The sequence below is a fragment of the Heterodontus francisci genome, chromosome 14, assembly GCF_036365525.1.
Source record: "Heterodontus francisci isolate sHetFra1 chromosome 14, sHetFra1.hap1, whole genome shotgun sequence".
NCBI lineage: Eukaryota > Metazoa > Chordata > Chondrichthyes > Heterodontiformes > Heterodontidae > Heterodontus > Heterodontus francisci.
The window spans coordinates 55746100-55886934 of record NC_090384.1 but is presented as its reverse complement, the minus strand read 5'-3'; the positions used below and the strand labels follow the sequence as shown (position 1 = coordinate 55886934).

The following is a 140835-nucleotide window of genomic DNA, read 5'->3' as shown; positions in this document are numbered from 1 at the left end:
GGGGGAACTAGTAAATAAGGCCAGCAAGACTAAGAGGAAGAGCAGGCAGGGAGATGTTGCTGAGCACAGCGGGACTGGTGGTCTGAAGTGCATTTGTTTCAATGCAAGAAGTATAACAGGTAAGGCAGATGAACTTAGAGCTTGGATTAGTACTTGGAACTATGATGTTGTTGCTATTACAGAGACTTGGTTGAAGGAAGGACAGGATTGGCAACTAAATGTTCCGGGATTTAGAAGCTTCAGGCGGGATAGAGGGGAATGTAAAAGGGGTGGGAGAGTTGCATTACTGGTTAAGGAGAATATCACAGCTGTACTGCGGGAGGGCACCTCGGAGGGGTCATGCAGCGAGGCAATATGGGTGGAGCTCAGGAATAGGAAGGATGCAGTCACGATGTTGGGGGTTTACTATAGGCCTCCCAACAGCCAGCAGGAGGTAGAGAAGCAGATATGTAGACAGATTTTGGAAAGATGTAAAGGTAACAGGGTTATAATGGTGGGTGATTTTAACTTCCCCTGTATTGACTGGGACTCACTTAGTGCTAGGGGCTTGGATGGGGCAGAATTTGTAAGGAGCATCCAGGAGGGCTTCTTGAAACAATATGTAGATAGTCCAACTAGGGATGGGGCCATTCTGGACCTGGTATTGGGGAATGAGCCCGGCCAGGTGGTCGAAGTTTCAGTAGGGGAGCATTTTGGGAACAGTGACCATAATTCCATAAGTTTTAAGGTACTTGTGGATAAGGATAAGAGTAGTCCTCGGGTGAAGGTGCAAAATTGGGGGAAGGCTAATTATAACAATATTAGGCAGGAACTGAAGAATTTAGATTGGGGGCGGCTATTTGAGGGTAAATCAACATCTGACATGTGGGAGTCTTTCAAACGTCAGTTGATTAGAATCCAGGACCAGCATGTTCCTTTGAAGAAGATGGATAAGTTTGGCAAGTTTCGGGAACCTTCGATAACGTGGGATATTGTGAGACTAGCCAAAAAGAAAAAGGAAGCATTCGTAAGGGCTGGAAGGCTGGGAACAGACGAAGCCCTTGAGGAATATAAAGACAGTAGGAAGGAACTTAAGCAAGGAGTCAGGAGGGCTAAAAGGGGTTATGAATAGTCATTGGCAAACAGGATTAAGGAAAATCCCAAGGCTTTTTATACGTATATAAAGAGCAAGAGGGTAACCAGGGAAAGGGTTGGCCCACTCAAGGACAGAGGAGGGAATCTATGCGTGGAGCCAGAGGAAATGGGCAAGGTACTAAATGAGTACTTTGCATCAGTATTCACCAAAGAGAAGGACTTGGTGGATGATGAGCCTAGGGAAGGGAGTGCAGATAGTCTGGGTCATGTCATTATCAAAAAGGAGGAGGTGTTGGGCGTCTTGCAAAGCATTAAGGTAGATAAGTCCCCAGGGCCTGATGGGATCTACCCCAGAATACTGAGGGAGGCAAGGGAAGAAACTGCTGCGGCCTTGACAGAAATCTTTGTATCCTCATTGGCTACAGGTGAGGTCCCAGAGAACTGGAGAATAGCCAATGTTGTTCCTTTGTTTAAGAAGGGTAGCAAGGATAATCCTGGAAATTATAAGCCGGTGAGCTTTACGTCAGTGGTAGGGAAATTATTAGAGAGGATTCTTCGGGACAGGATTTACTCCCATTTGGAAACAAACGAACTTATTAGTGAGAGACAGCACGGTTTTGTGAAGGGGAGGTCGTGTCTCACTAACATGATTGAATATTTTGAGGAAGTGACGAAGATGATTGATGAAGGAAGGGCAGTGGATGTTATCTATATGGACTTCAGTAAAGCCTTTGACGAGGTCCCTCATGGCAGACTGGTACAAAAGGTGAAGTCGCACGGGATCAGAGGTGAGCTGGCAAGATGGATACAGAACTGGCTCAGTTATAGAAAACAGAGGGTAGCAGTGGAATGGTGCTTTTCTGAATGGAGGGCTGTGACTAGTGGTGTTCCGCAGGGATCAGTGCTGGGACCTTTGCTGTTTGTAATATATATATAAATGATTTGGAGGAAAATGTAGCTGGTCTGATTAGTAAGTTTGCAGACGACACAAAGGTTGGTGGAGTTGCGTATAGTGATGAGGATTGTCAGAGGATACAGCAGGATATAGATTGGTTGGAGACTTGGGCGAAGAAATGGCAAATGGAGTTTAATCCGGACAAATGTGAGGTAATGCATTTTAGAAGGTCTAATGCAGGTGGGAAGTATACAGTAAATGGCAGAACCCTTAGGAGTATTGACAGGCAGTGAGATCTGGGCATACAGGTCCACAGGTCACTGAAAGTGGCAACGCAGGTGTATAAGGTAGTCAAGAAGGCATACGGCATGCTTGCCTTCATCGGTCGGGGCATAGAGTATAAAAATTGGCAAGTCATGCTGCAGCTGTACAGAACTTTAGTTCGGCCACACTTAGAATATTGCGTGCAATTCTGGTCGCCACACTACCAGAAGGACGTGGAGGCTTTGGAGAGGCTGCAGAAGAGGTTTACCAGGATGTTGCCTGGTCTGGAGGGCATTCGCTATGAGGAAAGGTTGGATACACTCGGATTGTTTTCACTGGAACGACGGAGGTGGAGGGGTGACATGATAGAGGTTTACAAAGTTATGAGCAGCATGGACAGAGTGGATAGTCAGAAGCTTTTTCCCAGGGTGGAAGAGTCAGTTACTAGGGGACATAGTTTTAAGGTGCGAGGGGCAAAGTTTAGAGGGGATGTGCGAGGCAAGTTCTTTACACAGAGGATGGTGAGTGCCTGGAATTTGCTGCCGGGGGAGGTGGTGGAAGCTGGTACGATAACGATGTTTAAGAGGCATCTTGACAAATGCATGAATAGGATGGGAATAGAGGGATAAGGTCCCCGGAAGTGCAGAAGGTTTTAGTTTAGGCAGGCATCACGATTGGCGCAGACTTGGAGGGCCGAATGGCCTGTTCCTGTGCTGTACTATTCTTTGTTCTTTGTTCTCTTTCAGTACACTACTCTGCTGAGCCTTGGCACCACCCCAACCCGGAATGAAGTTGGAAAGCCATTCATCAGCTGAAAAACAACAAGGCCTCTGGAGTAGATGAAATTCTTGCCTAAATCCTGAAACATTGCAGTGAAACACTTGTAGCGTGATTGCACCACCGCATAGCCCTTATCTGGGAAAAGGAGCACATGCCTGGTTGTGACCATTTTCAAGAAAGGAGACAAATCTGATTGCAGTAATTACAGGGGAATCTCCCTGCTGTCTGCCACAGGTAAGATCATCACAAGGATTCTCCTCAACCGCCTCCTTCTGGTGGATAAGGAACTTCTCCCAACAATGTGGATTTACCCCACTGAGAGGCACTACAGATATGATCTTCACTGTGCAGCAAATCCAAGATAAATGTAGGGAGCAGCATCAACCACTGTACGTGGTCTTTTTTGACCTCATGAAAGCCTTTGACTGTCAATCATGAGGGTTTATGGAGAGTCCTCCTCGACTTTGGCTGCCCTCAGAAGTTTGTCACCAACCTTCACCTACTACATGACGTAATCCTTACCAACGGGATTACCACAGGCCTATCTCAGTGGAGACTCGCGTCAAACAAGGCTGTGTCATTGCACCAACCCTCTTCTTCAACTTCCTCGCCGCAATTTTGCAATAACCTACAGGCTGGACGGGAATTTATTCAACCTCAGTCGCCTCCACTCCAAAACAAAAGTCACTCCAACTTCAGCTATTGAGCTTCAGTCAGTGGACAATGCTTGTGTATGTGCTTACTCAGAGACTGAGCTCCAAGTCATCGTTGATTCCTTCACTGAAGCATGCAAGAAGATGGGTCTTAACTTTAAACATCCGGAAAACTAAGGTCCTCTTCCAACCCACTCCCACAGCACAACATCTTCCTCCAATGGTCAGGATTCATAGTGAGACCCTGTAAAACGTGGACCATTTATCATATCTCGGGAGTCTCCTGTGAACGAAGGCAGACATAAGTGACGAAATTCACCACCGGCTTCAATGTGCCAGCTCTGCCTTCGGCGGACTGAGGAAGAGATTGTTTGAGGACCAGGGCCACAAACCTGGGACTCAGGTCATGGTGTACCGGGAAGCAGTGATTCCTACGCTCCTGTATGCTTTGGAGACTTTGACAATGTACAGTAGGCCCTTCAAGGCACTGGAGAATACCACCAAGACTGTCTCCACAAAATCCTTCACATTTGTTGGCAGGATAGGCAGTCTAAAGTCAGCATCCTCTCCCAAGCCAACATTCCCAGCATCTAGGTCGCTAATCACCCAAAACCAGCATCACTGGGTGGGTCACGTCACTCACATGCCTGCTGCTGAAGCAACTGCTGTACTCCTGGGAGTCTTTTGCTGCGGTGAAGCTCAGAGGACAGAGGAAACGCTTTCAAGACATCCCTGAAGTAATCCACATGCCCACCGACTCATGGGTTCCCTAACCACTCAAAGGGCAGAAGGTGCATTTGGGAAGGTACTGAAAACATCAAGAGATTTCAATGAGAGCACGTGGAAGCCAAGTCCAGGCATTGGAAGGAGCACACAGCCCCCCAGATAACTCGCCTATCCAACTCTTCAAACACCACCTGCCCTGCAAGTGGCAGAGTCTGTGGTTCACACATTGGACTCGTTAGCCATGTTAGAACTTACTGAACTGGAGTGGAAGCAAGTCATCCTCAGTCCCAAGTGACTGCCTAAGAAGGAGGAGATGTTTGTGGGACATTGCTTTGTGTAAAGTAGCGGTTGCTTTTATCTACCTAATGACAGTGACAATGTTACAAAAGTAATTCAATGGCTGTGAAGCACTGCAAGATATCCTGGTGACATGAAGAGTGTCATATAAATTCATTCTTTGATTAGGAATTATCTTAACAGTGTTTCATCTCATAATAGAATAATTGTAAATGTTTAAACTCTGTCTGTGTTACCTGTTGAATGCTGTAACATTATCGTAACCCGTTTTAATATCCTGAATGGGAATCTACAAGGTTGTAAGCACCACTACTTGTTTTATCTGACTTGCTTTCCTAATGTTTTTATTCTTGCTGGTGTCTTACACTAAAGCCTGGTTTGGGTATAAAATTAAAACCCAACCCGGCCCGACCCAACCACAGCCAACCCGAACCTGACCAGAGCCCTTTAATTTTTTTCGCGCCCGACCCGACCCGACCCGACCCGACCCGACCCGACCCGAATCTCCTTCATCTGTTCCAGCAGCAGGCTAGTCCTGCAGCTGGAGTTGTGAGGAATCATGGGTAAGCCTGTGTCCAGCCCGACCTGACCCGAGCCCGAATGCTGGACTCGGAATTTCAACCCGACCTGACACGTACCCGACACATGACGTCGGGTCTCGTTGGGTTCGGGTCGGGTGGCCAGGCTTTATATTGCACTATGGGCTATGGCCCTGTACCTAGGTTTCTTTTTTAGTTTAAATAGTTGCTTGCAGCTTTTCCTTTGTCAGAATCATACTTTTTTTTTCTGTTGTTCTTCATCGGAATTCTCCCTGAAAGCATTTGCATTTACAGTTTTGCTATTGATCCAGACATTTCTCCAAAATGGTAACTATTCTACTAATCCTCTATTTGCTTTTAGGAGCAACACTTTGTTGAACTCAATGTAGAACCACAAACATTATTGTAAATAGCTGATAACGATATGAGGAAATGGTGAAATACATGACATTTGATCAAGTCCTCTGAAGAAGGAATTTTCCTCCACACAAGATCAGGGGGCAGGTTGTTCAACCTTGCCCGTCTAAGAGCGAAGTCCAAAGTACAGAAAGTCCTCATCAGGGAACTCCTCTTTGCTGACGATGCTGCTTTAACATCTCACACTGAAGAGTGCCTGCAGAGTCTCATCGACAGGTTTGCGGCTGCCTGCAATGAATTTGGCCTAACCATCAGCCTCAAGAAAACGAACATCATGGGGCAGGACGTCAGAAATGCTCCATCCATCAATATTGGCGACCACGCTCTGGAAGTGGTTCAAGAGTTCACCTACCTAGGCTCAACTATCACCAGTAACCTGTCTCTAGATGCAGAAATCAACAAGCGCATGGGAAAGGCTTCCACTGCTATGTCCAGACTGGCCAAGAGAGTGTGGGAAAATGGCGCACTTACACGGAACACAAAAGTCCGAGTGTATCAAGCCTGTGTCCTCAGTACCTTGCTCTATGGCAGCGAGGCCTGGACAACGTATGTCAGCCAAGACCGACGTCTCAATTCATTCCATCTTCACTGCCTCCGGAGAATACTTGGCATCAGGTGGCAGGACCATATCTCCAACACAGAAGTCCTCGAGGTGGCCAACATCCCCAGCTTATACACACTATTGAGTCAGCGGCGCTTGAGATGGCTTGGCCATGTGAGCCGCATGGAAGATGGCAGGATCCCCAAAGACACATTGTACAGCGAGCTCGCCACTGGTATCAGAACCACCGGCCGTCCATGTCTCCGCTTTAAAGACGTCTGCAAATGCGACATGAAGTCCTGCGACATTGATCACAAATTGTGGGAGTCAGTTGCCAGCGTTTGCCAGAGCTGGCGGGCAGCCATAAAGGTAGGGCTAAAGTGTGGCGAGTCGAAGAGACTTAGCAGTTGGCAGGAAAAAAGACAGAGGCGCAAGGCGAGAGCCAACTGTGTAACAGCCCCGACAAACAAATTTTTCTGCAGCACCTGTGGAAGAGTCTGTCACTCTAGAATTGGCCTTTATAGCCACTCCAGGCGCTGCTCCACACACCACTGACCACCTCCAGGCGCTTACCCATTGTCTCTCGAGGTAAGGAGGCCGAAGAAGATCGTTCAAATGCAAGATAACTGTGAGCAAACTTGCTTAAAAGAGGATGGATTTACACCAGTCATTTAGCATCTTAGAAGTGCACAAGCAAAACTCTGCATACAGCAAGCTGGTTTTTAAATACAAATTCCTTCTGTTAGACTTTTCAAAGTATACTTCAGGATAAGTTCTTAAAATAGCATTTTCCTGCAAATATTCAATTTAAACTATATAGCCTAATATGTATTTATTCTTTCATATTTTTGCTTTTCTCTATTTCACTGTACATGATTTGACATTGAAATAAATATTCAAATTTATACATCCTGGCTTAGACTTTGTGCTGCTCATTGACAATTCTTCAACTTGATTGGATGACATGCTGTTTCTTGCCCTATTCACTCAGGTCCCAAACCTCTTGTTGAGGTCACCATGTTATACCAGACTCCCAATGAGTGCACGTTGATGCCCAAAAGCCTAGGAAAAGCGAAGGGCAGCTGTAGGTGCAATGAACGGTGAGTGCCATTCTTTTGCCGTTGACCACATAATCTGGGCCAATGCCTAAAATCTATGGCTGTCAGCTCCTTCCCACTCTTGTTCCCTGCTCAGTAAAACAGTAGGAATGGGGCTAATGCTGAGATCTGAGGCTACGTCATAAATCGTTACATGCCTGTGTTCAGATTTGGAACAGGCAAGAAGATAATGTAAGAAATGTTAACATGTGTGAGCGGGTGGGGTAAGGTAGAGATGGGGGTTAAATGAGCAAAAACTCTGAGTGCATCGGGAAGGCAGCTGTACACCTGTTGACTTCTGGAAATTAAAGAGGTGGGCAGCCAATTCACTCCCAAAAATCTGGTTGGCATTTTAAATATATTCCAAAGGCTGGAAGCAGGTTTAACTGTGGTTTGGCAGCTGCAGTGAGTTGAGGACTACCTTGGGTAGAATGCCTTTGTAACATTGCTTGTGGGGAGCAGGAGCAGGAATGCTTCCTCCTGGATCTCAGCCCGCCCACCATTAGACCACCCCCACTTTTGGGATTGGATATCAGCCCTTCACTGTCAGGGAATGGACCCTCCAATGCCCCTCCCCTCCCCTCCTCACCCAGATCAATAGCGCAGTAGTATACAGTAGGGAGGGAGTTGCCCTGGGAGTCCTCAACATTGACTCTGGACCCCATGAAGTCTCATGGCATCAGGTCAAACATGGACAAGGAAACCTCCTGCTGATTACCACCTATCACCATCCCTCAGCTGATGAGTCAGTACTCCTCCATGTTGAACAGCACTTGGAGGAAGCACTGAGGGTGGCAAGGGCACAGCATGTACTCTGGGTGGGGGACTTCAATGTCCATCACCAAGAGTGGCTCGGTAGCACCACTACTGACCGAGCTGGCCGAGTCGTAAAGGACATATCTGCTAGACTGGGTATGTGGCAGGTGGTGAGGGAACCAACAAGAGGGGAAAACATACATGATCTCGTCCTCACCAATCTGCCTGCTGCAGATGCATCCGTCCATGACCGTATCAGTAGGAGTGACCACCGCACGGTCATTGTGGAGACGAAATCCCGCCTTCACATTGAGGATACCCTCCTTCGTGTTGTATGGCACTACCACCGTGCTAACTGGAATAGATTTCAAACAGATCTAGCAATGCAAAACTGGGCATCCATGAGGCGCTGTAGGCCATCAGCAGCAGCAGAACTGTACTCAACCACAATCTGTAACCTTATGGCCTGGCATATTCCCCACTCTACCATTACCACCAAGCCAGGAGACCAACCCTGGTTCAATGAAGAGTGCAGGAGGGCATGCCAGGAGCAGCACCAGGCATACCTCAAAATGGGATGTCAACCTGGTGAAGCTGCAACACAGGACTATCTGCGTGTCAAACTGCATACGACATGCGATAGACAGAGCTAAGCGATCCCGTAACCAACGGATCAGATCTAAGCTCTACAGTCCTGCCACATTCAGCCGCGAATGGTGGTGGACAATTAGACAACTAACTGGAGGAGGTGGCTCCACAAATATCCCCATCCTCAATGATGGGGGAGCCCAGCACATCAGTGCGAAAGATAAGGCTGAAGCATTTGCAACATTCTTCAGCCAGAAGTGCTGAGTTGATGATCCATCTCGGCCTCCTCCTGAAGTCCCCAGAATCACAGATGCTAGATTTCAGCCAATTCGATTCACTCCGCGTGATATCAAGAAAAAACTGAAGGTACTGGATACTGCAAAGGCTATGGGCCCTGACAATATTCCGGCAATAGTACTGAAGACCGGTGCTCCAGAACTTGCTGCGCCCCTAGTCAAGCTGTTCCAGTACAGCTACAACACTGGCATCTACCTGGCAATGTGGACAATTGCCCAGGTATGTCCTGTACACAATAAGCAGGACAGGTCCAACCTGGCCAATTACCGTCCCATCAGCCTACTCTCAATCATCAGTAAAGTGATGGAAGGTGTCATCAACAGTGCCATCAAGCGGCACTTGCTTAGCAACAACCTGCTCAGTGATGCTCAGTTTGGGTTCCGCCAGGGCCACTCAGCTCCTGACCTCATTACATCCTTGGTTCAAACATGGACAAAAGAGCTGAACTCAAGAGGTGAGATGAGAGTGACTGCCCTTGACATCAAGACAGCATTTGACTGAGTATGGCATCAAGGAGCCCTCGCAAAACTGAAGTCAATGGGAATCAGGGGAAAAACCCTACGTTGGCTGGAGTTATACCTAGCGCAAAGGAAGATGGTTGTGGTTGTTGGAGGTCAATCATCTGAGCTCCAGAACATCACTGCAGGAATTCCTCAGGGTGGTGTCCTAGGCCCAACCATCTTCAGCTGCTTCATCAATGACCTTCTTCAATCATAAGGTCAGAAGTGGGGATGTTCGCTGATGATTGCACAATTTTCAGCACCATTCGTGACTCTTCAGCTACTGAAGCAGTCCATGTAGAAATGCAGCAAGACTTGGACAATATCCAGACTTGGGCTGATAAGTGGCAAGTAACATTCACGCCACACAAGTGCCAGGCAATGACCATCTCCAACAAGAGAGAATCTAACCATCTCCCCTTGACATTCAATGGCATTACCATCGATCAATCCCCCACTATCAACATCCTGGGGGCGACCATTGACCAGAAACTGAACTGGAGTAGCCATATGAATACCGTGGCTACAAGAGCAGGTCCGAAGCTAGGAATCCTGTGGCGAGTAACTCACCTCCTGACTCCCCAAAGCCTGTCCACCATCTACAAGGCACAAGGCAGGAGTGTGATGGAATACTCTCCACTTGCCTGGATGGGTGCAATCCAACAACGCTCAAGAAGCTCGACATCATCTAGGACAAAGCTGCCCGCTTGATTGGCACCCCATCTACAAACATTCACTGCCTCCACTACCGACGCATAGTGGCAGCAGTGTGTACCATCTACAAGATGCACTGCAGCAATGCATCAAGGCTCCTTTGACCGCACCTTCCAAACCCGCGACCTCTACCAACTAAAAGGACAAGGGCAGCAAATGCATGGGAACACCACCACCTGCAAGTTCCACTTCAAGTCACACACCATCCTGACTTGAAACTATATCGCCGTTCCTTCATTGTCACTGGGTCAAAATCCTGGAACTCCCTTCCTAACAGCCCTACGGGTGTACCTACCCCACATGGACTGCAGCGGTTCAAGAAGGCAGCTCACCACCACCTTCTCGAGGGCAATTAGGGATGGGCAATAAATGCTGGCCTGGCCAGCAATGCCCACATCCCATGAATTAATTAAAAAAAATGAAAACAGTTTTTCTTTGTCCACCTTATCTAAACATGTTTTTGCCCCTCTCTATCAAATTTCCCCTCAATCTCCTTTGCTCCAAGGAAAACAACCCAGCTTCTCCAACTTAAACTTGTTTCTAAGATTCCTCATCTCTGGAACCATTCCGGTAAATCTCCTCTGCATCCTTCCTAAAGTGAGGTGCCAGAACTGGATGCCAGACTCTAGTTGTGCCCTAACCAGAGGTTTATAAAGGTTCAGCATAACTCCCTGCTTTTGTACTCAATACCTCTATTTATGAAGCCCAAGATCGCATATGCTTTGCTAAGCACTCTCTCAATATGTCCCACTACCTTCAAAAATCTATGCACATGAACCTCCAAGTCCCTCTGTCCCTGCACACTCTTTAGAACTGTACCATTTAGTCTACATTGCCTCTCTCTATTCCTTTTGCAAAATGCATCCTCACACTTCTATGTATTAAATTCCATCTGCCACTTGTCTACCCATTCTGCTAGCCTGTCTATGTCTTGTTCCAGTCGATTGGTATCATCCTCGGGGTTTGCTGCACCTCCAAGTTTCGTATCATGAGCAAATTTTGAAATTTTAGTGTGCATTTCAATATCCAGCTCAGATATATGAAAAATAGCAGTGGTCCTAGCACTGACTCTTGGGGAACACCACCATCTACCATCCACCAGTCTGAAAAAACAACCATTTACCACAACTCACTGTTTTCTGTCCTTAAGCAAGTTTTTTTTAATCCAAGCTGATACTGACCCTCCTATTCTGTTTTGTTAACCAATGTTTTATGTGGTACTTTGTCAAATGCTTTCTTAAAATCCAAAGACAACATTCATTGCATTCCCTTCATCAATCATCTCAGTTAGATTTTAAAAAAAAATCATTTCATGGGATGTGGATGTAGCTGGCAAGGCTAGCATTTGTTGCCCATCTCTAATTGCCCTTGAACAGATGGTGGTGAGCTGTCTTCTTGAACTGCTGCAGTGCATCTGGTGCAGGTACATCCACAATATTGTGAAGGAGTGAGTTCCAGGATTTTGATCCAGCAACAGTGAAGGAACAGTGATATATTTCCAAGTCAGGTTGGTGCGTGGCTTGGAGGGGAACTTGGAGATGGAAGTGTTCTCATGCGTCTGCTGCCCTTGTCCTTTTAGTTGGAGGATGTGGTGCATTTGGAAGGTGCTGTTGAAGGAGTCTTGGTAAGTTGCTGCAGAGCATCTCGTAGATGGTACACGCTGCTGCTACTGTGGTTCAATGGTGGAGGTAGTGAATGTTTAAGGTGGTGGAAAGGGTGCTGATCAAGCAGGGTGCTTTGTCCCGAACAGTGTTGAGCTTCCTGAGTGTTGTTAGAGCCGCAATCATCCAGGCAAGTGGAGAGTACTCCATCACACTCCTGAATTGTGCCTTGTAGATGGTGGACAGCTTTAGGGAGTCAGGAGGTGAGTTACTCACTGCAGAATTCCCAGCCTCTGACCTGCTCTTGTAGCCACAGTATTAATGTGGCTGCTCCAGTTCAGTTTCTGATTAATGGTATCCCCCAAGATGTTGATAGTGGGGGATTCAGTGATGGTAATACCATTGAATGCCAAGGGGGGATGGTTACATTGTCTTGTTGGAGATGGACATTGCCTGGCACTTGCTACTTAGTCAAGTATGATCTGCCATTTACAAATCCATGCTGGCTGTCCTTAATTAAGTCAAACCTCTCCAAGTGCCTGTTGATTTTTACCCCTGGTTATTGTTTCTAAAATCTTACACACCACTGATGTTTAACTGACCAGTCTGTAGTTACTCAGAACGTCCTTAACCCCTATCTTGAAGAAGGTTGTCACTTTAGAGTGAATGCAGAGACAATAGCTTAATCTAAACAGGAAATCTGCAGTTTGAACAACATGTGATCAGAATATATCAATGTCTCAAAACAAAGATACATTCTTACCTCGATGTTGCCATCCTCAGTCCTTATAAATTATAAAAAGGTGGGTAGTCTGTAGCATAGGTGGTGGGGGCAGTCTCACAAGCTAACTTTCAAATCCAGTGATTGCTGTTCAAATGACTTTTTAAATAAAAAAGTCAACATATTTCCCATGCTTGGTAATATGCCTTTGGTATTGTTGAAACAAATGTCGCTCTTTTATTCCTGTAGACTACATTCTGCATTTGCTAAGAACAAAATTAATTAACTGCCTGAACGGCACAGTGGCGCAGTGGTTAGCACCGCAGCCTCACAGCTCCAGGGACCCGGGTTCGATTCCGGGTACTGCCTGTGTGGAGTTTGCAAGTTCTCCCTGTGTCTGTGTGGGTTTTCTCTGGGTGCTCTGGTTTCCTCCCACAAGCCAAAAGACTTGCAGGTTGATAGGTAAATTGGCCATTATAAATTGTCACTAGTATAGGTAGGTGGTAGGGAAATATAGGGACAGGTGGGGATGTTTGGTAGGAATATAGGATTAGTATAAATGGGTGGTTGATGTTCGGCACAGACTCGGTGGGCCGAAGGGCCTGTTTCAGTGCTGTATCTCTAATCTAATTTAAGTTTGGGGGAACATTGAACGAAACTCAGCAGAATGCTTTGTCTGTTTAATTCTTTTGGAACCGACTTTGGACGATAGTATTGTTGTTTTTTTTTTATCCCTTCCCAATGATCTGCATGACTCCATGGTACAGTGGTATTTTATTCAACTTTACACAAGGGTTACCATCCAAATGTGCCTTAACAATAGCTTACAGTATAAACCACGAATTATATTACCTGTGCCGTGTGGGTAGAGTTTGTGCTCACTTGCTGGCAGTCTTGAAGGAAGTCTCCACCCAGCCTGGGGGCCGGAATTTTACAGTGGGTGGACGGGAGCCGGACTTCAACGTAAATGTCGGTGGCGAACCCACTTCCGCCTAGCCTGGGGATCCGTCTCGTGTGTTACGGATCTCCAGGCTTTAATTGGCCCGAGGCGGGACTTCCACCCACTTGAGGGAGGAGGACCCGCCTCAGTGAGCTGCCGGCCAATCAGCGGGCCGGCAGCTCTTAGTCTCAGCAGCACCACCGGGAGCGGTGGCCACTGCTGGGACTGCAGCCCAGGTGACCAAGGAGCACACCAAGGAGCCGGGCCTGAAGGTAAGTTTGGGTTGTCTCACCAGGGGAATCGGTCGTGCCCTGGTGAGGCTCGGGTGGTCTTTTGGGGGGAGGGGGGTGTCGTCTTGGAACCCGGGGTTGGGTTGGGAGCTGAGGGTGGTCCTCAAGCGGGCACCCTGTGCCCAATTGCCATGCCCCCCCCAGGGTGCGGAAAGCCGGCAGCTATAGCTGGGCGGCCTTTCACGTCCCCGGCACACCTGCTTGCCATGGGTAAAATACCCGTGGAGGCAGGAAAGGGACCTTAAGTGGCCGTTAAGTGGTCATTTAAGGGTCTTGATTGGCCTTGGGAGGGCCGGCCATTCCCCCCCACTCCCCCCCCAAGGAACCTCGTGAACTTGGTCAGAGGCGGAATCGGGGCGGGTAGGCCTCCTGGAGCCTGCCGCTCAATTTTACGCCGCCCCCACGCCACCATCCAACCCGTTAACCCGCTGGGGCGGCGTAAAATTCCGGCCAGGGTGCCCTCTGGTCGTTGGCCCAACTCTACCCCGCCTGGAGTTCGACTTTGGATCCTCTTCTCAAGATGCAGCTGTCTGGTTCTTTTCCGGGGTCGGCCCTTGTTCCTATCCTGCTGGCTTTTCAACCTAACTCTGCAATTTGTCTTTCTTTTATGTCTTGTTTGAGGGCAGGTAAAGGGGTGATATTGACACAGGTGTTTACCCTGTTGGGGTGTTTCCAAAGGGTGGGATGGCCATTGAGTCATCAAGCAAATGCCAGACAAAGGAAGAGTCGGTCCACCTCTTATCTCCAGCATTTCAGAGCAAAGGAGGGGGAGGTGCCATTGAATAGGTTCTGAAGCTTTTTCCAAAAATATACTTTATTCATAAAATTTGTAAAAGTACATTACATAACAGTTCAAATTTGACATTACTTAAAGTGAAATACTGATCAGTTTCTTTCAATACAGTACATGAAGTGCCTCACTACACTTGAGATTAGAGGCTATATTTAAAGAGTTCATTCACATTTTATGTTAAACATTCCCTGGTGCATACAGCCTGAGGGGTTTTACATGGTTTCCAATCCCTTGGTATGCTATGATGGGAGGGACTTACATAGTGGTCTTCATCCATTGAGACTTTGTGATGGCTGCCCCAAGCTTCAGTGTGTCACTCAGAAGGTGGTCCTGGACCGTGGAATGTGCCAGTGCGCAACACTCAGTTGTCAACAGCACTGGAAGGCCAGCAAGTTTTCATTGAGTTGATGGCCCTCCAATGATACTAATCATTGGACAACAACAATGGCAAGGGACAGTTTCACAAAAACACAAGAGATAGGAGCAGATGGCCATTCGAGCCTGCTCCACCATTCAATACCATTATGGCTGATCATTGGGCTTCAAGTCCACTTTCCCACCTGCTCCCCATATCCCTTGATTCCCTGAGACCAAAAATCTGTCTGTCCCAACATTAATTTTTTTTAAATTTCATCCATGGGACGTGGGCGTTGCTGGTTAGACCAGCATTTATTTCCCATCCCTCAATTGCCCTTGAGAAGGTGGTGGTGAGCTGCCTTCTTGAACTGCTGCAGTCCATGTGGGGTAGGAAAGGAGTTCCAGGATTTTGACCCAGCGGCAGTAAAGGAATGACGATATAGTTCCAAGTCAGGATGGTGTGTGACTTGGAGGGGAACTTGCAGGTGGTGGTGTTCCCATGCATTTGCTGCCCTTGTTCTTCTTGTTGGTAGAGGTCGTGGGTTTGGAAGGTGCTGTGGAAGGAGCCTTGGTGCATTGCTGCAGTGCATCCTGTAGATGGTGCACACAGCTGCCACTATGCGTCAGTGGTGGAGTGAGTGTGATGTGAGTTTGTGGATGGGGTGCCAATCAAGCAGGCTGCTTTGTCCTGGATGGTGTCGAGTTTCTTGAGTGTTATTGGAGTTGCACCCATCTAGGCAACTGGAGAGTCAAGTCTGCTCTGGAGTTGGTGATTCACCCCGATCAGACCTGTACTGTACCCGGCAGGAAGATCTCTGATAGTCTCGCGCTACTCAGGGATACGATCGCCTACGTACGGGACAGGAGGGTGGACACCTGCCTCATCAGTCTGGACCAGGAGAAGGCTTTTGACAGGATATTGCACACCTACATGATGGACGTGCTTTCCAAAATGGGGTTTGGGGAGGGAATCTGCAATTGGATCCAACTGCTCTACACAAACATCAGTAGCGCAGTGTCAATCAATGGGTGGGAATCTGAAAGTTTCCCGATCAAATCTGGAGTCAGACAGGGCTGTCCTCTGTCCCCGGTCTTGTTTGTTTGCTGTATTGAACCCTTTGCTGAGTCTATTAGGAAGGATGCGAGCATAAGAGGGGTGACAATCCCAGGCAGCGGAGGCACTCAGGTCAAAACCTCCCTGTACATGGATGACGTCGCCGTCTTCTGCTCGGATCCGCTGTCCGTGCGCAGACTGATGAGCATCTGCGACCAGTTCGAACTGGCCTCGGGAGCCAAAGTTAACCACGGCAAGAGCGAGGCCATGTTCTTTGGGAACTGGGCTGACCGATCCTTTGTCCCCTTCACCGTCAGGTCAGATTACCTGAAGGTGCTGGGGACATGGTTCGGAAGTGCCGGGGCGTGCACCAAAACATGGGAGGAGCGAGTAGCCAAGGTACGACAAAAGTTGGGCATGTGGGGGCAGCGATCTCTCTCCATTGTGGGTAAGAACCTGGTCATCAGGTGCGAGGCGCTCACGTTGTTGCTCTACGTGGCGCAGGTCTGGCCCATACCCCACTCCTGCGCCGTGGCAGTCACCCGAGCCATTTTCCGCTTCGTCTGGGGATCTAAAATGGACCGGGTCCGGAGGGACACGATGTTCAAATCTCTGGACAAGGGCGGGAAAAATGTACCCAACGTGGCCCTCATCCTGATGACCACCTTCGTGTGCGGCTGCATCAAGCTATGTGTAGATCCCCAGTACGCAAACTCCAAGTGTCACTACGTGCTGAGGTTCTATCTGTCCCCGGTGTTGCGAAGGATGGGCCTGGTCACATTGCCGCGGAACGCACCATGCAGTTGGGCGGCGCCGTACCACCTATCCTTCGTGGAGCAGTTTCTGCGGAAAAACACCTTTGACCACCGGTCCATCAGGCAGTGGTCTGCACGGAATGTCCTCAAGGCCCTACGGGAAAAGGAAACGGTGGATCCTGTCGGATGGTTCCCCGAGCAGACCGTCAAAGTCATTTGGCGGAATGCCTCATCACCAGAACTTTCAAACAAGCACCAAGACGTAGCTTGGCTGGTGGTGAGAAGGGCCCTCCCCGTCAGATCCTTCATGCACACCCGAAGTCTCGCCCCCTCCGCACAGTGCCCCCGCGTTGGCTGTGGTGGGGAAGAGACGGTCGCCCACCTCCTCCTGGAATGTGCCTTTGCAAAGCAGGTGTGGAAAGAGATGCAGTGGTTTTTGTCAAGGTTCATCCCAAGCAGCTCTGTAACACAGGAGTCTGTGCTCTACGGGCTGTTCCCAGGGACGCACACCGAGACAAACATCAACTGCTGCTGGAGGACTATCAATTCGGTGAAAGACGCCCTTTGGTCTGCCCGAAACTTGCTGGTCTTCCAGCGCAAAGAGTTGTCCACCACCGAATGTTGCAGACTGGCACATTCCAAGGTCCAGGACTACGTGCTGAGGGACGCACTAAAGCTTGGGGCAGCCGCAGCAAAGGCTCAATGGGAAAAGACCACAGTGTAAGGTTCCCCCACCAAGCTGGACTGAGGGGCTGGAACCATGGGAAGCCCCTCGAACTGTATCGTTAATATTCTCAATTGCTGTAAATGTAAAACTGTAATTGACATGACAATTGTGAAACGGAAGGGTTGGGAAGAAACTCATGACATTATTGAAAGAAACTGATCTCTTTTGCAATGTTTGTATTTTCTCGTGCTGTTTGGAAACTGTTTGGCAATGTAATTTTTACAGATTTTTATGAATAAAGTATATTTTGGAAATAAAAAAAAAAAAATCTAGGCAACTGGAGAGTATTCCATCACACTCCTGACTTGTGCCTTGTAGATGGTGGACAGACTTTGGGGAGTCAGGAGGTGAGTTACTCGCCGCAGGATTCCTGGTCTCTGCCCCGCTCTTGTAGCCACCTTATTTATATGGCTACTCCAGTTCAGTTTCCGGTCAATGGTAACCCCTAGGATTTTGATCGTGGGGAATTCAACGATTGAAATGCCATTGAATGTCAAGGGGAGATGGTTCGATTCTCTCTTGTTGGAGATGGTAATTTCCTGGCACTTGTGTGGTGTGGATGTTACTTGCCACTTATCAGCCCAAGCCTGGATATTGTCCAGGTCTTGCTGCATTTCTACATGGACTGCTTCAGTATCTGAGGAGTCGCGAATGGTGCTGAACATTGTGCAATCATCAGCGAACATCCCCACTTCTGACCTTATGATTGAAGGAAGGTCATTGATGAAGCAGCTGAAGATGGTTGGGCCTAGCACACTACCCTGAGGAACTCCTGCAGTGATGTCCTGGAGCTGAGATGATTGACCTCCAACAAGCACAACCATCTTCCTTTGTGCTAGGTATGACACCAACCAGTGGTGAGTTTTCCCCCTGATTCCCATTGACCTCAGTTTTGCTCGGGTTCCTTGGTGCCACACTCGGTCAAATGCTGCCTTGATGTCAAGGGCAGTCACTCTCACCTCACCTCTTGAGTTCAGCTCTTTTGTCCATGTTTGAACCAAGGCTGTAATGTGGTCAGGAGCTGAGTGGGCCTGGTGGAACCCAAACTGAGCGTCACTGAGCAGGTTATTGCGAAGCACGTACCGCTTGATGGCATTGTCGATGACACCTTCCATCACTCAACTGATGATCGAGAGTAGACTGATGGGGCGATAATTGGCCGGGTTGCATTTGTCCTGCTTTTTATGTACAGGATATACTTGGGCAATTTTCCACATTGCCGGGTAGGTGCCAGTGTTGTAGCTGTACTGGAACAGCTTGGCTAGGGGCGTGGCAAATTTTGGAGCATGGGTCTTCAGTACTATTGCCGGAATATTGTCAGGGCCCACAGCCGTTGCAGTATCCAGTGCCTTCAGTTGTTTCATGATATCACGTGGAGTGAATCGAATTGGCTGAAGTCTAGCATCTGTGATGCTGGGGACTTCAGGAGGAGGCCGAGATGGATCATCAACTCGGCACATCTGGCTGAAGATTGTTGCAAATGCTTCAGCCTTATATTTTGCACTGATGTGCTGGGCTCCCCCATCATTGAGGATGCAGATATTTGTGGAGCCACCTCCTCCAGTTAGTTGTTTAATTGTCCGCCACCATTCACGACTGCAGAGCTTAGATCTGATCTGTTGGTTATGGGATCGCTTAGCTCTGTCTATCGCATGCTGCTTACGCAGTTTGGCACGCAGATAGTCCTGTGTTGTAGCTTCACCAGGTTGACACCTCATTTTGAGGTATGCCTGGTGCTGCTGCTCCTGGCATGCCCTCTTGCATTCTTCATTGAACCAGGGTTGGTCTCCCGGCTTGATGGTAACGTTAGAGTGGGGAATATGCCAGGCCATAAGGTTACAGATTGTGGTTAAGTACAATTCTGCTGCTGCTGATGGCCCACAGCACCTCATGGATGCCCAGTTTTGCGTTGCTAGATCTGTTCAAAATCCTTCCCATTTGGCACAGTGGTAGTGCCACACAACACGATGGAGGGTATCCTCAATTTGAAGGCGGGACTTGGACTCCACAAGGACTGTGCGGTAGTCACTCGTACCAATAATGTCATGGACAGATGCATCAGCGGCAGGCAGTTTGGTGTGGACGAGGTCAAGTATGTTTTTCCCTCTTGTTGGTTCCCTCACCACCTGCTGCATACGCAGTCTAGCAGCTACATCCTTTTGGACTCAGCCAGCTCGGTCAGTAGTGGTGCTACCGAGCCACTCTTGGTGATGGACAATGAAGTCCCCCACCCAGAGTCCATTCTGCACCCATGCCACCCTCAGTGCTTCCTCCAAGTGGTGTTCAATATGGAGGAGTACTGATTCATCAGCTAAGGAAGGTAATCAGCAGGAGGTTTCCTTCCCCATGTTTGACCTGATGCCATGAGACTTCATGGGGTCCGGAGTCGATGTTGAGGACTTCCAGGGCAACTCCCTCCCGACTGTATACCATTGTGCCGCCACCTCTGCTGGGTCTGTCCTACCAGTGGGACAGGATACCCGGGGATGGTGATGGCAGTGTCTGGGACATTGCCTGTAAGGTATGATTCTGTGAGTATAACTATGTCAGGCTGTTTGTTGCTTGACTAGTCTGTGGGACAGCTCTCCCAACTTTGACACAAGCCCCAGATGTTTGTAAGGAGGACTGTGCAGGGTCGACAGGGCTGGTTTTGCTGTTGTCAGTGCCTAGGTCAATGATGGGTTGCCCGTCCAATATCATTGTTTCTTATTGGCTTTGTAGCGGTTAGATATAATTGAGTGGCTTGTTAGGCCATTTCAGAGGGCATTTAAGAGTCGACCACATTGCTGTGGGTCTGAAGTCCCATGTAGGCCAGACCACGTATGGACAGCAGATTTCCTTCCCTAAAGGACATTAGTGAACCAGATGTGTTTTTACAACAATCAACAATGGTTTCATGGCCATCATTAAACTAGCTTTTTAATTCCAGATTCATTAACTGAATTCAAATTCCATCTTTTGCTGTGGTGGACTTCAAACCCATATCCCCAGAGAAACACCCTGGATCTCTGGGTTACTAGTTTAATGACAATACCACTACACCACTGCCTCCCTTGTATTCAATGATGGAGCATCCACAATCCTTTGGGGTAGAAAATTCCAAAGATACACAACACTTTGAGTGTAGTAATTTTTCCTCATCTCAGTCCTAAATGATCGGCCCCTGATCCTGAGGCAGTGCCCCAGTGTTTCAGATTCCCTGACCTGCTTCTTTTGAGGCTTGAGTCAGCTACTTTGAGCTCGCTATCTCACATTCCTGGGTTTGGTCTCAGACCTGTTATCTCATATTTCTGCTTGGCCTAACCGTTCATTGAGATAGCTTCTCCTCTTGTGGCAACTGGGTAACTTTGCATGTCTGTAGTTCCTGCTATACTAGCAATTTCATATTTTGTTAATTTTGTTGAGGGCAGAATGCTTTTAAAGCTTGACAGCTGTTAGGTTATCTTGTAAAGATATTAAAATTTACATATTCAAAGATACATGTGTAACAATGAATAAATGTACATTTGAGGTTACAAAGATACCTTCCATCTGTTAATAGTGTTATGGCCACATGGTTTGACGTGGGGGTAGTTCCTACCGTTCAACACCCCACCTGACTGCAGCAAGTGCATTTGTATTAAGGGTTTAGCCCTTTGTGTTTTATTTTTCAAATGAACAGACAGCGACAGGTTTTCTTGGAGATTTTTAAAAACAGAAAGTCAATTGTTTATTGATTAATACTCCTTATTCTGAAATTTGCAACCACATTCACTCATTCATTTGCTCGCACACACACAGGAAGAAACAGATAGGAAAGGGAAAGAGGGAGGTGGGTTTTAGCGGGTGGAGAAGGGTTACAATAAACCTGTTGAATTCTCTTGAGACTTGAATTATAGAGGGTTGCAGATTGCGATGATTGTAGATTTCTCTCTTGGGTGAAGGTTCTGTTGAAGATGGTGGGTCACTTGTAACTCTCTCTCTGCTGTATGATGTAGATGTCGGATTGTTCTGCAGGGCATGGGCTGTCTGGCTTGCTGGAATGCCAGCAGTTACAAATAGCTTCATCTTCTGGGTCAGTATCTCTCTCTCTCTTTCTGGCTGTCTTTTTTTAAAGATAAAAGAGTCACTTCTCACCTCCTATTAGGAGACATTCTCACTTCTATCCCATGGCGATTGCACAATGGCCCAGGACGTGGCTACTTCGCACCTCCTTTGTTTTAGAAGAAGACATTCAATTCTGGAATGTTTCTGTGATATGTGTGAGAAGGGTTTCGTCATCACCTTTTGGCTTTGAAGTTTTGTTTTTTCTCTTTGACACACTATTTGAATATAGAAAAGATTAATTCCCTTCTCTTCGGTGGCCATTTTGGACACTTGTTCACTTTTTCAATATAAAGGTTCATTTTTTAAAGACAAAGTCCATTTTTCATAACTCTTCAGAGTTACTCCTTGAATGTTGTATTATCGTACCTCCCCCAAAAGGGAAAAAATGAAATTCCTTAGATTTCATTTTCATGTTTCTTTGGTTCAGAAAGAGGGCTAAAGAAACAGTAAGACAGTTTAGAGTCACATCACTTCACACATTCATTTCATTCACTCTTCAGTCTTCCAGCCCCAAGTCTGATCTCAATTTTATTTACACAGCGTTCTTTCCATTCTGGACTGTGTATTGGCTAGGATGTTGTCTTTTTCTGCAATGTGTGAAATTTTTAGGTTGAATGGTTGGAGGAGTAAACTCCATCGAAAAAGCCTGGGATTTGTTACTTTGAATTTTTCCAGGAAGGTGAGTGGATTGTGATCTGTATGAATCTGAATCTCTTTGTGCCTGTTATTGGCATAGACTTTGATATGTTAGAGAGTTAAGAGGAGCCCTAATGCTTTCTTTTCTATAGTGAAGTAATTTTTTAGTGTCTGTTCAATTTTTTTGAGAAAAAATCAATTGGTTTTTCAAACCTGAATCATCATCCTGAAGTAGGACGGCACCTACTCCAACATCACTGGTGTCAATGGCCATTTTAAAAGATTTGTTGAAATTCGGGGCTGCCGATACTGGGTAGTTTGTTAGACTTGTCTTCAAATGTTTAAATGCTAGCTGGTACAGCTCTGATCACACCACTTTTGCACTTTTCTTTAGCAGGTCTGTCAGGGGAACAGCTAAGATGCTGAAATTGGGAACACATTTGTGGTAGAACTCGTACATTCCTAGAAAGTGTGTGATTTCCTTCTTGGTTCTTGAATTGGGGAATTCTACCAGAGCCTGCACTTTTGCTGTCCTTGACATTACTCAACCTTAGCCCTTGATGCAGCCAAAGTAGGTGACTTTGGCTCTGGCAAATTCACTTTTTGCCAAGTTGGCCACTGGGTGAGCATTCTGTAGGCTTTTGAAGAGTGCCTGTAGATGATTTAAATGGTCTTCCCAGGTGTTGCTGAAAACTAGCTGGTCGTTGAGCTAAACAACACAGTTATTTAGACCAACTATCACTTGATTCATTAACCTTTGGAATGTGACTAGGACATTTTTCAGACTGAAGGGCATTATTTTGCACTGAAATAAGTAATCGGGGATGACAAAGGTGGAGACTTCCTTTGCCTGCTGGATCATTGGTACTTGTCAGTATCCTTTCAATAAGTCTGTTTTGCTGATGTAGGTGGAATCTCCTACCTGGTCTATGCAGTCTTCAATATGGGGGATTGGGTATAAATCTGTTTTTGTAACTACATTGACCTTGTGGTAATCAATACAGAGCCTGGTTGAACCATCAGGTTTTGGAACTAATACTATAGAACAGCTGCAGCTACTCTGACTGGGTTCGATTAAATTGTTTTCCAGCATGTACTAGATTTCCAAGTGGACCTGAGCTAGTTTATTTGGGTTCAGTGTATCGGGGTTCTGTTTTATTGGTGGGGTCTCTCGTATCTCCACATGGTGCACTGTTAAAGGTGTGTAACCCCGTTCGTCCCTGCAGACTTCCTTGAACTCCTTTAATAATGTGATTAAGTCCTGTCTCTGTTGTTCAGAGAGATAGCCCAGCATTGTGTCTAATCCCTTTAAAATTTCAGTGTTTCCCATACTGCTCTCTTCCTTTATTACCTTTACAGCCTGGCACACACTTACTGATCAGTTTGGTTCCCGCCTATAGTATCTTTTCAGCATGTTAATATGACTCAGTCTTTGTATTTTTCTTCTATCAGGGGTGTTAATTAGGTAGTTTACCACATTCACCTTTTTCCCTACACTATATGTGCCACTAAACTGGGCTTTTAAAGGTTCACCCTGTAGGGGTAGCAGCACCAGAACTTGGCCACCTGGTTTAAACTCACAAACTGCAGCTTTCTTATTTGCCTGCCATTTACTTTTTTTCCTGATAGGATTTGAGATGTTCCTTTGCTACTGCACAGTCCTGGGAAAGTCTCTCCCGGAACATGATCACATAGTTTAGTATTGAGGTTTCCTCTCTTTGATCTAAGAACTTTGATCATTTTAAAGGGGCCTCTCACTTCGGGCTGCATTTTGCTGAGGTCCTGACATTAGGATCTGCGGCTGGGGGGTGGAGGTTAAGGGCACTGGAAGATTGTACCAACAGCGGCCTGCCACGGAGCCCGATGCCGGGAGTGCAGGGCCAGATGTTCCCGGTGGCGTCGAGGCTCCATGGTGGTCCCTGCACCCACCAGCCCCCCTTGCTGCTGGGTGACGGGATCCAACTTTGAATATGTAAATTAAGAAAATGAATGCATTTAAATAAATTTGTTAGCGATCTTACCTGCTGCCCAGGACCTTCCGTGCAGTGGCTGGCACTCATGCGCCTTCGCTTTCCCATCCAGGCAAAGCTGGCACCACTTAGGTGGGGAAGGGTGTTACTTATGCTTTTCAGTACAGTGGTGGGGGGAGGTACAGGATCAAATGTGCATTACTAGTGTAGGGGAGGGGGAGGAAGGGGTGACCTCTGCACTTTAATCAGTATGGGGAGGGAAGGTCAAGTCTTGCAGGTAAGTGTTTTGTGGGGGAGAGAGGGCAACTATTACATGTAATTGTTATTGTGGGGGGTGGGTGAAGGGGCGATAGTTTATTTTGCGATGCATTGGGGGTGGTGATAGGGCTTTAAAAATGTAAATGTATTAGCGGGGCTGGTTGCCCTTTAAAAAGGACACCAGCCCTAGAGCACAGGCAGCTGATCAGGTGCCAGCATCGCAGATCCTGCCCCTTCCATGTGATTGGAGGAGGGACCAGGCTGACCAGTGTATTATGTTGGGCCGCTGCACCATGATTTTTGCTCCAGCAGCGGAAGAAGGAAATTCAGCCCCTCATGTCCGAAAATCAACTCGAAGGGAGTAAAACCTGTGGATTCATTGGAGGAATCCCTGGTACCAAATAGCCAGACAATTATTCCTTTGTTGCTGTCGTAGAGGTATCACTGCAATATGCTTGGAGCATAGGTTTTAGGGTCTGATGGTACCGTTCCAGAGCCCCTTGTGATTGGGGGTGATACACTGAGAATTTCAGCTCGTCAACACTGAGGTTTTGTCTGACCTCCTGGAACATTTGGAACATGAAATTGATTCCCTGATGGGACTGAATTTCGTTGTGGAGTCCATATCTGGTGAAGAACTGGGTTACCCCTCGACTGCGGCTTTGTTAGTAATTTTCCTCAAGGGTATGGCTTCTGGGAATCGGGTGGCCATAGCCATGATAGTTAACAGATACTGATGGCCTGTCTTGGTTTTGGATAGGAGTCCCACGCAATCAATTGGAACTCTACTGAAAGGTTCTTCGAAAGCAGGAATGGGGATCAGTGGTGCAGTTTTAATGGCAGATTAGGGTTTCCCAATAATCTGGTGGGTATGGCAGGTCTGGCAGAATTTAATTACATCTTTGTGGAGTTGTGGCCAGTAAAAGTGTCTGCTACTTTGGGCTTGGGTCTTGAATACCCACATGCCCAGCCATTGGGATTGCATGGGCAATTTGTAGAATCTCTCTGCGATATTTAGGGGTGGGGGGGTGGGAAACCACAATTCGGTGAACTACTGTCCACTCCTCCTCTGTGGATCGCTATGGGGGCCTCCATTTCCTCATTAAAATTTCATTTTTTAAACAGTAACATTCAGGCAGCTTCTCTATGTCTGCCTTGCAGTAAGCTGGCTGTGTTATCTTTTTTAAATCAGGGTCTGCTTTTTGGGCTTCAGTTATGGAGGGTCTGTCATATACTTCCCCTAGATCTCCAAAAAACGTTTCAGCCAGCTAGACCTCTGAGTCATTGGGCTAACTTTCTGGTTCAGCTTTCTCTGGAGCAGCTGGCTTGGCCATGGCCTTTGTTACTGCAAAAGCAGGAAAGATTCCACAGACTTCCTCCTGTATTTGCTCTGTCTCCTTGGCCTCATTTGGCTGATCTAATATCACTGGGGCTGCGAACACCTTACCTCAGTCAAATCATTGCCGAGTAGCAAGTCTATGCCAGCCACGGGTAGATTAGAGACAATTTCTAGAGTAACTGACCCACAAACAAGGTCGCACTGCAAGTGGACCCAAGACATGGGTAGAGACATGTATCCTCCTTCAATTCCTTTTCCCAGAACCTTCACTTTTAGTGAGCTGTCTGGTGAGAAGGTCATTCCTTTACTCAGCATAAGGGATTGAATGGCCCCGGTGTCTCGAAGCAGGACAATGGGTTTACTTTCCTCACTAGAGGGGTATGGAGACACCGTTCCTTTTAAAACAAACCTACTAGGCTTCAGGAACTTTCTCTATTTATCCCGTACCTATGGCAGTATTTTTTGTGGAGTTCTTTCCTATGGCGAGGGCCACAGTTGGATCTGCCGAGGCATCCTTTTCTTTGTTAATCTTGTGCACCCATACAAGATTAATGTGCTTCCATTTTAAATTCCAGCAGTCAGCTTTGAAATGCCCTGTTTTGCTGCAATGGGAACACACAGGCCTGTGGTATACATTCCTGCCCTCTTCATTTTCTCTTGTGTGCTCACCTTTTGTTTCTCGGTCGCCAACACTCCTTCTTTTATTACTTTCCCACTTTCTTCCCTTTCCGAACCTCTGGAGATTATCATGAAAGGCTTGTCCCTGAGAGTCCAGAATTATTTTGCCCATTTTAGCCTGGTAGCTATTTTCTCAGATGAGATAAAATATGACTCAACCTCCTCCTCATTAAATTTTGGCACTAGTCTTGAGTGTCTCAGCATATCAAAGCTTTTCTCTGAATTGGGGATTGTGTTTTGAAAGGCTAGCAGCGTTTTCATTTTGGATTTTCAGTTTCTGTAACTCAAACCTTCTTGCTGCTTCCTCTCTTTGCATCACCCTTTCTTCTTTTCCTTCTGAAACTCTCTTCCCTTTTTTTCCTTTTGAGATTGAAACTCCCTTTCTTCCTTTCCTTTTGAAATTGCAGCTCTCCCTTTTTAACTGCATTTCCCTTTCTTCCTTTTTCATCCTAACTGGATTTTGGCTGAAGTTATTTTTTCAGGCTCGGATTCCAGGCTTTCTTCTTCTAGTTCAGGGATAAGTTCAAAATAGTTGGCTAGACTTTTCTCCAGTTCAGGTTTCTTCGCTTTTTGTCTGAAAGTTACTCCCACCTCTGTAGCTAATCTTTTTAAATCTTCAACATTTAATTTGTTTAACTTATTATTGGATATCTTTCCCTGCTATACAAACTCCTTAGCATTAAATGTGGCCATCTCTTTTGTTTCTAGCACCAAGAATACAAGAAAACCTGTTTGTTTATTTTTCTACAATTTTAGAGGTCAATTTCCCTCCCGTTTTCCAAATCTCTCATTTGTCTGGCGGTTCAGATCCCAGTTGAGCCCCCAATTTGTTACAGCCACGTGGTGTGACATAGGTAGTTCCCACTGTTCAACTCCCCACCTGACCGCAGCAAATGTATTTGTATTAAGAGTTTAGCCCTTTTGTGTTTTATTTTTCAAATAAACAGACAGCGACAGGTTTTCTTGTAGGTTTTTCAAAACAGAATGTCAATTGTTTATTGATTAGTATGCATATTGCTGAAAAAAGAAACATGTTGTCAAAGCATTTCGTTTTGCACTTATCAGGACAATCGCAAAAATAACCAATGTGAAGGAAAACAACAACTTATACTGCATGAGAAGAGAATGCTGATTGGTTGGCAAGTGAACTCTGACTGTAGAGATGTTGTCATGGAAAATGCACCAGTTTACAGAGACTGACAGTGAACTGCCAAGCTTTGTTTAAAATTTAAACCAGGCCGCTTGGCTTTGATTGGTCAAGGCATTGCCCTGAGGAATGAGCCAGCAAATGGCTGTCACTTATTTTGTTCAGCTGAAACAGGTGCAATGTTTGTACATGTTCTTTCTGTCTGCAAAGAACAGGGCCCTGTGTATTATTATATGTAAGTTCCAGTATGTGCAAATGCGCCACTCTGTGAGCCCTACTGGCAATCTTAAATTGGTTATCAGCATAATTCTTAGCACACTGTGGAATATTTAGCAAATGTTGTCCAATCGCGGAATCACATTTAATGTTGGACACTGTGTTTTGAGTTTTGCAAGCACGGGCTGTTAAGGTACAACCCGTACCTTGCCCGTTGCAAACAGCAGAAGGGACATGTTGTTTGATACGATCCGCCAGTCTTTGGGCTATACGGCCTATATACCTAGCATCACACTGGCATTGAAATTCATGTATCAAATTACTCAATTGTGTGATAGGCAGAATGTCTTTTTGACTTGACGGCAGAATCCTGTCAGTGGCGAACACCACACGTGTTGCTACTGCATAGTAGCAGCGTGAAACAGCTAGCTTTACCTGTTGCTCAAATTTTTGGGATACATTACCGTTCCAGGGTAATTTGAGGTAGACTGGGCACTTGTCAGGGCCGAAAAAGACGGCCTTAGCCCATTCATAAGTTTGCGTGATATACAGTGAGAAATGATCTGATCAGGATAGCCATTGTCACGCAGGATGTCTTTGATTCACCTTATTTCAGCATCAAGCTTGCATGGTGAACAAATGACTCAGGCCACTATTATTTAGCACTCTCTTCTCATGCAGTATAAGTTGTTACTTTCCCTTACATTGGTTATTCTTGTGATTGTCCTGATGAGTGCAAGAGGAAAAGCTTCGACAACATGTCTCTGTTTACAGCAATACTCAAGTTCTACTACTAAAGTTGTACTACTAAACGACTATTTGATTAATATGCATTATTCCGAAATCGTCACAGTTGCATTCACTCATGCATTTGCTCGCTCGCACACATATGAAACAGATAGGGAAGGGAAAGAGGTAGGAAGGTTTTAGTGGGTGGAGAAGGGTTATGATAAATCTGTTGAATTCTCTTGAGACTTGAGTTATAGAGGGTTGCAGACTTGCGATGATTATAGATTTCTCTCTTGATTGAAGGTTCTGTTGAAGATGATGGGTCACGTAGCTCTCTCTCTGCTGTATGATGTAGATGTCAGATTGTTTAGCAGGGCATGTGCTGTCTGGCTTGCTGGAATACCAGCAGTTATAAGTAACTTCACCTTCTGGGTCAGTCTCTCTCTCTCTTTCTGGCTGTCTTTTTTTTAAAGATAAAACTGCGACTTCCCACCTCCTGTTCAGAGACATTCTTGCTTCTATCCCATGGTGATCGCACAATGACCCAGGAAGTGGCTACTTCACACCTCCTTTGTTTCAGAAGAAGACATTCAATTCTCGAATGTTTCTAATGATAAGTGTGAGATGGGTTTTTCAAAACTCTTCAGAGTTACTCCATGAATGTTGTATCATCGCACTTCCAATGTACGTGACAATAGTCATCAGGTATATGTTTGGTTAACACAAAAGTGATCATGCATCATACATATTTGAGACAGATTCAACATGTGGAAGAATAGTAATTCAGTTTCGCGAGTTGCTGTTGTAAGTAGTTGTATCCATAAATACATCAGTTTTGTTTTGAAAAATTAAATAGGAGATAATTGTAAGAAGTGATGTGGAATTCCTACATACTTTGGTAATAATGATTCATCATTCCATAATTCCATAAGTTTTAAGGTACTTGTGGATAAGGATAAGAGTAGTCCTCGGGTGAAGGTGCTAAATTGGGGGAAGGCTAATTATAACAATATTAGCAGGAACTGAAGAATTTAGATTGGGGGCGGCTGTTTGAGGGTAAATCAACATCTGACATGTGGGAGTCTTTCAAACGTCAGCTGATTAGAATCCAGGACCAGCATGTTCCTGTGAGGAAGAAAGACAAGTTTGGCAAGTTTCGGGAAGCTTGGATAACACGGGATATTGTGAGCCTAGTCAAAAAGAAAAAGGAAGCATTTGTAAGGGCTGGAAGGCTAGGAACAGATGAAGCACTTGAGGAATATAAAGACAGTAGGAAGGAACTTAAGCAAGAAGTTAGGAGGGCTAAAAGGGGTCATGAAAAGTCATTGGCAAACAGGATTAAGGAAAATCCCAAGGCTTTTTATACATATATAAAGAGCAAGAGGGTAACCAGGGAAAGGGTTGGCCCACTCAAGGACAGAGATGGGAATCTATGCGTGGAGCCAGAGGAAATGGGTGAGGTGCTAAATGAGTACTTTGCATCAGTATTCACCAAGGAGAAGGACTTGGTGGATGATGAGCCTAGGGAAGGGAGTGCAGATAGTCTCAGTCATCTCATTTTCAAAAAGGAGGAGGTGTTGGGCGTCTTGCAAAGCATTAAGGTAGATAAGTCCCCAGGGCCTGATGGGATCTACCCTAGAATACTGAGGGAGGCAAGGGAAGAAATTGCTGGGGCCTTGACAGAAATCTTTGCATCCTCATTGGCTACAGGTGAGGTCCCAGAGGACTGGAGAATAGCCAATGTTGTTCCTTTGTTTAAGAAGGGTGGGAAGGATAATCCAGGAAATTATAGGCCGGTGAGCCTTACGTCAGTGGTAGGGAAACTATTAGAGAGGATTCTTCGGGACAGGATTTACTCCCATTTGGAAACAAACTAACTTATTAGTGAGAGACAGCATGGTTTTGTGAAGGGGAGGTCGTGTCTTACTAATTTGATTGAGTTTTTTGAGGAAGTGAGGAAGATGATTGACGAGGGAAGGGCGGTGGATGTTGTCTATATGGACTTTAGTAAAGCCTTTGACAAGGTCCCGCATGGTAGACTGGTGCAAAAGGTCACACGGGATCAGAGGTGAGCTGGCAAGATGGATACAGAACTGGCTGAGTCACAGAAGACAGAGGGTAACAGTGGATGGGTGTTTTTCTGAATGGAGGGACGTGACTAGTGGTGTTCCGCAGGGATCAGTGCTGGGACCTCTGCTGTTTGTAGTATATATAAATGATTTGGAGGAAAATGTCGCTGGTCTGATTAGTAAGTTTGCGGACGACACAAAGGTTGGTGGAGTTGCGGATAATGATGAGGATTGTCAGAGGATACAGCAGGATATAGATTGGTTGGAGACTTGGGCGGAGAAATGGCAGATGGAGTTTAATCCGGACAAATGTGAGGTAATGCATTTTGGAAGGTCTAATGCAGGTCGGAGGTATACAGTAAATGGCAGAACCCTTAGGAGTATTGACAGGCAGAGAGATCTGGGCGTACAGGTCCACAGGTCACTGAAAGTGGCAATGCAGGTGTATAAGGTAGTCAAGAAGGCATACGGCATGCTTGCCTTCATCGGTCGGGGCATTGAGTATAAAAATTGGCAAGGCATGTTGCAGCTGTACAGAACCTTAGTTAGGCCACACTTAGAATATTGCGTGCAATTCTGGTCGCCACACTACCAGAAGGACATGGAGGCTTTGGAGAGGGTACAGAGGAGGTTTACCAGGATGTCTGGAGGGCATTAGCTATGAGGAGAGGTTGGATAGACTCGGATTGTTTTCACTGGAACGACGGAGGTGGAGGGGTGACATGATAGAGGTTTACAAAGTTATGAGCGGCATGGACAGAGTGGATAGTCAGAAGCTTTTTCCCAGGGTGGAAGAGTCAGTTACTAGGGGACATAGGTTTAAGGTGCGAGGGCCAAAGTTTAGAGGGGATGTGCGAGGCAAGTTCTTTACACAGAGGGTGGTGAGTGCCTGTAACTTGCTGCCAGGGGAGGTGGTGGAAGCAGATATGATAGCGACGTTTAAGAGACATCTTGACAAATATATGAATAGGAAGGGAATAGAGGGATATGGGCCCCGGAAGTGCAGAAGGTTTTAGTTTAGGCAGGTATCAAGATCGGCGCAGGCTTGGAGGGCCGAATGGCCTGTTCCTGTGCTGTACTGTTCTTTGTTCATTCACCCAGGTCTTGTTACTTTCTAGATCCTTTCCATACTGGAACAACAAAAGGGAACTCAGGTTCCCCTATGGAAGCTGACTTTTGAGTAGAACTTGAGGAGAAGAATTAGGAAATTCTAAACAGTAACAAAATTTGAAAGAAAACAAATAATCTTTGGAATGATCCAGTATGAAAATATGTCATGAAACACTTTTGCTTCAATATTTCAGTCATATTGCGGTCATTGAATATATACTAATATTGTGCCATAATATCTATTACTCAGTCTTTTCAAAGCTCTGATCTATATGCAGCGACCAGGCAGTGAGAAGGAGAAATAAAAGCTACATTTATTGTGAGTTTTTTTAAAAACAGTAACACAATTGGTAGTGAACAAGTTACGCAGCTATAAAGAGGATTCCAGGCCTTTAAGTCCTGAAGTAGCATCTAATTTCCCATCCTGCGAAGGGTGAGCTCCCAAACACAGGTGTTTGTGATTCTTCATTATTTCATGTTAATGAAGCTGTGGGTTCAGTGTACTAATGGTCAGACACTTCCCACAATACCTGAATTCTGACCCAGCTTATGGGTGATTGGAACATCTAGGCTACTACTGTTCATGTGCAGTAACTCCAATAACCATTTCTGCTGAGTATTATAGAAATCGTTTTAGTACACTGCAAGTATAAATATTAGGCCTCCAGCTGCAAAAAGATACATTCTGACTTGACTGTTTAACACAAATAAGGGCCAATTTTCTAAGATCCCTGGTAGCATGAAGACCCTCTTGCTGGGGTTCCAATATGTAGAACAGAATAATAGAATGGACAAGTGCAGCCATGTGTTCTTTTCTAACTCCTTGCAGATCTTGACGATAATATAAGAGTAGCACTCTCTCACAGGAAAGAAGGGAAAATCATCAGTGAGGTCACCGGTTAAAGAACTTTACAGTTTAACTCGTAAGCATAAATCTCAGGGCTCTTTTCTTTACATCTCTGGACTTTTTCCCTGATCAATGAAATTCAATGTATATATGAAAATCAACTTGTGTTTGGCAATTACTCAAAGTTAGTAAACCTCAGCTCCTCTGGGAAAGCATTATGAATCTTTCAAGCACATCACTGTCTGAGCCTGCCTGTTCTTCAGCACTTAATCTCTTCTCAGCTCTTTAGGTCCTAACTATGATGTTAAGCTGCAAGAGAAGAATACGAGACAAAATGGCCACATAAAATCACCAAAAAAACCCAGAAAATTCTGGAAAAACTCAGCAGGTCAAACAGCATCTGTGGACAGAGAATGAGTGAACATTTCAAGTTGATGACCTTTCATCAGAACTGGAGCCCACCCTGGAGATGCACTGCTGATTCCAACAATATCTCTTGCCCCAGGGTCATTTACACACAGGAGCAGGTTCCCCAGTCTCTGCCAGGGGGTTAGGCCTCCAGTGGCAGGCCTGGAGGGGGAAAGAAAGTGAGAGAAAATGATGGCCAGCAACTGCCTGGTGTTAAAATGCTTCTCAAAAATGGAAAATATTGGTTTCAGTGAACAGCATCTGTGCATCGCCATGGGCATACTTAGGGCTGCTTCCCTTTTTGACCTGAAGCCCCCTCTGCTTCTCTGTCTGAATGCTGGAGCCTAACAGGTGGCTTGAGTGCCCAGAATTTGAAGAGTGCAAATGGCACGAAATACAGCAGGCAGGAATAATGCACCCCAGTGAGACCAGATGCTGTGAAACATTGGGATGGAGAAGTTGCAGCACAGTGCATTTACAAGTTGTCTTTCTCTGCCCCTGATCCCCTGAAACATCAATGGGACAGGGAGTTAGAAAGCCCAACCTTCCCTCACGGAAATGAGACTTCCGCATTCACATGTACACCAAAACAATTGATTGATTCCTTTTATTTAAAACTAGATTAAAGTTTCTTGAAGATTTGGGGCCCCTCCGTACGCCCACATAGCCCTTCTCGTTCAATAAAAGACAAGATTACTATAAAATACATTAAGAAATGAGTCTGTGCAATGTTTACACACTACATTAATAATAAAGCAGATCATATCACAATATATTAAGTTGAAATGAAACTGGTCCAACAGTTGTATGCAGTTTTTCTGTGTTATAGCTTTTCTGGGGTGGGGCATATTTGGCTGTAATAATGCACCCCTATGATTGCTGTCAATTCATTTTGCTGCCTTAAATCCATCTCAATAATAATCCTTCCAAAGAAGGGTCACTGACCCGAAACGTTAACTCTGCTTCTCTTTCCACAGATGCTGCCAGACCTGCTGAGTGAATCCAGCATTTCTTGTTTTTGTTTCAGATTTCCAGCATCCGCAGTATTTTGCTTTTAATAATAATCATTACTGAAATGAGAGGTAGATTAACATCAAATCTAGGCTTTCAATCTGTGTTTGGCAAGTCAGAGAAAACAGTGGAGCTGCTGAAGTGCACGAAACCGAAAGACTCCCTGAGGGTAAAATAAATTAACACTTTGTTACCGCAAAATGCAACATACTGACAGTTTCAGTTCCTGATTTTTAAGGAAAGTAGGTAATGACACATCCAGTAAGTTTACTGAAAGACACAGTGCTTTTTAAGGTTATTGAGAGTTCGGTGGAAGTTGTCGCCTTTATTCCAGAGGAAGAGGTGGGGTGAGAAGTGGTCACCGGAGAGATATATGACAGGCAGACCGGGAGCTGCGCTCGGTGTCATTTTACAGCCAGGTTTAAACAATCACAGCGAAAGGGATCGAACTATCTGTCGCAAGATTTTCGTTCTTTCTAACTCAGCAGGAATGCCGCCTGTTGCTGGATTTTACGCCGCAAAAGTCTTCCTAACGTTGAGCGCTGTCACCCTCTTATTTTCACCCTCAGGTAACATGTTGTGTCAACTGTTTACTTCAGTTATTTAATCTCAACATGGCAGTGGCAGAACAGAAAGTTAATCTTCTGTTTCCCATGGCCGGCCGCTGCCAGGCCGGGTTACAGGGTGGGGTTTTGTTTTGCTGCAGGATCGAGTCTTGCTGCGGTTTGTCATCGAGCGCCTTCTGTTTGCCTTATTTGGACAAAACTCACACTTTGTCCCCGCCTCGTCCCTCAGAAAACCTGGAACTGAAAGCGCACAATCTTCCGATTGCATCACTTTTACTAAAGCTATTTTTATCCTCGGACCTTAACTGTTGGATGGATCTACTAACGAGTTTAGTTACTGGATGGAATAAACCCAACTATGAATTTTCAATAATAAATTTTCAATGATGTTTGTTATTTGTTGGTGCACTTTCACCTGCCTTGGTATAAAAGTGCATGAGGAGGCTAACCTTACTTCACCTGTCCCTGGAAGGAGGGGATTACAGACATGACCTCAACAATTCGGCTTCACTTTCGCTAGAGTATTTGCCAGTATTCACAAAATTAAGACAGCAACAGAATTGATCCTTTAATGTCAGAACTACTGAAAAGCAAAGCCTGAAAATAGATTTATTTTGAATGACCAAAATGGAAGAAAGCAGTAGGTACTTGTTGAGGTGTTGTGTTGCTGGTGTGTGAGTGTTTCAATTTATATCAGCAACATGAATTCAGAAACTGTAATGTAGAGTGGTTTAAATTTGCAGATGGTCAACTTCAGGTAATGGAGAGTTGGGTCTGACGGGGTCAAGGATACTATGAGAATTAACTAGATAACACGTGACATTTAGAGGAATTGTATCAGATTAAATTTGGTGTGCACCAGTATAACGCAGTGCATTCTGGAAGAAAATATAGGAAAACAATTTTCTTTGTGTTGTAGATCTTTAGGAAAGAGTTAAAGCTTTGCATTCAGAAGAGTATCAATGTTTTATTTAAGTATCTTGTTACGATCAGGGGAGGAGGGGTCAAATGGTTCCTCTCCTTGTTTGACTGCAACAGGTTTATGTTTTTGAACAGGATAAGCTTTTCAATTCAGACAGTGTTTAACTGTTTACGTGCTGTGATCATAAAAGAGCCAATCGGACAGGTTTTCTTGAGTTTAACAAAGAAAGTGGTTTGCTTTATTATACCTAAACCGATCTAAATAAAATACGTTCTGACTTCCACACACACACACACACACACACACATATACTCGAAGTTCACACATGCACACAAATAGATTACAGAGTGGGGAAGAATAGATTGGTCAAATTAGAGTCCAGGGAAATAAAAGGGGTATACAGTCTGTGGAGGATGGCTACTTGGCTGATTTCAGGCCAAATTTGTGCTCTTATGACTTTCCCTCATGGGGAATGATGCTTCTGATTTAAAAATGTAGACAACTGTTTTTGATGTTCTCCTGGAGACAGTCGTGTGGCGCTGATTTCTTTCAAGGAGTCTCTGTCTGCAGCAGGGGCATTCTTGGGTGCTCATGATCAGCAAACAGGGTTCGAAGCTGGGTTGGAGAGAGAGAGGGAGGAAGGAGGGACTCTACTTGGATCTACTGTCATCAGCGTCTCAGCTACTTGTCCACTTATTGCACAGAAAACAGAAGCTTAAACACAGGAAAGGTGGGCCTATCACATGACCATCACCCAGTGATTCAAACATGGTTGTGACTAGTGTATTCCCTCTTGTAACTTAATCAATTCATGTCTGGGAATCCCCCTCTCACAGCTAAGGTCCCATTGTTCAAGTGATTGGGTTTAAGGCATGTCCATTATAGCTTGATACGTTCATGTCTAGGAACCCCCTCTTGGCTAGGGTCCCATTGTCCACACGGTTAGGTTTAGTGGTTCATTTCCACCAGTTCAATACCTCAGGTGATTGCCTTGTTGCCTTGCTAATGGGGACAGGATATGTGATTCCCTCATATTCCCCAGGTTTTTGTCCTTGATGGTTCTTTATAGACATGGGGCTGGATTTTGTGTAGGAGGCGGGGCACCAAGCGCTGGTCAGAAAAGACGGGGGGGACCCTGCCTTTTGTGCCGCCCACCCCGCCCCCCCCCCCCCCCTGCCGAGTAATCCTCCATTGTTTTTCTGCCTAAGTGTCCTGTGCCGGGATCCCTGTCCCTTTAAAGCTGGGCCGGCAGCTCAGCAGTATCAACAGAGCCACTGCTAGTGGTGGTCAATGCTGGTAGAGGCCTGCTACCCGACCCGAACCTGACGGGACCTGACAACATGTGTCGGGTTCGGGTCGGGTTGGGCCCATCTTCAGGCTCCGACTTTCGGGCTCAGGTCGGGTTGGGCCAAGTCCAAGTCGAGTCGGGTTGGGTCAGGCCGGACACACAGGATCAGTGCTGTGCCGGTAAGTATTAAAAATAAAAAACTTGGCTGAGCTGGGAGTCCAGGACGAAACTGAGTCTGCGCAGTGAGCGAGTGACATCACTATGATGTCATCAGGCATGCACGGCAGCTTCGTGGAGGTTCCGAGTTGGGAGGCAGTAAACGGATGGCTGGGTCGGGTCGAGTCGAGTCGGGGCGGGCTTGGGTCGGGTCGGGCTCGGGGCAAAGGCGGAGGGACTCGGACCGGGTCGGGCACGAGTCCATGATGGTTCAGTTGGGTTCGGGTTGGGTTCGTTGTCCCGACCTAAAGTAGGCCTCTAACTGCTGGTACTGCAGAAGCCTTGGACCCAGGACCAGTGCTGGAACCCTGGACCTCAGGTTAGTGAGGCAGGGTCGCCGGGACCAGTCCGAAAGGCCCCAGCAAGGCAGAGGATGTGGGAGGTGGTGGCATGGTGAGAGGTTCGGTTTGAAATCCAGGGGAGGGGGTTCTATGGAGGTGAAGATTTTGCCAGCGGGGTTACTCCGTGGGCTACAGATTGTCCATGAAGGAGGGACCACCCCCCAAGCCCGCAGGGAGGGTGCCTCATTTTATAAGCTGTCGCCTTCCTTACACCATTCAATTTTGTCAAAGACAGGGAAGGCCGAAGATGGCCTTTCTAGCCAGAGGCCAAATGAGGTCCCTTAGAGGCCACTTAATGGAGACACCATGCGCTGGATTTTATGGGCACCCAGGATGCGGGGTTGGAGGTGGGGGTGCCCATAGAATTGCAATGGGTGGCGGGGCAGGGGGCCCATTGTTGCCCCCTCGCCAAGGAATTTTGCCGGGGGCAGGATCGGTCGACGACAGCCTTCCTGCCCAGAGGCCAATGGAGGCCCTTAAGTGGTTTGTTATTGGCCACTTAAGGGTCTCTTCGCACCGCTGCTGGGATCTAACCAGTGGCAGGGGGTTGCCTCCGCCAGACAAGGAGAGTGCCTTGTAAAAGGCTGCGTTTGCTGACCATGCAATCACTAGGTGGCGCAGTACTGGCACATGCGCAAATGCAGCCCATACACTGAAACGTCACTTTGCGACGTCATAGGCAACTGCCAGTAATAAATATGGAGCTGCTCAATTTATTGCAAAAAAACAAATTAAACCCTAACCCTCAATGGCTGCAATCGCTGCCTCCATCCCATCCCCAACAGTACCCAGCTCCCTCTTGCCATCGTACTTCTCTTTGCTGCTCCCTCACGTGCCATTCTGCTTGCGCTTGCTCCCCGCCTCACTGCTGCCTTCCCTGAGCCACTTGTTTCTGCCCTCAATGATTCCCTCCCCCACCTCAGCCGCTTGCTCCCCGCCTTGCCACTTCGGCTGCTTGCTCCCTCTCCCTCCACCCCACCTCAGACCACTCGCTCCAGTCATTGCTACCTCCCTCCTCTCGGCCACTCGCTCCCGCATCGCCCTGTCACCCTTCGGCCACTCTCTACCCACCTTGCCAATTCGGCGGCTCATTCCCCTGCCCCGCAACCCCGCCGCTTCTTCGGGTGGCAAATCAGGGAGCAATCGGATAAGGGGGAGGAAGCGGCGAGGGAGGGAGCGAGTGGCTGAGGGAAGGCAGCGGGGAGCGAGTTGCTGAGGGAAGGCAGTGGCGAGGTGGGGAGCGAGTGGCTGAAGGAAGGCAGTGGCGAGGTGGGGAGCAGGCGACCCCGTTCTAGCATGCTATGACTTTTAAGAGCTCATGCACAAATTAGTCCTGGCAATCCGGGTGCTGATGTAGGCTGCTCATACGCAGCACTACACTGGCAGGAAGAAACCATTCTGTGCATGTGTGTAGCTGGGAACGCACTGATGACGTTGATGCTTGGCTACATTGTCAAGCGACATCCCATGGTCTCTTATTTACTTGAGAGAGACCTCTGCATTCCTGCTAGACAGTACACAAACAGGCTCAGATAGTTTTCAAGGACCTTTAGCTTCAGATACAGTGAGCATGTGACAGCTTGAGATGATTTCCCACAATTCCTCTGCTTTGACAATATTTAATAGTATTTCCTGCTTCTGTATGCTATCTTAATAAACTAAGAGCTTCTATACAGAATCCTTAATTTCCTACAGTGCCCACCCTCCAGTCTAAAAGATGTCTATAGCGATCACTCTAATATCCCACTACAAGCCATATTCACACGCTAATTCTGCCGATTTCAAACTCTGACTGAACCCATCTCAGATGCTGGTACAAGTTCTGATGAATTCAACATTCTGCTCAGTAAAGAAATATTTGTCCTCAACTTCCAAATCCCATGCACTTTGTCACAAAAGCGTACTATGCCAAATGATGATTTTTTTAATTCACTGGTTGGAAACCTAAATTAAATTTAAACAAAAAAGAAAAAAAAGGACCACATAAAAGGTGACTGCTAGCAGCTAAGATGCCGCAATTGGCATCACTTTCCCCTACATTCCAATACATCGAGGTGGAGACATGTTGTCTGCTCAGTCCCAGCAGGAACAACGGGAAGTCTGAGTAAACCAGCTATCCTGTCCCCATTAACAGAACAATAAGGCTATAACTTGGACATTAAACTGATGGAGATGGACCACTCAAACCTAATCACTTGAACAATGGGACCCTGGTTGAGAGAAGGGAATTCCTAGACATGGGCTGATTAAGGTACAAGAGAGAATACACACTGATAACCTTGTTGAATCGTTGGGTGATGGTCATGTGATAGGCCCACCATCTGTGTGTTTAAGTTGGTTTTTCTCTCTGCAGTCCAGACCAGAAACTAGACACTGACCAGAGAAGACCCAAGTGGGATCCACCACCTCTCTCTCTCACTCTCTCTCTCCCCCCAGTCCACCTTGCAAGTTTTTAACTCTACCTGCTGGCTGTAACCACCTGGGCCTATCATTGCTGCAGACAGAGACCTCATGAAGGAAATCCTCTGTATCACTGTTTCCAGGAGAACCATTGAATCTGCTGTTAACATTTACAAACTGGAAGCCTCAGGAGCATTGAATTCAGCTGAAAGCTAGATCAGCCACCAACCTCCTCAGACTCTATGCCCCTTTTTATTGATGTGGACTGTAATCCGACCAATCTATCCTCCCCCACTCTGTAACATATTTGTGTGTGTGAAAGTTGGAGTGTAGTTTTATTATTTTAAATTGGTTTAAGTACAATAAAGCTAACCTCTTTCTTTGTTACACTCAAGAAAACCTGTCCAATGGTTTCTTTTTATATGATCATAGCACGTAAATAGTTAAACACTCAATGATTGGGGAAGCATATCTACGGTAAAAAAGAAATAAACCTGTTGTGGTCAAACAAGGAGAGGGACAAGAGGGGAGCCCTTTGACCCCTCCTTACCTGATCCTAACAACTTCAATCTTTTTAAAGCCAGCATATACCACTGATTTTGCTCAATTTACTCTAACTTCTACTTAAGGTAAAAATACATACACCAATAGCATTGATGAATGGGGTCTTAGTCTGTACATGCACTATGTTTTACTTTTATTTTTATGTCATTAGTCAAGTCTCCATGTAGCAGCAAAGGAACCTGGTAGGAAAATCAGTGGCAGAATTTTCTTGGCTGAGATTTGTAGGTGGGGAAAATAAGGGAGTGGGGAAGCGCATCAGGATTATGGATTGGCTGCCTGCACCTCCATTTTGAGGCACCCTTGCAGTCTTCTACCTGCTTCAGCAGCACCCACCTCTCCTCATAGGGCTGGTGTTGCTCTAGAGTTGCTGCCCTTCTTATTGGCAGCATTTGGAGCCCATTCGCCATCCTTAATATGATGGTGAATGCAGAGGCGACCAATTGGAAAGCTGCCTCCAGGAAGATCACTGAGATGGTCTTGCTCCTGGCACGTGTGGCTTGGGGCACCATTTGGTTTTGATGTTGGGGTTCTGAAGCCTGCAGGAAAATCCTGCACAATATATGTAAATACAGGTTGGAGGGCAGAACTACAGGGATGCAATGATAGCCTTGTCTTCCCACATGCTGCCTTGAATGGGGCCACTTAACAGCAATATAGATATCAGATTCACAAGATCATAAGGTAAATAGAGACAAGGAAGACATAGAAAAATCTAGAAGATATAGATAATGATATAGAAAATACAAATCTGGAGCTATACTTTGTAAAACTATAATAGTAAGAATAATGGATGGAGGTTCAAGTGGATGAAAAACCAATTTTGTATTGATGCCTGGAAGTTATTTGTGCAAAGATTGATCGTGTGAAATGGGCTTCTAGACACAGTTGTGTCTTAAGAACATAAGAGCATAAGAAATAGGAGCAGGAGAAGGCCATTTAACCCTTCGAGTCCAGTCTGCCATTCAATGAGATCATGGCTGATCTACTTCAACAGCATTTTTCTGTACTATCCCCGTATCCCTTGATGTTTTTAATATGTAGAAATCTATCGATCTCTGTATTGAATATACTCAATGACTGAGCTTCCACAGCCCTTAGGGTAGAAAATTCCAAAGATTCACCACCTTCTGAGTGAAGAAGTTCCTCCTCTCCTCCGTCCTAAATGACCTACCTCATTATGAGACTGTGTCCCCTGGTTCTCACCCCCCCACCCCCCGCCACCCCCAGCCAGGAGAAACATCCTTTCTGTATCAACCTTGTCAAGCCCTGTAAGAATGTTCTGTGTTGAATGAAATCACCTCTCATTCTTCTAAACTCCAGAGAATAAAGGCCCTGTTTATTTAATCTTTCCTCATAGGACAATCCCTCCATCCCAGGAATTAGTTTGGTGAAACTTCATTGCACTCTCTTTATGGCAAATATATCTTTCCTTCGGTAAGGAGACCAAAACTGCACACCATACTCCAGGTGCGGTCCACCAAGGCGGTATATAATTGCAGTAACTCATTACACCTATACTCAAATCCTCTTGTAACAAAGGCCAACATATCATTTGCCTTCTTAATTGCTTGCTGTATCTACATCTTTGCTTTCAGTGACTCATAAACAGGGACACCAAAGACCCTTTGAAGTACAACATTTCCCAGCCTCTCACCATTTAAGAAATACTGTATATTTCTGTTTTTCCTACCAAAATGGATAACCTCACATTTGTCCACATTGTATTTCATCTACCAAATTTTTGCCCACTGGCATAGCCTCTCCAAATCCCCTTGAAGTGTCTTTGCAACCTCCTCACAACTCACGCTTCCATCTAGTTTTGTGTCATCTGCAAACTTGGAAATATTATACTTAATCCCCACATCTAAATTATTGATATAGACTGGAATTTTCTTTGAGCGGGAGGCCCAGTCCACCGGGCAAAAAATCGGTGGCTAGCCCACCTCTGTGGGGCCTGGGGAACCAGACCAGTTTTTTTGCTCCCCAGGCCCTTAATTGGTCTTGGGCGGGACTTCCACCTCCTTAAGGCAGGAAGGATCGCCGAATGGAGGTCCCAGCCAATCAGCGGGCCAGCAGCTCTTAATCCCCGAAGCATCACTGGGAGCGGTGGCCACTGCTGGGACCACACCCAACCATCGGCAGCAAGAGGGAGGATGGCCCCGGAACTAAGGTAAGTTTTTAGGGCCTCGCCAGGGACAACTGGTTGGGTCCTGGCGAGGCAGAGGGGTCAGTTAGGGGGCCGGGGGGAATGTTGTGTGTTGGGGCAGTTGGGGGCAGCCCTCGTGAAGCACAGGGTCCCCCAGCTCACAAGAAGGCTGCCTGGTTTCACTAGGCGGGGTTTTTGAGGCCTCAGCTGCCTGCCAGCCAAGGGTAAAATGCCCATGGCGGCAGGTGGATGCCCTTAAGTACTAGTTAATTTGCCACTTAAGGGCCTTGATTGGCCTGGGGTGGGTGGGCCGTTTCTCACCGCCACCGCATAAATTTGTAGCGGGGGCAGGAGGAGGTCCAGAATTTTGAAAGATGACCACCAATGCATCTACTATCTCTACAGTTACTTCTTTCAACACTCTGGGATGTAGATCGTCAGGTCCCGGGGGTTTATCGACTTTAAGTCCCATTAATTTCTCTAGTACTACCTTTTTTTACTAATATTAATATCGTGCAGTTCCTCATTTTCACTAGTCCCTTGATTTCTGGGAGGTTTTTAGTATTTTCCTCCATGAAGACAAACACGAAATATTTGTTTAGTTTCTCTGCCATTTCCATTATAAAGTCGTCAGCCTCCATTTGTAATTGACCCACTTTTTTTTTACATACTTATAGAAGCTTTTATACTCCGTTTTTATGTTTCTCTCTAATTTACTCTCATATTCTATTTTCCCTTCCTTAATCTTTTTCTTGGTCCTCCTTTGCAGAATTCTAAAATGCTCCCAATCCTCAGACTTACTATTTGTTTTGGCAACTTTATACGCCTTTTTCTTGCTCTTGATTTCTTTTGTTAGCCACAGTTGGAACACTTTACTTGCTGGGTTTTTGTACATTAAAGGAATGTATTTTTGTTGTAAACTATACATTAGTTCTTTAAAGTTAGCCATTGCCTGTCTACCATCATACCTTTTAATGCAGTTTCCTGATCCACCATAGCCAATCTACCCCTCATACCATTATTTTTTTCCACCCAAAAATATACTTTATTCATAAAAATCTGTAAAAAGTACATCACAAAACAGTTCAAAACAGCACCAAGTTGACATTCCAAAAAGTGCAAAGGAAATCAGTTTTCTTCAATACAGGAATGAGTTGCCTCACAATCCTTCCATTCCATTTTATATGCCATATACATTTTACAGATAACCCATATTTGGTGTATACACCCCGAGGGGCTTCCTATGTGTCCAGCCCCTCAGTTCACTACGGCAGGAGGACCTTACACAGTCGTCTTTCCCCATTGAGTCTTTGCAGTGGCTGCCCCAAGCTTTAGTGCGTCCTTCAGCATGTAGTCCTGGACCTTGGAATGTGCCAGTCTGCAGCACTCGGTCATGGACAACTCTTTGCGCTGGAAGACCAGCAGGTTTCGGGCAAACCAAAGAGCGTCTTTCACTGAATTATTGATCCTCCAGCAGCAGTTGGTGTTTATCTCAGTGTGCGTCCCTGGGAACAGCCCGTAGAGCACAGACTGCTGTATTACAGAGCTGCTTGGGATGAACCTTGACAAAAACCACTGCATCTCTTTCCACACCTGCTTTGCAAAGACACATTCCAGAAGGAGGTGGGCAACTGTCTCTTCCCCACCACAGCCACCTCAAGGGCAGCATGTGGAGGGGGTGAGATTCCAGGCGTGCAGGAAGAATCTGACTGGAAGGGCCCTTCTCACCACCAGCCAAGCTACGCCTTGGTGGTTGTTTGAAAGTTCTGGTGATGAGACATTCTGCTAAATGACTTTGGCAGTCTGCTCGGGGAACCATCCGACAGGATCCACCATCTCCTTTTCCCGTAGGGCCTTGAGGATATTCCGTGCAGACCACTGCCTGATGGATTGGTGGTCAAAGGTGTTTTCCCGCAGAAACTTTCCCATGAAGGATAGGTGGTACGGCACGGTCCAACTGGATGGAGCGTTCCGCGGCAATGTGACCAGACCCATCCTTCACAACACTGGGGACAGATAGAACCTCAGCACATAGTGACGCTTGGTGTTTGCGTACTGGGGCTGGACGCACAGCTTGATGCAGCCGCACCTGAAGGTGGTCATCAGGTTGAGGGCGATGTTGGGTACATTTTTTACGCCCTTCTCCAGAGGTTTGAACATCGTTTCCCTTCAGACCTGGTCCATTTTGGATTTCCAGATAAAGTAGATAATGGCTCGGGTGACCGCCACAGTGCAGGAGTGGGGTATGGGCCAGACCTGCGCCACATACAGCAACAACATGAGTGCCTTGCACCTGATGACCAGGTTCCTACCTACAATGCGGAGAGATCGCTGCTCCCACTTGCTCACTTTATGGTGTATCCTGGCTACTCGCTCCTTCCAGGTTTTTGGCGCACGCCCCGGCCCTTCCGAACCATATCCTCAGCACCTTCAGGTAATCTGACCTGACGGTGAAGGGAACAAAGGATTGGTCAACCCAGTTCCCAAAGAACATGGCCTCACACTTGCCGTGATTAACCTTCGCTCCCGAGGCCAGTTCGAACTGGTTGCAGATGCTCATCAGTCTGCGAACGGTCAGTGGATCCGAGCAGAAGATGGCGACGTCATCCATGTACAGGGAGGTTTTTACCTGAGTGCCTCCACTGCCTGGGATTGTCACCCCTCTTAGGCCTGCTTCCTTCCTAATGGACTCAGCAAAAGGTTCGATACAGCAAACAAACAAGACAGGGGAGAAAGGACAGCCTTGTCTGAATCCAGATTGGATCATGAAACTTTCTGATTCCCACCCATTGATTGAGACTGCGCTACTGATGTTTGTGTAGAGCAGTTTGATCCAATTGCGGATTCCCTCCCCAAACCCCATTTTGGAGAGTACATCCATCATGTAGGTGTGTGATATCCTGTCAAAGGCCTTCTCCTCATCCAAACTGATGAGGCAGGTGTTCACCTTCCATCCCGTACATAGGCGATCGTATCCCTGAGTAGCGCAAGACTATCAGAGATCTACCTGTCGCGTACAGTACAGGTCTGGTCAGGGTGACTCATCAACTGCAGAGCAGACTTGACCTGACCTGCGATGACTTTAGACAGAATCTTGTAGTCAACATTAAGCAGTGAGATGGGCCGCCAATTTCTGATTTCCGCCCTCTCTCCCTTCTGCTTCTAGATGAGGGTGATGATGCCTTTCCTCATGGATTCTGACATGCTGTTGGCCAGAAGCATACTCTCGTATACTTCCTGCAGGTCTGGGCCGATCCAGTCCCACATGGCCGAATACAACTCAACCGGTAAGCCGTCACTTCCAGGAGTTTTACTCATCTCGAAGGACCTGACGGCGTTTGTCAGCTCATCCAGAGTTAGAGCTTGTCCAGTCTCTCCCTCATGCTGTCATCCAAGACCTCCATGATAGATGACAGGAGGGACTAGGAAGCAGTGCTGTCCGTGGGCTAAACGTCGTACAGCCCAGCATAAAAGAATTTGCTGATCCTTACTATGTCGGACTGCAAAGACGTTACCAAGCCATCCTCTTCCTTCAGGCTGCTGATCACAGAGCTCTCTCGGTGTACCTTTTGGAAGAAGTAACGCGAGCACATCTCATCCTGCCCAACAGAGCAGACTCTGGACTGCAAGATGATCTTGGAGGCCTCCGTGGCAAAGAACGAGGCCTGCTGGTTCTTCACCTATTGGAGGTCCTCCTTGACCTCTACCCCCATCGACTGCAGCTGGAGCAGATTTTGCACTCTTTTCTGGAGTCGGGACATTTCCCTCTGTCCCTCTCTCACCCTCTGAACACCTTTGAAGATAAAGAACCTCTTGATGTTCGCCTTGATCGCCTCCCACCAGTGAACTGGAGACTCAAAGAGGGGTTTCAGGTTCTCCAACCTTTGTAATCCATTTTGAGTTCCTCAACGTTCTCTGGGGTTAGCAGTGTAGCGTTGAGCTTCCATCTCCCTCTGCCAACCCGCTGATCATCCTGTAAGAGGCAGTCGGCCAGTAAGAGGCAGTGGTCAGAGAAGAACACCGGCTTGATGCGGTGGATCTGACCGTGAAAGCACGGGACACAAACAGGAAGTCAATCCTGGAATGGGCAGACCCGTCTGGAGTTGACCAGGTGTATCTACACTGCGCTCCGTCTGCAGGGTTGCTGAAGACGTTGTGCAGCTTGGCATCTTTTACTGTTTCCATTAGGAATCTGGACGTAGCGTCTAGTTTGCTATCGTTCCTGCTGGATTGTTCAGCTGCGTTAATGATGCAGTTGAAGTCACCACCTAGAATGATCGGTCTGGATGTTGCCAGCAGCAGTGAGAGCTGTTGGAGGACGGTCAGTCGCTCGCTGCGTTGAGCCGGGGCGTAAACATTGATCAACCGGAGCGGAGCAGTGTTGTACATTACATCTGCTACGAGGATGCGGCCGCCTACTACCTCCTTAACTTCGGAGATGATGAGGTTGCCTCCCTGCAGCAGAATACTCAGGCCGGAGGAACGGGAATCATTTCCCCTGACCAGATTGATGTCCTGTGGGACCACCATCCTGACCATTGCCTGTAGGTGCTGAGGTGTGGTATCCACACTGCCGCAGAAAGAGCAGGTAGGCTTTGACCTTGGCGATGTAGTTCAATTTTGAAACAGATTGCATAGTGGATTTAATGCTACGCATGCTAATCGAAGCAATCTTTATACCCATTTTTAGGTTAGTAGTTAATTCCCACATCAGTTGTCCTTGCTAGTCCCCGTCCTTGGGTATGTTCCTGCATACCCATAGTGTACACAAGCTGTTTCACATTCGTTGGGCTCAGAAACCCCTCCTGGTTTCTCATGGGGGGTTTGTTCTGCTGGGGTGACATCGGGGGGCGGGGGGAGGTGGTCTTGTAGGCAGCAAGGCTTGGGCTGTCCTCTGCTGTTGCTGTCTTTCCCCTCTATTCCTCCTCAAAGATGTCACTGCTGCCGACTTCCTGGAGCTGGAATGCGGCAGACGCTTCTTTGCTCTCGGTATCCCGGAACTAAAATGCATTAGGCATGTTGCTGGATTCGGTGCTTTGGGTTTGGGGCACAATGGGCCCATCACATCTTCCAGTGCCCTGGAGCTGGGGGGCTTTATCTTCCAGCTGCTTTGAGTTCTGCCACTTTTTTGCAGGTGCCGTCGTTCCGGCCCTTCCTCGTCCAATGAAGAGGAGCTGCTGTAGTCTGTCTCAGACGGTCGCCTCCTCTTGCCACTGGTTGGGGTGGTGACCTGTTCCTTTTTTTTTTTAGAGGTTTTTTTCTTTGTGGTTTTCCTTTGTACCACTTGCCACTGACCAGTTTGTCCATCTGCTGCCTCCTCCTCCATTGAGGAGGGGTCTGTAGAGGAGGGGTTTCTGAGCACAGGGTAGGTGTTGGGTGGCTGGTTGCAGCTGCCTCCCCTTCTCCTTCTCAGGTAGACTATCCTCGCTGTGGAGAGGGTTGTTTTTCTCCTTCCCAGCACCAGACGCATTCACCGTTTCTTCTCCCGGCCTTTCCTTGGATCTTGCCGCCTGAGCATAAGTGAGGCAGCGTTTGGGGTAGGTTTAGATTTAAGATCCTAGTTTCTGATTGAACTACATCACTCTCAAACTTAAGTAAAATTCTATCATATTGCAGTCTCTCTTTCCTAAAGGCTCCTTTACAACAAGACTATTAATTAGTCCAATAATAAAAGCAAAATTTCCAGCATTTCTTGTTTTTATTATTAGTCCATTTTCATTGCACAATAAGTTTACCCAGTCTATATGCAAATTACATCCCCCATGATTACTGCATTACCCTTGTTACACGCACCTCTAATTTCCTGATTTATACTGTGATTTGCATTAGCATGCTGTTTGATGGCCTATAAACAACTCCCACAATGTTTCCTGCCCCTTGCTATTTCTTAGTTCCTCCCAAACTGATTCTACATCTTGATCTTTTGACCTAAGGTCATCTCTCAATATATCCCATGAATTCGAACCCATTTCTCCCACACCAATCTTTGAGCCACGCATTTACCTCTTTAATCTTATTGACTCTGTGCCAATTAGCTCGTAGCTCAGGTAGTAATCCAGAGATTATTACCTTTTTGGTTCTGCTGTTTAATTTAGCCTCTAGCTGCTCATATTCCCTCAGCAGAACCTCTATCCTCATTCTACCTATATTGTTGGTACCTACGTGGACCACGACAATTGGATCTTTCCCCTCCCACTCCAAGTTCCTCTGCAGCCCGTTTGAGATATCCTGAACACTGGCACCAGGTAGGCAACACAGCCTTCAGGACTCTCGATCCAGGCCACAGAGAACAGTGTCTATGCCCCTAACTATACTATTCCTGATTACGACTACATTACTCTTTTCTCTCTCCCAACTTGAATGGCTCTCTATTCCATGGTGCTGTGGTCAGTTTGTTCATCCTCCCTACAGTCCCTGCTCTCGTCCACACAGGGAGCAGGAATCTTGAACCTGTTGGACAAAGGCAAGGGCTGAGGCTCCTGCAACACTACCTCCTGTCTCACTCACAGTCACACCCTTGTCCCTGACCACTTGCTGAATTCAAGGTAGTTAATCTAAGGGGTGTGACTGACTCCTGAAACACAGCGTCCAGGTAACTCTCCCCCTCCCTGATGTATCGCAGTGTCCGAAGCTCAGACTCCAGCTCATCAACTCTGAGCCGGAGTTCCTTGAGCAGCCAGCACTTGCTACAGATGTGGTCACTAGGAATTACAATGGGGTTCACCAGCTCCCACATCATGCAGGTACAACACATCGCTTGGCCCTGCTCTATTTTATTTAATTAGATATTAATTTGTTTTTTAAATTTCTGACTGGTCTTTAGTTTTTTAATCCGCTTTAGTTTTTGGTTTATATACTAATAAATCGATCAAAAGCCTTTGCATGACTCAACAAAGCACTGAAAGAGAGTTCAGGATAGACCTGCCCACTACCGACTTTCCTGCAAAAAATTCCAACTTGGGGCTAATTAAATCTAATTCCCACCCTTTGCAGACCTCAGCAGGATCAAAGAACCTAGGCAGTCATGGGAATGGGGAAACTGAAGAAACCCCCCCCCCCCACCTCAAAGAAGCACATGTTTACTGGGAGGCCAGAAAGGGCAGTTTAAAGCAACACTGGCACCAAGAAAAGATGGTCTGTAATTAATCTTGGGATTTATGAATGAATGAGGGATGCATGGTTTTTTTTCAGTATCTTGTATTTTCTCTTTCGACCCTTTTTAATAAAATGCGTTTTTCTCAAATCGCAAGTCATTCTGCTGGGTGTTGCAGTGTCATGCCAAGACTGAGGCATATTCATTTTGTCATATGAACATTGATTTTAAACTGTTGCTGGAGCGAGGAAATGACTTGTTAAACAGATCAGCCATGGCTGGAAAAAAACATTTGCATACTAACAGACAGTGCTTGTGGAGACAAATGATCCATTTAACCCACAATGGACTTTTGATCACCAGACATTGAAGGTGTAGAAAGGGCATTCCAGAGACTGCTAAAGTGATCCAATCCACAAAGCCAAAGCTGGTTAAACCAGCTTGTACCATGACTAACTGGCAGGTCCAGGGTTTTTTGAACTAGCCACAGACAGTTTGGACTAAGAAAGACTGCTTGCTCCTGGACTGAGAAGACCTGTGTGCTCCCACCTCTTTCTCACAAGTCTCTGGACCACTGACGACACATGAATCTCAACAGAACAAGGTTTAAGAAGAATACAGGGCCGCAACGAAAAGCAAGACCTACCTATAATCAAGGACTCTACAGCAAGTTCGAACAGTAACCAAAACCAACTTCAGATATTGCCTCAAACCTTTCCACTGTATTTATTCTGCTCTTTTCTGCCTCTATCAGCATGTATCACATATGCATGCTAGCTTGGGCGCGTCACGTATCCGTAGGCGTTAACGGAATTAGAGTTTAAGTTTAATAAAGGTCAACCTTTCTTCTTTAAGCCTAAGAAAACCTGTTTGGCTGGTTTCTTTGCCTTATAATTGGAAAGCAGTCAATAAGGATTCATCAAGGGGGAGTTAAAAAACAGCGTGTTTTAAATTAAACCCTGTTATGGTAAGACCAGGTAAAGGCTGAGAGAGAACCCTAGACCTCTTTCTCACCTAGTTGTAACATTAACTGATACAGCCAACCAAGCACAAGCCTCCTCTTGAAGATCACCAGAAAACCTGCTCAGCTAGCACTCCCACACAAGACCCTGACTCTCCTGCAGAACATCTGAGACCCCAACCCCCCTTGCAGAGCACCCAAGACCACAACCCCACTTGAAGAGTGTACAGCCATGAAGACTGACAAGGGCCTCCCCTCCCCCCTCTTCCCCTATGCAGTATTGGTCATGGCTACCTACCTGTCATGGCACAGAGGCCTTGCTTTGGTGCTGCCAACTTTCAACAGTCAGCAATCCGGAGGCACATGAGGGCCGTCCGTCGTCTAGTTAATCCCAAGCCCCCCCATTGAATTGTGACAAATTAAGTACTAATTTAGTAAAAGTAAGCGTTTTACAATTTAGATTGCATTCCTGTTGCGTTGGGGGGAAGGGTGGTGGGTGGCTATGGTACTTGGTACCATATGGTGGCTTGGTACTTTCCCGCCACTGACTAAATCTGGAACCGACGTCATGACACCAGATTTCCTGGTGGACGCTTCCAACGCAATTCTCCGGTTTCGCACACCATCATTCCCATTACAAACGGCCGCACTAAATTCAGCCCAAAGTCTGTAAATTAATATGAAGAAAGACAGGAACTGTAGTGGATTGCTGTATTTGAAGAATTAACACAAGTGTAGGTGTGCCTCCTTCTGTGAAGTAATTTCTACAAGTGCTTTTAAACTTGCTTAAATGTAAACGATGTTGATAATTTGGGTATGAAATTGCCAGAACCAGATATAGCCAAGAGTTGTAAGATTCATACCTGGTGCAGTTGTACTGTAGTGGTTCAAAAGAGATTCTCAGGCTGATATTTCTTATATATGTATGAAAATTTCCCCCTTAATCTTCTCCCTCTTCTGGAGGTGCAGATTCAACAGGTCTCCAATAACTCACCCAAGTGGCCACTCTTCAAATATGAGCTCAGATTATGAGTGTCTGCAGATAATTTGACGCAGGGCTAAAAGGGATGGTGGAAGGATCACTGCTGAACACAATCCTGCTCTCCTTCAATATCCACATATCTACAATGACCACTAGGTAGAGATCATGAGTGTAAACCATGGTTTCACTTTTTACTTCCGACTGAAGCAAACTGTAGTGCCTCAAAGACTGTCCCAGTTGAGGTGGGCTGGATCAGCACAAATAAAGAATTGAACCTGTAACCTTTTAATATATATGGTTTAGGTTTATACTGTGAAATGCCTTTGCCACAAGTCTACAAGCGAAATCAACCGAGGAATAGGAGTAGGCCATTTAGCTCCTTGAGCCTATTCCACCATTCAATGAGATCATGTCTGATTTGTGACCTAACTCCATATACCTGCCTTTTTCTCATATCCCTTAATACCTTCGGTTAACAAAAATCTACCAATCTCAGTTTTAAAATTAACAATTGATCTAGCATCAAATGTCATTTTCAGAAGAGAGTTCCAAACTTCTACCACCCTTTGCAAGTAGAAGTGTTTCCTAATCTCACCCCTGAAAGGTCTGGCTCCTACTTTTAGACTAATCCCCCCTACACCTAGACTCCCCAAACAGCAGAAGTGGTTTCTCGCTATCTACCCTATCTGCTCGCCTTGCTATTTTGAAAACTTTGACCCCTTAACCTTCTTAATTCCAGGGAATACAAACCTAATTTGTGTAATCTGCCTTCATAATTTAACCTTTGGAGTTCAGGTATCATTCTGGTAAATCTATGCTGCACTCCCTCCAAGGCCAGAATTGCTCACAATACACCATGTGCGGTCTGACCAGGGCTTTGTATCACTGAAGCCTGTTTATATTCTAATCCTTTAGATATAAAGGTCAGCAATGTGTTAGCCTTTTTGATTATTTCTGTACTTGTTTATGACATTTTAATGATCTATGTACTTGGACCCCCAAATCTCTTTGGGCCTCCACTATTTCCAGCTTTTCACCATTTAGAAAGTACACTGTTCTATTGTTTTCAGGTCCGAAGTAGATAACCTTACATTTGCCTACATTGACATCAATTTGCTTTAGTTTTGTCCATTCACTTAACCTATCGATATCTCTTATGTTACGATTCCAGCTGCACTGCTTACAATGCCACCAACTTTGAAACATCATCAAATTTGGATATATGGCTTTCTATTCCATCATCTAATTCATTAATAAATATGGTGAACAGTTGTGGCCCAACACAGTTCCTTGTGGGACACTGCTAGTCAAATTCTGCCAATTAGAGCACCTATCCATTATTTCTACTGTCTGCCTCCTACTGCTCAGCCAATTTCCTAACCATGTCAAAACTTTTTAAGGTATTCAGTTTCCCTATCCTTAAATATAGATTCTAGTAATTTCCCAACACAGATTTTGGGCCAACTGGTCTGGAATTCCCTGGTTTCCCTCTCTCATCTTTCTTAAATAGCGAAGTGACATGCACAATTTTCCTATCAAAAGGAATGATTCCTGAATCAAGAGAACTTTAGAAGATTATAGTTAGAACATCTGCAATGTTCCCACCTACTTCTTTTAAACCTTGGGATGGAACCCATCTGGTCCTGGGAATTTGTCACTCTTTAGTGCCATTATTTTCTTTGTTACTGTGATTTTGCTTATGTTAATTTTGGTGGGTCCCTGATCCTGATTCAATATTAGTTGTCTCAGGATGTTTGGTATGCTGACTTTGCCGAAAGTTGACAGTCTTTGGCAGCTCTCTGGTTACATTAGCCATAATACTTTTGATCTGTCCTAGTATTAAAATTAAATTGCATTTGGATGCTGGTAGGTGAAACTGTACAGATGTGTACAAGTCGACATATAGAGAACTCTGAAGTCCCATCACAGAGGGATGTAGGGTCAGTATTGTAACTCAGCTCTGGCAGCCCTCTTCGGCTTTGGTATTGGGTATCTATAGTCTAACAATGTCCTTAATGTCACATTAAATTGTACTTTACTTTAGAAATCAAATTTGTTTCAAATTTCTTGGTTTTCTTTGTGTAATAATTAATTAAAAGAATGCAAACGTGTGATATATTTTAATCTGAGGTGATAATTCTTCTGTTTGTAATCATGATACAAGATGTTTTATCATATATTTCAAACTTTTTTTTCCGTATAGATACATTGCTTATGGAAATATTTCAAAGTCCACTGCAAGTTCTAGTGAATGAAGATGTTCTTCTGAGATGTAAAGTATCTGACTTTAACACTGCTGAGCTTGACCTGCACTATGTAGCTATCCAGTGGTTCTTTATACATGAAAAAAGCAGGAGAAAGGTGTATGTGTTCAATGAAGGGAATCATTCCTCAAATAGACCAGGCGCAAGAATGAATGAAGATGATTTGCGGAAAGGAAATGCTTCACTATATCTTCCAAAAATACAAATCAATGAAGAAGGGCAATATACCTGTACTGTATTTTATACACCAGCAAAAGCAGAAAAGAGCTCAGTGGTTCAAGTGTTAGGTAACGTTTTATAAATAAAATTTGTATTGTTGAAACCTATCTTAAAGTATATTTGTATAAAGTATAAACTTGGTTACTGAAATTGATTATAGCAGACACAAGTACAATTATATTGGCCTTTCAATGCCTCAGGATGCCCCAGGTGCTTCACAGTCAATTAAGAACTTTTGAAATGTAGTCAGTATTGTAATGTAGGGAAATGCAGGAGCCAATCTCCATGCAGCAAGGTCCCACCAACAGCAATGTGGTAACTGAGGGACAAATATTAAACAGGACACTGGGAGAATTCCCTTGTTCTTCTTCATAGTGTGCCATGTGACAACTCCAACAATGCTGCACTCCTTCACTTCTGCACTGATTATGTGCTTAAGTCTCTGGACTGGAGCTTAACTCAAAAACCTTCTGACTCAGAAGTGAGAATGTTACCACTGAGCCAAGGCTGGCACATTCCCTGTTATTGTTTGGGACTGTATTTAGTGGAGTAACTCTGGATATAACCTGGTGTAAAATCATGGGGCTAGATTTTAAATGCTCGGCGAGCTTCAAAAATGGCTGTCCGCCTGCGTAGACTGCTCATTGCGGACCTAGCGCGATATTCACCGATGACGTGGAGGCAGGTGGTCCGTCCCCGACAACAGTGTCCAGCGCCACTGTGCAGGTGCCGATGCCACTTTTAAAGGGCATCCTGCCCTTACATTTCGTTTAAATTTTTAAAGGAATAGGCATTTTAGATTTCATTTAAAAGCTTAAAGAAATGTTTCTATCCCCTCTCCCACCCTCCCAATATCCATTCAGCTCATTCCTTGTCCTCTCACCCTTCCCATCAAAATACTTACCTTGTGTACCTGACCTTCTCCCCCAAAGTTCATTAACTTTTAACTTCATCCCCTTCCCACCATTCTCTCTGCCAATCAGAATATTTTGACCCCGCTTCCCCCATCCCACACTGAAATACTTACCTGCTCCCCCCTTCCCACCAGTGGTCTACATCAGAGATCTGAATGTGTGGCAGGACTACCTGCCCCCTCCACGTCATCCAGTACCAATGTGGTACTGGACCGGACAGCGGGTAAATATTTAATTAATTCACTTGCATTTTGTTGACTATGTTAATGCTACTCCCATCGCCAAGCAGTGGGGGGGAGGGGCCCGTCCCGAGGCCTCGCCGCCACCAGCAATATCGGGCCAGCCCTTCCCGGCGTCGAAGCCTGTGGCGGGCCTGTCCCGGAGACATTTTCCGGCCCCCTCGCCACAGCCCCCAACGTCGGGGGTGGGTGCTGTAAAATCCAGCCCTTGATTTTTTTTCGCATTGAAGGACATAGGTCAAGGCCCCCCAATGCAGGACACAACAAAGGTTGCAAATAATGGAATTAAGTCGTGGTTTGGTGTTAACAAGCTTGTTTTTTCTTGACTTTTTAATGAACTTTGTGTTCATCAAAGTGGCAGATGTTAGTATTGGGGAAGGAACATCTTCCCAGTGTTAGCATCAAGCATTCCTTTGTCATAGAACCATTGATCAGGTTTAGCAATGTTGGATGCACAGTAAAGCTCCCTCTAATAATGTGCCTCAGCCCTAATCAGAAAAATTAATTCCCACTTTTGCACCTTGTGACATTTTTCCATTTTTCACAACTGCTATTTTGAACTTCCTTTGTGGAAATTGCCAAGTAATTCCCCTAGCTCAGTGCAGTAACTCAGTAAATTAAATTAACTGATGAGACAGGTCCCAAGTTTGATCCTTGGTCTGTGCTGAGGTAGCTGGTGACTGGTGATGGCAGCATATATATTTTCTGCTCGTATTGCTGCTACCTTCCAGGAGCCAGGGATAACCACATCTTTAGATGTTACTGTGCACCTCTGGAGATAGTAATGCTGATTGGTGCTACTGCAGCCTGGGCTGCTGTCAGCAGCAGTGTTATAATGTGAAGAAGCCTTAAGATAAAAGTCATTACCATTTCAGGATATAGGACTTGTTTATGTTTAACATAGGAAAGGAGGAGCTGGAAAAAAAAACATTCCATCCTGACACACATACCATTTCCACCTATTACATAGAATCTCCTGGATGTGGCTAAAACATCTGTCTAATCTATTGGTATTGAACTCAGTTTGGTATTTCGACTTGCAGGTGGTTACGTGTTGGTGAAGAGTGTTGGGTAAGGTAAAATGGTATCCACCCAGAATGATAGTCAGGGAAGAATTTTCAAATTTATTTTCTCTTCTTTCTCTTGAGCACACAGAGTTCCATTCCAAGCAGTAATCTTTTTTAGTTCTGTTCAAAAATCTTTCATTAATTATACAGAAACCAAAATTGAAAAAAAAACAGGCTTGCGAAAGTGTTGCGGTTTTTTTGGATTAACCAAATAAGTAATTCAGAGAAACCTTTTGTGTAATATTCTGATGGGAAAAGCTAAAATAGCTCCATCCTTGTGAATATGAGTGCAAGACAGTAAGATCAAACCTTTGGATAGACAAAAAAAGATTAAAAATACACAATATTTGAAGGGAATTGATGATATGATAGGACGGTCTTACGTTTGATACCTTGGGCTGGACTTTGTTCCCAGCTCGACTTTGGGTTTCATGGCCGGTAAGGGGGGGTTGGGGGGGGGTGGGGGACGGTGGCTGGAGAATCGAGCAGCAGCGACCATCATGGAGCCTGATGCTGGGATTGCCGGGTCCGATCATCCCGGTGGTGGCGAGGCTCCGTGGCAGCACCTCTGCTATGTGCGATGGGACCCAACTTTACATATGTAAAATACCTCTCTGCATAAATTTAAATTTAATTCCCTGTGATCTTACCTGCAGTTCCCAATCCTGAGCATGTTGTGCGACTCTCACGCTGCTTCACTTTCCCGTCCATTCACCTTGAATGACCTTTGCTCATCCCAGATCTTTTTATGTTGTGAACTCAGCACAGATGAGGGGCTGGATTTTGTTATTCTTCCACCAGGTGTAGAAAATGGCGGCTGTCCTGCACAGGACTCTAACTGTTGTTTACCACTGCTTAAGGTTAGATTAGCTAAATTAATAATGGGAAAGAGCAGACACTGAATGAGGGTTGATGGGTCATTCATCACAAGAACAATAATTTTTGTACTGAAAACCAGACCAAAACAATAAAAGGAAGATAGGTTTGTCGCTAGTATCTTTACTATGAGTAATTTCTATTTTCTTCGTTCGTGGGATGTGGGTGTTGCTGGCTAGGCTAGCATTTATTGCCCATCCCTCAATTGCCCTTGAGAAGGTAGCGGTGAGCTGCCTTCCAGAACCACTGCAGTCCTTGAGCTGTAGGCACACCCATAGTAATGTTAGGAAGGGAGTTCCAGGACTTTGACCCATTGACAGTGAAGGAACAGCGATATAATTCCAAGTCAGGATGGTGTGTGGCTTGGAGGGGAACTTGTAGGTGGTGGTATTCCCATGCATCTGCTGCCCTTGTCCTTCTAAGTGATAGAGGTCATGGGTTTGGAAGGTGCTGTCAAAGGAATCTTGGTGAGTTGCTGCAGTGCATCTTGTAGATGGTACACACTGCTGTCACTGTGCTTATGTGATGAAGGGAGTGAATGTTGAAGGTGGTGAATGGGGTGCCAATCAAATGGGCTGCTTTGTCCTGGATGGTGGTGAGCCTCTTGAATGTTGTTGGAGCTGCACCCATCTAGGCAAGTGGAAAGTATTCCATCACACTCCTGATTTGTGCTTTGTAGATGGTGGACAGGCACTGGGGAGTCAGGAGGTGAGTTACTTGCCGCAGAATTCCCAGCCTCTGACCTGCTCTTGTAGCCACAGTATTTATATGGCTACTCCAGTTCAGTTTCTGGTCAATGGTGACCCCCAGGATGTTGATAGCAAGCATCCATATTTTACATCTGCTCAATTAACAATGAATAATATCCAGCTATAATGAGTCAATCTTCAATTTAGTTTTGTCTTGTATGCAGCTCAACCAAAGATCAGCTTGTCCAATGAACGTATTACGATCCCAAATGGCTCAAAGGGGTCTGTGAGATGTGACGTTACTGGATTCTATCCGCAGCAGCTAGATATACGCTGGGAAAAGCGATCGCATGGGAAAACGGAAAGTGTTACGAGCAAGGATGGTGGAGGTGAATTGGATAGCAATGATGATGGGACATTTAATAAATCCAGTCAAATATATATTGCAGCAACATCAGAAGATGATGGTAATATTTACAGATGCATTGTGAAGCACCAGTCATATCCTAATGCCACTATACTCGAAGCTCAACTCATTGTCACAGGTATGTCTTCTTTTATGAGGAATAAAGTTTTTCAAGTACTAAGATTAGGAGATATAAGCAATCATTTGACACTCTTTGGAATTCTACTGTAGACAGTGCAATTAAAACAAGTTACTTCGACGATGGTAAAGTACTTACTCCCTTCCTGGACTGAGGGGTGGTTAATCCTTACTAGAACAAGGTCATGTGGTTACCACTGCTCTCCTATACTTCACCAAGTGCCCATTCTTCATCTTTGTACCTATCCATTGAGTGCTGACAGGCAATCCCAGTATGGATCCTATCTTCATCTGATTCCACAAGCAAGCAGTTCCTAGTATCGATGGCTGCATGGTGAGAAGAAGGATTCATGGCTGATCGATTTTTTTTCTTTTTCTATTTACCCGGCTGAAGCTAATTGACAGTACAGCTGTCATCAGATAAATCAGTATAAACTGGGGATGAAACCTCGGCTTGTCTTGGACTGTATGGGCTGAATTTTACAGCCCCTCTGATGTTGGGGGTCGTGGCAGGAGGGGCCGGAACATGCCTCCAGCTGGGAAGGCACGACCCAATATTGCCAGCGGCAAAGCCTCGTGGCGGCACCCTCTCGGCGCTTGGCAACAGGAGCCCCAATTAAATATTCAAATTGATTTAAATATTTGAATTTATTTAAATAAACAAATTGATTACTTACCCGCTCCCACCGTCTGTCCCAAAGCGATATTGGTGCTGGTGGCCAGCACTTCCACACCTTCGGATCTGAGGTGGAACACTGGTGGGGAGGAGGAAGCAGGTAAGTTTGTCAGTGAGGGGGTGGAGGGGAAGCGGCGTCAGAGTCATTTCATTGGTCTAGGGGGTGGTGGGAAGGGCAAAAGTGTAATGTTGATGAACTTTGGGGGGGAAGGTCGGGAGCACTAGGTAGTTGTTTTGTTTTTGGGGAGAGCACAGCTAATTACTTCTATGCTTATTGGCGGGGGTGTGGGAGAAGGTAAGGATCAGGATTCCTTTAAATATTTAAATTGCATTGTAGGGCTCAAAGCCCTTTGAAAATGGCGTCGGCGCCTGCGCAAAGGCAGCTGACACCATTGCTAGGAACGGACCACCCGCCCCCTCCACCAGGGTGTGGGGGGGGGGTGCGGTGTACCCCAGTCTTTTAAATGAACCAGCGCATATAATATCATCTTGACAGTACACATGGGACAAGTGGGTTTATCTGGGTTAGCAGCAGAAAAGTATTGCTTTTTCCCCAAAACTTTGGATTAAAACTTTTAAGCCTAATTCTTATTATTGTACTCATATTCTGATAATAACTAGATTCTTAGGTTGGACAGAACTTGCTGACTTCTGACATTTGAAATTATCTGTAAGCAAATGGCTTGTGTCCTATTTTAAACACCAATGCTGTTTTGCGTGCAATTAACAATTCTGAGCACATATTTGCAAATCAAGAGGCAAGATTTTTAATCTTGAGAAATCTACATCAAGGTCCAATGTCCATATTGTAGGTCAACTGGTATTCAAAATGAGGTCCATAGAAACTTTTCAGGGGGCCTGTGAAATAAAGTACTTACTGAGTAGGGCCAACCTTACTGGTGGGCTCTGAGGGCTGACTGCCAAGGGTGCTGTGGTCAAGTGTAAGTGAATGAACGGTGTCAGGAGGTGGGCTTGGTGTAAGCTCAGAAGTGGGAGCGGAGTGTGGCCGCCACATACACAGCACAGAATGGACCGGCTCTCTCACCTAGGAGGGGAACATGCATAGAGGAGAGCTATGCATGGCATGAAGATCACAATTATCAAGGTTGATGATGGGCGCCAGGTGAGTTCAGCCTTGTCCCAGAGAGGGGAGTTTAAAAAAAAAAAAATTAAGTACTACATATTTAGAGAAGGAGCGTCAAAATATAAGTTAGCCCAGGCCACTATTTCCCTCAGGCTGTGAAGGCAAAGTACAGGTCCATTCTGGAAGTGGAGAATGATTTATGAGCATCATTGTCAAAAAACCCACCAAGCATAAACAGACTCTGCAGTGAGAAGCAGGCACACTCTGATGTGATGACATATCTTACTGATAACTATAAGTAAATACCTTCCTTCCTTAAAGCATTATAAAACACTCCTTACATGCAACACTTTCATAATCTGAGTATTAGTTAGTATCCTACATTAGATGGGGGTCTGTGATTACATTTGAAAGGGATATTTCAGTCAAAGAGGTTGACAACCACTGGTGTAGGTAAGTTGATAAATAGAAGTTAGGTGACGCCAAACTTGGAAGAAAGTCACAACCTCAGGACATTCAAAAGCACTTCAGCACCAATGAAATACTTTTGAAGTGTAACGACTGTTGTAATACAGGAAATAAGATCCCCAATTTGCACATAGCAAGCTCCCAAAAACAGTAAAGAAATAAATGACAAAGTTTTAGGTATAAATGATGGTTGATGTATAAATGTTGCCCAGGACACCTTCCCCTCTTCAAATAGTGCCGTGGGATATTTTATGTCCATTTGAGTGAGCAGACAGGGCCTCAGCTTAACACTTCATCTGAAAGACGACTCCTCTGGTAGTGCAGTACTCCTTAAGTACAAGATAGCAATGTCAGCCTAGTCTCTGGAGTAGGGCTTAAACTCACAGCCTTCTGACTCAGAGGTGAGTATGCTACCACTGAGCCGTGGCTGACAGTAGCCTGTGGATTGTACAAGGAATTGAAGACCTAAGGAGTAAAGATGTTTACTGCTTTAAAGTTCTAAAAACAATGGGCTGAATTTTATGTTGCTGCCACCAATTATGGTGGCGGCCGTAAAAGATGTTGGCCCGCACACGTGGGTTTTACTCCGCGTAGCCACTGCGATATTATACGCAGCGGCTCATTTACATGGCTGGGGTGGACCGTCTCCCCACTCCCGATGGCGTAGACGGGGTGGGTAAGCCGTGCCTGGCAACGGCATCTGGCACCACTGCGCAAGCACCGGCGCCATTTTAAAGGGCTCCCAGCCCTTGCATTTAATTTACATGTTTGAAAGGAAAGTTCAATAAAACTGATTTAAAAAAAATTACATACATGTTTTCAGCCCCTCTCCCACCCATCCCCATTCATACACTCATTCCTTGCCCTCTCCCCTCAAAAAAATTTACCCTGCATAACTGACCTCCCCCCCCCCCACCCCCCACAAAGTTCATAAACTTTTAAATTTACCCCTCCCCACCATTCCGTCCACCAATCAGAATAGTTTGACCCCGCTCCCCGCCTCCCACACTGAGAAACTTACTTCCTCCCCCTCCCCACAGGTGTTGCGCCTCGTTTCCCCAGACAGGGATTTGAAGGTGCGGCAGTGCCAGCCACTGGGATAAAGATCGCGGCGGCACTTCAAGAGGCGACAGGAATGTAATTAACTCGGGCAAGTTAATGAATTTGAATATTTAAATCACAGTCCCATCGCTGAGCGGCAGGGGATGGTCACCACTGCCAATATCAGAATGGGCCCTGCCGGTGTCGAGGTCTGTGGCGAGCCTCATCCGGGGCAATCTTCATGTGCCCCCCCCTCCCCCCGCCATGGATCCTGTCGTCGAGGCCTCTATAAAATCCAGCCCAATGAGTGAAATTGTGCAAAATGTAGCATATATAAGCATATTTGTTGCAACTAGTAGATTACAAGATAAAGTCCTTGCTATAAAATGCACTTCAGGGCCCATTCATAATATTCTAATATACTGGGTGTGAGTTAATGTTGCATGTGTATATTTTATTTGTGCACAAAAATGATTAATATCTGTCCAATTCTACATACCGTGGTATCAGTATATTTACATCATGCATGTGACTCACCTGACTCATACATCAGTAAAGACATTTACACAGTGTGTGTACCTCATTTTCTAACTTCAGGAGGGTTGAGGGAAAATGAAAAAGTTCTCCGTATTGCTAAAAAAAAAAGCATGGAGGCAGCTTAGAATCCTTATCTTAAACAGAGTAATTAAGAGCCACCAATAGCCATTTGCTAGAAAATATTCTAATAGGGGGTTCTTTCCGCTTCCTATTAATACATGCAGGTTAGGTGCTTTGGCACATATTATCTGCTCTACATGTGTTTTTAATTGCAGAGTCCAAGAGCACTACCTCAGTTGGAGCAATTGTTGGCGTTTTAGTTGTAGTGGTAATTGCTGCATTTCTTGCTGCTGGATATTATTACTTCAAAAATCATCAAAAAGGTAAGGTCATTTATCTTTATAAGTAGAACTGTTAAGACTGTAACCTCTTGATTTCTGAAATTCATATACTATGCTTACATTTTTCAGTGGGTTTGTTACTTTTCGTTGCTTCAGTACAATACATTTGCACTGTGTGCAATTTACCAGCCCGCCTTCCGTAAATACATTTGTGCTGTACAGTGGTGTACAGTAAATACATTTATTACTCTACAATCACACACAGTAAATACATTGCAGGGTGAAATCCACTGGTGATCTTAGTATTTGATTTCATTAATCAATTCACTTGACTATCATCTCTTTTAATAAAATTATTGTTGTTTAATTGAATTAGAGTGATTCCTTTGTTACGATAGCAGACAGAAAATGTTAAAATGAACGTATACAAATATTGCATATTCTGCTATATGTACACTTTCACACTAGCGGATACAATTACACAAGGAGTTTCTAGGCTTCTGCTAATATCTTTGAAACAGATGTATTTGTATAGTTTCCATATTTTGTTACCACAGTTGTGTGATGGCAATAAAATTCGCCAATTGCTCACTAACATTGGGTATCATTTAAGCCTATTATAACCCTGACTTGGTGTTTCAATCCTGAAAGACATTGCTTCTGCCTGTAACCTGATGCATACCCACTTGTTGAAAGTTGTTTGCTGTACGACTGACATTTTACAGTAGAAAAGAAAAATTGGCATGGCAGTGTGAGATCTGATCTCTTTAATACCAGATGTTGAGTGGAAGAATTCAGGAAACTGCATTTTAGTCAACAAAGAGCGTTTGGATAGCACATTAGTGGAGTTTAGAACATGCCAAATTAGCACCTTCAATATGTTACAACTTGGAAACATGTTGTCAGCTTCAGTATGTTTCTATGGAGAGCTTACATTGTTAGAAATGAAAGTGATATGCTTATTTCTAAAACTAATATGCTTAATTTATGCTTATTTCATCATGAAGGTCTCCATTTATATTTCCCCCCATTGCTTTTTATGCTTCAGTGCCACCCCTCAAAGTATCGGAACTTACCTGTAGTCACGATGCTGAGCCAGGAAAAGAAGTCACATTGCTATGTACCATAAATACATTGTTTGCAGAAGAGGTTGAGACTGAGTGGTACAGAGGCAAAGTGAAAATCATAAATGGAGTTAACTTTGGAATGGTGATGGAAGAGGGATTTTCTGAAGGTGGATTGTCCAATATAACTGCAAAAGCAACTTTCATTCCTGTCTTGGATGACAACCAGGTGGAATACAGCATCAAAGTTACTCATCCGCGGGTATCGACAATACCTGTTAAACGCAGTTTGAAGCTAATGCTGCAGGGTAAAGGTGACATTTTCCTTTGGTTCCATTACAGTAGAGTATTTAGACTTTTGAAGTCATAATAGGAATCATGAGTGGATCTTGTGGCTAAGAAACTTTGGCTTCAGGAAATTTGTATGCACAGTGTGAGAAGTATTTATTAGTGGTAATTTTTATGAACTGTTTTCGGTAGTATGAGATTAATTTATATTGTGATTATGTTGAATATTCTGACAACAATTTATATTAAGTAAAATTCTAAAAACAATGAGTGAAATTGTCCAAAATGTAGCATATTTAAGCATATATGTTGCAGCTAGTAGATTGCAAGATAAAGACCTTGCTATAAAATGAGTTTCAGGGCCCATTCATAATATTCTCGAGTACAAAGAATGTACTGGGTGTGAGTTAATGTTGCATGTGCATTTTTGTTTGGAAAAATATTGAGTCAGAGTAATGGGTGAGAAACTGGCTGTGGTTACATCTAGTATTTGTGCATTTTCAAACTGATAACATTAATGTTTGAAATATTCTATTTTTCACATATCAGGCAGAAAGTAAAGACTGAAAGAAGGATATGTATTGTGAATTATCTTAATTAAGTAGAAAATGATTGGTATTATATTAACCTACACTTTTGAAAGAACAAGATATTTTAATTATTCCCAAAGTTGTGCTTTAAGATTTTTCTTGTGTTGCTACCATTTGTTTGGCCTTTTCTGTACATTTGGTTTGTTCCTCATGTATGGCATTGGCACAAATTTGTAAAATAAATCATATTGTGCTGACCTTTTACTAGAGCTTCTTTCGTGGGTTAACAGTTAACATGAACTTTTATAAAATCACATTAGTGTGTCATTAAGAAGTAAAGCCCAAAAATTATGATTGGTGATTGTTAATAGGTGTACTGTTATATTTATATAATGTTCCCTTGCCTGCTATATTGTCAAAGATATTAATTTATTTAAAATAGACAGGTTAATACTTAGATTAAAATAGCAGTCAGAAGAATGCCATCCAAATGCATTAAGCATTGATCAGTTAATATTGGGAATAGTAATTTCTGGGTTCACATGATCCTTTATATGTCGAAGTACCTTTTAAGAACAATATATGGTTTTGTTTGATTGCAATTTCACATTCAAGCAATAAAGAGAAAGAAGGTAAAGGTGAGGGTAAAGCCTTGGTGCAGGAGAGAAAAATATAGGAATGATGAAGTCTGCAAATGACCAAAATATACTGGAGAAAAAGTCAGAATGAAACCAAAGAAAACCTCGAAAATGATGCAAAATTTTATACCACCAGCATGGATTGCGTTTGAAAACTGGAAAGGCATTTAGACATTGTTTTCCTTCCATTTAGTGGTTTTAATTTAACATCTTGAAAAAGTAGACTATTACTGGTGATTGTATTGAACATGAGGTATATATTTATTTCAAAATATAGTGAGAAAACCTCTGGGCAGTGTATCACCTTGATTACGTGATTATTCATTTGTGTTTTGCAGTACATGTATTACCACCTTCTGTATCAGAAATCACCTGCAGTCCTGATCCTAAACCAGGAAGTAGAGTAACTTTGTCCTGTTGTGTGCATACATACTTTCCAAAGGAGATTGAGTTTGAATGGTATAGAGGTAAGGAAACAATAGAACAGTCCAAAGGAGATAAAGTGATCAGGGAAGAGTCCATTTCCAATGATGGCCTAAGCATTACAGCGAAATTAACATTCACTCCAGCCACTGATGATGATCAGATTGAATACAGAATACAAGTTATTCATAGAAGACTATCCTCAACACCAATTGAACGGATGTTCCAGTTTAACCTTCAAGGTAAGAGAAAGTTTTCAGGTGGTCACTACACTATAATAATTAAATCTTTACATATAGTTGGAGAACTATAACAGTGAATTTCTGCAGTTAATTTCTTGGATATTGAGAGATGTTTGAATCAGCCATGAGAGTGAATATAATATTTCCTGTATTTTTTGACAATATTGATGGTTTAAAATTATGACTAATTAAAAGTGCCTTCAATATTCCTTGTGTAGTTTCTCACTCCATCACTGTTTCTCATTCTTTTATTTCAGTGCTCCATCCTTTAGTATCAGAAATTGCTTTCACCTCTAACCCTCAACCAAACCAGAAATCAACTCTCCACAGTACCATAAGTATGTTCTTTCCAAAAGAGATAGAAGTTCAGTGGTTCAGAGGGGAGAAAATAATCAAAAATAGTGATAAATATGGAATAAGCATGGAAGAATTGGTCAGTGAGCAAGGACTGTTCAAGATAGCAAAGCTAACCTTGATTCCAATCCCTGATGATGATCAAGTCATATATAGGATAAAAGTTGCTTATCCACAGATAGCCATGAAGCCTACTGAGCGAAATTTTCTACTTGATCTAAAAGGTAAGGGGTAATTTTCAGTTGTTTGCTCTATCTTAGATATCTGAGATACAGTTGGATCTATTCATAATATTCATTGGTCCTGATTTTGCAATTTGAATATGTGTAAGGGAAGCATGGTGTTGGGTTGGAAGAGATGACGGGATCGATTTTATTAACCCCCTCTGCTCCAATGTTGGATAGGAGCCGTGTACCTGAAGTGTGCTATGCCTGTTAAGACTGCTGTACAGATGATTTGGTGTTCTGGGCTATTTAAGTTTCGAAGTTGCACCTATGGAACAAGCCTATTCCTGGGAGGACAAATGTGGGGATTAACTCAAGTCTGGTTAGCAGCCTTTGGGCCTCTGGCTCTTAGTGGGAAGCAGCAGTTGGAAGCCTCGAAGGTTTGAAGATCTGGTGGGTCACTAGTAGTTTCCTTACCTTGAGGAATCCAGTGGTGTGCTGCAGGACCTCCATCAGAATTTCAGTGCAAGCTCACCATAAGCTTCTTCGGTACCTTTGCAGCTGAGTGCCTCATGGATGTCATAGCAGAAAATAGTCAGTGGAGCAGGAACACTCTCTCTCTGGCCTCATTTACATGTGAACTTAGCTATAGGCCAATCTCCACCTCACCTCTTCCCATCCCAGTATTAGGCCTGGAATCGCGAGGGCAACATAAAAGGAGAAGAGATCAAGTGTAATGGATCTCTGCCCCTTTTTTCCCAACATTTTGCCAGGGTAATGGTTCTTTCCTGAGGGACGAGGTCGTAAAAATCAGTCGCAACATCTTTTGATATTTCTTGATGATAACAATAGGCATTTAATAGAATGATGTAGTGGAATATATATTAAACTTTTACCTTGGGTACAAATGCAACCTTGACAGATAAGTTGAAAGTATCCTTTGTTGCTCATGGCTGCCTTTTATATACAATAAGTGGTAGTCCAAACTCAGTTCCTCATGACCATAAGCCCAAAGTGTAGGGACTATTCATAATTCTTCACTGGTACTAGATTGGCAATCAGAAAGGGCACAGGATAATGGTGGGGGTGGGGGTGGTTTGTGGAGGGGGTGGTGAACATAGAATAATATCACACTGGTGAGTACCAGGTGCTATTTTGAGTTTGGGTTTTGGACACATTATTAGGAACTTGGCTGTGCATTATAACCCTACAAATCTCCACATGGAAGTACTCCAGCACTAATTTCCTTCACCTCCTTGAAGATGAAATACTAATGAGTGAAATGAAAGCAGGGTATAATGTGTATATAGCAGATACAGAGGTGCACAGGAAAAAAAGGCAAATGGAGTTGGCCGCATGAGTGGGGGTGGGAAGGGGCAATTGAACAGGCCATGTTGAACAATTTCTTAATGGAAAATTTCCATGCCGTTGAGTGGCTGTATGCTTCAGCACGGTGGAGAGTGCGGAGTGGGGCAAAATCGTGAGACACTAGCACCAGTTAAACTAGCCTGCACTACTTAAAGCTAACTTGCACCTCTTAAAGGGGAGAAGCATTGCGGTTGGTGTAGATGCTGGTAATCATTCTATAACTGATTCTGACCTGGGAACGATAAAAGGATAGCACAACATGGGAGAGAGTGGTTTCCAAGATTTTCAGATGCTGCTCTGGGGGCCTTGGTTGAGGAGATGCAGAGGAGGAGTGATGTGCTCTATCAGTAAGGGGTCAGGAGGCCCTCCAGACTAACTCTCAGAAGGCTGTGGGACCAGATAGCCATGGGAGTCAATCCACAAAGGCCTGGATGCAGTGCTGCAAAGAGTTCAATGACCTCACAGAAGTGGTTAAGATCTTTGAGTGCTTCTTCAAGTACCATTTCCACCACTGCACTCCTAAGCACAGACCCTACTCAATTCACTTACAACAATCTGTACCAACTGGGACTCATACCTAACATCCTAACAGTCATAACTTCACCTCACCCTCACACACTTACTACTGCTGCAAGTCTCACACCCATATCTCACAGAGCTTGCACATGTTGCCAGTTATTTAACCATGACAGCTATGGATTGCATCAGACACACTGACACACATCCCTCTCTCTTGCAGGAGAAGGTGGCACAAAACCAGAGACAGCAGATGCTACCCATAGGGGATAGGCAAGCCTGCATGTACTCATCATCATGGAGGAGATGGTGCTGGCCATTATTGGAATATCCATTGATGAGACCGTAGACAGCAGCAGGGCTGAAATAATAGAAGATGGTAGTATCATAATACCTAATCCTCCTCCTCCTCACACCCCTCTCATCCCACAGCCTTTTCTAATTTTGAAGCTGCAGATAGTGTAAGTATGCATCCCTTACTCTTTATGCCCCTACCGTCCATCCCAGCCCTTCACCACAAACATATCCTTGTGCAAAAGCAAAATACTATGGATGCTGGAAATCTGAAATAAAAACAGAAAATGCTGGAAATACTTAGCAGGTTAGGCAACATCTAAAGAGAGAGAAACAGAGCTAACGTTTCAAGTTGACGACCCTTCATCAGAAGCGTATCCTTGTGCCTTTGTCTTTATAAATGTCCGAGAACTGCCGCCTGGCCAGGCAGTGGTGCAACAGCAGTGATGATGAACACCCTCACTTGATCTTACACTCACAGCCTCCAGCTCAGATACTGACATTGTGCATGCTTAGAAGGTAGCTGAGAGATCTGAATGTGGTGAGACACCTGGCATGAATGGTAAGACTAGGGCAAGGGTAACGCAGATGCTGGCTCCGCAGAGGCGAGGTCGCGTATGAGTTCTGCTACAGAGAACTCAGATGAGCATTGAAATGGAGCAGGCTACAAAAGAAGGCTGATGGATATGCACAATGAAATGATTGGTACATTGGCAAGCCTACCAGAAAGCTTGGGTAGGGTGTCAAGGAGCATGGAGGAGTCCAGCACCAATTTTGCACATGGCACAGAACCTGGAGCCCATCCTTCCCAACTTGGAAGTGGTGGCCACCTCCATTGACACCCAGTCATTGTGCAATGTCTGGTGGCCAATGACACAGCTTCCATTGCAGCAAAAGCAGAAGCCGCCCAATGTCTGGGTGCTACAGTGGAAGCTTAAACGTCTGTCATGCAAGGTGAGCCTGTTGCCATCATGGTTATGGATCCCAGCATTGTAAAGAGCTTGCAGGATAACACAGCAGTCCAGCAATCTGCCCTCCAACAGATTTTACTGGAATTGCAGAATTGCCACCCCGGGGTAATGGGAGTGGCACCGAGGAGCATAAGCCTGTTGATCTCTCTCAAAATGACAGCATTTGTGCTCCGTCTGCTGCCATACCATCCTGGCTGTTGCCTATCAGCCAGCCCCCCAAGGCTGCTGCCATGCATGTTGAGATGGTGCAGTCTGAAGCTAGATCTTCCACTCTCAGAGGTGCTTGAGGTCCTCCTGCAAGGCTGTCAGCAGCCTTTCATCAGCCATTCTGCAGCCAATGGGGTAACATTATGAAGGAGCACTAGGACAGGCAAAGACACATGCAAAACAGGCACCAAGGGAATGTACAAGGGTGATTATTTATGTTTCTATGCAATATAGCATGTTTTAATTTTTAAACTTGGTTTGGAATGTTTATTTTGTGTTGAGCTTTATTTTTGCATTGTGGCCAAGCAGACACAGTAATAGCCAACAACAGAGAGAAGGGAAGGTGTGGGATCGTTATTGAATGGGGGAATTAGGGTTGCTTCTATTGGAAGGGCGACACAGTGGCGCAGTGGTTAGCACCGCAGCCTCACAGCTCCAGGGACCCGGGTTCGATTCTGGGTACTGCCTGTGTGGAGTTTGCAAGTTCTCCCTGTGTCTGCGTGGGTTTTCTCCGGGTGCTCCGGTTTCCTCCCACAGCCAAAATACTTGCAGGTTGATAGGTAAATTGGCCATTATAAATTGTCACTAGTATAGGTAGGTGGTAGGGAAATACAGGGGCAGGTGGGGATGTTTGGTAGGAATATGGGATTAGTGTAGGATTAGTATAAATGGGTGGTTGATGGTCGGCACAGACTCGGTGGGCCGAAGGGCCTGTTTCAGTGCTGTATCTCTAATCTAATCTAAAGGTACCAGTCAGATGTGTTGTTCATGGGCAGCCTGTCCAGAAAGGGTCCATCTAGGTCGCCCTCTTCCCCCTCCCCTGCTTTGTTCTTTGTTCTTTGAATAGCTGGTGGCAAGGGCAGTGCTGTCATGACGGCAAGGTTGTGAACATACAACAGACAACCATGAATCTTGACACCTGCTCTGCTGAGTACTGCGGGACCCCTCTCGTGTGGTCCAGGAAGCAGATGCTTTATTTCAGCATGCCAATGATCTGCTCCACCACATGTTATGTGACAGCATGGCATTCATTATATGCAGGCTGCCTTTGTATGCTTGAGTTGTGCACCGGAGTCACTAACTATGTTGTCAACAGATAGGCCTGTCATTCAGTAGCTACTCTTTAGTTTGTTGTGGTTGCACAAATGGCACAGTGGACTGCTGCAGAATCAAGGTATCATGATGGATGCCAGGATACTGGGCATTGAACTGCATGATTCGCTGTTGATGGTCACACACCAACTGGACGTGCAGGGAGTGGAATCCCTTTCGGTTGCGGAACATGTGAGTTAACTTGCGGCAAAGTGATCTGCATGCAGATGGTCTAGTCCTTCTCCATGAGGAAGCCTGCAATCCTTGTCAAGCTGTGCGCTTGCTCTGCGTGCTGCTTATTGACAGGAGAGAATGGAATGTAATCAGCTGTCTTTGAATAGAGAGCGTCAGTGACCTCCCTTATGCAAAAGTGGACAGCAAACTATGCGATGTTGCAAATATCTCCTGCTCTAGCCTGGAAGGAGTTAGACCCCTAAAGGTTCATGGCCACAGTCAAATTCGCAGCCACTGGCAACGTGGCCCTTGGCCTCCTCTGAGGTTGTAGATGTGGCTGCAGCAGGTGATGCATTACAGTGAGAATGTCTTCAGTGAACTACAGATGTCTTATATTGTTTTTTGCTCAGGTTCAGGTAGGAGATTTGCTGCCTGAACACACTGGCCGGATATGGCCTCCTTCTCCCCCTCCTTCTACTTTGCTAGCAGCTTGCACTGCTCTGTCTGGCCTCTGCTTATTCTGCCAGTCATGCTGTATTCCAAGCAGAATGCCTTCTGCCACACCACTTCTGTAGACTTTAGTAATTTTAAAGAACACTAGAAAGCACCATAGATTTGCACAATTGTAGCAAGAATCTGTTGCAATGAATCAGTAACTAATGTGAAAGTAGTTGATTATACCTTTAAATTGTCATTGTTGGGCGGGGTGGGGGGATGGTGGGGGTGCCGTTCTTCCTGCTGCTGGACACATGTTCAACTGTTTGAGGTTAAAAGAGGGTGTTAGCTGGAGCATTGAGTGCCAAAATGGCAACGTTCGTGTCAAATCTGTATTGCACGCTGATTGACGTTAGTATCTGCTTACTCTGCATACTTCCAGTGGTCTCACTGCAAACGTGCTAATGTTCTCATCAATATGGCGTCTGGTGCGGCTCACAGCAGAGGTGTGTGCGTTCACTGTGGATACCACATTGGATCTGTAAGGGCACTATAGTGCCCAAAAAATGGGTGCTACACATCCAATTTTGTGCCGTAATATTTTGTAGTATAGTGTTATTCTCGCAACATTAAAGCTACTTCCTGACTTTTCCTTTGATGGCCCAGTTGATAAAGGCGCTGTTCTAGATAATGCTAAGGCATAGAGACCAGAAGGCCCAAGTTCAATCTGTGATCTGTGCTAGGTTCAGCAACTGGGCACTTCAATCTGCCTCAGTGCACCTGGATTACAGAAGGGAAAATCAGTGAGAGCTACTGCTCCTAGTCACTATCCAGTGACTCGGCTCACAAATGTACATATGTAGACATTGGGTCAGGACATGACCAGGCTTGAACGTGATGCCCTCCTCTGTTGAATAGATTGCTGCATTTTGTCTTTGTGCACTTGTGTAGAATAGCCACTTAGTTGAATTATTGGAGGGTGGCCCGTCCCATGGAACTCTCTTCCACAATAGACAGTGGCTACAGAAGCAGAAAAAATTATTTTCTTAAAGTAGCCACAGTCCAATGTGATTGCTTTATTACTGCAATATGAATATGTGAGCTAAGGACTTGTTCATAACAGTGGTTGTTGGCCCTGGGGAGCCTGAAATTCCTGGAGCTCCTGTTAATCTAAGGGTTAATAATCTGATTACAGTGAAAAAAAAAACAATTTGTGGGTAATTGTAAGAATTACAAAGTGAAAGCAATGGTGAGTGAATGTTAGGTATAAAAGTACTTTAAAAATAAATGTGTGCAAAGCTAGTACACAAATTAATTTTTTGCATGGCTAAACTTGTCTTTCCCACTTAATTTCAGGAACCCCTCCTATTGTACCAAATATCGTTTGCTGTTCAGCCCCTACAGAAGGAGAGGAGGTGACTTTATGCTCTAATATATGTGCATATTTTCCAAAAGATATTAATGTAGAATGGTACCGAGGTGAAGCAATATTAGAGACAAATGACAAACTTGGAGTGACTATAGAAGAATCCATCGAGAACACATATTTCAAGTTCACAGAGTTAACTTTCACTGCAAGTGCTGATGATGATCAAATGGAATATAGGATTAAAGTTACTCGAATAAGTTCAAACATATCACCTACAGAACGCAGTTTCCTGCTTCAGTTTTGATGGTAAGTTCAGCTTTTCACTTGATCACAATACATCGAATTAAAAAGCTACTGTAAATGTAGGTTGTTTCAGGATCCATAAGTGAATCTTATTATAAAGGCTTATGTTAGAATTCGCACGTCGCTTAATTTGTAAAGGTGATATTTTCAAATATTGAAGTGGTATGATTATTTGGAAGATAAATGGGACTAAAAATGTGGGCTGAATTTTACCAGCCCTCTGGCGACAAGCTGGGAGGCAGGAAGGCTGGCAAAATGATGCCATAAGGACTCCAAGGGGTGGGGGGGGGGGGTGCCGCCATGCCATTTTGCCAGCAACAGGAAAGGTGATAAACGAGCCGCCCATCCGGAGCACAACTGAGCCACTTAAGTGACCAATTAAGGGTCACTTGCCACCTTTGTGGGCATTTTGCCTATGTCTGGGGGTGGGTGGTTGCAGGGCTTGCCACCACATGGGGAGACCATCCAGTGGGCTCCGGGGTTGGGGGGTGGGGGGAGGCCTCCTTTTTGGGCATTCCATGGTCCACAGAGGAGCTGCCCCAGCAGTAATGGTGCCACCTGTTCCTCACAACCGCACCCTCCCTCCCCCACCAATTGCTGGGTTCTACCTGCTTGGCTCCGGAGTCCCCCAAGGATACTTACCCAAATTCGAGGGCGCCTTGGCCATTGAGCAGCTGCAGCCTCAGCAATGGCCAGCACTAGCAGTGGCGGTGCTGAGCTGCCAGCCCTCTGATTAGGCTGGCCATTCGTGGGAGCAGAATGCCTCTCTGGGTTCTGCCACCCACCAAAGCAGGTTCGGCCCCCGCGCATTTGGCCCCAAGGCCAAATGCCATTGTGGCAAATTTCCAGCCTATATATTGAAAAACATTAACTTCCAATAATTCCTATGCGTGCAAATTTGCTTTCAGCACTGCGGACAATTTTAAGACTGATTTTTCAGCACTCAGTATTTTTTTACATTTTTTTTTGACATTTGAACCTTACAGGCAGTTCCCAATAATTAAGACAAAATTACTTCTGTCTTTTTCGGACTGGAAGAAGTTGGACCTGTAACCAGCCTGGCTACCTAAGCATGTGGTTGCTGTCATATTTATTAAAGCTTTAATTAAAAGTAGCTCAGTTAGTAGCATTCTCACATGTGAATCAGACGGTTATGAATTCAAATCTCATTCCAGGACTTAAGCATAAACATCAAAACTGACATTCCAGTGCAGTACTGCGGGAGTGCTGCACGGTTGGGGCTGAATCTTATGGGTTTTCTGTTGGTGGGCTAGGAAGCAGAGGGCCCATTGCCTTCCCATTGCACCGCAATTTAGTTGGGTGCGGGATAGGCCAACGATGGCCTTCCCGCCCAAAAATTGATTGAGGCCCTTCAGAGGCCTATTAACAGCCACTTAACAGCCTCTTCCACCCACTGCTGGAGGGGCTTCCGCCTTATGGGGAGGTCACCCTGTAAAACGAAGCATCCTCCCTGCGGGCTTTTGGAGGGCCCTGCTCTGTGGGCAACCTGTGGCCTCCGTTCTATGGCTCCAGCACGGGGCCTAGGTCTGAAGCCTCCTGCAGTACTGGCAGTAGCCGCTGCTCCCGGTGGTGCTGCCGATCTGAGATGCTGGCAGCTTTTGGAGGTGGGATCCCTCTCTTTAAAGGGATGGGGATCCTGGTACTGGGGCTGTAAATTGGCCTGGTGTTGCAGAATCATGCCTGGGGGCAGTCCAAGTGATCAAGGTGGGATTTCCGCCCACCCCTTCGCCTTTTCAGCTCGGTGCCAGGGGTCCTCCCAGCACCACTAAATTCAGCCCTTGGAGTGCCATCTTGCAGATGAATCATTAAACTGAGGCCCCTTCTGCTCGTTCTAGATGGACGTAAAATGTACCACATCACTATTTCAAAAGAATAGCAGGAGAGTTATCCCCGGTGTCCTGCACGAATCAAAGCCTCTGCAATCTTTTATCTAGATTATTTTAAAATGCATGGATGCAATCCTTCCGGACCAGGGGTTTTATCCACTTTGAGTTTGATTTAGTGTTATGAAATGCTTCCATTTTTTAATATTTTATTTTTTGACGACTTGTGTTAAAACTGAAACGATTCCATGGATTTTTCTTTTACTAAGTTCACTGAAAGGACACTTGGGATGTTGTTTGAAAACAACCTGTGCTGGAAATCATGTGCTTTAAGCTCTATAAACAACAGAAACCTTGATGACTTGGGGAAGATGTTTACAGAGAAGCCACATGTGAAGGTTTATGGAGATTAGGCGGTTGACTTTCTGTTTGGGGAAGATATTGTTTTCAAGTCAGTTGGGGTGTGATCTGTTTTGAAGACAGTTGGTGTTTTGCCTGCCAAGGAAAAAGAAACTACCCAGCTTACCTCTTTCTCTACCTCTTTGAAGAAACCCTGCAACGCTCCAGTGTGGGAGAGCTAAAATCCCTGGTATTGCATCTCTCCTGAAAAGCTGGAAAAACCTGTCAGATTAATTCTCAGTGCCACCTGAAAAGAACTGCTTTAGAAAAGATCTCAGTGACTCGTCTCCAAATACCCAGATGCCAAACCAAAATGGACAACTGGCTTTCTTCCATATCTTCTTTTTTTCTTCAAGAATTAAAGTATTTAACCAAAGTATTGTTTTGTTTATTGCAAACCTCCGCAGGGTGAATTTATGTATTTTTATTTCAGAATGTGTGTGAGTGTATTTTGGGAATTTAAAAAGGGAAATTTCATATTTCAATCTGTACATTAATGCTTTGTTTCATTATTGGATACGTCATGTTTGATAGTAAACTGACAATTTTGTTTATTAAAGAAAGTTTATTAAAGAAAGTCAGTTTATTAAAGAAACCTGGTTAATCTATTTTATTCTGGGATAAAGAGTAGAGTATACAATTGGCCGAATCGGTAACTGGGTAAACATTTTTAAAATATATGTTGTGACCTGCGGAGAAGTGGGACTAGAAAAGACAGTGCGCTCCTCCCATCTCAGTTGTAGCATTAGTTTATTCAATACACCCCCTTTATAAACTTTAAATGCACTTGTTAATCAGATCATCATTCAATGTCATGTCTACCTGTCCTATCTCTTTGCTAAAGACCAAAGCTAAATAATTATTTAATATTTCTGCTATCGCTCTATCTCTACCTATAGTATTCTCCTGTCTATCTCTTAATGGCCTTATTCCCATCCCAGTGTTTTTTTTATTGATGTGCCTGTAAAATATTTTACTATTTTGTTTTATGTTCCATGATAATTTAATTTTATAGTTCCTATTTGCCTTCCTAATTTTTTTTTGGTCTTCTCTCCTAATCTCTTCATATCCTCTCTTATCATGCAGTCATCTGCTGTCCGTGTACCTCTTTCCTAACCCTCAGTTGTTCCTTATGTCTTTATTCATCCAAAGAGTCCCACTAGTGTTTAGGTTGTTCTGTCCTTTTAGTGGAATATATCTTTCCTGCACTCTTTTGAACACCATTTTAAATGTTTCATATAGTTGTTCTACATCGTTGTTTGCCAATATTGTTGCCCATTTTATTTTCCCAAGTTGTAGTCTCTGCCCCTCAAAATCAGATTTTGTCCAATCTATTAACTTGATTTTCGTCATACATATGTCCTTCTCTATTATCATCTTAAAGCGTATTATATTATGGTCAGTGCAGAGTGGCGCAGTGGTTAGCACTGCAGTCTCACAGCTGCAGGGACCCAGGTTCGATCCTGGATACTGCCTGTGTGGAGTTTGCAAGTTCTCCCTGTGTCTGCGTGGGTTTTCTCCGGGTGCTCCGGTTTCCTCCCACTAGCCAAAAGACTTGCAGGTTGGTAGGTAAATTGGCCATTATAAATTGTCACTAGTATAGGTAGGTGGTAGGGAAATATAGGGACAGGTGGGGATGTTTGGTAGGAATATGGGATTAGTGTAGGATTAGTATAAATGGGTGGCTGATGGTCGGCACAGACTCGGTGGGCCGAAGGGCCTGTTTCAGTGCTGTATCTCTAATCTAATCTAATGCCTAGATGTTCCCTTACTTTTACTTCCCTTATCTGCTCTGGTTCATTTCCCATTACTAGATCCAATAACAAATCTTCTCTTATTGGGCTTTTTACATATCGGGTTAGAAAAGAGTCCTGTACACATTGTAGGAACTCCATTCCCTTATCCCCTTTACCTACCTCTTCTGTCCAATTAATTTCAGGGTAGTTGAATTCCCCATGATTTTTGTTCTGTGTTTCTTACTCAATTTCCTAATTTGTCTGTATATTTCTTCCTCCATCTCCCTTCCACTATTAGGTGGTCTGCAGATGACACCTATTAGTACGATTCATCCTTTATTATCTTTTATCACTATCCAAATGGATTCTATTTTTGTCTTGCTGATAAATGTGTCCCTTTTTTCTACTGCCATTATGTTATCCCTAATAACTACAGCTACTCCACCTCCCCTTTTTTCCCCTCTATCTTTTCTAAATATGTTACACCCTGCATTGTTTAATTTCCAGTCCTGACTTTTCTGCAGCTGTATCTCAGTAATCCCTAATATGTCTGGTTCCTCCCGATGCACGATTGCCTCCAGCTCCCCTGTTTATTTACACACACTGTACACATTGCTGTACAGACATTTTATCTAATTTTTAATAGGATTTCCTATTTAATAGGCTCCTTAGACAGCACCTTCCAAATCTGCGACCTCTACCAACTAGAAGGACAAGGGCAGCACATACATGGGAACACCACCACCTGCAAGTTCCCCTCCAAGTCACACACCATCCTGACTTGGAACTATATTGCTGTTCCTTCACTGTCGCTGGGTCAAAATCCTGGAACTCCCTTCCTAACAGCACTGTGGGTATACCTACCTCACATGAACTGCAGCAGTTCAAGAAGGCAGCTCACACCACCTTCTCAAGGGCAATTAGGGATGGTCAATAAATGCTGGCCTGGCCAGCGCTACCCACATCCCATGAATGAATTAAAAAAAAATAAAAAAATTTAGGCTGCTTACATTTCTTGTAGATCCTTCCCCCCATCTTACTAGTTTAAAGCCTTTGGCATCAGACAGCAACATCCCTCCTCCCTCATATATTTGGCAGGTATTTTCAAAAAATAGAAACTGTTTAGTAACTGCTAAAATGTTCTCCTTCCCAGTATCTATGCACCAACAGCAAAGTTATTTAAACTTCCAAAATAAAAGCAAAATACTGCAGATGCTGGAAATCTGAAATAAAAACAAGAAATGCTGGAAATACTCAGCAGGTCTGGCAGCATCTGTGGAGAGAGAAGCAGAGTTAATGTTTCGGGTCAGTGACCCTTCTTCAGAACTGGCAAATATTACAAATATAAAAGAGTTTAAGCAAGTAAAGCGGGGGGGGGGGGGGGGGGGGGGGGCGGGGGGTGGGGTGGGTGGAGCAAGAGATGACAAAAGAGAAGGTGTTGATAAGACAAGGTCATAGAGATTAACTGACCAGAAGGTCATGGAACAAAGGCAAACGGTATGCTAATGGTGTGCTGAAAGACAAAGCATCCCTCCCCACCATTTGAGCCAGCATTGAATGCCTTTCCCATCTTATTGCTTAGACACAGCTGCTCAATATCCTTGGTTATGCAGCCATTATTATCACTACTTCTACCATAGCTGTTGTTCAGTGCTGCCCATACGGGTCTTGCAGCTCATTCTGGCCTGCTTGCACTCATTGGCATCTTTATATATTGTTGCTGGCTTTTAGCATCTCAACATTGCCCTTATTTCTTGCTTATCTCTCTGTCCTCCTCTTTCACCAAGAGATTATACTGAAGGCAGGATTTTGAGTTTTGGGTCGGGACCCCAATGTTGGGGTCAAATTGGGGCCCTGACCTTGCACTATGTTAAGAGCAGTCACCCGGCAATGATTTTTGCTAAAGTGGCCAATTAAGGAGGGCGGGCGAGCCCTTGAAGCTAGAGGCCGAATAGGAGGCCCTGCAGCATGGAAGGAGCTGCAGTCTTGGCAGACAAGGGAGAGAGAGGCCACCTCCATCTTGAGGCTCTCTCAGCACTTTTAAAAGCTTTGAATTAAAAAATGGCCACAGCTGCTGGGCCACCATTCTTGAGAGGGAATCCGCCACAGGGTGGCACAGCTATGGCCAGGTAGATAGGGAGGACTTCAAAATCCGCATGGAATGCTGGCCCCCCCCCCCACACCCCGGTCTGCCACCTCCAGGCAGCTGGTGTTTTCCCAATGCCGCAGGGGGCCTGCAGACTAACTGGAATATTCCAGTCGGCCTTTGACTTACATTGGCTACTCTCCGCTTGCAGACGTGTAGTCCTTCCGGCCCAAATCCCACTTCCGGGAAAATGGCCCGGGGTGGGATGGTCCCAGCAAACTGGCATACTGGCTGGTGGTGTGAAATTGTGCGCCTGCCCACCTCCATTCTCGCCCCCATATGAGAGTGAAAATTCTGCCCTTGGTCTTCACATTTTGTATAGAGTACCACAGGAAGGTTGACTACATTTTTTAAAAACTATTTTTTCAGCTATAACAAAACTCGCCAGTCCTGCTAAGTGCAAGATTAGGGTAAACATTATAGTTATTACCATTGCTCCATAATTATAGTATATTTTTTTAAGCAATGGGTACAGGCAGCAGAAGTAAAGCCTTGTCAATCCCGTATTTGTGTAAGAAAGAAAAGTGCAAATTCTTGCTTAGCTTTCCCTGTGTGTGCCGTTTGCTTTCAACAGATGGAATGTTTTACTTTAGGCATTACTCCAAGTCATGTTTATTCTGTCAAGACTTGAGCAATAACTGCAGAGGGGATTTCAGTTTTATAGATATCATCAGCAAATATGATTTAAATCAGTGGCTTAGAGTTGCTGCTTTGTATTTAGTGTCAGGTGTTAACTTCAGTGCTGTTATCTCCTTAAAGGTAGAAAGAAGAGTAACAACTTCAATGAGATCAGACACATGTGGGTACAAATGTTTATCAGCTGTAAAAAGCCCATAAACAATCTACCATGTAGCTAACTGCATACAAGATCAAGGAGCATAAGCGTAAATTGCCTGGCTGCCCTGGTGGCTAGAATTGATGTCTGGCCCAGTGAGATGAGGAAATGGGATGTATTCCTTCAAATATTCTACACTGTTATACAATCTTATCTTCTTGGGGAAAACTAAATACACAGTGACTCATGACAACGCAGAGCACACGCAGAGCGATCGCGGACGTCATCGTAGCGTGAGAACATTTGCCTGTTTTCCAGTACAAATTTGCGCATGCTTGTGCTGACGTCACCGCGCAATGACGTCCTCACCCTTCAATCGCTGTCTCCATTCCCCCTAATAGAAACCTGCTCCTCTCGCCATCTATGCTTCAATTGCCATTTTCAATTTCCTGCTCCGACAACTCGCCACTCCATCCTGCCTGGCCGCTTCCCTCCCCTCAGCCATTCGCTCCCGCCTTCGCTGCTTCCCTCCTCGGCTGCTCACTTCCCGTTTTGCCGCTGCCTTCCCTCAGCCACTCGCTTCCACCCTCGCTGCTTCACCCTCGGCCACTGGCTTCCTGCCTCGCTGCTTCCCCCCCGTCATCGCTCCCGGCCTCATGCTTCCCCCACACCCCCCCAGCCACTTGCTCCCGGTCTCGTGTCCCCCCCCGCCCCACCACTACCAGCCAATCGCATCCACCCTTGCCGTTTCCCCCCTCGGCCGGTCACTCCTGGCCTTGCCGCTTCCCCACCTTGGCCGATTGTTCCCTTCTGCTTCACCTGGAGAAACAGTGAGTGGGGGGTGCGGGGAACGAGCTGCCAAAGCGGCAAGGCGGGAAGTGAGCCACCGAGAGGCAGGAAGTGGCGAGCATCCGAGGGGTGAGGGGGTAAAGCGAGGAGTGAGTGGCCGAAGCAGCAAGGCGGGGAAGCAGTGAGGGCGGGACCGGGTGGCTGTGGGAAGGTAGTGGTGAGGTGGGGAGCGAGTGGCAAAGAGAAGTACAATGGCAGGAGGGATACTGTTGGAGGTGGGATGGCGGTGCGATTACAGCCCTTGAGGGGGTTTGGGTTTAATTTTTTTTGTGACAAATTGAGCAGCACTATCTTTAGACATCGCAGACATTGAAATGTCACTGGATGAAGCTGCATTTGCGCATGTGCAAGTACTGCACCACCTAGTGGTTGCATTGTCAGCAAATGCAGCCGAAAGAATAATCTTCACATTACATGTAGAATATGTAATGGGATCAATTATTTGGGGAAATAAAAAACAACTTACATTCAAATCAAAGCAAAATACTGCAGATGCTGGAAATCTGAAACAAAAACAAGAATTGCTGGAATCACTCAGCAGGTCTGGCAGCATCTGTGGAAAGAGAAGCAGAGTTAATGTTTCGGGTCAGTGACCCTTCTTCGGAACTGACAAATATTAGAAAAGTTACAGATTATAAGCAAGTGAGGTGGGGGTGGGGCAAGAGATAACAAAGGAGAAGGTGCAGATTGGACCAGGCCACATAGCTGACCAAAAGGTCATGGAGCAAAGGCAAACAATATGTTAATGGTGTGTTGAAAGACAAAGCATTAGTACAGATTAGGTGTTAATACATTCAAATCACACCTTTAACATAGAAAATGCCCCCAAACTAGAAAAAATAAAAAGGTAAAAGAATACATATGGAGCCAGAGAGGAGGTTCGGAAATGAGTTCAAATGCTTAGTTGAAAAGATGGGTTTGAGAAAGTTTTTAAAGGTGAGTGACAGCTTAACACTCTTCTGCCACCGGTGGGCTGGAGGAAGAGTGGTCTCACAATCGATCAAAGTTGGAGGACAGCAGGATATGGGAGGAGATCTGAGGCTGGAAGATGTAGCAGATAGAGTAGATTGGCATAGGAATGATTTGAAAATGAATGTGAATGTGTTGGACGATAAGGAGGTCAGTGTAGCCTGAGGAGATGGGGGTAATGGGCAATCAGGACTCAGTAGAGAACAGAGTTTTTAACAGGTTACAGTTTATGGAGGGATGGGGGTGATGGTGGGATGTTGGCAGGGAGAGCGTTAGAGAAAGTGAGTCTAGATTTGATAAAAGCAGAAATAAGCAAGCATTTCAGTGGCAGAGTAAGAGGCAGATAGCATTTCAGAGGTGGATGTAAGCAATCATGGTGGTATGGAACTGGCAGGTCTTCAGGACCGGCATGATGACTGCCTCTTATTTTGACTAAACCATTGAAGCCTTGTATTGTTAATATATTTTACTTTTTTTCTTTTGAGGCTGAACTGTTTTTATTTCTTTTTCCTCATTGATCTTGCTATTCCCATAGCTCCTGTATCCATCCAAGTGGGGTGGAGAGCAGCCACCCTACTCCCTGGGCTCTTGTTTTTGGGACCAGTTATCAGTATGGATTTAAGGAGTAGCTCTGAATTGGCACTAACAGTGATATCCTGTGAGGAGCCATAAATTGGTGAAAGAAGCAGAAATTAATTTAAACTTTCCACATTTCTTTCTAAATTCAAGCGGTCTAAAGGACAACATTATTCTAGAGGGGGAAACATAAAGTTGCAGGTCTAATTTATGTTTAATCCACCAAATGCGGCAAAGGCCATTAACAGTTAATAAATGCCATGTATGTTTAATTTATTGAGGCCCTTTCTGTTTGTCAGCTAAGACTAGAATGTTATCTCTATTTATTACAGGGAGATTACAACAGGGAATTAGACTGTTCAGCTCACCCAGCCTGTGATGGTGTTTGGCCTCCACCTGAGCAGTCGTCCTAATTCTCTGTACCTGCCATGCTGTCATGTCCATTTATTTCCCTTTCATTTAATCCTCCCTGTCTAAGCTATTCTTAAATCTTGAGACCATCTCAGGGCGGCACAGTGGCGCAGTGGTTAGCACCGCAGCCTCACAGCTCCAGCGACCCGGGTTCAGTTCTGGGTAGTGACTGTGTGGAGTTTGCAAGTTCTCCCTGTGTCTGCGTGGGTTTCCGCCGGGTGCTCCGGTTTCCTCCCACCTCCAAAGACTTGCAGGTTGATAGGTACATTGGCCATTGTAAATTGCCCCTTGTGTAGGTAGGTATGAGAATGGTGGGGATGTGGTAGAGAATATGGGATTAGTGTAGGATTAGTATAAATGGGTGGTTGTTGGTCGGCACAGACTCGGTGGGCCGAAGGGCCTGTTTCGGTGCTGTATCTCTAAATAAAAAATAAAAATAAATAAAATAAGAAATCTCCACCTCATTTGACTATCCCTGGTTCTGCATTGCACATCTTCATAGCCCTTTGTGTAAAAATGTTTCTCCTGCTTCCTGTTCTCGATCTTTTCTTTCAACCAGTATACATTTACTGACACAAAAGCAAAACACTGTGAATGCTGGAAATTGAAATAAAAGCAGAGAATGCAGGAAATGCAGGGCAGCACAGTGGCGCAGTGGTTAGCACCGCAGCCTCACAGCTCCAGCGACCCGGGTTCGGTTCTGGGTACTGCCTGAGTGGAGTTTGCAAGTTCTCCCTGTGACCACGTGGGTTTTCGCCAGGTGCTCCGGTTTCCTCCCACTGCCAAAGACTTGCAGGTTGATAGGTAAATTGGCCATTGTAAATTGCCGCTAGTGTAGGTAGGTGGTAGGAAAATGGTGAGGATGTGGTAGAGAATATGGGGTTAATGTAGGATTAGTATAAATGGGTGGTTGTTGGTCGGCACAGACTCAGTGGGCCGAAGGGCCTATTTCAGTGCTGTATCTCGAAATATAAAAATATAAAAAAATACTTAGCAGGTCAGGTAGCAGCCATTGAGATGAAAGATCATTGAGCTGAACATTTGGGCTGGATTTTCCTGGCCCCGTGGAGGTGGGTAGGCCCAGAAAATGTGGGGAAACCGCATCGGCATGACTACCTGATGTCTTCCTGCCTCTGGGAAAACTTTCCAGGGGTGGCATGGGAGCAGAAAAAGGATTCCGCTAGCTGAAGGAGTGCATCCAATTGAAGCCATTTAAGGGAGTCATTAATGGCAATTTTGCACAGTGATTTGAATTTTATAGAAGGCACACGGGTGCCACAGAGCTGCAGTGGCAAGCCAGCTCAAATGAAACAAGAGCATAGCAGGAAGTGATTGTTGGCTGAAACTGACAGGCATTCAGCTGTGCAGAGTTTCCAAGTATGAAGGCTCAGGGCTGCCATTGAAGGGAGTTCAATTTAAAGGGATTGCTGTGTGAAAAAACTGCGGCGGACGTCAGCAATTGGAAGGTTTTCTCCCAGGACTCATGCAGTGAACCGAGGCAGCGCAGGGCTATGTGGGGGAATGACATCCATTGAGCATTGAAGGCTGCAAAGGGAAATGGGTGCCCTGCACTCAGCGATCGCCTCCTGCAGTCAGAAGGAAAGAGAGAAACTTCGGCAGCCACATGGGGAGGAGCACCAGTGATATGATGCTGTACTGGCACGCACGCGTGGAGGGTACTCAGGGGCATGAAGGCAGTCGGATGCTCAATGAAGGCACTACCCAGTACACAGGAGCAACGGACAATAGCTCAGCTTGATGGACCCATTGGAGCACCAGTATCTTGAAGAATGCATTTATCAAGACAGGTGGTCGCTGACCTATGCAGCATTCTGGAGGAGGAATTGAGGCCGCTGGGATGTGGTGGGCACTCATTGCCTGTGGCAGTGAAGGTGAATGGTTTCACTACAGAGTCATTCCAGGGATTGACTGGGAACAATTATAGGATTTCTCAATCTGTGGCCCATCATTGCATTGAGCAGGTGGCAGATGTCTTTTTTGCGAGGGCAGGGAACGACATAAGGATCTTGACCAATAATCCACGTTTGGCTGAGAGGATGATTGGCTCCGGCACCATAGCAGGATTCTCTCAGGTCCAGGAGGTAATAGACTACACGCATGTGGCCATCAAGGCTTCTCAAGAGCAGCCAAGTGCTTTTGTCAACAAGAAGGGGTTCCATTCCTTCAATGTGCAAATTGTATGTGATATCACTGCAAAAGGATCCTGCAAGTGTGCTCTCAGTTCCTGAAAACCTGCCATGACTCTTTCATTCTGAGACATTGCCAGGTGCCCCAATTGTTCGTTCCACTGGCAAGCCTTTGTGGTTGGGTCCTGGGTAATGCAGATTATCTACTAAAGACAGGGCTGCTCACACCAGTGCAGAATCCCAACACCAAGGCAGAAGAAACATGCAATCAGAGCCATCTAACTTGTAAGGGTGACTACTGAACAGGCAATTGGCCTTCTTAAGGTGCGTTTTAAATGTTTAGACCATTCTAGGAAGACCTCCAGTAAAGCCCCTCAAGAGTTTCCGATGGTGTGTTGCGCTGTGCACAAGCTGGCGCAACAGAGGAGTTGAACTGGCACTGAATGATTCTCTTGAGCATGCTGCCTCCTCCAATGAGGAGGCTGAGGGGTAAGCTGAGTTAGAACCAATGGCTATGTACAGGAGGCGTTGATGCCCGGGCCATTGACATGCGCACAACAGAAATCCATGATTCCCTTATCTACACTAGATTCAGCTGAGACTCTCCATGCCTCCACTGGACCAGAGCCAGGCACCTCTCTGTGGATGCCCTGATGGCATGCAGTGCCGTGCCGTGACAATGTCACTGATCCTGTGAGGACTTCATCCCAAGTGCATCATCCATCCTTGCCCTACAATGGCAGATGACCTTTGCGTGGCAAAGCCTTTGAGGGCCCAGCATGGGTTGGGTCACATGCTTCTGGGTGGGGCAGCCTCTGAAATCAGGGTTGGAAGCAGTCACTGTCAGGGGGGCCAAGGGTCTGCCGTCAAAGCTGGGGTCGCCTTCAGCAGAGCTGCCGTTTCCATCAGCCATCCCTTCCTTGACCCTTTCATGGGCCATCCGTACTCTCCTTACCTGGATTCATGTGTCTCTGAGCCATCTTTCCAATCCAGTGCTCAATACCACTCAAAGTTGATGCCACACTGGGAGGCTGGTATGTGCCTCCTGCATCCACTCGGTGGCCTGCTGCGTGTGGATCACCACTCACTCAATGCAGTTGTCCATGCGCTCATAAACCAGAGTCGTGCTGCCACACATAGCATTGGTGGACTCCTCCATCATGCACACATGGGAGTGAACAGCCTCTGGGAACTCTGACAGATGGCTACTAATTTCCCACTCCTGCTCTACAAGCACCCATTTAGCTGATGATTCCAGAGGCTCAGCATCTACATGGAGCACTGGGAGGACTACTGCATGCATTCACCCATGTTTGGTACTGCATTGAGCATTAATGATTGGTCATGGTGCTCTGTTGTGACATTACCCTCTATCTTGGTCCTTGTTGAGTCCCAGTGCATGGGTCATCTGCATCACTGCTTATGTCATGGCCAGCATATTATACATGCAGCACTGCCACCTTGCACCATGACCGCACGGCTGCTCATCTCTTTGGCCACCTTCATCCCAGGCCTTCTTCATTAGTCAGGCTGGCCTCCTCATCCCATCCTCTGGAAATAGTACTTCCTTCCTTGCCCTCACTACCTGCCGGAGGTGCCACTGAACTGTGGAGTGACCCTTCTTCGCAGTCCTGCCATCCCCCCACACAGCCTTCTGCTGCACTCTTCAGCCTTCCCTATGTGCAGCCAGCATGAAAGCTGCCGACCATCCCTTAAAGATGCCGTCCTCAAGCTCGCTGCCGACACAAACTCCCACCCCCCCCAACCGATATTGGTCGGCTCCCCTGCAGACATGTCATTAATTGGCCGCATTGCGCAAGATACCCACAGAAGTCCTGCCATTTGTGCAACCCCGAAATGACCCTGGTGTTGGGATTTTGCGTCACTTGGCAAAATCTAGTCCTTTAACTCTCTTTCTCTCTCCATGGATGCTGCCTGAACTGTTAAGTATTTCCAGTATGTTCTCTTTTTATTACCTTTACTGACATTACTTCCATCTGCTAATTTGTTGTCCATTCACTTAGACTATTTATATCTATAAATTTGTGCTTCCATGTACACAACTTACAATGCCACCTATCGTTATGTCATCAGTAAATGTGGATATGTCCCATCATCTAAGCCATTGAGTACAGTGAGTAGTTAAGGCCCCAGTACTCAGTCTTGTGGGTCACCACTAGTCGCATCCAACTAATTAGAGTAGCTGCCCATTATCACCACTGTGTCTCCTACTGCTCAGCTATTTCCTAACCTGGCCAATAATTTTTCTTTAATTCCATGAGCTTCAACTTTAGCTAACAGTCTCTCATGCAGGACTTTATCAAATGCCTTCTGGAAGTCCACATAAATAACATCCATAGACATTCCCCTGTCCACTACTTTAGTCAGCTCTTCAAAAAATTCATTCAAGTTCATCAGGCGTTAACTACTTTTTACAAATATGAACAACTCTGAAAAACTGTCCTTAACTCTTACCTGTTTCCTCCCTTCTAACCAGTTTTTAATCCAATTTCAGACTCTTGAATCTTCTCCAATAGACTCCTGTGTGAAAGAATGTTTTAAAATATCCTTTGCTTTGGAATCCCAAAAAAGAACATTGATGTTAGAAGCTGGAAGAACAAACAGTTATTTTGGATCTGTGGGAGCTGTTGCTGTTTATGTTAATGGCAACAAAGAAGACTTGTGTTGTGGATGGAAAAACAACCTTGTTTAGTAGTAACCATGGAAACTTAATATTGTTCTTGGAAAATTTATGAATTTTGTCCTTAGTGACGAAAATGGGAATCTTTCTAATTGTCTTCACTGTTTATATAATCACACAATTTTGGATTGGTGTAACGTAGAAAATGTAGAGAGTTAAGCTCCTTTTGCAGTATCCCAAAAATGTACATTGATCCCAGCCTCTGAAGAACAGTTTTTAATGCACCAAGTCACAGTTTAGTACTGAAATGTGGGCAATTTTCCACTGTGGAATTGAAATCATTAGCAACTGAAGTTAAGATCACCTAAGATTCATTAAATTTTCAATTCTTGTAGGCAGCAGAAAAAAATAATTCTAATTGTCTGGCTAATATTTGAATCCAGGACCCGGAAATGGATGGACAATGCCAAGCTCATTTTGTCTTCTAATCCCACTTTTATTTGGAATTGTTTTCCAAACACTGTTCCATGTGACTGTGCAAAATAGAGATACTTGGTAAACACTTTACCATCATTATAAGTTTTTACCTTAAAGTTGAAGACTTTTGTTTTGATTTGATTAACCCTTTGACTACCATTCTGGCCTTGAAATACTGCTGCCAGGAACCATCCTGTGTTGCAACATCCACTTTCATTGACAATTTATTAGTTTAAGTTAGTGAAGAATTGAGCCTGTGACATTTTTGCACTTCGATGATTTGATCTAGTAGCAAACAGCACTTATCGGTCCACAATTCTGTCATGTTAGTGATTGGACACTGTTACACAGCTTGTGTGCTTATTGTGTAGAATAAAAATTCTTCAAACTAGATTTTATTTTTGGCTTGTATATTAGAATGGATAACCAAAGATAATTTTTTTAGGCTTCTTGTTTTTTCGAATGTTTTTAGATATGAATTTCTCTTCAACTCCCATAACCTAGATTTCCATAACCCATATTTGTTCTATAATTCTGTTTTACTTTTTCTATGAGGCAATGAAAGCATGTTTTATTGTAATTTGTTTGTGAATATGTCATTATTTTGTAACTAACACAAATGCAGTTTTTTTTTACTGATGGAATTGTGATTGCTCCACAGTTGCATATTGATAAATCATTTTATAATATGTTTATCCTTGGAATCCAAATTACTTGAAATTATGGATGAACTTACATTTTGAGATCATCTTAAACTGTAGACTAAGTATTAGTGATATTTTGTTTTAAGGAGAATTAATATAATTTCACAACTTTGTGGTAAAAAGATCAGAAGTGTGAAGCATTGTATATTAAAGGCTGCAGACTCCCCCATGTTTGGCAGGGGCTCACACTTGAGGAACACCATCTTCTTCAACTATGGCACTGTGTTGATACATCCAAGAATCCTTTTAGCTTTTATTTACGAGAGGCTATTCGTAAATATCAAACAGGGTGACTAAGAAAGGCATAGAAAAGGGGATAGGAAAGAGAAGGGAAGTACATTGGTCCAGATTTTGTAGTCAGCAGCAAATGAATGGCACTCACCCACCGTTCATTAGGCTGACGTTGCCTTCAGACCTTTAGGGGCTTTTGAGCGGCAACTTATGGTCATCAGGAAACTGATACCTCACTGCAAATTGAACAGGGGATCTGGGACTTGTGTGAACAGGACAAGTAACAGTGTGTGGCTTCAACCAATCAGATTGAAGAATCGTTCCTGAGGAATGCAGTCTGAACCTTGAGGTGTAATTTCGAATATGAATTAAATGTAAAATCATGTACAGAGAGGGAAAGAAAGATGAAGCTAAGCAAGAGAAGAGAGAAAGAATTTTTTTTTTGAAAAATCTCCAACAATGATGACAATCTGAAAGAAATTGACTCCACATTTGTAAAAGTAAATTTTTAGTGCTAGAGAAGCTATTTGGAACTGATTAAGACTTACCACTCTTAAAAATTCACAAGTCCTAACTTTTACTGGTGAGTTTAGTGGGAATGTAGTGGGTAAGTACTGCAATTTCATGCTCTTCATGTGCTTGATCTCTCAATGAGGTACTGGCCTGGAATTTGCAGTAAGAATAACAGTGAAACTATTGATATTCACCATTAAATTGGACAGCTACTTCAAGAGTCTGTATATGTGCAGTAAAATGTGGAAATCAGAGACTTGCTGTCCGATTTGCCCTTATATTGGTACCTTATATTGAATGAAATATCCTAATTTACGCTTCCTGATTTGGACCGCAGTGGGCAGATTTTCAACGCTTTGGGGGCGAACATGGGTGCAGACGCAGATTGAAAACCACGTTCTTTGAAGGCATCTCTGGTTCCTGACGCCTGCGGCATGCAGTCCAATTTTCAAAGTGAAGATGGCAGTGGGTGTGCTGAAGGGAATCAGGAACCTACTTGACTCCAATTAACATCCTGTTAAGCCCCTTGAGGAGCTTATTAATGGGCCAGGGAGGGCAGGACTGAAGCTTTCAGTTGAGAAATCAGCAAACCCATATAGTCTGTTGCATGTTAGATCACAGCTGTTGGGTTCAATGTGTGGAGAAATTAAAGTTTTTTTTAATGGTTAAAAATCTAGGCACCTGGGGGATCTTGCGCTGGATTGTATGCATTAACTCTGATTTGGTCATACGGCCACTTTCCTGCTCGTTGATGCTGCTGGCCCTCCAAGGTGCTGCCTGATTTTTTTTTTTCCAAAATATACTTTATTCATAAAAATCTGTAAAAATTACATTGCCAAACAGTTTCCAAACAGCACGAAAAAATACAAACATTGCAAAAGAGATCAGTTTCTTTCAATAATGTCATGAGTTTCTTCCCAACCCTTCCGTTTCTCAATTGTCATGTCAATTACAGTTTTACATTTACAGCAATTGAGAATATTAACGATACAGTTCGAGGGGCTTCCCATGGTTCCAGCCCCTCAGTCCAGCTTGGTGGGGGAACCTTACACTGTGGTCTTTCCCCATTGAGCCTTTGCTGCGGCTGCCCCAAGCTTTAGTGCGTCCCTCAGCACGTAGTCCTGGACCTTGGAATGTGCCAGTCTGCAACATTCGGTGGTGGACAACTCTTTGCGCTGGAAGACCAGCAAGTTTCGGGCAGACCAAAGGGCGTCTTTCACCGAATTGATAGTCCTCCAGCAGCAGTTGATGTTTGTCTCGGTGTGCGTCCCTGGGAACAGCCCGTAGAGCACAGACTCCTGTGTTACAGAGCTGCTTGGGATGAACCTTGACAAAAACCACTGCATCTCTTTCCACACCTGCTTTGCAAAGGCACATTCCAGGAGGAGGTGGGCGACCGTCTCTTCCCCACCACAGCCAACGCGGGGGCACTGTGCGGAGGGGGCGAGACTTCGGGTGTGCATGAAGGATCTGACGGGGAGGGCCCTTCTCACCACCAGCCAAGCTACGTCTTGGTGCTTGTTTGAAAGTTCTGGTGATGAGGCATTCCGCCAAATGACTTTGACGGTCTGCTCGGGGAACCATCCGACAGGATCCACCGTTTCCTTTTCCCGTAGGGCCTTGAGGACATTCCGTGCAGACCACTGCCTGATGGACCGGTGGTCAAAGGTGTTTTTCCGCAGAAACTGCTCCACGAAGGATAGGTGGTACGGCACGTCCCAACTGCACGGAGCGTTCCGCGGCAATGTGACCAGGCCCATCCTTCGCAACACCGGGGACAGATAGAACCTCAGCACGTAGTGACACTTGGAGTTTGCGTACTGGGGATCTACACATAGCTTGATGCAGCCGCACACGAAGGTGGTCATCAGGATGAGGGCCACGTTGGGTACATTTTTCCCGCCCATGTCCAGAGATTTGAACATCGTGTCCCTCCGGACCCGGTCCATTTTAGATCCCCAGACGAAGCGGAAAATGTGCTGCCTGATCTCTTCTGCAAGGCAGCAGCAGGCTCTGCCATCTGCCGTTGCTCATACTCTGCAGGCAGCTCCCACCTCCTGGTAACACTTGGCACACTAATTGGGTGCCGAGCTCTCCTCTGGCCCAATCAGAGCATTTACATTTAAAGACTGCGTCACATGAGCGATACAGATGCAACACAGGGTCAGGACCTGAAAATTATCCAAGTCCCATGTCTCAGTAACGATTCCTCAATCAGATTGATTGAGGAACCATGCTGTTGGGGATGGCGGGGGTACGATCTAAGTCTGTGTCTGATCTGTGTGATGGTAGTATCTTATACAGGATTTGTAGAAATTATTACGCAACATTTCCAGAAATGAATGTACATGGGCCAGTGCTGCATAACAATGAAACTAGAACATTGTTACAAAGAATGAGGCTAATGAGATGACTGCTTGGGGGGGGCTCAGATGTGAATCTAATAGCCTATGACTGTCAAAATAGGGGGAAAAATTACTCAATCTCTGCACAGTACTGTCTAAAGGATTATAAACATGTTTTCATGAGAACACTAGTAATATTTAAAAAGATTGTATTCCACCAGTGACTTTTTCTTGCGAAGAGTGAAAGCACACACATATATGTCTGTTCATGCATAACAAGAGATTTACAGCCCATTTACAATCCACTTCAACTCTCTGTGTGACCTTTGTTCAAACGACTGCTCCATGCGATGGGACATGCCCATTTACAGCCTACATGGAATTTCCAATTCAATACTTGTTTCCTCTTGTTCTTGCTCTAAAGCAAGAGGGAACCTAAATGATGTTAGAAGAAGAGATTATTGTAGCTCCCATACAACAAGTAAAAAGGGGCTGTTAAAATAGACCAATAAGTCCAATAGCTGTAATAGCTGAAGTTCAGTTACTGGCTTTTGGGTTTGATGTAAAGTCTTTGATTGAAGTTAAGTCTTGCAGTTCTCATTGGGGCCCAGTGCACATTTTCAAACTTGTCTTGCTGGTGTTCTGGCTTGAGGCTTGAGTTTCTTCTGTGGGTCCCTGTAACTTTGTGTGAGAGAGAGAGAGAGAGAGAGACAGGGAGAGACCTTCCTTCTCCGTTGTCTTTCAATTACAGTCACTTCTTTTCTGTGTGGCACAATTCAAAAACTCCTACCTTGGCCAGCCAGTTAGTCATTTGACTTAGAGGTATGCAAAGGAAACCCAACCCAAGTCCGAATGCTGAACCCGGAAGCCCGACCCGACCCGACCCGAACCCGACACATGCCGTCGGATCCCGTCGGGGTCAGGTCGGGTAGCAGGCCTTTGCCCATGTACTGATGTAAAGGCCTGCCACCCGACCCGACCTCGGCATTCCCAATGACATGTGCCTGGTTCGGGTCGGGTGGGGTGGGACTTCCGGGTCCGGAACTCGGGCTCGCGTTGGGCTTCCTTTGCACACCTCTAATGTGACTAGCTCCTTATTTGGAATGATTTCCCTGGCGAGGTTTGTGGATTCCCCCCACCCCCCCTAGCTTACTAGACATTCTCAGTGGGGGTGGAATGCTGGCTCTTAGACATTCAATGTTTCTTGATCACCACTATTGACAAAAATCCATCTGGCTAATTGAATCAGGGAGGCACTCGCATTGTCTTCCTCATGCAACTGTCTTTTCGAATGCAAATGTGAATCCATGTTTTCAGCCACTGTTGTGGTCTTTTTAAAAAAGTTATTTCAAATCTAGTAACAGTCCAAAAATAATGTTCCATATGACAAAATTAATATGTCCCATTTTTGGCAGGTGTGCTTTCCGTCACACAAGTAAAATCAGGAGCTGTCTGGCTGGGAACTCGCAAACACAGACTGACATCCCATTACTGTGGTGCAGCAAGTTGTAGTATTTCAGAGTCTGACATTGGCTGGGTTATGACCCTCGACGAAAAAATGTTGGTTGCACTGATGTTATCTCAAACTTGGTTCCCCGAGCAGACCGTCAAAGTCATTTGGCGGAATGCCTCATCACCAGAACTTTCAAACAAGCACCAAGACGTAGCTTGGCTGGTGGTGAGAAGGGCCCTCCCCGTCAGATCCTTCATGCACACCCGAAGTCTCGCCCCCTCCGCACAGTGCCCCCGCGTTGGCTGTGGCGGGGAAGAGACGGTCGCCCACCTCCTCCTGGAATGTGCCTTTGCAAAGCAGGTGTGGAAAGAGATGCAGTGGTTTTTGTCAAGGTTCATCCCAAGCAGCTCTGTAACACAGGAGTCTGTGCTCTTCGGGCTGTTCCCAGGGACGCACACCGAGACAAACATCAACTGCTGCTGGAGGACTATCAATTCGGTGAAAGACGCCCTTTGGTCTGCCCGAAACTTGCTGGTCTTCCAGCGCAAAGAGTTGTCCACCACCGAATGTTGCAGACTGGCACATTCCAAGGTCCAGGACTACGTGCTGAGGGACGCACTAAAGCTTGGGGCAGCCGCAGCAAAGGCTCAATGGGGAAAGACCACAGTGTAAGGTTCCCCCACCAAGCTGGACTGAGGGGCTGGAACCATGGGAAGCCCCTCGAACTGTATCGTTAATATTCTCAATTGCTGTAAATGTAAAACTGTAATTGACATGACAATTGTGAAACGGAAGGGTTGGGAAGAAACTCGACATTATTGAAAGAAACTGATCTCTTTTGCAATGTTTGTATTTTTTCGTGCTGTTTGGAAACTGTTTGGCAATGTAATTTTTACAGATTTTTATGAATAAAGTATATTTTGGGAAAAAAAAAGAAGAAAAGAAAAAAAAAAAAATCTCAAACTTTTTTAGAACTGCATTCTAGAAGTTACACTGTTGAACAGCCAAACACTTGTGATATCCTTAAAAGTGCTTTTCCAGGTTCTGTGATTGTTTTTGAATCTGAGTCAAACCTCACCCTTTCATGTGATAAAAGAAAATTGAGACTTTTGCCACAAGGTTAAGCATTGAAGAGGTACTTATATATTTTGTACTGGACTAGAAACATATTTTGGATACTTTTCGGAATTGCTTGAAAGAAAATAAAATGTGGAGGATTATAGTACTAAAAAGCAGCTTTTTGGATTTGAAAACAAACAGATAAAAGGATTCAGCTGACTTGGATGCAGGCGATATGTTTGTTCTTGATGCTACACATTGGTGAAGTGGTGAACCAGTGTACGCATAGGTGGCTATCATATTCCCAGACTCTTTTCTGGGAATAAGTGTTTGAAATCAGAAACAGTGTAATGTTTATTTTAATTATCAATGTGATTTTCTTACAGGAATGGTCACCTTGAAATTCTGTCTCTCTCCAACATGATTTCTGTTTGTCTCTTTCACCCTGTTCACTTACCATTGTTTTTATTATTTTCCTTCTTGATGTTGGACATGTATTTGCTAAGACCCGTTTTCACAGCCACATCTCTTGGCTAGGAAATTGAAGACTGAGGGCTGGATTTTATCCGGCCTTTGGAGATGGGCTGGGAGTGGTGGGGGGGGGGGAGCGGGGGAGGTGGTATGCGCACACAAATGGCGTGGGGTGGCATCCAGCGGCATTTTATCTGAGACCGGCACTGTGGTGGACGGGAAGTCTACGAGGAGGCCAATTAAGGGTCACTTTAGGGGCTGCCTGCTGCCGCCACTGGCATTTAGTCAACTTTGTAGGGACCCCTTGTGGTGTGGAGACACTGCGAGGTGAGACTTGACAGTTTCCTAGTGGGCTTGCAGGTGTGTGGGGGTGGGGGGGTCCCTTCTCCGAAGGTAATCAGTGGCCCACGGAGGGCCCCCACGGCAAGACGCCCCTTCTACCATCACCAACCAACCCCCACCCCCTCATCCGGGCCTGCCGGACTGACCCCGGTGACCCAGACCTCACTTTTCCTGGTTCCGGCCCCTCCTCCATCTTTGATGGTGCTGCTGGCACTGCTGAAATGCCGGTTGCGGCTCCCACACAACCTGGCATGTATGGCAAGTTTTACAGAACTCCACCATATCTTTGTGGAATTTTGGCCAGTCAAAAAGCTGTCTTATGTGGGCTTTGGTTTTTTGTACACCGACATGTCCAGCCATTGGAAGCTTGTGGGTCCATTCTTCATATTTCTTTACGGTACCTCAGCGGCACCACTATCTGGTGAACCATTGTCCACTCTTCATTGGCAGGTCTGTGAGGAGGTCTCCACTTCCTTATCAGCACCTCCTTCTTTCAATAGTAGCACTCAGGGACTCCCTCTGCATCAGTTTCGGTTTGGGCAGTCTGTGCTAACTTCTTTAATATTGGGTCGGTTTGCTGAGCCTCAACTATGGAAGATCTGTCTAGCCCATCCTTTGGGTCCTCTAACTTCCCAAAGAAGGTTTCTAATAACCAGACAGTAGGGTCAACTGTCTACAGTGCCGGTTCAGCCTCTTCCGAGGGAGCTTATTTGGTCACGGACTGAGTCACCACACAGTCAGGGTAAATGCTGGGTTACTTCTCCTGCAAATGCTTGGTCTCCTTGACCTCTTTCAGTCTCTCTAAAACCACTGAGGAAGCTTCCACCTTTGCCCCCACCAGATCATTACACAGGAGCAGATCGATCCCATCCTCTGGTAAACTAGGGGCAATCCCTACGGTCACACTCCAGGTGCACCCAATGTAAAGGTATGGGCATACACCACCCCCGATACCATTCACTAACATTCTAGCATTCACTGTACTCTCTGGGGAAAAGGTCATGCCTTTCCCAGCAGAAGGGATTGGGTATGACTATGAGCTTAGTTGCCCCACTCGTGGGGGAATGGGGTCACTTTTCCTTGGGATACAAAATCCTGATAACCTTCAGGGATTTTGTTAAATTTTCAGCACCGGCAGCAGTATGTTTACTGGGACTTACTGCTGCAGTTAAAGCCACAGCCTGTTCTGCTGTGATTTCCATCAGGCCCCCTTCTCCTGCATTGGTCTGGTGTGCCCTGATTAATCCTATAGATTTCGACAGTAATTTCCAGCAGTCAGCTTGGAGGTGACCTGTCTTGTTACAGTGGAAACACACAGGTCTTTGGTCTCACTCCTGCTCTCAGCACCATCTTTTTTCGCTTGAGGAGGGCCCCCTGTGTGTCCAGTTTTCTGTCCTCACCCAAGGTTGTTAGGGATCCTATCACCGTCCCACCTTTTATCTTTTTTGGGTTTGTGGGGGTGACTAGGGAAGAGTTTCCCTTGTGATAAGGACATGTGTATGAGGGTAAATTCATCATCTAGAACTGCAGCTTGCCTGGCTCTTTCAACCTTTTGTTCCTTTACGTGGGTTTTAATAGAAAGGGAAAGTGAGTTTTAAAAATCCTCGAGAAGGATCACCACTCTGAGGTTTTCATGTGTGGGCTGTACCTTAAGTGCCCTAATCCACTGGTCAAAGGCAAGCTGCTTAACTCTTTCAAACTCGAGGTAAGTTTGGTCAGGCTGCTTCCGGAGGGTTAGGAATATCTGGCGGTATGCTTCCAGTAGGAGCTCATATGCCCCAAGGATAGTATTTTTAGTGATCTCATAATCTGATGAACTTTCATCTGGCAACAGTGAATAAACCTCATGGGCTTTTCCTGTGAACTTGCTTTGTAGCAACAAGGTCCAACTCTCAGCCGCCATCTCAGCTGTCTTGCAAGCTTTTCAAAAGTGACAAAAAATCCTTCCGCATCCCCCTCTCAACTGGGAGAACTTTAAGAGGTCAGCACACTGTCCTGAGCTGGGGGTAGTTTCCTCACCAGCCATGCCTTCACTGGGTGTACTGGGTCACACCCTAGTAAAGTCAAGCTGCCTTAGCTTACTTTCCTCCTTCTACTTCTGGAAAGCTCTCTTTTTTCCTTTTTCCCTTTCTTGACACTCTGCTCTTTCTCTCTCTGGAATTCTAATTCTAGTCTCTGCTGTTTTAATTGTATTTTAGCTAACATTACCCTGTCTGTTTCTGACTCTAACCCTGTCTCGAAGTCATAGGGTTATACAGCACAGAAACAGGCCCTTCAGCCCATTGTATCTGTGCCGGCCATCAAGCACCTATCTATTCTCATGCCATTTTCCAGCACTTGGCCCGTAACCTTGTATGCTATGGCATTTCAAATGCACACCTTAATACTTCTTAAATGTAGTGAGGGTTCCTGCCTCTACCACCCTATCAGGTAGTGTGTTCCAGATTCCAACCACCCTCTGGGTGAAAATTTTTTTCCTCAAATCCCCTCTAAACCTCCTGCCCCTTACCTTAAATCTATACCCCTGGTTATTGATCCCCCCGCTAAGCTAAGAAGTTTCCTCCTATCTATCCTATCAATGCCCCTCATAATTTTGTATACCTCAATCAGGTCTCCCCTCAGCCTTCTCTGCTCTACGGGAAAAAACCCTAGCCTATCCAGTCTCTCTTCATAGCTGAAATGCTCCAGCCCAGGCAACATCCTGGTGAATCTCTTCTGCACCCTCTCCAGTGCAATCACATCCTTCCTATAGTGTAGTGACCAGAACTGTACACAGTACTCCAGCTGTGGCCTAACTAGTGTTTTATACAGCTCCATCATAACCTCCTTGCTCTTACATTCTATGCCTCGGCTAATATAGGCAAGTATCCCATATGCTTTCCTAATCACTTTATCTACCTTTGCTGCTGCCTTCAGTGATCTATGGACAAGTACACCAAGGTCCCTCTGTACTTCCTAGGGTCCTGCCATCCATTGTATATTCCCTTGCCTTGTTAGTTCTCCCAAAATGCATCACCTCACACTTCTCAGGATTAAATTCCATTTGCCACAGCTCCGCCCATCTTACCAGCCCATCTATATTCCTCCTCACTATTTATGACACCACTAATTTTTGTGTCATCTGCGAATTTACTGATCATACCTCCTATATTCACGTCTAAATCATTAATGTACACTACAAAGAGCAAGGGTCCAAGCACCGATCCCTGCAGTACAGCACTGGTCACAGGCTTCCACTCACAAAAACAATCCTCTACCATTACCCTCTGCCTCCTGCCACTAAGCCAATTTTGGATCCAATTTGCCAAATTGGCCTGGATCCCATGGGCTCTTACCTTCTTAAGCAATCTCCCATGCGGGACCTTATCAAAAGCCTTACTAAAGTCCATGTAGACTACATCAACTGCCTTAACCTCACCTACACATCCAGTCATCGCCTCGAAAAATTCAATCAAGTTTGTTAGACATGATCTCCCCCTGATACAGCCATGCTGACTATTCCTGATTAACCCCTGCCTCTCCAAGTGGAGATAAATCCTGTCCTTCAGAATTTTTTCCAGTAGTTTCTCTACCACTGATGTTAGACTCACTGGCTTGTAATTACCTGGTTTATCCCTGCTACCCTTCTTAATAATGGCACCACATTTGCTGTCCTCCAGTCCTCTGGTACCTCTCCTGTGGCCAGAGAAGATTTGAAAATTTGTGTCAGAGCCCCTGCTATCTCTTCCCTTGCCTCACATAACAGCCTGGTATACATCCACTTTTAAGCCCGCTAAAACAGCTAATAATTCCTCCCTTTCAATGCTAATTTGTTCAAGTATATTACAATCCCCCTCCCTGATCTCTACACCTACATTGTCCTTCTCCATAATGAACACTGATGAAAAGTAATCATTTAAAACCTCACCTATTAAAACCTCCCGCTCCACACACAGATTGCCACTCTGGTCCCTAATGGGCCCTACTCTTTCCCTGGTTATCCTCTTGCCCTTAATATACTTAGAAAACGCCTTGGGATTTTCCTTTATCTTGCTCGCCAGTGTTTTTTCATGTCCCCGCTTCGCTCTCCTAATTACTTTTTTAAGTACCCCCCCTATATTTTCTAAACTCCTCTAGGGCCTCCACTGTTTTCAGTGCTTTGAATCTGCCATCAGCCTCCTTTTTTTCCCTTATCCAATCCTCTATGTAACTTGACATCCACTGTTCCCTGGACTTGTTGGTCCTGTCCTTCACCTTTACGGGAACATGTTGGCCCTGAACTCACACTATTTCCTTTTTGAATGACTCCCACTAGCCTGATGTATGTAGACTTTCCTACAAGCAGGTGCTCCAGTCCACTTTAGCCAGATCCTGTTATATCATATTGAAATTGGCCTTCCCCCAATTCAGTACTTTTATTTCCGGTCCCTCTTTGTCCTTTTTCATAACTACCTTAAATCTTACAGACTTATGGTCACTATCCCCGAAATGCTCCCCCACTGACACTTCTACCACTTGTCTGGCTTCATTCCCCAGGATTAGGTCCAGTACTGCCCCTTCTCTTGTAGGACTTTCTACGTGCTGGCTCAAAAAGCTCTCCTGTAGGCACTTTAAGAATTCCACCCCCTTTAAGCCTTTTGCACTTAGACTATCCTAGTTGATATTGGGGAAGATGAAATCCCCTACTATTATTACCCTATTATTCTTACAGCTGTCTGAGATTTGCCTACGTATCTGCCCCTCTATCTCTCCCTGACTGTTTGGAGGCCTGTAGTACACTCCCAGCCAAGTGATTGCCCCCTTTTTACTTTTAAGTTCTACCCATATGGCCTCATTTGAGGAACCTTCTTAGATATCATCCCTCCTTACTGCAGTAATTGACTCCTTGATCAATAATGCAATGCCACCTCCTCTTTTACCTCCCCCCCCCCCCCACCATCCCCTGTTACGCCTGAAGATTCTATATCCTGGAATATTGAGCTGCCAGTCCTGCCCTCAACCATGTCTTTGTGATAGGAATAATATCATATTCCCATGTGTTAATCAACGCCCTCAATTCATCTGCCTTACTTGTAAGACTGCTTGCGTTAAAATAGATGCAATCCAGCCTTGCATTATTCACTAGTGCCTTACCAGGTCTATATTTGCTCTGCCTTCCAGACTGACTCAGTTTCTCTGCTATATTTTACTGTGCATCACCCCGTACTATATCTCCACTCTGTAGCCCATCCCCCTGCCAAATTAATTTAAACATCCCCCCCACCCCTGCCACCCCAACAGCACTAGCAAACCTCCCAGCAAGGATGCTGGTCCTGTTCCAGTTCGGGTGCAACCCGTCCAACTTGAACAGGTCCCACCTTCGCCAGAAACAGACCCAGTGATCCAGGAAATTAAAGCCCTCCCTCCTGCACCATGTCTTCAGCCATGCACTCATCTGCTCTATCCTCCTATTCCTATACTCATTAGCATGTGGCACTGGGAGTAATCCAGAGATTACAACGTTTGAGGTCCTGCTTTTTAATCTGCTCCCTCGCTCCCTAAATTCTTGTTGCAGGACCTCCTCCCTCTTTCTATCTATGTCGTTGGTACTAACGTGTGCCCATTTCCGGCCGCAGAAATGCCTGTCTGTTCCCCTTACGATTGAATCCCCTATCACTATAGCCTGCCACTCCTTTACCTCCCCTCCTGCACAGCAGAGCCACCCATGGTGCCATGAACTTGTCTCTTGCTGCTTTCCCCTGAGCCATCTCCCCCAACAATATCCAAAGCGGTATATCTGTTAGAGAGGGGGATGGCCACAGGGGATTCCTGCACTACCTGTCTTCCTCTTATCTGTCTGGTGGTCACCCATTCCCTTCCTGCCTTTGTAACATTTGCCTGCGGTGTGACCACCTCGCTAAACATGCTGTCCACGACAATCGCAGCATCGCAGATGCTCCACAGCGAATCCACCCGCAGTTCCAGCTCCGTAATGTGGGTAGCCAGTAGCTGCAGATGGATACACTTCCTGCCCACATGGTCGTGAGTCTTTAGGTTCAAGTGAAAAATGGTTGGCTACAAGTCTTAGGATTTCAGATTTCTTAGCTTTTGTGTGTAACATAATCCCTAAATGCCCAGCTATATTCCTTAACTCTTCAATAGATAGGGCCTTTCTCCTATCCCAAGTTACTTCACCCTGGCTTAGGACAGTACTGGCCTCGAATGTGGAAATGCCAGTATTCTCACAGTGAAACACAAGAACATCTGTATTGAAGTTTTTTTCCAAATTTGATAGGGATCAATTTGATTTCCCACTTTCAAGTTCCCGTTTGTCGTTGGGTTACGATCCCAGACGTTAGCCCCCAAATTTCTGCTCCGACTAAGTGAGGAGGGGGGTCACAGTCACCCCTCTTGCCCTTCCTCTTATTTGACCACAACAGGGTTTATTCCTTCTTAATCAGCGTTTGTGCTTACCACCTCCATGTGTGTTTTACCTTTTACCTTTACTGTGATTGTGAAAGAACCAGTTGGACAGGTTTTCTTGAGTTTAGACAAGAAAGAGGTAGGTTTATTATACTTAATACTCTAACCCCGATTTAAAAATATGTAAAAATATGCTACACATTCATGCACACATTCACATGAGAATCACACACACACAAATAGATTACAGAGGGAAAAATGCATTTGGTGGTTGGATTAAAGACCAGAATAAATGGAACTTAAGTACACAGTCTGTGAAGTGGATGATCCGATAATCCGCAGCTGAAACTGTATTCTTGAAGTCCTCACTGGTCAAAGTGCACTTTGTGGTTGGCCTGCTTTGCTCAGGGTTTTCTTGAAGGCAGAACTGTAGTTGGCTCTCTTTCCCTGGCTGCTGGCTATAGCAGTCTGTCGGCTTGGAGGGTCCACAGTCGCAGATGATTTTCAAACTTGATGTTTTCTGAGGAGAGAGAGAGAGAAAGAAAAGGAAGCCCACAGCCTTCTCTGCTGCTGCAGTCTCAGTTACTCCTTGTCTCTTTGTCCAAAGGCAACAAAATCAGCTTCCCCTGAGATGGACAGACGGTCACAGGTTTTCTGGAAGCTTCTAATGAAATTCAAGGTCAGGAATTGGCTCCACATGCGCCAGGATGTCAATTTACACTTGGAGGGGAGTTTGTTCTTTCAAAGTCAATATGTTAGGATTGCCTTGACTGTTATGCTAATGAAGCCATTTTCGGTAATTCAATCACTTAGAGCAAGCCATTGTCCTTGGTCCATGCTGCTCCACCCTCTGGTTCTGGGTGGATCTTTTGAATATGTTATGGTGTTTCAGATGCAAATTGTGGTGGCCATCTTGGTTGCCAGTTTTTTTCAAAAATTAACAGCAAGAAATTTCTCAACTAAAAGTCTAATGTAAGTTTCCAATCAAAAAATTAATATTTCTCATTTGGCATATAGGGTTTTCTTGACAAGGTATTTAAAATGATAAAAGGATTCAGTAAGGAAGATGCAGAAAAGCTATTTTTCTCATGTGGGAGCATGCAGAACAAAGGCGCATATTAAAATTTAAGTTAAGCCAATCAAGTGAAATCAGAAAGCACTTTTTTACAAAAAGGATAGAATAAATCTCCAACTCCTTCCCTCAAAAGACAGTGAATGCTGTGTTCATTTAGATTTTCATGACTGAGATGGACAGATTTTTATTTGGTAAGTGTATCAAGGGATGTGGCATGATTTCAGGTAAATGGAGTTGGGGTACAGTTTTATTTCAAATTTCCAGCCATGATCTAATTGAATGGCAGAACAAGCTCAAGGGGCTGATTAACTTAATCCTGTTATAAAAACGCAAGATGTTGGAAATACTCATCAGGTCAGGCAGCATCTGTAGAGAGAAAAACAGAGTTATTATTTCAGGTCTTTCCACAGATGCTGCCTGGCCTGCTGCTTATTTCCAGTTTCTGTTTTTATTTCAGATATCCAGCATTTGCAGTATTTTGCTTTTGCATGAGACTAATACTGTTTCCATGCCCTCAGCATCTATCTCCAACTGTGACTCATTCTCCATGGATACTGGGTTAAAATTCCCCATTCCTCTTTTGTACTCACTCATTATATACAATGTGCTGAATTTGGGCGGGCCGCACGCCAAAGAGCCACTGCAATTCCAAGTGCAGCGGTTCTTTTAAAATCCGCCGAGGTCTGCCCACAGCCACCACCCTGATCACGTGAGGGAGTGGGCTGTCCATCCCCGATAATAGCGTCAGCTGCCTGTGCGCAGGTGCTGATGCCATTTTTAAAGGGCTGTTAGCCCTACCGATATATTTAAATATTTAAAGAAAGGTTTAATTAAATTAAATAAATACATCTCCTTTGCCCCTCTCCCACCCCCAACGAACAATTAAATTAATTATTTGCCCTTTCACCCCCCCAAAACACTTACCTTTACCATCTGACCTGCCCCCCCACACAAAACTTTAAACTATAATCCTTCCCACCATCCCCTACACCCATGATGTTAATTTGACCCCGTTCCCCACCCCCTGCACTGAGAAACTGACCTCCTCCCTGCTCCCCAGCAGTGTTGCACCTCGTTTCCCCAGTCGGGGATCCGAAGGCGTGGGAGTACCGGCCGCTGGGCCGAAGATCACAGCGGCACATCAGCAGGCGATGTAAGTTTATTTTGATTAATTATTTTAATTGATTTAATTATTCAAATTATGGTTCCACTTGTCTAGCAGCGGGAGGCCGCCATGGTGCCTCGCCATCACTGGAGGATTGGGCTGGGCCCTGCTGGCGTCAAGGTCCGTGGCAGGTCTTATCCGGGGACATCTTCCGGCCGTCCCACCCGCGACGGTTTCCGACGTTGAGGGCTCCTTAAAGTCCAGTTCAATGTTTCTATAACTGTTTCTTTCACTACTTTATAAAATCCGTCTTCTCTACCATGCTGCAACCATGCTCTCCATCTCCCTCTTCAGCAGCATCAACTCACATTACTTTGGAACTATTGGTCCCCAGTTCCACTTCATCTTTTGTCTCACCTAACATTTTATCAAAATGAATTTTCTATTTTCAGGAATCCAGTTTAGGGAAAGCTGCAAATTTCCTTGTGGGCCCTAGAGGAGCACTCCTGCTATTATTTGCCTCGAGGGTCTCTTCCTCTTCTCTATGAGCTGCCAACCAACTTTAGCCTAGCTGAACAGCCATGCTGGTTTCCCCACTCAGGCCCCAGTTAAAATGTTTTTGGTTTCTGTTGACATATTGGAACCATGGTTTGCATTAATTCATGAGGCTCCACTTAATTTAAGTGAGAAGCTCATCCTACAGGTAATATTGGTGACCGAAGGAAAATGTTAGTTTCTGAGCTGGTAAAAACAGGCTCATTTTTAACTACACCTCCCCCCACCCACCATCACCTCTGGTTTCTGCCAGGCTGGTATGGTTACAATCAACACGCTTTCATGTTGCTTTTCTGATTTGCCAGATCAGTATAGTTTTCAAAGTTTTTTTTTGTGTTGGCACACTCCACATTTCTTCTGTGCTGTCAGCCAATTTTGATCTGACTAGAATTTTCCTCTTCATTGCCAGCCAGCCTGAAGGTCTATTATCATCTCAGACCCACTCTTTTAAACTCATGAACATAGGGACAAGAGTAGACCATTTACCCCCTCAAGATTGTTCTGCTATTCAGTGAGACCAGGGGCAACCTAACACCCTCCTTTGCTCCATAGCCCTTAATAATTTTGGATAACAAAAATCTATCAATCTCAGCTTTAAAATTTGTAATTGATCTAGAATCAATTGCCAGTTGTGAGAGTCCCAAATTTTGACCACCCTTAGCGTATATAAATGTTTCCTAATTTCACTCCTGAAATGTCTGACCGTAATTTTTAGACTATGCCCCCCTAGACCTAGATCCCCCAACTAGCAGAAATAATTTCCCACTATCTAACCTTTCTGTTCCCCAAATTATCTTGAAACCTTCTAAATTCCAGAGAATATCATTCCAGTTTGTAAGACACAGAGATTGGCTCCTGAGGGATCTTAGACTGTCCCCTAACCCAATGTATAATTCCTGGCAGCATGATCTGTGACTTCCCTGCTCTTGACCTGCCCACTAGCACTTCTGGCTCCTCAAAGAATGGACTCCAGAACCCTCCTGTTGACCTACAAGGTGGTCCAGCACTCCCCAATGAATAAAAAAAATTACTCCTGCTTCTGCCTTCCCCACCACCTATGTCTCCTCTACTTCTGGTCGCCACATTACCAAAAGGATGTAGATGCTTTGGAGAGGGTGCAGAGGAGGTTCACCAGGATGTTGCCTGGTATGGAGGGCGCTAGCTATGAAGAGAGGTTGAGTAGATTAGGATTATTTTCATTAGAAAGACGGAGGTTGAGGGGGGACCTGATTGAGGTGTACAAAATCATGAGAGGTATAGACAGGGTGGATAGCAAGAAGCTTTTTCCCAGAGTGGGGGATTCAATTACTAGGGGTCACGAGTTCAAAGTGAGAGGGGAAAAGTTTAGGGGGGATATGCGTGGAAAGTTCTTTACGCAGAGGGTGGTGGGTGCCTGGAACGCGTTGCCAGCGGAGGTGGTAGACGCGGGCACGATAGCGTCTTTTAAGATGTATCTAGACAGATACATGAATGGGCAGGAAGCAAAGAGATACAGACCCTTAGAAAATAGGCAACATGTTTAGATAGAGGATCTGGATCGGCGCAGGCTTGGAGGGCCGAAGGGCCTGTTCCTGTACCGTAATTTTTCTTTGTTCTTCTTCTTTGTTCTTTGTACTCACTGGTCAGTGCTTTAAATGGCCTCTCTATCTCCATCCATTTTTCTATTTCTTTTTTCTGCTCTATCCCTATTCCTCATTTCCTTTCTAATAGCTTTGCTTTTCCACAGTCTTATTAGGTAATCTTGCTGAAGAATTACAGTACATTGAGCAGTGTTTTATTCCTGTTCTTCAGTGATGGCAAAACCAGTTATTTTTTGTGTGTTAATTAGGAATATTTGACATTATCAAAATGTCAGAACGTCTGGGGGTGAATTTCCTCACCGTTTCTGACATACTGTCTGTGTTCAAACAACATAGAATTGATTCACCAAATGAGGAAACTTGGGTGAAAGTGGTTTCTGCTGCTTGTGCACCTATAAAATGCTCTCCAAGTTTCCATCATCTTTCTGACTTTTCCTATGATTTGTCTGCTGTGCGCCTGTATTGCAATATTTGCATACCAATGCCTGTCAGTCAGCAGCACCGCCAATGTGAGTGGGTTTTGCACCATAATGCACTCTGGTTAGTTGCCACTCACATAAAAGCAGCAACCTTGCCAAGTGGATCGCCGAAAATAAAAACAGAAAATGTTGGAAATATTCAGCAGGTCTGGCAGGAGAAAGAAACAGCGCTAAAAGGCATGATTTTATTTTGCTCCTGGAGATTGGTACGGAGGCGGGGAAAACAACATGGCAGAGGGTATCGTTTCCGAAGTTGCCTGGACCTGCTGCCATTTTGACCGGAGTGGGAAAGGCCAATTAATGGCCATTTAAGGGCCTCTTCCCACCTCCACTTCAATTTTATTGAAGGTGGAGGGGTCCAGGTGGTGTTGCTGCCAGATAAAACCTGGCAGCCTGCTACTGGGGTTGGGGAGGTCTCTCCATTTCGGGGCAATCCAGGGCCCCCAGTGGGCCCAACCCCTCCTGCACCCCCCCCCCACCACCCTCACCAGCAGCGATGGCTGACCCCTCTCCCGGAGAAGACCACTCCCTCCACTCTCACCAATACACTCCCAACTTCTTCTGATTGACCAGCAGTTCAGGAGGCAGAACTTGTCCCTTAATGGGATGGAAGGCAGTTAATTGGCTGCCCATCAGCCACACCAACCCCCCCCCCATCACTGTAGAATTGAAATGGCGGTCTTATGGAGGGCCGAGGTGGGTTCTCTACCTGCCTTTTGACTCACTGCCCAGATCCCCATCACCAGAATAAAATCCAGCCCAATGTTTCAGATTGATGATCTTTATTTTCCCAGTTAAGGGCCTTGATTAGCCTTGGGCGGGTGGGCCGCTTCCCCCCCAAACCCTTCCCGCCCGACCGCCGTAAAGTTGGCTGGAGGCGTAATGGGGCAGGAAAACCTCCCGGAGCCTCCCGCTCGATTTTACGCAGCCCCCATCAGCCCCCATGCCACCATCGAACCCGCTGGGCGCAGTGTACAATTCAACCCATTATCTCTGTTTCTTTCTGCACAGATGCTGTCAGACCTGCTGAGTAGTTCCAGCAGTTTCTGTTTTTATTTCAGATTTCCAGCAAATGTAGTATTTTGGTTTTGTACAAGTGGATAACCTGCTCGTTTGGAATTAAAATCAGTCCTTTTCCATGCGGGATGGAAATTTGCTCTGATAGATTACCACCCAGGTGGCAATGTTGAGAATTCTCCCACTTATATTTAGGAAAAAGTGACTTTTTTGTGAATAACAAATGAAACTGGTATATGGTATGAGTGAGTTATTGCTATCTATTTTTGATGCAATATCTGTTCGAAAAATGTTCTTGTTTACAACAATTTTTCAGTTGAAATGCTGATACTTCAAACATTAGTGAGTGATTAGACTGTTGCGCTTGAACTGTGACCCGGGTAAGAAAAGTTTATTTGCTCTGTACTGACGATCGACCACACAAAGATTATGTGTAAGAATGAAAGTAAAAGACTGAGTTTGTTCTTCAGTAAATGTGCTCCTGTTCTTGGATATAGGTCTTTGAAAGTGCTTTAGAAGTTTGCAGTTCTCAAAACAAGGATGACCATTTTGACTTTTTTCTGTATTGTATCATTTATTTCAACATCAGGTGAAATATTACTTATCTAAGTTCTCTTTAGTATTTGTACAATGACAAAATGTGGGGAGATAACAAAAGTGTTTCGAGAGTTTTTGCTTCCGTTGCAGTCAACACCTACAAGTAAGAACAGAAAATGATGGAAATACTCAGCAGATCAGACAGCATCTGCGGAGAGAGAAAAAAATTATTGTGTCAGGTTGATGACCTTTCATCAGATCTGGAAAAATTTAGAGATGTAACAGGTTTTGAACAAGTACAGAGGCAGGGAATGGAGGTGGGGGAAGAACAAAAGGGGAAATCTATGACAGAGTGGAAGGCAGGAGCAATTAAATGACAAAAGGGGTGATGATGCAAAGCAAAAATAAATGGTAATGGGACAAGGAAAGAAATCAAAGAGTCGAGAGGAGTTGTAAATGAGAATAGCAGAATTATCACCAACAGCTGCTGACTGAAAAAATGGGGACAGAGAAAATGATTTGAAATGATTGAACTCAATATTGACCCTGGAAGGCTTTGAAACACTTAATTGAAAGATTGAGATTCTGATCCTTTAACTTATGTTGAGCTTCATTAGAGCAGGGTTGGGGGCATTTGTGATGTGGATCAAAAGGAACGGGCCATTTGAAATCTTGAAAGGAGTGGGGAGGGGAAGTTGTCATTGTGAGACCAGCATGGTGTGTTGCTTCCCTGGTGCTAGGGTAAAGGACATTACAGAGAGGGTGCAGAATATTCTGCAGGGGAATGGGAATGAGTTAGAACTTGGGTTACATTTCGGTTCTAATGACATAGAGAGAGTAGGTATAGAGGTCTTATGGTCAGATTTTCAAGAGCTAGGGAGGAAGTTAAAAAAAAGGACCTTGAAGGTAGTAATCTCTGGATTACTCCTAGTGCCTCATGCTATTGAGAGTAGATACAGGAAGATAGGAGGATCAGTGTATGGTTTGCACCATCGTGCAGGAGGGAGGGTTTCAGATTCTTAGGTCTTCTTTGGCATCAGTTCTGGGGCAGGAGGCACCTATTCAAAAGGGACTGGTTCCAGCTCAACAGGACTGGAACCAATGTGCTTATGGGGAGGTTCACTAGTGTGGTTTGGGAGGGTTTAAACTAAGTTGGCACGGGAATTGGCACCAGCACGAGATGTTGGAAAGAATCACACTTTAAACTTGGAAAAGACTGTAGTCAGTCTTGTTTATTGCAGCACCATGCTCTGTGCTATAGAACCTGGTTCAACTGGCTCTTGTATATGCCTATCCAATACACAGCTGATCTGGCTCTGAGCTTACACTTCTCCATTCCCATGTGGCCTTCGTGTATCTTTTGGAGAAGTTCTTCCTGCATTGTTTTGGGTATGATTATTCTGGATCTGGCCAGCAGAATACCATCTTCTAGTGAGATGTCATCTCTGATAGACCAGTACTGCCGTATTGCCGGCTGTGTGTGCTGTATTTTATCAGGCTATCCCTGGATCACTTGCTGAGATAGCATCTGTAACTCCTTGTCTTTGCTGGTCTCATTTCTAATTTGACTCAGTTTTGGTGGTGATACGTTCATGAGGTGATGAATCTTTATGCCTAGATCTTCTATCTCATGTTTCTCCTGTGGTGACAATTGAGATAGGGGGCTGAATTTTATGCCGCCCCAGCGGGTTGGATGCTGGCATGGGGGCTGCGTAAAATTGAGTGGGAGGCTCTGGTAGGCCTATCCGCCCCGCTCCTGCCTCGGTCAACTTTATGGCGGTCAGGCGGGGGGAGGGGGAAACGGCCCACCTGCCCGAGGCCAATCAAGGCCCTTTAGTGGCCTACTTAATGGCCACTTAAGGGCCCTCGCTCGCCTCTACAGGTATTTTACCTGTGGCAAGTGGGAGTGCTGGGGACGTGAAAGGCTACCCAGCGATAGCTGCCGGCCTTTCTGTGCATCGGTGGAGGGGAGGGGGGGGGGGTAGGGGGCAATGACAGTTGGGCACAGGGTGCCCGATTGAGGGCCGCCCCTGCCTCCCAATTCACCCCTGGGACCCAAGAGAGCGCCCCCCCCACCCCGATAAACCATTCCAACCTCACCAGGGAAGGACTGATCTCCCTGGTGAGGCATGCTCAACTTATCTGGACTCCTGGCTCCATCTGGTCGGCTGGGCTGGAGTCCCAGCAGTGGCCACGGCTCCCAGTGGTGCAGCTGGGACTAAGAGCTGCTGGCCCGCTGATTGGCTGACAGCTCACTGAGGCGTGACTTCCTCCCTCAAGCAGGTGGAAACCCCCCTCGGGACAATTAAAGCCGGGGAACCTGTAACATGGGGGATGGATCCCCGGGCTGGGCGGAATCGGGTTCGCCGCCGACTTTTATGTTGGTGGCAAATTCCCATCCGCCTATGGTAAAATCCAGCCCCAGGTGTCTTCCAGCACCATTTCTCTTCCTGGCTTATGTTTCAGAGTGAAATCATAACTCTGAAGCCTCAAGAGTAACCTCTGCAGTCTTGCAGGTGCTTTACATAGATTTTTCTGGTAGATCTGTTCCAGTGGACGATGATCACTCTCCACTGTGAACTTTCTCTCATAGAGGTATGTGTGGAGCTTCTCACATCTTTACACGACTGCCAAAAGCTCTCTCTCTATGTTGGCATATCTTGTCTCAGCTGATCTCAGAGCTTTGGACGCAGATACTATTGGCTTTCCCTCCTGAACCAGGGCTGCTCCCAGTCCTTTTGTGGAAGCATCTACTTGCAGAGTGACAGGTTTCTTTCTGTCGTTGTATGACAGGCTTGTCTCCTTGCTTACTTTTTGAATTTGTTGAAACTCCCATCTTCTTTCATCAGCTCGCGCATGTTTGCTGTGTGTTCTATGTATTGTATCAAACCAAGGAAACTTCTCAATTCCCTTATTTCTTGGGGCTTCCATCCTCAAAAAGGCTGAGATTCTTTCAGGGCTCGTCTTAACTCCATCAGGTGTGTACACCATTCCGAAGAACTGGCATTCTGTCACTTTCACAATGCATTTGTCTGCGTGTAGCTTAATCCCAGCTTTCCTGGTTCCGTCCATGGCTTCATGTAAATGGTTGTCATGATCTTTTCCATCTACACCATATATCTGGATATCATCAGCTATGCCGACTGCTCCTTTGCATCCCCTGTATGTCTTGTCTACTTTCTGTTGGAACACATCCTGGCTCACTTTGAGGCCATGGGTGATTTTAGTATACATATAGACTGGATTAATAAAATTGGCAAGGGTAGCCTCGAGTGACAGCTCATTGAATGTATTAGAGATTGTTTTTTGGAACAATATGTTGTGGAACCAACCAGGGAGCAGGTTATTCTAGATTTGGTATTGTGTAATGAGGTGGGATTAATTAATGATCTCATAGATAAGCATCCTCTAGGGAAGAGTGATCATAGCATGCTAGAATTTCAAATTCAGTTTGAGGGCGAGAAACTGGAGTCCCACACTAGCGTTCTGAGGTTAAACAAAGGTAATTACATAGGCATGAGGACAGATTTGGCGCTAGTGGACTGGGCAGGAAGACTAAAAGGTAGGACAGTTGATGAGCAGTGGCAGATGTTTAAGGAGATATTCAATTCCTCCCAACTAAAATATATTCCAAAGAGGAAGAAAGATTGTAAGAGGGGTTACGCAAGGAAGTTAAGGATAACATAAAGACAAAAACTAAGGCATACCATATTGCAAAGGCCAGTGGCAGGCTGGAAGATTGGAAAACTTTTAAAGATCAACAAAGGTTTACTAAAAAAGTAATAAAAAGAGCAAAGGTAAATTATAAAAGAAAAATAGCAGAAAATATAAAAACGGATAGCAAAAGCTTCTATAAGTATCTAAAAGGGAAGAGCGTAGTTAAAATGAATGTTGGTCTCTTGGATGATGTGACTGGGGAGTTAATAGAGGGGAACACAAATGGCGGAGACACTAAATCAGTATTTTGCCTTAGTTTTCACGGTGGAGGACACTCGTACCATCCCAATAGTAACAGAAAATGCAGAGGTTATAGAAAGGAAGGAACTTAGAATAATCATCATCGCTAGGGAAAACATACTGAGCAAACTATTGGGCTTGAAGGCAGACAAGTCCCCAGTGCCTGATGGGCTACATCCAAGGGTCTTAAAGGAAGTGGCAGCGGAGATAGTGGATCCACTGGTTATAATATTCTAAAATTCTCTGGATGCGGGAAAGGTTCCAGTGGATTGGAAAAATGCTAACATAACCCCCTTATTCACAAAGGGAGGGATGCAGAAAGTAGGAAACTATAGACCAGTTTGTTTAACATCTGTCGTTGCGAAATTGTTAGAATCCATTGTTAAGGAAGTAATAACAGGACATTTAGAAAGTCAAAACGCAATTCATCAGCGTCAGCATGGTTTTATGAAGGGTAAATCGTGTTTGACTAATTTGCTAGAGTTCTTCGAAGATGTAAAAAGTAAAGTGGATAGTGGAGATCCTGTAGATGTAGTATATCTGGACTTCCAGAAGGCATTTGATAAGGTGCTGCACAAAAGGTTAATACACTAGATGGTATACAGGTACAGCAGGTAATAAGGAAGGCAAATGGAAGATCACATGGGGTTAGGGGCAATTTATTAGCTTGGATAGAGGATTGGCTAAACAACAGAAAACTATTTACAATCTATATTAATAACTTGGATGCAGGGATAGAAGGTACTATAGCCAAATTTGCAGATGACACTAAAATAGGTGGGATAGTAAGTTGCAATAAAGAAATAAGAAATTTACAAATGGATATGGATAGGTTAGGTGAATGGGCCAAAATGTGGCAGATGGAGTTTAACGTGGATAAGTGTGAGGTTATCCATTTTGGTTGGAAGAATAGCAAGGCAAATTATTATCTAAATGGAGAAAAACTTCAGAGTGCCTCGGTGCAGAGGGATCTGGGTACAGGTACAGCAAGTAATAAGGAAGGCAAATGGAATTTTGGCATTTATTGCTAAAGGGATAGAGAATAAAAGGAGGGAAGTGTTGCTGCAACTGTACAAGGCACTATTGAGCTCGCACATGGATGTTTGCGTACAATTTTGGTCCCCTTACTTGCGGAGGGATGTAGTTGCATTGGAGGCATTTCAGAGGAGGTTCACTAGATTGATTACAGAGATGAGGGGTTTGTCTTATGAGTAGAGATTGAGCAGTTTAGGCCTTTACTCTCTAGAGTTTAGAAGAATGAGAGGAGATCTAATTGAGGTATATAAGATGATTAAAGGGATTGACAAAGTAGATGTAGAGAGGATGTTTCCTCTCGTGGGGCAATCTAGAACAAGAGGTCATAGTTTTAGGATAAGGGGTAACAGATTTAAAACAGAGATGAGGAGAAATTACTTCTCTCAAAGGGTCATGGGTTTGTGGAATTCACTACCCCAGAGTGCGGTGGATGCCAGGACATTGAGTAAATTTAAAGAGGAGATAGACAGATTTTTAATTAGTAATGGGTTGAAGGGTTATGGAGAATGGGCAGGAAAGTGGAGTTGAGGTCGAGATGAGATCAACCATGATCTTATTGAATGGCGGAGCAGGCTCAAGGGGCTGAATTGCCTACTCCTGCTCCTAGTTCTTATGTTCAAAGGGTAGATGCAGGAATTTGTACCGTCCAAAGGGTGAGTTGAATGTTGTCAACAGTGAAGATTCCGCATCTAGCTTCACATTCCAGTTGCCATTTCTGGCATCAAGCTTGCTGAAAACATTTGCCGCTGCCAGTGCTGGTGTGATTTCCTTCAATGTTGGAATAGGGTAGTGATCCCTCTTTATTGCTTGGTTAAGATCTTTGGGGGCTCGGCAAATTCTTAGCTGTCCATTTGGCTTCTCTCTCACCATGATGGAATTTACCCAATCTGTAGGCTCTGTTACTCTGGCGATCACCTTTTTTTCCATTTCTCGGAGCTCTCTTTCAAGTTTTCCTTTTAGTTCTACTGGTACTTTATGTGGGGGATGAATCACTGGTTTCATTGCTGGGTCAATATTGATGTGATACTCAAAATCTTCGAAGCATCCAACCATCTCATCAAAGCACTCTGGTACATTTGTACCAGATCTTCTTTGCTCCTTATCGGAACGCAGTTTTCAACGGGTGTACTGTCTTCAACCCTCAGTGTCGCCTCCTTCACCTCATGGTTTACTGAGATAATCTGCAGCTCTTGACAACTGCTCAACCCCAGGATAGCTGGACCATCTGTTTCTGTGACATAGAACATGCAGTTAACATCTTTTCCTTTGTGTATCCCTTTGATTTAGGTTGTTCCTAGCTGTCAAATCTCAGTTCCACTGTATGCTGTTAGCATGACGTTGTTTGGTTTCAGAGCACCTTCCCTTGGATAACCATTTTTCTCCAAATTTTCAGGAAAGATCTGCTGGTATAGTCTGAGCAGGATGATGTTAGATGATGTTATTCTGCGCTCCAGTATCAATATTCACCTTCAGATTTATCGTTGTGGGCTTATTTCTCATCCTCTTCCTAATCTGAATGGTTGTGTGAATTTCTTTTACCTGGGAACTGTCAGATACAGACAATTTGTGCAATTCTGTGGTTCCTATGTCTATCATGTTCTCAAATCCATCACCATCTTCCCAGGATGTTTTGGTTTCTTTTGCTTTTCCTTCACCATGTTTCTCTGGCTCTGATGACTCGTCTACCACCTTCTTGCCTTGTTCTTCACATCTTTTCCCGGTGATTTGTCTTTCTCAAGCTCTGCAGATTGATCCAGAAGCGGGACATTTCCTTCTATCTGTCAATTCATATGGTTGTCCACAGCTCCTGCACGTCTTACTCTCTGTTTGGTACACATTCTTTAGTTGTTGTTTCACAGCATTGATCCTGCCGCCTGTCTCTTGGCTTATCTGAAGGCTAGCCATTTGGGAGGTCAGAGTCTTCACCTGTCTGCTTGTGGCTTCATGAGCTCTGGCAGTGTCTACAGCCTGCGATATTGTGAGTTTGTCCTGTCTGATTAGAGTTTTCTGTACTTCAGGATGTGCAGAACCCCAAATGAGCTGATCTATCAGCCGTTCATCTGTGTCCTTAAATTTACATTTTCTGGCTGCATTTTTCAATCTTACTATAAAATTGTCTATAGGGTCACCTAGTTCCTGTCTGAGGACTTAAAATTCATATTGGTGTATCCAATGATTTGATTTTGGCTGGAGGTGGGTGCTGAATCTTTCAAAAATTTTGTCTGAGTTTCTGCTGTCCTCTTCACTTAGGTCCCAGCTGTTAATAAATGTAATCCTTTATCTCCAGCCAACAGAAGGAGATAGCTGATCCTCTCCTCTTCACTAGTGCCTTTGAGGAAACTACTGAATGCCAAATTGCACTTTTGTTAAACTTCTCAAATGCCTCTACAATATCATCAGCCTTCCAATTCATCATGGGCTGTAGATGTACATTCATTCGTGTCCCGGCTGACATTTCATTTTTTTCCTTTTTTTTTTAGAGTTATCACACGAATCACTCAGTTTTTCTTTCTCTCTGGCACTAATTTGGGTCACTTTTCTTAATCTGATGCTTTTAAAAATGTTCTAGGTTTAATCACAGACACTCGCTGTCACCATGTTTCATCTTAATGTTGTTTTCTGGTTCCCAGGTGTTGGAAAGAATCACACTTAAAACTTGGAAAAGGCTATAGTCAGTCTTGTTTATTACAGCACCATGCTCTGTGCTATAAAACCTGATTCAACTGGTTCTTGTATTACATATAACATTACTCCCCAGTGCAGCTGTGAATGTGGCCCCCCAGTGGAACACTTACACCTAACAACTAGTTACTAGCTGATTAGTTCCTAACATTTTACAGATAGTATAACAATATATAACATTTAAAACAGCAGCGATGGCTGACCCCTCCCCTGGAGAAGACCACTCCCTCCACTTTCACCAATACCCTCCCAACTTCTTCTGATTGGCCAGCAGTTCTGGAGGCAGGACTTGTCCCTTAATGGTAGGCAGTTAATTGGCTGCCCACCAATGCCCCCCACCCCCACAGCCGCCGTAGAATAGCAATGGGGGTCTTATGGAGGGCCGAAGTGGGTTCTCTCCCTACCTTTTGACTCATCGCTGGGGCTGCGTTGCTGGAATAAAATCCTGCTCAACATTTCAGATTGATGATCCTTAATTTTCCCAGTTCTGATGAAAGGTCATCAACCTGAAACATTGGGCTGAATTTTACCGGCCACTTGACGCCATGGGTCGCGGCACAGGGGCCTGTAAAATGCTGCAGGGAGATGGCAGCCTCGACCCGCGACGTCGAGACGGGTCCGCCGCATTTTACCATTGGTGGCGGGACATTGGTGCGGACCCCCCCCCCCCCCCCAGGCCACACGACGGTGGCACCACAATTAGCAGATATTAATGCTTACTTATCTATGCTGTTAATGCAGCCTGCCGACTCTCCACTGACACTGCTGGATTTTTCGTTGAACGGGCGGCCGTCGTATGCCGTCCCGTTCACGATCTGAAAAGCCTGCGGGTCCTCATTCTGCATTACGGAAGGGAGCGGAGATACACAGGGGTCTAACTCTGTATTCTTAAAGTGAAGAGGGAGGGGGGATACACAGGGGTTCTACTCTGCATTCTTAAAGGGAGGGGGGCTATGCAGGGGTCTAACATTACATTCTGGAAGGGAGGAGGGAGGGGGATATTCAGGGGCCAGACTGTGCATTCTGAAAGGAAGAGGGTCTGGGATTACTGGAGGGAAAACTGCGCTGCCATGAAGGGAGGTACCGTGTACCATCCCTCCGTTAACCGTGTACGTTCTGTGTTTGTGAGGGGGCAATGGCACACTAGGCACCCTGTGTGTGGGGAGGATGCCAGAAAGTGCAGGAACATTAAGGTTTTATGGATGGTGGGGGCAATCGATTCAGCTGATAGGATCTTGATGTGGTCATGCTGTGCCACTCTGAGTGTTGGCCAAGATGGACAATGCCATGGCATGCCACATAGTTGATCCAGGAAAGCAGCTGATGTATCTGTCAACACCAATCCATGCCCTGTTAGGAACCTTCGAATACATGCAGGGTTCAACTTTATTTATCACATGGAAATAGGTATGGCTCAGCCTACATTGTGTGATCCTCTGCACGTGAGGATCCGTATGCACCAGAGGCAATACCAACAGGCAGGTGCGATCCACTTAGAGGCCCCGGTCGTGCACAGCAGCCCCCAAGGGGAGCCTGCTATTAGGGTTGCCGTGCATTTACAGGCCCCACATGACTTGTCATCGGATGTCAGAGCACCAGTGTCAGATGAGATTGGCAGCGGTTCTCAAGCCTGATGCCTCTGCAGCCTTTCAGGGGCCGACCAGAGAGACCTTTGTGGCGTCACACAGTCAGCAATGCACCGCTGTATCAGGGAGGTCACCAATGCCCTGCACCGGAGGCCAGTGAGGATGTCTGCTTCAGGACAGACTCTCACAGCCATGCCCAGAGGGCCAGTGGTTCTGGCACCATTGACGGAGAACCTTAGGTTATAATGTTCATAGACTGCACTAATGTGGTCATCAGGCCTCCTGGCAGGCTATCACCTGCAGACGTCACCATTAAAGGAGCTCTCTCAATCTGGGTGAAGTTGGTATGTGAACGCTGCGGCTGCATGCAGCAAATGTGTGACCACTTCTCAGGCAGCTGTCATGACACCTTGATCTTGCACCAGTCCCGGCTGCCACCACTGCTCACTGAACTGGCTCAGATGGAGGGGTAGCTTCTCGGAGATAAGGGCTATCCTTTGCAGACATGGCTCCCAACACCAAAGAGAGACTCCACCACTGCGGCAGAGGAGAGATACAACGCCAGCCACTGAGCTACATGAGTCACCATTGAGCAGGAGATCAGCATGCTGAAAAAGTGCCTCCAATGCCTGGATGGATAGGGTGATGCCCTGTACTATGGGCCGAAAAGGCCAGCTCCTTTCTTTGCTGCTTTGCACAACTACGTACCCAATAGAGGCCAGGCCTGGAATGATGAGGAGAGACGTCAACAGGATTCCTCCTCAGACTATAAGGACGCTGAAGACCTACAACATGAAAGACGCATTGGAGGGCAGATGGCACCCAGGCTTTGCAAGCAGGACTAGCAGTGAGTTACAGACGTACGGAAGTGGCTTATCAGACAAAGGCTGTCTGCTCCATATGAACCGACATGAGCTCTGCAAGCCACAAATCACCCTCACTCACCTGCTGTGCACCAGTCCACATCTGCAGGATAACTTTGTAAATGATTAGAGGCAGCAGCTGGCTGAGCCAATGTCCATGTCACTGAGTCCGTGGAGATGGTCATGAGTAATGGTGGCATGGCAATGCTGTTATTGCATACGTTGGCTCTCCTGAAGGGCCACCGGTGCAAAGGGATGTGACATTGGCACTACATGCTGGCACACATCATTCCCACAGAGAAAAGGACACACATGTTGGTGAGGAACATTTAGTGAAAGACGTATTTACATTCCTGTGACACCCGTGCATTCCCATTTGTGTCGGTGTGTTCTCTGTAAACCACTGTAATACCTTTTATGGTCGATTTAAGTCTCATGTCCTGGAATGTGCAAAATTAAGATTAGTCATCCAAGCGCACGTCTACGAGAAGGAATGTTACACTTGAGTGGGAGAAGAGGATCATAGCTTCACAGGACACTGGGACAGAGCAGGGTAGGTATGTGGCAGCAAAGCAGAAAGTGCTGGGGTATCTCAGCAGGTCAGGCAGCATTTGTGGAGAGAGAAGCAGCGTTAACTTTTAGGTCTGTGAACTTGGACAAGTTAACTCTGCTTCTCTCTCCACAGACGCAGCCTGACCTGCTGGATTTCTTCAGCACTTTCTGCTTTGCTGCCAGATTGACAGCAGCCCCACTCATCAGCAGTCAGGTAAGTATTCTTTGACAGCTGTCAGGAAGCAGGCGCTGGAGGGGATGGTGGCGCCCCAATAAAATTCAGCCCATTATCTCTGTTTCTCTCTCCACAGATGCTGTCAGACCTGCTGAGTATTTCCAGCAGTTTCTGTTTTTATTTCAGATTTCCAGCAAATGTAGTATTTTGGTTTTGTACAAGTGGATAACCTGCTTGTTTGGAATTAAAATCAGGGAAGAAAATTTGCTCTGACAGATTACCACCCAGGTGGCAATGTTGAGAATTCTCCCATTTATACTTTTTTGTGAATAACAAATGAAAATGGTATATGGTATGAGTGAGTTATTGCTATCTATTTTTGATGCAATATCTGTTTGGAAAAAAGTTGTTGTTTACAACAATTTTTCACTTGAAATGCTGCTCCTTTAAACATTAGTGAGTAATTAGACTGTTGTGCTTGAACTGTGACCTGGGTAAGAAAAGTTTTATTTGCTCTGTACTGATAATCAACCATACAAAGGTTATGTGTAAGAATGAAAGTAAAAGACTGAGTTTGTTCTTCAGTAAATGTGCTCCTGTTCTTGGATATAGGTCTTTGAAAGTGCTTTAGAAGTTTGCAGTTCTCAAAACAAGGATGACCATTTTGACTTTTTTCTGTATTGTATCATTTATTTCAACATCAGGTGAAGTATTACTTATCTAAGTTCTCTTTAGTATTTGTACAATGACAAAATGTGGGGAGATAACAAAAGTGTTTCGAGAGTTTTTGCTTCCGTTGCAGTCAACACCTACAAGTAAGAACAGAAAATGATGGAAATACTCAGCAGATCAGACAGCATCTGCGGAGAGAGAAACAAAATTATTGTGTCAGGTTGATGACCTTTCATCAGATCTGGAAAAATTTAGAGATGTAACAGGTTTTGAACAAGTACAGAGGCAGGGAATGGAGTTGGGGGAAGAACAAAAGGGGAAATCTGTGACAGAGTGGAAGGCAGGAGTAATTAAATGACAAAAAGGCAGAATTATCACCAACAGCTGCTGACTGAAAAAATGGGGACAGAGAAAATGATTTGAAATGATTGAACTCAATATTGAGCCTGGAAGGCTTTGAAGTGCTTAATTGAAAGATTGAGATTCTGATCCTTTAACTTATGTTGAGCTTCATTAGAGCAGAGTAGGTGTTCAAGGACAAAGAGGTCAGAGTGGGAGTGAAGTGGAGTGTTAAAATCACAGGCGACCAAAGCCGTCGGCGTCTTGGAACTGAACAGAGGTGTACTGCAAAGCAGTCACCCAATCTGCATTTGGTCACACCAATGTAAAGCACACTGCATCATGAGCAGCAACTATAGTATACGAAATTGAAAGAACTGCAAATAAATTGCTGTTTGTCCCTGGACAGTGGGAAGGGAGTAGGTTAAAAGGCAGGTGTTGCAACTACTGCACTTGTAATGGAAGATGCTGCGGGAAGGGGAGGTGTGTTGGGGGTAATTGTGATGTGGACCAGGCTGCCTCAGAAGGAACCGTCCATTTGGAATCCTGAAAGGAGTGAGGAGGGGAAGATGTCATTGTGAGACCAGCATGGTGTGTTGCTTCCCCGGTGCGAGGGTAAAGGACATCACAGAGAGGGTGCAGAATATTCCACAGGGGAAAGAGAGTGAGCTAGAACTTGGGTTACACTTTGGTATTAATGACATAGAGAGGTTAGGTATAGAGGTCTTATGCTCAGATTTTCGAGAGCTAGGGAGGAAGTTAAAAAAAATAGGACCTTGAAGATAGTAATCTCTGGATTACTCCCAGTGCCTCACGTGATTGAGAGTAGAAGCAGAAAGATAGGGAGGATCAATGTGTGGCTTGTGGCATGGTGCAGGAGGGAAGATTTTAGATTCTTAGGGGTTCTTTTGGATCGGTTCAGGGGCAGGAGGCACTTATTCAAAAGGGACTGGTTGCACCTCAACAGGACTGGGACCAATGTGCTTGCCGGGAGGTTCACTAGTGTATTTGGGGAGGGTTTAAACTAAGTTGGCAGGGGGATGGGCACCAGCATTAGAAATAGAAAAGAGGAATAAGGTGCACAAAGTGAGAGTGTTGGATCGTACTAGAGAAGGGAATAGTACCATATTAGGTAGGAGCAGACTAAGAAGCACTTCTCAGAAAACAAAGCCAGGTTACCAATGAATGTTTGTAAATGCACAAGGTGTGATGAATAAGATTAATGAGCTACAAGAACAAATAACCATGTGGGAATATGGTGTAGTGACAATAACAGAAATGTTGCTTAAAAATGGTGATGACTGGGCGCTTAATATTCAAGGATACAAAGTGTTCGGAAATGATAGGGAAGAAAAAAAGGGAGGTCGTGTGACAGTACTGATTAGGGAAGACATTGTGTTGGAGAGGGTAGATGTCCTTCAGGGGGAAAGGACAGAATCCAGTTGGTTAGAGTTGAGAAGCAAAAAGGGGATGTTCACGCTACTGGAGGTATTCTATAGGCCTCCAAATAGTGAGAGAGAGATAGAGGGAAAATCTACAGGGAAACCTCAGAGATGTGCAAGAACTATAGCGTGGTGATATTGGAAGACTTTAATTACCCAAATATCAATTGGGATAATTATTAGAGTAAAGGGAAAGGACGGGAGGGATTTCTGAAAAGTGTTCAGGAGAACTTCCTTGACCATTATGTTATTGGTCCAACTAAGAAGGAGGCATGGTTAGATCTGGTGCTGGGGTATGAGGTGGGCCAAGTGGACCAAGTGTCTGTGGGAGAACACTTGGGTAAAGTGATCATTGCATCATTGGTTTAGATTATTAATGGAGAAGAACAAGTAACAATCTAAAGCAAAACTTTTAAACTGGAAGAGGGCTAATTTCAATGGGATGAGAGGGGATCTAGCCAGGTTAAAATAGAACCAACACTGTCAGAAAAATCTGTAACAGAACAGTGGGTGATCTCTAAGGAAGAGATGCTTCAGGTACAGGCTAGAAACATTGCAACAGTGGTGAAATTTAGGTGAACCAAAGCCAGGGTTCCTTGGATGATGAGAGAGATAGAGAATATGATGAAACAAAATAAGAGGGTATATGATGCATGTCAGGTGAATTCTTCAAATGAGAACAAGGTCAAATACAATGAATTGAGAGGGGACGTGAAGGGGTAAATAAGACTGGCAAAGAAAGAATATGAGATTAGAATGGCAGTCAACATAAAAGTCTTCTACCAGTATGTAAATAGTAAGTGGGTAGTAAGAAGTGAGATGGTGCCTATTAAGGACAAATAGGGTGAGATTTACTTACAGGTGCAAGCCAAGGCTAGAATACGTAATGAGTACTTTGTATCGATATTTACTAAGGAAGAGGATGCTGACAAAATATCAGTAGAAACAGAGACAGTAAAGGTAATGTATGGGAAAATTGAGAGGAAGGATGTACTGGAAAGGCTGGCTATGCTTAGAGTGGATAAGGTGCCTGGTCCGGATGGCTTGCATCCCAAGTTGGCAAGGGAAGTGGGAGTGGAGGTAATGGAAAGTCTTGGTATAATCTTCCAACCTTCCTTAGACACGGGGAGGTACCAGAGGTTCGGACAGTGGTAAAATTGATACCCTTATTCAAGAAAGGGTGTAAGGACATTCCTAGTAAGTGCAGGTCAGTCAGTTTAACATCAGTGATGGGTAATGGGTAAGGTTTTAGATATAATAATCAGGGGGAAAAAATCAACAGGTACATGGAGAGTTTTCAGCTAATTAAGGATGGCCAGCAAGGACTTGTGAAAGGCTGATCGTGCTTGACTAATTTAATTGAATTTTTTGATGAAGTCACAGAGAAGATTGATGAACAGAATGTGGTGGATGTTGTCCATTTAGATTTTAAGAAAGTGTTGACAAACTACCATGTAAAAGGCTGGTTAACACAATTGAGGCTTAGGGAATAGGAGATTCAATGTCAGCTTGGAAAAAAATTAGCTTCAGACAGAAAACAGCAAGTCGTAGTAAATGGTTATTTTTAATACTGGAAAGTATTGTTCCTGGCAGGTCAGTGCTGGGACCACTGTTTTTTTAAATATATATAATTGTGTTGGATGTTGGAATACATAGTAAAATTTCAAAATTTGTTGATAGTTCCAAACTTGGAGCAGTGCCAAACAATGAGGATGATACAAATCAACTACAACAAGACATGGATATACTAGCAGAGTGGGCAGACAAGTGGCAAATGGAATTTAATACAGAGAAATGTGACGTGATGCATTTTGGCAAAAGGAATGGGGGGAGGCCATATAGACTTAATAGCATAGTTCTAAAGAGTGTGCAGGGACAGAGTGACCTGAGGGTGCATGTGCATAGATCTTTGCAGGTTGCAAGACATATTGAGAGAGAGGTCAACAAAGCACATAGAATCTTGGGCTTCATAACTAGAAGCACTGAGTAGAAAGGTAGGAAAGGTATGCTGAACCTTTTTAAAGCTCTGGTTAGGCCACAAGAGTATTGCATTCAGTTTTGGTCACCACACTTTACGAATAATGTGAGGCTCCTCAAGTGGGTGTAGAAGAGATTTACCAGAATGGTTCCAGGGATGGGGGATTTTAGTTACAAGTTTAGGTTGGAGAAGCTGGAGTTGATCTCCTTGCAGCAAAGGATATTGAGGGGAGATTTGATAAAGATGTTCAAGATTTTGACAGGTTTGGATAAGGTCAACAAAGCAAAACTGTTCCCATTAGCTGATGTTACAAGAACTGGGGAACACAGATTTAAGATTTTGGGCAAGAGATGCTATGGGGATGTGTGAAAGAACTTTTTTAGGCAAGGAGTTGTAATGACCTGGAACTCACTGCCTATGAAGGTGGTGGAAGCAGAGACAATACTTTCAAAAGGAAATTGGATGGGCACTTAAAAGAAACAAACTTAACAGGACTAGGGGGATAGGGCAGGGAATGAAACTGATTGGATTGCTCTACAGATAGATGGCATAGACTTGATGGACTGAATGCCCATCTTCTGTGCGATAAATGACTCTATGACTCTATATAAATGACTTTATGTGTTTCGTGGTGGTATCATGCTGGAGGTGGCGGAAATGATCAAGGATGATCCATTGACTTTGGAGGCTGGTGGGGCACAAGGTGAGAACATGGGAAATCCTATTGTGGTTTTGGGTAGAAGGAAAGGGGCAAGAGCAGAAGTGTAGGAAATGGAATGGACACCTCATTTGAGGAAAGAGGAAGACACATTGTAACACTGATGTGGAAAATGGCATTGTCAGAACTGATGGGACAGAGACAGAGAAACTGGGAGAATGGAATAAAGTCCTTACAGGAAGCAGAGTGGGAGGAAGTGTAATACAAACAGAAAGTGCTAGAAATACTCAACAGGTCAGGCAGCATCTGTGGAGAGAGAAGCAGAGTTAATGTTTCAGGTCTGTGACCTTTCATCAGAACTGGTAAAGGTTAGAAAAGAATTAGAAAAGAAAAGAATTAAGAAAAAAAAACGTTTTTTTCTAACCTTTGCCAGTTCTGATGAAAGGTTACAGATATGAAACATTAACTCTGCTTCTCTCTCCACACATGCTGCCTGATCTGCGGAGTATTTCCAGCACTTTCTGTTTTTATTTCAAGTTTCCAGCATCTGCAGTATTTTGTTTTTATGGGAGGAAGTGTAGTCTGTTTCTCTGTTAACTCTGTTTTTCTCTCTACAAATGCGGCCTGATTTGCTGAGTATTTCCAGTTTTTTCTGTTTTTATTTCAGGTTTTCAGCTTTTGCAGTATTTTGCTTTTTCATTACATCTACAAGCATAAGGATGATCAGTTTAATTGCAAAGTCTGCTCACTATTACATAGAAAAAACACAACTACACTGTAGTAAGCTATAGGACATTACTTTGTAGCTTGTACAATAAAAAATGTGTCATGATAGTGTGTGTCGACAGCTGGCATCACAGCCAGGTCTGATCCTGTTCCCACTCAGGTTCCAGACAGGACCGTTCCAGGTAGAGATTGCGAGATCCCATCCAAAGGTCACACTCTGATATACAACGTTAGCAGAATTTGTATAGGTGCAGTTCTAAACTGTTGATTATATGTAATTATTTAAGTATATTCAATATTTGTAAGCTTGCTATTTCTATGAGCCTTGCAGAAAGGATATTTAAACATGACATATAGTTAATTTTAAATTCCTTTTAACAGCACTTCTCTTACTTAGTTAGATAACGAAGCAGGTGTAAAACCAGATGGCTGTGAATACACCTGATATTTTTTAATGCAGAGTTACACCTGGAATCTTTTCTACTCTTTATCCTTTTAAAATTATTTAATTTTTTAAAATTTAAAATCTTCTGCAGTGGTGGGAAATGAGGAAATAAGACTCTACATGTGTGCTTGCTTGACTTTAACTGGTGATTCAGGTGCTGCCCTTTGTCAGGGTAAGCTATGTGAAGCTGGCTGTTGACCTCTAAGCACCATTTTGAGTTTGAAGCTGCATTCACACACCAATGGAGGCAGTGCAAATAAACTCAATTTTTGATTTCTTTCTTTCAGTGTAATGAAATAAGAAAACTCCAACAGCTTTAGATTGCCGTTTGGCGATGGCAGTATATATTGGTTCTGGAATGAGCTCTTGGTTGATTCAGTCCCAGTTTTCTTACCAGTTGTCTGATTGTGACATTATTGAAATATTTTCAGGTTGTTTCAGGTTTAAGATGGCAGCAAAAGAATGATGTACAGGTTGTAAGTGAAGGGGTAATGTAAACTTTATCAAGAGGAATGTCATCAGAAAACACCAGGAGAGGCAAAAGAAGGGTAGGGAAAGTACGGGGAGAGAGATAAATTTCAGTACATGCAGGGTTGGTGGTAGATTATAGCTGAGCGCTTGCAATAAAAGAGCAATTTGGAAGAAATAATGAGAGCAAAGGTAGCTAGAAACATGCCCTTGAGTACCATGGAGAGTTGACAAGGATAAATAAAAGGACAAAGAACACATGATATGTCACAATTAAAATGTAATATAATTTGAATTTCATATTACACTATATTACACATATACACTCCATGGAGATACTGCTAGTTTGCTAAATATTTTGTTTGATTACAAAGACATAAGAAATAATGGTAAAAGTAAATATGAAGTAACTTATTAAAATTATGGCCACATCAGAATCTCCAGGTAATGAAAATGTGTCAAATTGCATTTTTGGTGTGATAAAATCAAATTTCTTATGTTTATGTATTGCTTCTCTGTTAGTTGTTCGGAATATTACTAAAATTATTTTTTTTTATTTTGGACAATGTGTGAACATGAAATGGAGGCACTAAGATAATAGGCATTTACTGTGGATTTTTTTTATTGAGAGAGCAATTTGATATTATTACAGCCCTCTGCTTCATCTGAAATTGTTTACTTTTTATTGGCTCACAATGGGCTAATTTTCAAGATAATTAGAGAAATGAGTAAAGTTTGGACTTTACTGTTTTTCATACTTTACCTGAGTTCTTTTATTGTTGCTCCAAATTTGTACTATAATGCCGATTCAGTGCAATGTTCTAACTTGGCAGCCTGTGACCTGTGGGCCAAATCTGTTCATGGCTCGATGCCCATGAATGTTGAATATTTGATTCCTCCAACTGGTGGAACCAGCTGGTGGGTCCATGGAAATGTGAAGACAAATCTTAGGCAGCACTATGAGATTTTGTCAGCAGGAGCAGTGTCACATTTCAAGATTTTTGATTGTTCGACCTAAGGATATCTAATAGATTTGCATTATATTCACATACTTCTTCTTCTCTTCTTTGGCCTCCTTGTCTCGAGAGACAATGGGTAAGTGCCTAGGGGTGGTCAGTGGTTTGTGAAGCAGCGCCTGGAGTGGCTATAAAGGCCAATTCTAGAGTGACAGACTCTTCCACAGGTGCTACAGACAAAATTGTTTGTCAGGGCTGTTACACCGTTGGCTCTCCCCTTGCGCTTCTGTCTTTTTTCCTGCTAACAGCTACGTCTCTTCGACTCGCCACTCTTTAGCCCCACCTTTATGGCTGCCCGCCAGCTCTGGCGATCGCTGGCAACTGATTCCCACGACTTGTGATCAATGTCACAGGACTTTGTGTCGCGTTTGCAGGCGTCTTTAAAGCGGAGACATGGACAGCCGGTGGGTCTGATTCCAATGACGAGCTCGCTGTACAATGTGTCTTTGGGGATCCTGCCATCTTCCATGCAGATCACATGGCCAAGCCATCTCAAGCGCCGCTGGCTCAGTAGGGTGTATATGCTGGGGATGTTGGCCGCCTCGAGGACTTCTGTGTTGGAGATACGGTCCTGCCACCTGATGCCAAGGATTCTCCGAAGGCAGCGAAGATGGAACGAATTGAAACGTCGCTCTTGGCTGATGTACGTTGTCCTGGCCTCGCTGCCGTAGAGCAAGGTACTGAGGACACAGGCTTGGACTTTTGTGTTGCATGTCAGTGCGCCATTTTCCCACACTCTCTTGGCCAGTCTGGACATAGCAGTGGAAGCCTTTCCCATGTGCTTGTTGATTTCTGCATCAAGAGACAGGCTGCTGGTGATAGTTGAGCCTAGGTAGGTGAACTCTTGAACCACTTCCAGAGCGTGGTCGCCGATATTGATGGATGGAGAATTTCTGACGTCCTGTTCTATGATGTTTGCTTTCTTGAGGCTGATGGTTAGGTTAAATTCATTGCAGGCAGCTGCAATCCTGTCGATGAGTCTCTGCAGACACTCATCTGTGTGAGATGTTAATGCAGCATCGTCAGCAAAGAGGAGTTCCCTGATGAGGACTTTGCGTACTTTGGTTTTCGCTCTTAGACGGGCAAGGTTGAACAACCTGCCACCTGATCTTGTGTGGAGGAAAATTCCTTCTTTTGAAGACTTGAATGCATGTGAGAGCAGCAGGGAGAAGAAGATCCCAAACAGTGTAGGTACGAGAACACAGCCCTGTTTCACACCACTCAGGATAGGAAAGGGGTCTGATGAGGCGCTGCTATGCTGAATTGTGCCTTTCATATTGTCATGGAATGAGATGATGGCACTTAGTAGCTTTGGTGGACATCCAATCTTTTCTAGTAGTCCGAAGAGACCATGTCTGCTGACGAGTCAAAGGCTTTGGTGAGATCAATGAAAACAGCATAGAGGAGCATCTGTTGTTCGTGGCATTTCTCCTGTAGCTGGCAAACGGAGAACAGTATGTCAATGGTGGATCTCTCTGCTTGAAAGCCACACTGTGCCTCAGGGTAGACATGCTCAGCCAGCTTCTGGAGCCTGTTTAAAGTGACTCGAGCGAAGACTTTCCCCACTATGCTATGCAGGGAGATTCCACGGTAGTTGTTGCAGTCACCGTGGTCACCTTGTTCTTATCGAGGGTGATGATATTGGCATCGCGCATGTCCTGTGGTACTGCTCCCTCGTCCTAGCACAGGCAAAGCAGTTCACATACTATTATGTTAAATTCTGCACACAAGGTGCAAAACAAACTACTGGGAGTCTGGATTAAATTCAGACAGAATATTTGTTCAGAATGGTGTTTCTTGCTTAGCGCAACTGTTTGAGACAGTGAGGTTTGTTAATATGTTCCAGTAACATTCACACATCAATTTTTTGGAATGGTAATATTCATTGAGTCCAGCAGGGTGGGAGCAGGTTAGGACAGCCCACACCTAAGAGGGCAGTAGCACGTTTGATGAGCAACACAATTAGCTAATCCTCGATATGGAGAGGATCAGAGGTTACGCTTTAGGCTGCCTATCTAGTTTGATCATAGACACTCTGCAGAAATTTGAAGTAGAAAAGTCGGAGGGAGAATTTTCTATTCCTAAGATTAGAGATTAGCTTCAACGATTTGTTGGTTTGTAAAGTGAATTTAGTCCAGTAATAGATGTAGTGTCTAATACTGAAGCAGACCTTTTGCAACTTTGCCATTCTATTTGTCCTCAAGCTGAGCTCCTGACCTCATATCTTCTTCACAAGATAAATCACATGCTTCAACCTCAATTACATAACCCACTTCCACGCAAAACCTAACCAGTCTGGCACTGGAACTCATAACTTTGCCTTGGTCACCTCCAGATTCGATTAATGATCTTTGGGCCTGACTCCAACATCGACTGTCCGTAAACCTCAACTCATTCAAAACCCTGTTGCCCTTACCCTAACTCTCACCAAGATAAATAATTATCCAGTACCTTTGTCCTTGCTGACTACATTAGCTCCTGATCACCTAATGCCTCAAATTTAAAACAGTTATCTTTTTGTTTTATTCCTTCATGACCTCGTTCTTCCATATTTTATAACCTGCTCCAGCCTTACAAACCTCCAACTCTGGCCTTTTGTGTGTTCCACTCCCTTTGCCTCAAGGTTGGCCATTGTGCCTTCAGCTGACTGGACCCTGCATCCTCAAGTTTCCTCAGTAAACCTGTTCACCTTCCCACCTCATTTAAGACTTTCCTTATGCTCCATTTTTTTGATCAAGATTTTGGTACTCCTTAAATTAAAAGCAAAATACTGCAGATGCTGGAAATCTGAAATAAAAACAAGAAATGCTGGAAATACTCAGCAGGTCTGGCAGCATCTGTGGCGAGAGAAGCAGAGCAGAGTTCTGATGAAGGGTCACTGATCTAAAACGTTAACTCTGCTTCTGTCTCCACAGATGCTGCCAGACCTGCTGAGTATTTCCAGCATTTCTTGTTTTTAATTTGGTGTGCCTTCCGTTGCATCAGCGTCATTTCTTGTCTCAATACCCTCAGTGCCGAGGGACAACATTAAAAACACTATATAAATGCAAGTTGATGTTTTTTAATCTTCTTCATAGAATCATAGATATTTACAGCGTGGAAGGAGATCATTCAGCCTATCATGTCTGTGTTGGCTGAAAAAGCACTATGCAACCTTTTCTTTTAGAGATACAGCACTGAAACAGGCCCTTCGGCCCACCGAGTCTGTGCCGACCATCAACCACCCATTTATACTAATTCTACACTAATTCCATATTCCTACCACATCCCCATCTGTCCCTATATTTCCCTACCACCTACCTATACTAGGGGCAATTTACAATGGCCAATTTACCTATCAACCTGCAAGTCTTTGGCATGTGGGAGGAAACCGGAGCACCCGGAGGAAACCCACGCAGACACAGGGGGAACTTGCAAACTCCACACAGGCAGTACCCAGAATTGAACCCGGGTCGCTGGAACTGTGAGGCTGCGGTGCTAACCACTGCGCCACCCTATCCCACTTTCCAGTTCTTGGTCCATAGCTCTGTAGGTTACAGCACTTCAGGTGCACATCCGAGTCCTTTTGAAATGCAACAAGACTTTCTGCCACAACTACCCTTTCTGGCAGGGAATTCCAGAGCCCTGCCACCCTCAAGGTGAAAAGATTTCTCCTTAACTCTTGCATAATCCTTTGATTATTTATTTTAAATCTATATCCCCCTGTTTTTGACCTCTTTGATAATGGAAATAGGTCCTTCCTATCGACTCAATATAGGCCGCTTATAATTTTATACACCTCAATTAAATCTCCCCTCAGCCTCCACTGTTCCAAAGAAAAGAACAATTCAATCTTTTCTCATAACTAAAACAGCTCCTTACAAACTCTCCACTCCTCTGACTCTGACCATAATAATGTAATGGCAAAAGGTAAGCTGTAGCAGATGCAATTCAGCTACAAGGTGCCATGATGTGTGTTTGAAACATAAAAACATAGAAAAATAGGAGCAGGAGTAGGCCATTCAGCCCTTCGAGCTTGCTCCGCCATTCAATACAATCATGGCTGATCATCCAAACTCATTAACCTGTTCCCGCTTTCTCCTCGTATCCCTTGATTCCATTTGCCCTAAGAACTATATGTAACTCTTTCTTGAATATATTTAATGATTTGGCCTCAACTGCTTTCCGTGGTAGAGAATTCCACAGGTTCACCACTCTCTGGATGAAGAAATCTCTCCTCATCTCAGTCCTAAATAGCTTACCCCTTTATCCTTTGACTGTGATCCCTGGTCCTGGAGACCCCTGCCATTGGAAACGTCCTTCCTGTATCTAGTCTGTCCAGTCTTGTTAGAATTTTGTAGGTTTCTATGAAATCCCCTCTCATTCTATAAACTCTTGCGAATACAAGCCTAATCGACCCAATCTCTCTTCATACGTCAGTCCTGCCATCCCAGGAATCAGTCTGGTGAACCTTCGCTGCACTCTCTTCATAGCAAGAACATCCTTCCTCAGATAAGGAGATCAAAACTGCACTCAATACTCCAGATGTGGTCTCGCCAAGGCCATGTATAATTGCAGCAAGACATCCTTGCTCCTGTGTGTGGGCAAAAGAGTTGAATGGCAAGAGTATAGGAAGGGAAACTTCCTATGCTCTACTTGGATGGCCTCTAGCCTCACCATCTCCAATGCTGTATGTTCTCTCCCTGCCAATAAAATCAATGGTAGCATCTTCCTTTGGATTGAGAGTTTGCAGGTGTTTAGTCTGGGTGTACAAAGAAGGATGTGTAGTGAAGCATTCCATTGAGAACTGATGAGAGACTTGTGTTGTGGGGGCAGAAGGATTGGCAGTAATGGATACTCTGGGCTGTATTTAGAGTAAGAGAGAAGTGAAAAGGAGTCTTACCCCTACAGTGCTTGTAAGGTCGTTAAACGTCTTTCTGCTGTTCAGCCAGGTTCTGAAATGATGTTGCTGGTATTGACTTGCTGAACTAGCTCTCTCCACAGCAGCAGACTTATTTGGCATGACACCCATCTGTCATCTGAAGGAACAGGACCTCTTTCCTGGCCCTGATTTGTTCAATAAACAACTCCATGGAAGTATCTGAAAGTGAGGGTGCCCTAGCTGTCTAAATTCTGTCAGTTGCTAGTTTCCCTCACCTTGCTAATAAACATGAAACCTTCCTTTTAGAAGGTTCAGGCTGGCTTTTAGAAGCAGCTTGCCTGTTAGATATCTTGCGTTCCCAAACAAAGAGCTGCCTGTAAGCAGCAGGACTCATGCTGGCAGTTTGCCGATCAAGTTTGAATCAAACCTCATTACTAAATGGATTGGACCTCCCACTGACGTTATTGGGTAGTTATTGCGATTACCCTGCCACCTGATGTATGCCACAGCTGAAAATCAACCCTGTGCTTTTAGCTCAATCTTGGGGGGGAAAAGTGGCCTCATGAGTTGTTGAAACATATGTCAATATAACTGCCGTCCCATTAACTTCCTTGAGAAAGAGGTTGTATTCATTGTACCCTTTTCACTCTTACTGGTTTAAAGAAGAAAGTTTGAAGAAAGAACCACTGTCAGTTTGCTATCATTAGTTCCTTTATAAAGCACACATGCTGATCAAGTCTGACCTCTGAAGATATTCTTGAGAATGTTTAACTAACTTGCTGACATTCTCTGATGAGGTAACAGAGGGTTGATGAGGTTAATGTGGTGTACATGGACTTCCAAAACGCCACATAATATGCTTGTCAGTAAAATTAGAGCCCATGGAATGAAAGGAACAGTCGCAGGATGGATACAAAATTGGCAGAGTGACAGGAAATGTAGAGTAGTTGTGAATGGTTGTTTTTGGAGTGGAGGAAGGTTCCTCAGAGGTGAGTGTTAGGACATCTGCTTTTCTTGATATATATTAATGACCTAGACTGGGGTATACAGGGCAGAATTTCAAAATTTTCAGACAACAAGCAGGTTTTTGACAAGGTCCCACATGGCAGACTGGTTAAAACAATAAAATACCATGGGATCCATGGAAATGCAGCAAGGTGGATACAAAATTGGCTCAGTGGCAGGAAACATAGGGTTTTAGCAACTGGAGGGCTGTTTCCAGTGACGTTCCGCAGGGCTCAGTACTGGGTCCCCTGCTTTTTCTGGTGTAGATTAACAATTTGGACGTAAATGTAGGGGCATGATCAAGAAGTTTGCGGACAATACAAAGATTGGTAGATAGCGAGGAGGATAGCTGTAGGCTGCAGGAAGATATTGATGGTCTGTTCAGATGGGCAGAAAAGTGGCAAATGGAATTCAACCTGGAGAAGTGTGAAGTGATGCATTTGGGGAGGTCAAACAAGGCAAAGGAATACACGATTAATGGGAAAATACTGAGAAGTGTAGATGAAGTAAGGGCCCTTGGAGTGAATGTCCACAGATCCCTGAAGGTAGCAGGACAGGTCGATAGATGGTTAAGAAGGCATATGGAATCCTTTATTAGCCAGGTATAGGTTACAAGAGCAGGGAGGTTATGCTGGAACTATATTACTCATTGGTTAGGCCACAACTTGAGTACTGTGTGCAGTTCTGGTCACCTCATTACAGAAAGGATGAAATTGCACGAGAGAGGGTACAGAGGAGATTTATGAGGATCTTGCCAGGACTGGAAAAATGCAGCTGCGAGGAAAGATTGGATAGGCTGGGGTTAGAGTGAAGTCTGTTCACCTTAGCAGGGAGGTCAGTGATGAGGGGGCATATATTTAAGGTGATTGGTAGAGAAATTAGAGGGGAGATGAGGAAAAACATTTTCACCCAGAGGGTGGTGAGGGTCTGCAACTCACTGCCTGAAAGGGTAGTTGAGGCAGAGACCCTCAACTCACTCAAAAGGTGTCTGGATATGCACCTGAAGTGCTGTAATCTGCAGGGCTACGGACCAAATGTTGGAAAGTGGGATTAGAATAGGTGGATCGTTTTTTGGCAGGCACAGACACGATGGGCCAAGTGGCCTCTTTCTGTGACTTAAACTTTCTATGATTTTATGAGAAACTTAAATAGGCCTTAGACAGGCTGGTGGAATGGGTGGACAAGTGGCAGATGAAATTTAATGCAGAGAAGCATGAAGTGATTCATTTTGGTTGGAAGAATGAGGAAAGACAATATAAGATGAAGGGGTGCAGGAGCCGAGGAGCCTGGGATATATGTGCACCAATCATTGAAGGTGGCAGGGCAGGTGAGAAAGTGCTTAACAAAGCAGAGGTATCTTGGACTTTATAAATAGAGGCATAGAGTACAAAAACAAGGAAGTTATGATGAACCTTTATAAAACGCTGATTCAGCCTCAACTGGAGTATTGTGTCCAGTTCTGGGTACCGCACTTTAGGAACAATGGGAAGGCATTAGAAACGTTGTAGAAAATATTCACGAGAATGGTCCCAGGGATGAGAAACTTCAGTTACCTGGATAGGTTGGAGAAGCTGGGGATGTTCTCCTTGGAGAACAGAAGATTAAGAGGAGATTTGATAGAGGAGCTCAAAATCATGAGGGGGCCGGATAGAGTAGATAGGGAGATACTGTTCCCATTGGCAGTAAGATCAAGAACCAGAGGACACCGATTTTAGGTGATAGAAAAAAAAAATGAACGGTGACATGAGGCAAAACCTTTTCACGCGTCAAGTGCTTAGGATTTGCAACGCACTACCTGTGAAGGTGGATTCAATCGTGGCTTTCAAAAGAGAATTGGATAATTATATGAAAGGAAAAAATATGCAGGGCTAAGGGAAAAGGCAGAAAAATGGGACTGGTGAGTTGTTCTTGCAGAGAGCCAGCACAACAGGCCAAATGGCCTCCTTCTGTGTTGTAACCATTCTATGATACTCTGATTCTAGACATTGGGCTGGATTTTACATTTCCTCCACCCGCACGGACCACATGTCGTGGAGCTCCTGCAATATTAAATGTGGCGGCTCAATTAAATGGTCGTGGCGGCCCACCCCCTCCTCACTGCGCAGGTGCTGATGCCATTCTTAAACGACATTGAGCCCTACATTGCTATTTAAAATTTAAAGGGACAGTGTTTTAAAATAATTATATAACTTGATCCTAATCCTCTCCCCAATAACCATAGAATTAACTACCAGCCCTCTCCCCCTGCCAAAACCTGGTGCACCTGATCTTCCCCCCCCAAAGTTCATAAACTTTAAACTTTATCCCTTCCCACCGTCCCCTAGACCAACTAAATTACTCTGACGCCACTCCCCCTTCTCCAGCACAGAGAAACCTACCTGCTCCCATCTCCACATCAGTGTTCTGCCTTGGATCTCTGGGCAGAGCTCCGAAGGCATATTGGAGTGGGACAGACGGTGGGAGCGGGTAAGTAATTCATTCATTTATTTGCATTTTTCAAAATATGCAGATGTTGCTCCAGTCACTGAGCAGTGGGGGGGCCACCACAAGGCCTCACCGCCGCCGGCAATATTGGGCCAGGCCATTCTGGCGTTGACGCCCGTGCAGGCCTTTGCTGGAGGCATTTTCTGGCCCCCCCACCACCACAACTCCTGACATTGGAGGCGGGGCGGGTGGTGGTGCTGTAAAATCCAGCCTATTCTGTAACAATTGCATGAAAAGTAAACATGAAACAGATATGTAAGTTACTCTTTTAAACTTTGAAGAAATATACTAGCGTGTCTTGTAGACAAAACCGTATAATATTATTGTGGTAGCACATCTTGTTAGATGTTTTCATAACCTTTGTCTTTTTTTAAAGATGCAATAAATCTGGAGATATTTCAAAGCCCATTGAAAGTATTATTAAATGAAGATGTTCAGCTGAAATGCAAGGTAACTGGCTATGTTGGTGTCATTGACCCAACCACGGTAGGAGTCAAATGGACCTTTGGCAAGGACACAGAAGTTTATTCATTCGCTGGAGGAGCACATAAGCCAATGCGACCTGGAGCAAAAATTTCTGATAGTGATTTACTAAAGGGAGATGTTTCACTTTACCTTCCGAGAGTACAGATAGCAGATGAAGGAAAATACACTTGCGAGGTGTACATAACTCCTGAAAATGCGAAACAGACTTCAGTAATGCAGGTTTTAGGTAAGGATCACAGAAACCAATTTTCTGTTAAATGATGTTCAAAAGTGCAAAAATCTATAAATAATGATTATTTCTTCAGAGTTGATCCCACTCTTCCCATAACTTCTCCTGAAGGATGACAGCAAGCTTGTTCATGCATGTAAACAGTATTTCAGCTCCATTTCCTGCAAAGTTACATAGCATTGCAGGGATCCTACCAGACTGGGTCCACTGCTGGTGACTCCTGTTGTGTATGTGGAGTGGAGGGAGGGTCACGTAATTTAAATATGCCCTGTTATGTGTCTGCATCAGTATGGATGTATCTCAGGTGCCCACATTCACCATGAGGTTGTATGGTCATGTCTAGACAAAATGCCTAAAAGAATGAATTATCCCATCAACTTCCTTTGAAAGAGATGCAGTGGTTTTTGTCGCGGTTCATCCCAAGCAGCTCTGTAACACACGAGTCTGTGCTCTACGGGCTGTTCCCAGGGACGCACACCGAGATAAACATGAACTGCTGCTGGAGGACTATCAATTCGGTGAAAGATGCCCTTTGGTCTTCCCGAAACGTGCTGGTCTTCCAACGCAAAGAGTTTTCCATGACCGAATGTTGCAGACTGGCACATTCCAAGGTCCAGGACTACGTGCTGAGGGACGCACTAAAGCTTGGGGCAGCCGCAGCAAAGGCTCAATGGGGAAAGACCACTGTGTAAGGTCCCCCCACCAAGGTGAACTGAGGGGCTGGATCCATGGGAAACCCCTCGAACTGCATCCGGAAAATCTTTGTTTGCTGTAAAATGTATATGGCATGAAAAAGGAAATGGAAGGGTGGTGAGGCAACTCATTGAACCTGTATTGAAGGAAACTGATCTCCTTTGGCCTGTTTGTATTTTCTGACTTGGTGCTGATTAGAACTGTTTTGTAATGTATTTTGTACAGTTTTTTATGAATAAAGTATATTTTGGAAATAAAAAAAAAACTTCCTTTGACATTTCTGAGGGTTCGATTAGGCTTGACCCACATATAAGACCCACAACTGATGTTCAGCATATTTGTTTCCCTCCTCTCATTTGGTGCACGAGCTGCTGAATGTGCCCTGACCTGCTGTTGGGGAAAGTAAGCAGAAATGACCAATGTAGGGGATTTCCAGATGAGGCTATGATCTTGTATGTCTTTGTTCTGCCCTGATTTCAAAATATGTGCTTAAGAAAAGACTAAAGGATTTAGGATTCCAATTCATAAAGATCCATTTTATATCAAAAGTACTTTTGTTTGTTGGAAATTTCTATGACTTGGTATTTTGATCAAATCTTAAGATCTGGTTTTGTAGTAACTTGACAATATGATCTTTCCAGCATATTGCTGTTGTGTGATTAACCTAGACAATCTATATTTAAATTTGCATTTGATTTCCTCACAGGTCGACCAAACATTACTTTATCTGCACAATCCATTACAACTCGGAGTGGTTCGGTGAACTCTGTGAGATGTTATGTTACTGGATTTTATCCTCGACAGTTGGACATCAGCTGGATCAAGATATCAAGACAGAAAACAGAAAATGTTCCGTTAGATCACTATACAAAATATTTTGTCAGCAATCGTGATAAAACATTTAATGTTTTCAGTCAACTGACGATTCAACCAACAGTGGAAGATGATGGTACTACGTACAGATGCGTAGTGAGGCATTCAACATTTCCTAATGATTTCATAATAGAATCTGTACTCACTGTAAAAGGTGAGTTCTATCATGCAAGGAACATGAATGTGAGGGGAAGGTGGAAGGGAGGAGAGGGGAAGGGGTGAAAGAGATAGGGAGGAGATTGGGGAAGGTGATGCATGACTGGGAAAGGGAGTGGGAAAGAGAAAGTGAGTGGTGTTGCATTAATCCTAGATATTTTTCTAACCAATTCAAAAGGTGAGGCTTAAGACTACATACAGAGCAGTACATGTAATCCTATGTCTAGTAACCTGCAATGTAAAGGACTTCCTAACAATCATGAGTGACTGTCTCTCAAGACTGTTAACAGTACCTTGCCTTGTTGTTGAAAACAATCGTACAATGCCCAATTCTTGCTGAGTTTAACTTTACTGGGCATTTTATGACTCTTGGATAATTGAACAGATTGTTGAACATACATATTCTGCTCATGTCCTGTTACACAATTGTCTCAGCAGCCTTTGCTTCCTATGTTCTCAGTGTCATTGTGATCAAGACAAAAGATCTACTAGTACACAGGCCAAATCAATTTTGATTTGATCATATGGTTTAACCATAACTGCTACATTAGCCATTCTGTTCTCATTCCTTATTAAAATATTAAAAACATATCAATATATTTACAAAAGCAAAATACTGTGGATGCTGAAAATCTGAAATAAAAACAGAAAATGATGGAAATACTCAGTTGGTCTAGTAGGATCTGTGAAGAGAGAAACATAGTTAACATTTCAGGTCAAGGACCTTTTGTCAGAACTTAAAAAAATTAGAGATGTAACAGGTTTTAAGCAAGAACAAAGGCAGGAAGGGGGCACAGGGGAAGATCTGTGATAGGGTGGAAGGCAGGAGACATTAAATGACAAAAGAGATGACAGATGGAAGGCAAAAGGAGCAGGTAACAGGACAAATAAAGAAACAAAAGATGGGTCTAGAGTATCGAAAATAATGGAAATACTCAGCAGGTCTGGCAGCATCTATGGAGATAGAAACAGAGTTAATGTTTCAGGTCGCTGGCCTTTCATCAGAAATGGACTCTGTTTCTCTCTCCACAGATGCTGCTAGACCACGGAGTATTTCCAGCATTTTCTGTTTTTTATTTTAGATTTTCAGCATTTATTTTTGTATGGGTCGAGAGAAAGTGTAAATTGAGACTGAGATGTTGAGGAAGTCAAACAATGTAAAGGCAAGGGAAGGATTGACATTTAAAGCAAAGTTAATGAAATTAATTTCTGGGGATAGGATATTGACCAATATCCACAATGAACCACTGACTCCCACAGCTGCCTTGACTACATCCTGTATCCAGGAAGGACTCTCTTCCATTCTCCCATTTCGTCTCTCTTGTATCTGTTGTGATGATGCCACCTTCCTTGGCAGTGCTTCCGATATGTATTCCTTTTTGCTCAACTGAGAATTCCCCTTCATCATGGTTGACAGGGCCCTTGGGTCCATTACATTTCCGTACTTCTGCTCGCACCCCTTCCCCTCCCTCCCAAATCCTTGAACTCCTCCACTAACGCTAGAGGAACAGCACCTGATCTTTCAATTAGGCACTTTACAGCCTTCTGGACTCAACATTGACTTCAACAATTTCATATCATATCCTCTGCCCCCATTTTTTGGATGGCAGCCATTGACGATAATTCTGCTATTCTCATTTACTTCTCTAAACCCATCTTTTGTTTATTTACTTGTCCCATCACCTCCTCCTTTTACCTTGAACCATCATCCTTTTTATCTTTTAATCTCTCCTTCCACCTATCACAGATCTTTCCTCTTGCTCTTTCCCCTCCCCACTTTCCCTGCCTCTGTACTTGCTTAAAACCTGTTGCACCTTTAACCTTTTTCAGTTCTGAAGAGAAGTAATTGACCTGAGAGGTTAACTCTTTTTCTAGCTCCACAGATGCTGCCTGACCTGCTCAGTTTCCCAGCATTTTTGTGTTTTTTTTCTGTATTCTTACAGATGGGGAAATGGAAGAAGAGGGAATTGAGTGAGAATGGGGTGCAAAGGGAATTAGAGGAGAGGTAAAATTAGGGTGGAAATAGGATGAATTTAGGAAAGGTGAGAACAGCAAACTCCCTTAGCTGGGCTGCGAAAGAAGGTTGAGTTATCCTTCTTGGACACTCTAGGCATGGCTTTTCTTGTCAGTCGGGGGAGGAGTTGGTGAACATAGGGGCTGGACTTTTATTTGCCCCCCCCACCCCGGCAGGAGTCTGCTGGTGGTTGTGGGGTGGTGGGGGGGGGGGGGGGTGTTGTAAAATTGAGTGACAGGCTTGGGGAGGGTAGCGTTCCCAATGCCTTCCCTCCCCCTGCTACAATTTTACAAGTGGTGGCGGCGGTGAGAAACGGCTTGCCCAACCCAGACCAATCAAGGCCCTTAAGTGGCCAATTAACTGCCAATTAAGGGCCTCCTCCTGCACTGCTGGTATTTTACCAACAGCTGACGTGTGGCTGAGGCCCTCTAGGACGCCACCAAGTAAAATCCCAATGGCCCAACCACCCCCACTGCGCAACACAGTAACCCCTCCCCACCCCCAACCAAACCCCCACCTTGCCTCACCGGGGTCTGGCCGATTGTCCCTGGTGAGGCCCCAGAGACATACCTTTTTTCTGGGCCGGTGTCAACGATCCTGCCGTGGCTGGGTGCACTCCCAGCAGTGGTCATCTGTCCCAGTGGCACTGCGAGGACTGAGAGCTGTTGGCCAACTGATTGGCTGGCAAATACATGAGGCAGGACTTCCTGCCTCAGAGTGGTGGAAGTCCTGCCCGAGGCCAATTAAATGCTTGGGGAGTGCAAAATCCTGGCATGGCTCCCCAGGCCTGGTGGAGGCGGGCTCGTCCTGACATTTTGGCCAGTGGGCAAGGGCTCCCGTCCAACATAAAGGTCCGGGCAGGGTTTCTCTCCTTTTGTCCCAACTTTCTGCTTGACAAGATGGGACAAGTCTACTCTCATTTTGTTGCCATAACTGGGTTAAGATTAACCTTGGACTCCTACTTCCTGCTTATTTTTTCATGTCATGTCACAGCCTACTGAAGGAGGATGGGGAAGTGGGTGGTGGGGAGAAGAGCTGTACGTTCACTGTTCTCTCCAATCTTAACTTTATGTTCAGTTGCTTTGCTATTTTCCCCAATCCTGGATTGCTTTTTGGCTTATATTGAGGGGTTTGGCTTAAGTTGGATTACAGAAAGAATTGTCATCTGTGGGAGAATATTACTGAATGCTCGCTAACGCCTATGTTTTGCTTGTGGGACACAGTGCTGATTTGGCAATTTAATATCCAGCCTCCCTGTTCCCACAGATGACATTGATGATTATATCATTACTTTTACCAAATACAAGAGATTACAAAAAGAACTTGACATAATCTTAAAAGCAATGGGAATACTTCTCAACTGTCCCAACTTTGTTTACAATGGAAAATGGGATGACTGGCAATTGAAATTTGGTCTCCAGAGGCCCACCCAATGCAATTTTCAGGTGGACCTTGAAATGAGCAAAACAATCAGGAGTTACTTAAATATTTACATTGGGTCCTACGCTGATTCTAAGGCCCCAATGCAATTTTCAGGTACCAATGCGCAGACCATTCAACCTATTTCAATTCATCCATCTAGTGAGATCTTATTGCCATCCCACAGCAGATCCAATATTTTCTAGATACTAGTGATTTTATTTCCTTGGCCAGTTGAGACACTTTTGTCAGAGTGCTATTTAAACGCCTCCTTTATAGGTCGAAATGCCAAAGTCTTTCCAGTTGTTCAATATAATTAAGACTACTGGCACTAGTAATCAGCCTATGGCTCTTCTTTGTACTGGCTCCAGCATGGTTGTTGTAAGGTTTGATCACTACTTGCTCTGACTTAGGGTCAACCATTTTGGCTGTGTACTTTAACACCTATTGCATT

The 140835-nt window shown here is 44.8% G+C and overlaps 1 protein-coding gene across 6 annotated transcripts; it reads left to right on the top strand.

Moving 5' to 3' along the window:
* Positions 1-34065: 34065 nt before the first annotated feature.
* On the top strand, positions 34066-88256 carry LOC137377053 (obscurin-like). Of its 6 annotated transcripts, none has more exons than XM_068046254.1 (9): positions 34066-34449; positions 53563-53910; positions 57852-58172; positions 62253-62360; positions 63367-63696; positions 65177-65503; positions 65761-66081; positions 72435-72753; positions 87118-88256. In XM_068046254.1, exons 1-8 carry the CDS (start codon positions 34254-34256, stop codon positions 72749-72751), a joined length of 2268 nt encoding a protein of 755 aa, XP_067902355.1. In that variant the 5' UTR covers positions 34066-34253; the 3' UTR covers positions 72752-72753; positions 87118-88256. The 6 variants fall into 6 exon arrangements, with proteins under 6 accessions (XP_067902355.1, XP_067902356.1, XP_067902354.1 ...); XM_068046255.1 differs by lacking the exon at positions 87118-88256 and adding an exon at positions 74864-75504 and having other exon boundaries at positions 63367-63690; XM_068046253.1 differs by lacking the exon at positions 87118-88256 and adding an exon at positions 75143-75504.
* Positions 88257-140835: the final 52579 nt, after the last annotated feature.

Excerpts from the sequence above, each read along its gene's own strand:
- LOC137377053 (XM_068046254.1), top strand. The coding sequence starts at position 34,254 with ATGACAGGCAGACCGGGAGCTGCGCTCGGTGTCATTTTACAGCCAGGT. Across the intron at positions 34,450-53,562 it reads CCTCTTATTTTCACCCTCAG|ATACATTGCTTATGGAAATA; the intron begins GTAACATGTTGT and ends TTTTCCGTATAG. Across the intron at positions 58,173-62,252 it reads AGCTCAACTCATTGTCACAG|AGTCCAAGAGCACTACCTCA; the intron begins GTATGTCTTCTT and ends TTTTAATTGCAG.